This window comes from Acomys minous (assembly GCF_964271855.1).
Source record: "Acomys minous genome assembly, chromosome: 3".
NCBI lineage: Eukaryota > Metazoa > Chordata > Mammalia > Rodentia > Muridae > Acomys > Acomys minous.
Window position 1 is genome coordinate 70,371,272 of NC_140485.1, and position 101,380 is coordinate 70,472,651.

The window sequence follows — 101,380 nt, forward strand, 5'->3', positions numbered from 1 at the left end:
AATAAGTAAATCATGACAGAAAAAAACCTGAAAGGCAATCAAAGAAGTGAAATGGAATATGAATTAATAATGAGGAACTCAGGGACAAAAGAGATTAAGGCAGTTAGAAACAAAGCCCAAATGGTGACAGTCCTTAATTGGGGCTTGCACACTTGTGAGGGGTTAAAATGGGTGAAATCAGAGAGTGACATCAGAAAGATGTTGCATTAGTGAGCCTGGGTCCTCCCTCCACAGAACACCAATTTAGCATCCACACACATACTAACTACGCGTTTGAGAAACACAGAAAGCAGCGGAAAGGCATTTAAAAGCCCAGGCAAGTGTGAAACCAACCCGCCAGAGCTCCTGGGAGCACGCCCAATACCCTCGCTTCCTGGTGCTCACCTGACTCAGGGTGGCCGGACTCGGTACTCAGCAAACTGCCAGCCCCCAGCTTTTCCCTGAAGAGGGAAAGAGAAGCCTAAAAAACAAAAACAAAAAACCTCTGCCATTCCAGACTGTTTAGAGGAGCTGCGCTAGAGACTGGGTTTTGCCCCACATGCCCTATTGGAGTTCTCCAGAACCACACACGCCCTGTAGGGATGATGGTCTAAAATAAAATAAATCAAGGTAGTTCGCTGCAGTCTCAGAAGACAGACGCTAGAGGGAGCTAGAGAAGACATAGCCTCATTTTGGACTCATGGTTCAGGGAGCTTGGGAACAAGGTGCCCAGCTGGAGTAGAAGCCGAGGGAGGGCGCACATCAGCTTGGATCAGAGAGAAACCAGCAATTGCACAAGGCTTGCTTAACTCTCAAGCCTCCCTCCAGTGACACACCTCCTCCAAGAAGGCCACAGCTGCCAGACCATCCCCAACAGCACCGGACTACGGGTGACAGTTCATTCAAACCACCTCACACGTGTGTTTATCAGCTGATGAGTCACAAATGAAGAATTTCTGGCTTTGTGAACATCTCAGAACCGGCATTCAAAGCTGCTCCCACAGGTTTTGAGAGGCTGCTGGGAGGCCGGTATATAGGGAGACAGGCCACGTGTAGGTAATAAAAACGGCGAGTTTTTATCCCTGGGTCTTTCCTCTCCCTTCGGACTGAGACAAAAGCCGTGCAATTTAAAACAAAGGCCTTGTTAGCTTTTGTCTCCCAACAGCAGCCCCCCCCCCCATTGGTGGATTGGCTCAACAGGTTCAAGGCTGGATTCCGACATATTACACATGGTTGGTTACATGCGACACATGTCCAACCCCAAATTAGGGTAACAAAATCGTTCAGGAACTTGAAAACCCCTGGCCCTCGACAAGAGACTGGAGTTTTTGGCTTTGCAGGGAGTCATTTTCTCTGTGTGCCGGCTGCATGAGTGTTTCCTCACGCCCCCCGCCCCAAAGCCCCATTCATGCAATGACTGTTGTGCTGGAGATTTCCCCTGCCTTTTAATTCTTTAACTGTCAAGAAGACAAACCCGATCAGGACCCCTAGACAACACCAGCTTGAGATAAATGTAATGAGACTGTCAACAGGACAAGAGAAGGGGGAAAAAAAAATCAAAGAACAGAAAACATCTGAACTAATAATAGAAAAGTTTTCCCAAATTAATATACCATACCAGAAAGCCAAAAAGATCACCAAGCAAGGCTGTTACATCATCAGAGCTTTGGAAAGGCCCAAGTAAAACAGTATTTTCTGCACGTGCCAGGACCCTTCACTCATGAACTCACAGCAGCTGTGGTTGCCTGCACAAGAGCAAGCCAGTCAACTTCCTTCCGTGGAGCACAATTTTTGAATGCCAGAAAAAAAAAAAACCACAAACAAATAAACAAAAACTCTCCCAAAAGTTCAGTCTCTGTACTTACAACTATCTGCAACACATATAATTAAAAGTAATACGATTAATCTTTTTTCAAAAAAAAAGAAAGAAAGAAAGAAAAAGAAAAAAGAATCACACCTTGGAGGAGAGATAAACCTGTTTTTTAGGATCCCAAGTGTGGGATTGGAATGGTCTCGTGAGAGAACAGGTGAGGTTAATCCACTAGAAGAGCAACCACCTCATACAGGAGCTTAATTGTTGCCAGCTGAAAAGATCCCGTGAACAGACTCTGGGAGGAGCTATATAAACGAGCCCAGAACTGGAGGCCGGGCTTTTTGGAGACTTGGGATAGTTTTGGCTGTTCATCGCTACACTTCGAGATCCTCCTAGAGAGAACCGCTTGAGGGAAGGCTTCGGGGCTCCAGCTCCTGCTGAGGTTCTGGGTTCTAGTTACCCCAGATTCCAGCAAAAGAAATCCTGTGGATTGTGCCAGGAGAATCGTTCCTCGGAACTGATATCCTTACGGTTTTGTTATTGTGTCCATTAATCCTCATTTCCTATTGCTTTGGTTAGTCGGGTTATAAGTGACGTATGCTCGGTCACTAAGTTGTTAATAAAATATATTGGTTAAGAAAATTGAGCCTACAACAGTCACCATGAGGGAGCAGAGTGAGAAACTTAAAAGTGCTGAGAAAAAAAAATTCATCAACCTGGGATCTGTATCACTGCAAATGAGAAGATGTCCAGAGTTAGAGAGGATGAAAATGGCTGATCAGGGAACAGGAGCTACCATAGATAGACAGATAGATAGATAGATAGATAGATAGACAGATAGATAGATGATAGATAATAGACAGACAGATGATAGATAGGTATATAGATAGACAGACAGACAGATAAATAGGGCTTTAAAATATACACGAGAAGGAAGCTAGAGGGTTGGCTTACCAGTTAAGAGCACTAGCTGCTCTTCCAGAGGACCAAAGTTGGGTCCTCCACACCCATGCCAGACACATCCCCAGCTCACAAGGTGATCCAGTGTGCCTAGGCATATGTGGGCATCTACACTCATGCGCAGTTGCTAATGTATGTGTGGGCTTGCATGTATGTGTGTGTGCGTGTGCTGTGTACTCATTATTGTATGCATGGGTGCATATGTGTGTATATTGTACTCTGTAGTCTGTCTGCTGTCTGTCTGTTTGTCTGTCTGTCTGTCTCTCTCTCTCTCTCTCTTTCTGTGTGTGTGTGTGTGTGTGTGTGTATGTGTGCAGGCCAGAGGTTGACATCTGGTGTCTTTCCTTGATCCTTCTCCACCTTCTTTGGGGGGCGGGGGAGTAAGGGTCCCTTGGTGAACCCGAAGCTCATTGATTCAGCTAGGCTGGCTGTGAGCTTCAGGAATTGGCTGTCTCCACTTTCCATGTGATGCTGTGCCTGGGTTTTTATTTGAGCTCTGGGGACCTGGTCTCAGGGCCTCATGTTTCTATGGCAGGCACTTTACAGACAGGGCCATCTCCCCAGCTCTAAGCAGGGCAATACGGCCTCTAAAGATGACATTTGGGTTTTCACATTGGAGGAGTGCTGCTGATACCCAGTGAGTGGAAGCCAGCGATGTGGGCTGTTCTGCAGTACAAGGGCGGACCTTCACGGTAAAGTTAGCTGACTGAAGAACTCATTGCACTGAGGCCGAGAGACCCTGGTCTATATGACCAAACCAAATCAAGCGAGTTTGAAATGAAAAGCCACGCATGGCAGAACTTGCCTGTAACCCTAGCTTTGCAGGCAAGCTCAAGGCTGTCCTTAAGCAAGGACCTGTCCCAGAGGAAAACCAAAAGGGATGAAGATATCTCTTAGTGGTACACTTGTCTAACATTGGAGATGGGTCCTGGGCCAAATCTCCAATATTACAAATAAATAAAAAGGTTGAGAACCACTGCTCTAAAGTTACCTGGTTTGCCATTATAGCAAGACTGAACAGTAGAGAATTTTAACATATTTCTCCAGTAACCAAAAAACAAAACAAAACAAAAAAACAAAAAAACAAAAAAAAATTCAGCAGACATTTTGAAAAATGTCTCAACCAGTGCTAATAGATTTATATTAAACTGTCCATGGCATAATTAAACTAGCAGTAGAATAAAATATCTAGAAAAATCCATTGATTAAAAATTTAAGCACGGCTCTTTTTTATATTTCTTATTTATGCACATGAAATTTGGAGAAGAAATAATTCTCAGAAGAAGAAATCCAAAGGCCAACAAATGAAAGCACCTGACATTTTTTGATATTTGACATTAAAGTTCTCATTTACACAGTGATGGTGTCCAGTGAGTTGGCTGAGCTGGTAAAGGTGCATGCAGCCAAAGCCTGGCCACCTGAGCCCAATATCCTGACCCCACATAAAGGTAAGAGGACACAAACTTCACAAAGTTGCCCTCTGACCTCCATATGGACAGGTGTGTGTGCACAACCCCCAACACAATCAGTCTTATCTATAACTAAATGTGTTTCATGTGTTTGTTTATCTTAATTTAATGACTTCAAAGCATACACACTATCAAAACATCACATTACATCACAGCATCCATACCCAAAATTTTTGCAGGTTATAAAGGCATTTTAATAAAACAATGAAGATCAATGTCATTAGAATGAAACAAACATAGATTAGATTAAAAGATAACATTAATGCCATAGCTGAGAAAAAGGACGTGAAATAATAAAAATATTTCAAAAATGCCAAATAGAATGCCTAGAAATATAGTATATTACTATGTAAAAGCAAAACAAAACAAAACAACCCCCCAAAGGTAACTTAGTTGATTGACAAAGGTGTCCTCAGTAGAGTAGTAGTGGGAACTAGAAGACACTAGAATATTCTACGTCTGTTCAGAATATCCATTCAGTTGGCTTAGGCCACTCCGTGAGAAACACTTGAGAGTTAGATTAAGCGTGGCTTTTCTGACGACCAACACTGGGAGCTGGGACAAACAAACCCCACTAAAAGAATACTTAAAAAAAGAAAGTGTTGAAGAAATGTTGTTAAAAGAAGATTCCTGGGCTGGAGAGATGGCTTAGTGGTTAAGAGCACTGGCTGCTCTTCCAAAGGTCCTGAGTTCAATTCCCAGCGGTCACTCTTCTGGCTCACAGGTGGTACATGCAGGCAGAACATTGCATACATAATAAATAAGTAAATGCAGAGAGAGAGAGGGAGAGAGAGGGAGGGAGGGAGAGAGAGAGAGAGAGAGAGAGAGAGAGAGAGAGAGAGAGAGAGAGAGAGAGAGATTCCTGTGTCTGGGGTAGGGAAGGTAAAAGGTGAAACCTACCCATTTCGGACTGCATAACCTACAAGAACCCCACCTGTGTACCCCAGCAAACGCATACATGCTTGCTAGCAGAGTTTTGTATGTTGAAAAATGTAAGCAACCCAGGGCTGGGAGGTGGTTCCGTGGTAAATGCTGGGTGGGGCATGGTGTCCTGCTCGTCATCCCATGCTTGGGAGGCAGAGATGATGGATCGATGGAACATGCTGGATGAATCGGTGAGCTCTGGGTTCAACTGAGAGACCCTGTTCAATAGATAAGGTGGAAAGTGATTGAAGAAGACCAGCGTCAGCCTCTGGACTCCACAAACACACACATTTTCACACATGTTCACTCACACGTGCAAAGATGGAGACACACATACATGCCAACACACACATGCACATACAAAAAGAATTGTAAGCAATCTAGGTGGAAGAATAAAATATGTGGTTCTCTATACAATAGCTGACACAGGAATAAAAACTAGTCACAGACACAGACACACACACACACACACGCACACACGGACAAAAAGTATTTTCCAAATGACTCTGTTTACACAGAAAAGAAGAAGGTGATAATTTAAGTTTGGATGAATGTGGTGTTGAACACCTTAAATCCCAACACTTGGGAGACAGAGGCAGGCAGATCTCTGTGAGTTCAAGGCCAGTCTGGTCTACAGTGTGCGCTCTAAGTGGAAAAACCCTGTCCATCAAAAAGCCCAAATATATGGGGAAATACATACTTGAAAATATGAAGAGAAGAGCAAGGCAGTTATTAACATTAGAGCCTTTAGAAAGACATGAGAAGCTGCAGCTTGGAAGGGAACAAAGCGCGCTGAGTGTGGAACGTTCTCTTCCTTTGGGCCTCAGGGGTGGCAGTGAGTGGGCACTCGTACAATTGTTAGGTTGAACATTAATCTTGAAGGAATACTTTAGCATTATTTTTCACACATGTTCTCAGAAAAGGCTGTCTGCCTTTCTTCTCTTCTCAGAAACAGAGCTAGTAACCCCTGAAACCATTGGATAAGGCAGATCAAGGTAAGTACCTTCCCCCAAGGAGAAGGGTGTGAGGTGCCCAGTGTGGGTGCCAGAGCTGGAACAGGTTGGAGGGCATCCGTGTAGGAGGGCTGCTGGCACCTGAAGCAGAACCAGTTAGGTGTGGAGAAGGCCCAGTGCAGGGACAGGAAGCAGCACAAAGGGAAAGTTTCCCTGAGGAGGATGAGAAGAGCAGCCACCTGAGGTAGTGAACAGGGAGAACAGTCTGGCACAGGTTGAGCACCAGAGTCACATGAGGAGGGTGTTCCTGCAGGAAAGCAGCCAAACGAAGAGGCTGGGCTCTCACAGTGAAGACTTTTATATCAGAGGAGGCCTGGTGTGGCATGTGGTAGCTGAAGGAGGGTGTCGCTCGGCATGTATGTGGGAAAGCAAGACCCGGTAAATACAGTGGAACCTCAGCATGGTCCAAAGGATGTCTGGGCAGATGTGGCATGTCAAAGCCCAAGACTGAGAATGTACAGCTGCCAGCATGGCCTTCCATGAGGAATCACGGTCAAGCACAATGCTGAGGGCTTTCCCAGAGCAAGGTGTCACGAACTGAACTAAGCCGACCAAAGAGGGCTCTGATTTCCAGGGGTGATCTGATGTGGCCATGGAACCCTAAGCAAGTGGAATTGGCATCCACAGAGAGAACATCCCAGGGAGAGCCCTCTTCATGAGGTTAAAGCTGGGCATTTTCGCACGCACATGCACACACACATTTATTTGTAATACATGCATAACATTTGTGAAGTTAAAAAGGAAGTGATAATAACACACTTTTGTTGTTCATCACAATTATCCACCCACAAGAGGACTACACATTGTCCTTTGGTTTCTAGAATCTGTGGAAGAAGTGTATATCCCTGCCTCACTGACTTTGACCAGTGAAATATCGGCAGCTGTGACTCAAGCATTGGGAGATCTGTTTGCCTCTCTGCACTTATCTTGAAATGACTGCCAAAGCATTGATTCAGAGTGACAGATAATTTTTTCCTTTTTATTAACTCATTCATATTACATCTCAATAGTTATCCCATCACTTGTATCCTCCCATTCCTTCCTCCCTCTCGATTTTCCTCTACTCCCCTCCCCTATGACTGTGACTGAGGGGGACCTCCTCCCCCTGTATATGCTCAGAGTATCAAGTCTCTTCTTGGTAGCCTGCTATCCTTCCTCTGAGTGCCACCAGGTCTCCCCATCCAGGGTACGTGGTCAAATATGGGGCACCAGAGTACGTGTGAAAGTCAGACCCCACTCTCCACTCAACTGTGGAGAATGTCCTGTCCATTGGCTAGATCTGGGTCGGAGTTCAATGTTTTCTGCACATATAGTTCTTGGCTGGTGCCATAGTTTGAGCAGGACCCCTGGGCCCAAATCTGCTTGTCATAATGCTCTTCTTGTAGGTTTCTAGGACCCTCTGGATCCTTCTATTTCCTCATTCACCCATGCTTCTCTCACCTAAAGTCCCAATAGAATGTCCTCTCTTCTGTCCCACTTTTCCTGATAAGTGAAGACTTTCATGGGACATGTCCCCTAGGCTAATGTCCAGATATAAGTGAGTATATACCATTTGAGTCTTTCTGCTTCTGGGTTAACTCATTCATTATGATCACTTCTAGTTCAATCCATTTGTCCACAACTTTTGGAAATTCCTTGTTTTTAATAGCTGACTAGTATTCCATAGTGTAAATGTACCACAGTTTCTTTATCCAATCTTCTACTGAGGGACACTTAGGCTGTTTGCATGTTCTGACTATTATGAATAAGGCTGCTATGAACATGGTTGAGCATATGTTCCTGTTGTATGCTGGAGCTTCTTCTGGGTATATTCCAAGGAGTGGAATAGCTGGGTCTTGAGGAAGCCCTATTCCCAATTTTCTGAGATAGCACCAGATAGATTTCCAAAGTGGTTGTTCTAGTTTGCATTCCCACCAGCAATGAAGAAGTGTTCCTTTCTCTCCACATCCTCACCAGCATGTGGTGTCACTTGAATTTTTGAAATAGCCATTTTGATGGATATAAGATGTGTTTTTGTGAGGTTTAGGTATCAATGTGGCTGTGGCCTCATAGAAAAAATTTGGTAATATTCCATCTATTTCTATCTTTTGGAATAGTTTGAAAAGTATCAGTATTAGCTCTTCTTTGACAGTTTGGTAGAATTCTGCGCTGAAGCCATCTGGCCCTAGGCTTTTTTTGGTTGGGAGACTATCAGTGATTGCTTCTATTTCTATAGAAGAAATAAGACTATTTAATTTGTTTATCTGATCTTGATTCCATTTTGGCAAGTGGAATCAATCAAGAAAATTGTCCAATTCCCTTAGATTTTCAAATTTTGTGGCATATATGCCTTTAAAGTAGGGTCTTATGATTCTTTGTATTTCTTCAGTGTCTGTTATTATGTCTCCCTTTTCATTTCTGATTTTGTTGATTCGGATAGTGTCTCTCTGCCTTTTAGTTAGTTTGGCTAACGGTTTGTCTATCTTGTTGATTTTTCTAAAAAAACAGCTCCTGGTTTTGTTGATTCTTTGAATTGTTCTTTTTTGTTTATTGATTTCAGCCCTGATTTTTATTATTTCCAGACATCTACTCCTCTTAGGTATTTCTGCTTCTTTTTTTTCTAGGGCTTCCAGATGTGTTGTTAAGTTGCTTATGTGGGATGTTTCCAATTTCTTTTTAAAGGCACTTAGTGCTGTGAATTTTCCTCTTAGCGCTGCTTTCAATGTGTCCCACAAGTTTGGCTATGTTGTTCCTTCATTTTCATTGAATTTCAGGAAGTCGTTTATTTCTTCCCTGACCCAGGTGTCATTAAGTAGAAAGTTGTTTAGTTTCCACGTGTGAGTAGGCTTTTTGTTATTTCTGTTGTTGTTGAAGTCCAGCCTTAGACCATGGTGATCTGATAAGATACACGGTATTATTTCAATCTTCTTGTTGAGCTTGCTTTGTGACCTACTATGTGATCAGTTTTGGAGAAGGTTCCATGGGGTGCTGAGAAGAAAGTATAGTCTTTTGTGTTTGGGTGGAAAGTTCTGTAAACATCTGTTAGATCCATTTGATTCATGACATTGGTTAGTGATGTTATTTCTCGGCTTAGTTTCTGTTTCAATGACCTATCCTTCAGTGAAAGTGGGATGTTGAAGTCTCCCACTATTACTATGTGGGGATTGATGTGTGGTTTAAGCTTTGTTAATAGTTCTTTTACAAATGTGGGTGCTCTTGTATTTGGAGCATAGATGTTCAGAATTGTGATGTCATCTTGGTTGATTTTACCCTTGATGAGTATGAAGTGTCCTTCCTCGTCCCTTTTGATTAACTTTGGTTGAAAAATCTATTTTATTAGATATTAGAATGGCTACACCTTCTTGTGACCATTAGCTTAGAATATTTTTCCCAGTCTTTTACCCTGAGGTAATGTCTGTCCTTGTGGGTGAGATGTGTTTCTTGGATGCAGAAGAATGTTGGGTCTTGTTTATGCATCTACTCGATTAGTCTGTGTCTTTTTATCGGAGAATTGAGACCATTGATGTTGAGGGATATTAATGACCAGTGACTGTTAAGCCTCTTCATTTTGATGTTTGTTACCATCGAGAGTTTGTGAAGTTGTGATTTTGCGATGGTGTAGTTATCAATTTCCTGTGTAGTTTTGCTTGTAAGTCATCCCTGTCGGGTAGAGTTGTCCTTCTAGTAACTTCTGTAAAGCTGGATTTGTGGATAGGTACTGTTTGAATTTGTTTCTGTCATGGAATATTTTGTTTCCATGGAATGACTATTGATAGTTTCGCTGGGTATAATAGTCTAGCCTGGCATCTGTGGTCTCTTAGGGTTTGTAGGACCTCTGTCCAGGCCCTTCTGACTTTCATGGTCTCAGCTGAGAAGTCGGGTGTAATTCTGATAGGTTTGCCATCGTATGTTACTCTGCTTTTATCTCTTGCCGCTTTTAATATTTTTCTTTGTTCTGTATATTTTGTGCTTTTATTATTATGTGGTGGGAAGATTTTCTTTTCTGGTTTATTCTACTTGGTGTTCTGTAGGCCTCTTGTATGTTCATATGCATCTCCTTCTTCAGATTGGGAAAATTTTTCTTCTATGATTTTGTTGAAGACATTTTCTGGATCATGAAGTCGGGCGTCTTCTCTTTCCTCAATGCCTATTATTCTCAGGTTTCTTCTTTTCATGGTGTCCTTGATTTCTTGGATGTTCTGAGTCAGGAACTTTTTGGATTTAGCAGTTTCTTTGATGGTTATTTCAAGCCCTACAATTGTATCTTCAAGTCCCTAAATTCGTTCCTCCATTTCTTGGATTCTGTTAGAGAAGGTTGTCTCTTTATTGGTTGTTTCTTCTCTAAGACTTCTCAGTCACGTTTTTCTTCTGTGTGTTCCTTTATCATAGACTCCATTTTCATCTTCAGATCTTAGAGTGTTTTATTTATTTCCTTCATCTGTCTGTTCCTATTTTCCTGAAATTCTTCCAGTGCTTCTCTATATGTCTCTTTTATGTCTTCAACCTGCTTGGTTGCATCTTCCTGCAGTTGTTTATAGATTTCATTCGTTTCTTCTATTATCACCTTCCTTAATAAGGACTTGAAGTTGTTTTCTTGTATTTCAATCGTGTTTGGGTTCTCAGGGTTGTTTTCTTTGGGATAGCTGGGATCTGGAGATGCTGAGATGTTTTGGTTTTTGTTGTTTGCATTCTTACACTGCCCTTTACTCATTTTGCTGTTTCTGTTGGTGGGATGTGGGTTCTGGTGTCCTTCACTGGTTGTTGAGAGTGGATACTTGGTGAATGAGTATAGGTCGTATTGGCTCTATTTCTTAACAATTAAACTTTATTATACAACTCAACTATCTTACACAAGAGGGAAAAAAGGTTAAAGGGAAACAAGAGTGAACCTTACGGTATCCGTTCCACAGGACGGGTCCTTAGGTGTCTCTGGCCTGTGCACTGGTCTGGCCTGTTTGCCGATTCTTTTCCCAATCCACGTGTGCTTGAGCTCAGTCCGAACCTCCATTCTCCTCTTGTCCTTGCTGCCTGCCTGTCTCTCACATGCAAGGGCCAGTCTCCTCCTCCAATCAAAGGTCAACAAGAAACACAGTAATCTGGGTGGAATCCCCAGTCTGCTTCCTGAATTCCAGGCCCAGGCCGGCTCCAGCCAGTCCATCTTAAGGTTAATCTCAGGGAGTATCTGTGGTGTGTCCAAGGGCAAAGCCCGCCAAGGCTGCTTTCACAAAGTTTACAATCCTTCCCACAAGGTCGCATGCTCTCGCCTGTGGGGATCAGGGAGTTTTTCCCTGGAACAGGCAGGTGACCTAGTTTCCACTCCTGGAGACTTTGCTCTACACCTTAGGCTCTGGGATGGGTCAGCAGAGGTAGGGTTCTGACTGGTCCCTTTCCCGTTAGTGTTGCAATTCAGGCCAGCTGATATAGGGTGTCAGATGCAGGCTGGCAAGCGCTGGCTGGGCAAGTTGCTCCCAGTTGCCTGCACTTCCCACAGTCCTGTAGTCCAGACCTCACCCAGCTCAGACCCACTGAGCTATGGGCACCTTTTAGACCAGCATATAGACACCTCAGGGGTGTCCAGCCTCTCCAGAGAGCATGGGAGATCCTGCTGGGGCTGTGTGAAGTGTCCAAGCTGTGTTCTAACTGCTCGGATCTGGAGGCTCAGTTCTCTGATTCCAGCTCCAATTTGGGCCTGTTCCACCCCACAGGCTGTGCACCCTCTTACTGAGCTAGGTGGACCCTGCCATGTGGGAGATCCTGAAGGGACTGTGTGAGGTGTCCAAGCTGGGTTCTAACTGTTCAGATCTGTAGGCTCTGTCTGCCTGTAGCTCAAGCACACGTGGATCGGGAAAAGAATCAGTAAATCTGTAGGCACCAATCTGGGCCCGTTCTGCCCTGGGGGCTGGGTATGCTCTGTCTGAGCTAGGTTCTACCTGTTCAGATGTGCAGACTCTACCCCCTGCACTCTGTTCCAATGTAGGCCCAGTTTGGCCCTGCGGGATGCATGCCACTCTCTCTTAGGTAGGTGGACCCAAGCTGCTCTGCACCCTGTATTCAGTTCCAACTGGGGCCGTTTCTCCTTGCGGGTTACGTGCACTCTCTTTGAGCTAGGTGGACCCAGTTGCCTGTGTTTCCATGCAGCATGGGGTCCTTGGCAAATGTGTGTGGGGTGGGTGGATGGGACCAAGGGCAGCTTCCCCTGTTTCCCTGTGCCTTCCACAGGCCAGGGGCTCCAGCACCGACCCACACACTGAATTCGGGCTTTATCTGCCAGCTGTAGCCCACAGGTGGGTTCCATTCGAGTGTCTGGAGAGTGGGTTCAGGACCTCCATGGTCTGTTACTTGACCTGGGGCTGTTTGGGATCCCACTCACCTAAAGTTCTCTCGATTGAGCAGTCTGTGGCTCCATTCATGAACTTGGTCTCTGTGCAGTAGATCAGATACAGTGCTTACTGGGTGCCACCATCTTGGATCTCCTAAACAGGTTAAATTTTAAACCAAGAGAATAGCTTAAGCATATGGCCTCAGTTTTCTGAGGCACCCCGCAGTCTCTCTGACTCGGGAACTTTAGCTAAGGGAAAATGCAGAACTTCTGACATTCACTATTGCTGCTTGTCTCCTGACAAGTGTGTATCAAGGCATGCCAGTTACCATGGCTACCATATTTTCCTGTCATGGGTAGCTATTATTGTTTGTTTGTTTGCTTGTTTGAAGTAAAAAAACAAAAAAGGAGGTTCAGTGAGGCTGAATAACTGAGCTGAGACCACACAGTGGGTAACATGGTGAACATAGGAGAATTCAGTCCAACTCCGAACACACTCTTGCTGCCTTTCTAGCTCAGTTCCACACTGATGCACCAGATTTTCGTGCTGTTCCATCTGCATTCCAACCACAGCCAACCAGATGTGCTAGGTGTGTTTTCCCATTTTCTGAATGAAGAAAACTAAGGATCCAAGTGGCCAAGAAAGGGCCAAAATCACAATTACTGATTTGGGGTTAATATTCCCACTGCTGAAGAAGAATCCAGGTGCTGGCTGTAACACCTGTGGGGGGACTGGGGGACATCAGAATTCTTTTTTTTTAAGTGCATAAGGGGATGGCATCTCCTGCCAGTCCTCCTACTCTTGTTTCAAGAGCTCCAGGAAAGATGCTCCAAGGCATGGCTGCAGGCCCTCGGGCTCTGAGACAATCAGTGCCCGGCATCTCAGTGCTCAGCATCTATTTCATCCTCCCCCCACTCTCCCACTGTTTCTGAAGTGCGTTTACCGAGAGTAAGCTACAGACGTCACACGGTCTTCTCATGTCGAAACAGAAGAATCCTTGTGGGAGGCCCTGTCTCAACAAGTGAAAGCACTTACTAGGGTCCTGCCTCTAGGACTCACAGTAGAAGGAGAGAACAGACTTTCAAAAATTGTCCTCTGACCTTCACATGTGCATTGTGTCACACCACACACACACACACACACACACACACACACACAACTAAAAGTTTTAAAATACATATAGGGCATGAAGAAATATCTGTTTATCAGGTTGTCTAGACGAATTATAAGATCCTAGAGTTGGGGGCTGAAGAGACGGCTCAGTGGTTAAGAGCACTGTCTGCTCTTCTGTAGGACCCAGGTTCCATTCCCAGCACCCGCATGGCGGCTAACTACTGTCTATAACTCCAGTTTCAAGGCCTATGCACATAAAAGAAAACTAAATAAAGATTATTAAAAAAAAAAATATCCTAGAGTTGTATGAGCCGGAAGGAATGAGAGGAATCTCTTTGTTAACAGAAGGTCATTTGGGACACACGGCTGTGTTTGGACATTGTGTGTGTGTGTGTGTGTGTGTGTGTGTGTGTGTGTGTGTGTCTGTGTTTGTCTCTGGGTGTGTGTGTCTGTATGTGTGTGTTTGTGTGTGTGTGTGTGTGTGTGTGTGTGTGTGTGTGTGTCTGGGTATGTATGCATCTGTATTGAGACATATGTGTGTATGCACATGTGTGTATGCGTGTGTGCCTGTGCCATTCTGAGGCACCTGGAGTCCTGGAGTGCCTGCCAAGTCTCTCGGACACTGTCATATGATCTGTCCCTGTCATCGGTGGAGCAAAGCAAAGGCTCACCTGGCGACTGTTCCAAATGAGGCCCTGTGATGACTCAAGTGTGACTGCTTGCCCAGGAGCAAGACAGTGGGAAAGTGACCAAGAAGGACCTGATGCAGCACCATGGCCAAGTATAGGGTGCCACGGAGAGTCCGGGAGTGACTTGACACCTCAGACAGACCCCTTCTGGTTTCTGGCTCTCTTTTCTCATCCATGAAGTAAGTGGGGCTGGGAACCCTCTAGAAGTCCTGCATGGACAGTGCTTCTCCCTGGATGTGCCTAACTCAGGCCTCTGTTCTTCACTGATATAGGCATCTCACCTTCCATGGCTCTGCAAGCTCCTGGAATAGTGGAACACTCATGCTGTTTCTCTTCCTCTCCTTGGAGCAGACTTCAGCATCCTATACCATCAGAATCAAACGTACGTCCCAGTGCCATGCTCTTTCTTCCAGGTGAGTGCTCTTGGGGACAGAGGGCTGTAATAAAGGGCAAGGGCTCGTGTTGATTGACAAAGCACTGCTGGCTTCAAGGTCACGGACAACTTCTTCTGTGTATGGCTTCCTTCGCCTGTTTAACCAAATTATTTCCCTGGCTGTCCTCAATGCGTGTCTGTACATTTTTAAAGCTTAATTATTCATTAGGCATGGAGCTGAGGAAAGAGGGTCAGAGAAGGTGAGGCCAGGTGGCAGCCAAGAAAGAGGGGAGATGGGGTGGGGGAAAGATTCAAGAAACAGGCTTGACCCAAATCCTGGATGGATCAGAATCTGGGGTTGGGGGGTTGGGGGGTTCTGCACTTGGTGTTTCATAAGTGAATTGTTGATGTGGTGATGGTCAAGACGGGGAACCGAGAGTGAGGAAGTGCTTTTTAGGCCCAAAAGACACTGGCTCTGTCTTAAACCCATTGAAACAAAGGCTCTCAACCACCGAGCCAGAGCTCCAGTGCTAGCCCGAGAGCCTCTGGAATGGCTTTCTGCAGGCAACTGCAAACAAAGGTCTTTGGCTCAGAATAGAGGTTGGGCCTCGGGGAAAGATACTAGAACCAGCCAGAATCCTGGGAAAGAGTGTGTTAAGGCAAGAAGAGTCCAGGAAGCTCACGAGACACCTGAGGCCAGGAACCGTGCAAGAGTCCCCTGGGCATGTGCACAAAAGGTACCTGACTAAGAAGAGCCATCCAGGGAGGAAGCGGGGTGGGCATGGGGGAGGGGGGGCTCAAAATGACAAGCTGCCAAGGCGGGAAAACATACGATGACAAACACACACAGAGGTTTAAGGATCCCCAGGAAGGAACAGGGAGGAGGCCAGAGCCTACACAGTAAGACGGGCGACTAGACTGCGTAATCTCAAAACTTCTCCATCTTTGGCTCTTGGTCACCGTGAGGTGACTCTGAGTTATTTGTTTAGCTTTTCTGAACATGTGAAACCAGGAGGCTGGTACTGACTATGTGGACCTTCTCGTTCTAAAGTTGCCTAGTTCCAAAACCCACAAAGATCTAGCCTCTTGGACTAAACCCTGGCTGTGAGTGCTCTGTTTAGAGCCATGGAGCACTGTTTCAGCGACCTGCTGCTACGGAAGCTCTAGCTGGAGGTCAGCAATCTGTGTGGCGCACCTGAGCTTTCTCATCAGATTCTCACCAGTCTGAGGGCAAGGTGCCAGCAGGCAAGGCCGCGGCTCTCACGTGGGACTCCAGGTCTTCTTCGCAGATCGCTAACCATTTCCTTACAGTTTTAGGTCTGGGGCTCTCGTTCCTATAGTGATGCCAGCTTCTGGAGGCCACCCTCACTTCCTGACCCTTGGCCTTCTGTCACTGTCAAAGCCGCTCAGACAGCCTGTTGTAACCTTCCTGCAGTCTGAGTCGCTCCAACTTCTCGGTCAACCAGAAAGTCCTGCTTTTAAGGGATCCTGTTGATTGGCTGTAGCCCAACTGGATGACATTTTGGTCTTAAGGTTAACCAGTTTAGGGCTTGAATTGCACCTACAAGGTCACTCTTAGCAGTGCCTAGATTTGTGCTTGATGCACTAACAAGGGGACAGGAGTACTAAGGCATGGCTTTAGAATTCTGGCCCCTACAAACCATGAAGTCAGGCAGCGATATGACACATTTAAAAGGGAGGATGCCACCTCATAACCTCCTGGCTTTGACCTGGTGCCAGGCGCTGCAGTGAGTGTATTTCCCTCTAAATTTCTACAAGCCGACTCTAGGGTGGGGATCGCCAGTCTCATCTTACAGATGGGAAACCTATGACTCAGACAATGAAAAGTATTTTCACATATTATTTGTCTAGTTAATGTTGGAGCCAGGCTAGCTGTCTGACAACAGCATTTCCTTCCTCTGCCCACACACCATTTCTTTATCTTAGAGTTTCTAACTAAAAAAAACCCTGTAGCTGGATCCAGACTGGTCCCAAGTTACCGTGAGATGTCAGGGACCAAAGTCAGGGCTCCTGGCTCCTATGATGCTCATCAAACTCCTCTGCTGATGTGGTGCTGGAGGCGGAGGAGTTAGGCACTAAAGCCATCAGGTCACAAGATTAAGACACATACCACTGGTATCTAGCTACATGCTTCGGAACCCAAGATGGTTTCCCTTCAGTTACCTGAGCACAAATCCTTGACACAGCTCCACTGGGGAGAGACAGATGTGGCCCCTAAGTATAAACAAGGGAAGAATTGAGAGTCAGAGGTAGATGAGAAAACAGATCTTCAAAGCCCACGTTTGCCAGGGGGAAAGGGGCTGAAATGTGTAAGCTTGGATGTTTCTTCCTTGCAGAAAAAGTGGGAGAGTGCCCCAGGAAGCGGTTGGAACGCAGAACTGGGGTTTCGAGCTCCTGCACAACATACTTCAGCTGCGAAGTGCATCTCAAGTGCTGCCATTTTGCCTGTGGGAGGATGTGCATGGATCCTTACTAAGGTACTGGCATCCAGCTGGGGGGCAAATGTGGTTTCTGAGGTTTCCCACTTCTTGTGTCCTTGAAGACAGGACCAAAAGGCCAGCGTTTATAGCTTCCTCATTCTGTAGTTTTTAACTCTCCGCCCTTAAGTCCAAGTCATGAATGCAGGTGTGCACACCACGTCCTTAATATCAATGCCAGATTTCTTTTGTGCAGCACTCACAGATGGCTAGTGCCTGTTCTATATCCACTATGTGTTAAAGCTATTGTTTGCAAAAAGCAACCTGCGATCAAACTGTTTTTGAGAAATGTAGCATCCATCAACCTAGATGTTGGATCATTTCAGACTCTTTGGCCTTTAAAAGGGTTTCCTAGAAATCCCAAGTATTTAGCATCCTGTATGTCAAAGTCCAAACATTTTATAGATACTCATTCATTTCTTCCTTACTTTCACACCTAATATATTAAAACAGGGGCTAGACATAATGGCACATGTCTTTAATCCCAGCACTTGAGAGGAAGGGTGGATCTCTTTGAATTCCAGGGCAGCCTGGTCTACATAGAGAGACTCTTTCTCAAAAAAAAAAAAAGCAAAATAAATGAATGTATATTGAATATATATATGTACATAGTTAGCATTGGCTCTTCATATCTCAAAATTAAAATTACACAGGGAATGTGAAGAGAAACGAGGAAGCAGAAGTTTGAGTGGGTGATAAGACCTGCATTTCCTGCTATTCTAAGAACCCAAGCTCTTGGTTAAGTCAAAGGCGTATGAGATCAATTTTTGCTTCTTTCGGCCTAAGACTACAGTGAATACACTTGTTGGTAAGTTGGGTTTATTGCTTATGACTATCACAGAGATTGCTCATCATAGACAACCATGAGGCATTTATTCCAGGAAGAATATGTTTGAGTCTGTCGTAGGATTGGGGGTTTGGGTTGGTTAATTCAGAGAGGACTAGAGAAGTGAGGGTTAGCCTTAAATTGGATATTGTCCAAAAACGGGTTAATTGTATGGCTGGGCATCTATCTCAGTGGCTCTTATCTCTAAAGAGGGCATGTAGATAGAGAAGGAAGCTGTAATCCAGAGAGGGATGTTAGCTATTCGAGTTAGATAGACATTGGATGCCTTTGGTATTCTGTGAGTCTCTGTTATTTTGCCTTTGTCTCACTTTATTATGATCTTAGAGTAACAATGATGTGGGTTGTCCTGGAAGGTGTGTGTGTGTGTGTGTGTGTGTGTGTGTGTGTGTCTTGTGAGTAGAGGAACAACATGGTCTAGCTGTGTCATATTTGTTTTTAGTCATCAGGATCTGTGCTTCTTCTCTTTGTATACCAGGCACTTTGGATACCATTGCTGGACACATGCTACCCTCTCAAAGCTCAAGGCAATAGGGAAGGAAGATCCACTACAAAGTGTTTTTGTATGTTGTTTGTAATGCACTTTATTATTATTTTTTGAGACAGGGTTTCTCTGTGTAGCCTTGGCTGTCCTGGACTCACTTTGTAAACCAGGCTGGCCTTGAACTCATAGTGATCCACCAGCCTCTGCCTCCCAAGTGCTGGGATTAAAGGCATGTGTCACCACCACCCAACTGTAATGCACTTTATAAGAAGGGGTGACACTTAGAAAAAGCTGCAGAGCATCTAGCATTGACTATAGAGACATGACTCGAGTCTATCTTTTTAAAAAGATTGTGTGTGTGTGTGTGTGTGTGTGTGTGTGTGTGTGTGTGTCTTGCCTGCATGTATGTATATAAACTATCTTTGACTGGTGCCTGTCAAGGTTGAAAGAGAATATTAGGTCTCCCGGAACTGCAGTGATAAACAGTTGTGAGCCATCACGTAGGTGCTGAGAATCAAGCTTATGTCTCTTCAAAAGAAAATCTGGGAACCTGGAGAGATGGCTCAGCAGTTGAAAGTACTTGTTTCTCTTGCAGGAGAGATCTGGAGCCCTCTCCTGGCCTCAGAGGGTACTGCACACACATGGTGCAGATACGCACATGAAAGCAGAACGCTCATACACATAAAATACAAGGGAGAGGGATTAAAATTAAAAAAAAAAAAACTACATTTATTTTTATTTTGTTGGGGAGGCTGCCACGGCATGTTTGTGGAGGCCATCAGGCAACTCGTGGAAGTTGGTTCCTTTTTTCCACTGTGTGGGTCCTGGAGGTCCAACTCGGGCCATCAGGGTTGGCAACAAATGCCTTCCCGTCTTTCCTTCCTGAGTCATCTCCTTGGTCCATCTACGTCCTTTTTTCCCCATTGGCTCTTTTTATGAGTAGAAATATGAATCATGGTGAAGGCTGTGGCGAGGGACCTGACCTCCTCTTCAGACCGTGTTTACACTCTTGCTTTGCTTCCTCCCCTCAGAGCCCTGCATGTTACCTTCAGACACAGGAGACCACCGTGGCAATGTGACTCGCTGGTATTTTGACTCTGAGAAGAAGCAGTGCAGATCCTTTAGGTACAGTGGATGTCAAGGGAATGCCAACAACTTCCTCAGCTAGACTCTGCAGGAAGGCCTGCATGCACATTGGTAAGACCCATGTCTCCCGTGGTCTGAATGCCTCGCGTAGCTACAAATAACACACTAGCACAGTTATAGCCTCAGGCTTTGAGACTAAGCTTGGATCCAAACCCTCGCTCTATCCTTTGCTGGCTGAGAGGACTTTGGGCAGCTGCTTGCCTTTATGACTTTTAGCTAGGCTATAAGATAGGGATGTTAACAGTGTTTATGTAAAGGAGTTGTTGTGACCAGAAACCAAGATAATGTACAAATCATGAGGCTGGGAAATGAGGAAAAGACAACAGATATGAGACCTCTGGAAACAGGGCCATGTCTTGAAGAGCTCCTGTGGGCTGCCCCCTCTCTCCATTCACTTAAATGTTGGGGACGGTAGGCCATATGACCAATGTTCAGCCATCTTGTCCAAGTCTGCACCTTTAAGTCTCTGTCTTTCCCAGAGCTTACCTTTCACCAGAAACTAGCTGACCTTGTTGTGAGTCAGCAGCCAAAGACAGATAGGGATGGAGCGACCCTGTTGTGAGTCAGCAGCTAAAGACAGATAGGGATGGAGTGACCCTGTTGTGAGTCAACAGTTAGACTAAGGCTAGATGAAGACAAAGCAAGATACCCTGCGTAGCAGGACGTCATGACCCTGCCTGGAATTCCCTATGTTTTGAGAAAAACCCGCAACTGCGTTGCTATAGCGATATGATTCCCTGCCTTCTGAATTATAAAAGCTACTGCCTGGCTAATAAAATTGAGAGCTTGATCAATCAGACTTGCTCTCCTTCCTTGTGTCTTGCATTTCTCAACAGGTGACCTCCCTCCCGAGTTTTAGTCGAACCCTGCAGGTCAGGGCACTTAAATACCGGAACTTGAATTCACTTCCCAGGCTCTCCCTAGCTTCCGAGGAACATTAAGTAATTCTTCAAATCTGGCTCCTCCCCTTTTCTGAGCAACTGGATACCTGTGTAGTACTTTCTCTTCCCAAAGATGGATCCCCATATAGATCTCCTGAACACCCTGATTCTCCTTGGCCCTCATTTGGGGGCTTAACCCTACTTTCTCAGCTCTCAGTTTTACACTCCACCTACCCGTGACTTCTCTACTCTCAAAGTCTCTTGCTGTCCTCTCAAAATGAGACAAGACACGCAACATGTTCATAAACATTGGCCTGTGGAACCCGAAGCTCAGATCTATCTCTTTGGAAGAAGCTGTTTCTCATCACAGCACCCTGTTGAGCATCATCCTGAAAACCACCTTAGAAGGAAGCACACATAGGTCAGTTCGAGAACACCATGGAGGAAGTGCAGCCCTGGGAGATGAAGGGGAAGCCTATAGATCCGGTTTTCAGTGCAATGCTCAGTGCCAATACTGCTGGGAGCCAGGGTGCTACAGGGTTTATGCATCAAATAACCTGTATTAAAATCTTACTCATCTCTGTCCACTGCAAGTTTCTTTGCCTTTTTCATTCTGGAAGAGCAAGCAACTCACTGAGTTGTTGTCATGGTTCTATGCCATCAAAGCCTCAAAGGGCATGGCCTGCTGGTTCTTTGTGGTGTGGCTCACTAAATGGCCACAAATGGTGGGATGACTGCGGATCTTCGAAATGCATGTGTCGGCCTTGGAATAAATGTGATCGACCTATCGGCATTTTATTTGTACTTGAAGTTTTGTGAGGCAGGTCGAGAAATATTCTATCATCAGCACTTTATGGTTTTGTTTGTTTGCTCTCACTCTGTAGCCAGGCCAGACAGGAACTTGCGGCAGTCCTTCTGCCTCAGCCATCCAAGTGCTGGAGTTATAAGTGGGAGCCACCATATTTGGCTCCATCACCAACACTTTGCAAAGGAGACAGCAGAACTAAAACAATCCTCTTAGCTGCTGAGGGATGGACCAGTTGGTGGAGGTGGAGCTGAGGTTTTAATTTCTTAGCCTAGATGCGTCTACACAGAGAGTCTGAGACCACGCTGAGCTACATGAGACTTTGTGCCACACCGGGCATAGACTGAGCATAGAAGACTTCAAAGCCAGTCTCCACGGCGACGCACTTCCTCCAACAAGGCCACACCTCCTAATAGCACCACTCCCTGTGGCCCAAGCACCCAAACACATGAGGCTATGGGGTGCCATTCCTATTCAAACCACCAAATCCGTCTACCTACTCTTTCCCTCCTCGCTCTCCACTCTCCCTCCTACACCAGCTTAGTTGCTCATCGTTTCTATATCTACCCACATCAGTCCTCTTATCAACCCCGGCAGCCAACCTTCCAACCAAGCAACCTCTGTCAGTGGTCCTGCTCGGGCCACTGCTAACTGTTACGTGTTGGGTCTTAAGCGTCCTCCAAAAGCTAGCGTGTCAAGTAAAGCCTTGGGTACTCGACACTGTTGGAAAGCCTTAGGAGATGGGAATTGTGCTGGAGGGATAAGGCTGTTGGAAGTGTTTCCCTTTAGGTACATACTGATGCTATGGTCTCTTTCTTCCTGCTTCCCAGATGCCATGAAGAGAAAGTGGGGCGGCTTTCTTAGCTCCTCTGCGCTCCCCACCATCATAGTCCGCCTTCAGTCAAGCCCAAATCCATGAGGCCAAACAGCCATGGACTGAAGTTTCTGGAACAGACAAAGTAAAATTCCCTGTTTAAAGTGACAGGTACCTTATTTGGAGTGTGTGTGTGTGTGTGTGTGTGTGTGTGTGTGTGTGTGTGTGTGTGTGTGTGTTTTCATGCACACATGTCCACAAACACATGCGGAGGCCAGAGGTCCACATTCAGGGGTCAGTTCTTTCTTCCTCCTATGTGGGTCGTGGGGATCAACTTCAGGTCATAAGGTCTAAGCCATCTCACCTGCCCAAGGTTCCCTCCCCTTAAGTTGAGTATTGGAGCTATTTTGCCATCACAGCAAAAAAGCTGGTCAGCCTTCTATTCTGCTGAGTCTGCTTCACCTGGCCTCTGATCCATCTGACTACCTGTAACCCATGCACTCGTGCGTCCAAACACTCCCACACTCCTCCCTTCTTTCTACTCGCCCAACCTCATCCTATCCATCACTCTCCTGTATAGTCTGCTTCGGTACCTACCAGTCGCCATACCCACCTTGCTCAAACAGAAAGATGTTGCAGAGAGTTTATTCTGAACCTCCTCCTGCTTTAAGGAGCAAATGCTAGATATCGATCTGTTCAGCGGATCTCAGAGCCCAGTTGGGAGAAGAGACACACAAGTTTGCAGTCCAGTTAGATGCACTAGGGACAACACGGGGAGCCATCAACGTGCCCTGCGGGATACAGGTCAGTGGTCCTTGGCTCTCCCTGTATCGCTCATTCCGAACAGAATATGTGTCCTAGAACAGAGGTATGTGAAGGCCATGATCTTTAACAAGAGTAGAAGGAAAGAAATGTGTGTGTGTGTGTGTGTGTGTGTGTGTGTGTGTGTGTGTGTATGTGTGTGTCCCAACCAGCTTGTTCCATCAATTATTAGAAGGAGCCCAAATCCAAGGTATATCTTAGGCTCCAAAGACCTGAATCTCATGTCCGTTGCTTGGGAAATGACACTCATGTCTGTTGGACATGCAAATCAGATAGGTCAGACAGATGGTGGAAGAAAACCGGGACGTGTTGAAATTTTTCCCAAGAGAGTTTAAGGAGGAAGGCAGACTTAGTTGGGGCCCCAGGGGACACTGGGAATTTATTGACTGTGATTAGCCTGTCTCTTTGGCACATGTCACTTTCGTTCCCTTCAGATTAGCGCTCCAACTCTGCCTTCACATCTACCACAAAGTTTTAGATCCCAGTCACCATCAGAAGAGTCCCTAGTAGCCTATGGTGGAGACTGATATACTCAGCGTTCTGGAATCCTATTTCTCACACTCACTCGCTGGATGACATTTGTCAGGATCCTCGCTTCTCTGGATCACATACTCCCTGTCTACAAGATAAAATACCTCAGGGCCTTCCTGCTTAGGAATGTCAGGTTTTCACTCTTTCTGGCTGACTTTGAGAGAATACAGAAGTACAAGAAGGTCCGGCTGGCTTAAGATGGAAATTCTATCTCCCAGACTGGAGCTCTAAGTCAGTGGGAGAGTGTTTCCTAGTCTACGCAACCTGGGTTTGATCCCCCAGTGCCAAAAATAAATCTATTCCTTAGCATTTTTTGTAAGATCATCCTCGAGTGACATTGCAAAATTCTTGACATGAGATTACCGTGGGAGTTGTGCCTATGATCCTGAAGTGTGTGGTGCTATTATTATGTACTGATGATACTGCAGGCTCTTGAAGACAGATATTCTCCCGTTAGCATTTTCCCTTCGCAGGGCGTCTCTCTCCCTTCTAGCCCCAGCTTGAGTAGCTGGTTCTGTGGCTCTACCGCTAGGTGGAGGCAGCTCATATTGCCATCCTTTCTTTTCTGACGGCACACTTAGCATCCAGCAGCTCTGCAGGACTGCTGCCCTTGCTTCAGCTACTGTCTCTCAGGTTCGTGTCTTCTTTTCAGTGTCTCCTCTGACAACAGACTTTGTGTCATGTGGTTGAGGCTCCCTGCGGTCTGTAACATTCAACAACACTGTAACAAACATTATCTAGAGACTCTACCGTTATCCTGACTCCCTACCCACCCTCCATTCCCTGCTCTCTGTGGCAACATCTTTACTCTTTGGCCTTAGTTTTAAAAAAATTACCCAAAGAGACAATAAAGGGGAAAATGGTGGGAAGAAACTGTAGCAGAGGGGGAAGGGAACACAGAGATCATGGGCTTCCCATGGGAGTAAGCGTTAGATAGTGACATGAAGAGATACTAAGACGATAGGGGCGTTGTCAGAGAGGAACAGAAGGGTGTGCTTATTGGGGTGACTGTTTTTTAAAGTGGTAAATAAATGGTAGAGAGTGTGTTCACATTAACTTTGAGTTATCAAGATGAAAGACCCGAGAGGGGAGCATTTACTCTTAACGCAGCACGGATAATGTAGAGTGCGCTTTGCCCACTCCGCTGGTTGACCAGAAGGCTGGGCCTGTGTAGTCCAAGCAGCAAGGGCAGAGTAAGATGTGGGCTGTGACTATCATTAGCTCCACTTATGATCTCAAGAACTCGGTGTTCCCAGCAAGATAGTAGGTGCCTGGCTTTTCTCCAGCTCTTACAGCCAAGATACCGACTACTGAGAGGATCAGCTGACTAAGGCAACCAGACGTCTTCATGTTCTAGAAGCACCAGCAAGGCCGGTCCCTCACCAGCATGAAGTTTTCCAGATTTGTGAGCATCCTCGTGCTATTTGGCCTGTTTGCGAACGTCCAGGGACCTGGTCTAACTGGCTGGCTGTTTCCCAGTAAGTACTGGTTTTCTGCTGTTGTCTGGGAGAAAGGGACAAGGAACAACTCCTCGGGGTTAGGTTGCCTTTCTGCAACTTCTCCCTGGACGCAGCTTGGGAGAGGAGGGAGACACAAGGTCTCCTCTGGGTGATGTCCTTTGTGTTACTACAGGGACAAGGGTCTGGGGAAACACTACTCTAAGTCCCTTTGGAGAGGTGTCTTCCTTGGGGAGGTGGAGAAGAATGACGGGTCCAGCATTTATGGAAAGACCCCTCACCCCTCAAGAGAAACAGATCCCTTTGTCGTCAGGAGCTCTGGGCTCAGAGTTAGGTTGAACAGAGTTGGTAGCCAGGTGACCTTGAGCAAAATATTTACATTCCATGTGACCTCTCTGAAACTTGATTTCTTCATTTTAAAAGAATTTTGTCCCTACAGCTGTGTGATGAAGAAACAGGGCAGAGTAAAGCTTCCTTCGTGGTGCCTGCTCTGCAGTCAGTAGCTGACACTGGTTTGTGCGTACTATCTCATTTCACCCTCAGAAGAGCTCTACGAGGGATAGTCCTCTTAATACCCCTAGTTTATTCCTGTAATTTAAACTTCTGAAATTGTATTTGATTTTATTTTTTATTATCATGTATACAGTGCTGTGCCTGCATGTACATCTGCAGGACAGAGGAGGGCATGAGATCACATTATAGATGGTTGTGAGCCACCGTATGGTTGCTGGAAATTGAACTCAGGACCTCTGGAGGAGCAATCAGTGCTCTTAATCTCTGAGCCATCTCTCTAGCCCATTTCTGAAATTTTAAACAGGATGATATGGGACATCATTTCCCCATCCTTTCCTCCCTCTAATTCTTCTCATGTACCCGCCCGAGCTCCATCTCAAAAGTATGGCCTCTTTTTCCTTAATTATTGTTGTCATATGTGTATCAGTGCATGTGTGTGCACTTAAATAAATAAATACAGCCCGTTGTGTCTGTTTAGTGTTTTATATATGAATATGATTTCAGGGCTGACCATTTGGTATTGGATGAGCAGTTAGGGGCTCTTCTTGGGAGAGTATTTGTCTTACTCTCAGCATCTCTTAGTTGCCTATAGCTTTGTCCACAAACTTCCCCATTTTAAAGATGAGGAAACTAGAGGACATAAAATTTAAAGAATTTGCCCAGGATTACATGGCTACCAGCATTCAACCCACCAAAGATTTTTTTCCTAAGATAATATTTGAGTTAATCTGTTGAGAATTTTGCACAGTGTGTTTCTGATCGTGTCTGCCCTGCCCCACACATAACCCTTGTAAAGTTAGAATTCCAAAAGCCAGCTGTGGCTGGGAGAGGACTCACCGTACAATGTCGCCCCCCAGAGGACTCCAGAGGGACTCACAAATAGGGATAGAGCTTCCTGAACTAGGAGCTCTAGGCAGGATAGTTTTGTTGCCTAGGAGGCATTCCCAGGGCACAGTTTGGGTTGTTAGGACATGGAAGACGTGTTCAGGATGGCTAGCATGAAGCCAAGTCACTGCTAAAGATCCCACGAAGCACAGTCCCCATGGTCAGCAGGTGATCATCCAGTCCAAATGTCACCAGTGGTTGAAAGTTTGTGCTTCAGCGGCTGGGGGTAAAGGTAAGATGGTAGCACATGGCGGTGGGTGAAGAGGTTAGAGGAGGGTAGTGTGGAGAACACGAGTGAAGGAAAGCGCTCCTTCAGGGTAAGCTAACTTGAACATAAGCTCCACTGGGCTTGCAAAGCTGAAGGTCCCCAAGGCTGAATGATTGCTTCTTCCCTAGAGAGATGTCCCAGGTTCAGAGAGCAGTGTGAATACAAGGAAAGAGACCTTTGTACCAGGGACAGGGATTGCCAGAAAAACGAGAAGTGCTGCACCTTCAACTGCGGAAAGAAATGTCTAAACCCCCAAGAAGGTAATACACTGGGCTTTGGCATGCCACAAGCCGTGTCTCCTCTTCTTCAGGCTGCCCCTGGCTGGTTGAGGGGTGGTCTTTGGGTAAGGTTGCTTCATGGTAGTCCTGCGATTTAGATGTGTTACAGCTTCTGATATGGTGTGTAGCCGTGATGTTCTTGTCCTAGCAGGTAATGTATGAGCCTCAGTTTCCCCCCAAATAAATAATGGGTACACGGGTGGGATTGAATCCGACTGTTTCCTGACCATTTTCGCTGCTATGATTTTTCTGAGCCCCCAGGTAGCCGTTGCTGTCCTAACATATGCTCACATTATCAGTAACAAGGTGGTTTATCTTTCCAAACTTTCGACTACTAAGCAACTGCCTCTCTGCCCATATGAACCCGACTTTGTACTAGGAAACCTGACCCAACAATGCAGACCTGGACTCACAAAAGGCTATTCAAGGGTCTTCATTCATTTTAGAAATACATACTGAGTATTTCTGATACCATTCTTCTTAGTCCATTTTTGATCTAATAAAATATACGAGACAGGTTAGTTATGAAGAAAAGGAGTTTACTTAGGTCAGTTTTTGAGTCTGGGACCACACATCGTGGGTGGACACCGGCATGGACCCCATAGGAGATGATGGAGTGCTGGTGGGAGAGAGATCACATGATCAACAGAAACCAAGAGTGGCTAAGGGCCCTACAATCCCTTTGGAGGATGTGTTCCAGTCGATTAGGGGGGGGTCTCCAATAGATTTTTCACCTTTGAAGGTACCACAACCTTGTGGACCAAGACTTCAAAACATGAGCCTTGAGGGGGGGACACACTTAAACCATATCCAAACCACAGCGCCTGTAATAGCACTTGGCTTGTTCTCTGCGGTCAGGGGCACTACAAAAGGCCTGTAGGCAGCCAGACTTAGAGATGAGCTCGGAATAAAGGGTAATAGTAACAGTGAGGATGGAAAGACGACCCGCCAGACAAGAGAGTGGCTTGCAAAGACCTCAGGGGAGATCCCAGGTGGGCAGAAAGTGAACATGATGCTAGTCATTGGAAAAGGGTCCCTGTCTGATGGGCCAGAAAAAGGACTGTCATCTAAATCCTAAGAACCATGGGCTCGAAGACAAAGAAAAAGCCCGGTCTTTGCGATTCGGGTGAGGCAACGACATGACCGATATGTGCGATCCTCCAGGGCGTGAGGGGGCGACCAGAGGGGTTGGATTTATATTAGAGGACTTCTAGGAGAAAGGAACTGACGGACTCAACTGGAGACGCAGCTAAGGGAAGGGAAGAGTGGGCGGTGCTCGGAAAGGATTGGGAGGCATGGGATGTAGCAGTGAAATGGAGCGGGCGGACAGGTGGGAAGGTGATACGCCAGGGGTCTGACTCCACACTTGCTAAATTCGGATCTCTGGTCCAGCTTTTAGCACCTTTTAAAAAATCTTAAACAAGTTAATAAAGTTTTTCTATCTGCTTTTGCTTCGTCACATGATGGAAGGGCCTGCGCTAAAGGCCCTTTTAGCGCCCTTGGATGGGGTGCGTCTTATTTCATCTTTAACGCTCCCTAAAGCTCTGCCATGCCAGGCTGCCTGCTAGGCATCAGGCCCCAAAATGAAATCAGACACAATCCCTGCACATTAGAGGCTCACAATCCCAGGAACAGGACTGGAGGCGTTTTATTAAAGTGATAAACGGATGCACAAGCTTTCAGAAACAAGGTGGAGGAAATTCAGGCTCGGTTCAGGCAACTACCACGGTGTGGGAGGGACACCGAGCGCAGCTAGGAGAGGCATCGCTGAGGAGCTGAGTGTTGAGAAAGATTTTGAAGGGAGAATAAGAAATGGCGCACGTGGATGCGCAAAGGGAGGGCGGCATAGTGCAGCGTGATGTGCTGAACTGGAAATCACCCTCGTGTGGGGCTTAAAGAGATGCCACAGCAAAGAGGCCAGAACCAGGAAAAGGAGCCAAATAATGAAGGACCCTGTGAGTCACAGAAAGACCTTGTAATGCAGCCAGTGTCTTTTGTGTGGAATGATATGATCAGCTTGTTTTCAAATCCATTAGATCCTTCCTCCCGGTGGACCACGTGACTGATTTGATTGGAGGATGCAGGGATGCAGGCAGGGATGCAGGCAGGAGGATAAATTGGAGGCTGCCCCAATAGCCTAGGTGGGAGAGTCAGGCTTGAAGAGCCTGGCAGAGAAGTGAACTGTGAGAGGTAGAAAGCCGCTGCTGTGGGCACTTATGGTCATGGAGCCTGTAGCCAGCTGGAGCCTGTGTGGGTTTGTGAGGTCAGGCAAACAAAGCACTACAGGTGCTGGGCAGTGGTGGTGCACGCCTTTAATCCTGGCACTCGGGAGGCAGAGGCAGGCGGATCGCTGTGAGTTCAAGGCCAGCCTGGTCTACAAAGCGAGTCCAGGACAGCCAAGGCTAACACAGAGAGACCCTGTCTCGAAAAAAACAAAAAACAAACAAACAAACAAACAAAACAAAAACAAAACAAAGCACCACAGAATGCTGGCTTCAGTGATAGTAATATGTTGTCTGACGGTTTAGCAAGCTAAAGGATGAGGTTAAGGTGCCAGTGAGGTTCTGTCTCAGGACTGTGAGAGATTTTATAAATATTTGCTCTGTGACGGAGGGGGGGGGCAGGTGGGGTTATGTCAGAGGACAACTTTGTGGAGTCAGTTTTCTCCTTCTACCTTTATATGGGCTCTACAAACTGGACTTGGGTCATCCAGCTTGCACAGGAAGTGTCTTTATCTGTTGAGCCATCTTGCTGGCTCATGGGTGAGACCGTCATCACACATCTCTCTACGACTTTCTGCCGCTTGCTGGCCATCCTTGGCTGGTAGATACATTGTCCTGGTCTCTGCCTTCAAGTCCGCATGGCATCCTCCCCCTGTGTGTATCTCAAACTTTCTCCCATTTCAAAGAGTTCCGGCCATATCAGATTAAAGGCCCTTGGTGCTCCAATATGCTACCACCTTAACTGATTACATCTATAGGCTGAAGGTACGGTTCAATAATAGAGTGCTTGCCTAGCATGCATGAGGCCCCAGGCCACTCTTAGTGTCCCAAAACCAAGGCAGGGGACGGTGTCTTCTGTGTGTTGATTCCATTACCTTGCTATGACAGAGCACACAACAGGAACAATGTGGGTACTTTTGGCTCATGGTTTTAAAGGACCTCTGTACACCACTATGGGAACAGCATGGCGGAGTTCATGGTGTCAGACACATGGTGGGGCCTCCTCCAATGGCTTCAAACCAGGAAGCAAGGAGCTTCATTTAAGGTTATGTTATAACCTTTTGGGGGGGGCGTTGGTTTTTCGAGACAAAGTTTCTCTGTGTAGCCTTGGCTGTCCTGGACTCACTTTGTAGACCAGGCTGGCCTCAAACTCACAGAGATCCCCCTGCCTCTGCCTCCCAAGTGCTGGGATTAAAGGCATGCACCACCACCTCCCGGCTGTTATAACCTTTAAAAGCTCTCCTCTAGTGACCTATTTCCTCAGGCCAGTCTCCACCACCTGACAGGTCCCATGGCCTCCCAAAATATCATATCCCAGCTGGTGACAAGTGTTCAAAATGCAAGCTTGTGGGGGACACTTCATGGTCAAATCATAACCACCCGTGAGGCTCCTACCTCCAGGGAGGCAGACACTCCCCATAGCATCTTCCAGCAAGTATGTGCGATGTTTGGGGTATTGAACCTTAGAGTGTGAGAGGGAAAGGCGGTCTGTTCCAGCTTCATTTACAGCGGCTCTCAGGGTGAGGAATGACATTGTATTGCTTCGGGATACACACTGAGTTTCGACTCTGGGGTCTCCCTGCAGATATATGCAGTCTGCCAAAAGAGTCTGGGTACTGCATGGCCTATTTCCTTCGTTGGTGGTATAATAAGGAAAACAGCACGTGCCAACTCTTCATCTACGGTGGCTGCCACGGAAATAATAACAACTTCCAATCCCAAAGTTTATGCCAGAACGCCTGCGAAAAAAAAAGTGAGTCTTGGAGTCGCCGTCTGTCATCCTCATCCCAGGCATCCTGGGAGGTGCGGGTGTGGGTTGGCCTGTCCCAAGGCAGCTGTGTCCTCAGACCTGGCGGAACTAAATCCGATCAGAAGGGGGAGACTGTGGCCTCCTGGAGATTGAAAATGGGAAGGTATGGGGGAGTCAGGAAACAATAGTGCATTTTGGAGGGGTGAAAGGGCATGTAGAAGAGTCCTTAAGACCCACTGCAGAATAATCAAAGAGCGCCCCACCCAGATGTCCGACGAACAAACCATCCCAGGCCAATCAGCTTCTTCTTCGCCTCCTCTTGCCTGCAATCCGGTTCCACCCACTTTCCCTTGAAAGAGCGAGCTGACTTTTGTTTTTTAATATCCTTTTTAGTGAGCACACAAGCTTCATTCCTTTTTTCATACCTGGACTGTGCTCACCATTAACTCAATCAGCTCCTACTGGCAAACCCTGCTGAGTCTCCTCCGATGAAGAAGGTGTAGAAACAGAACGTCAGGCTCCAGAAATAGGCTGAGGCCAAGGTGCTCAGAGATCTCTTATATCTGTGTTCTCAACAGGCCATACCTGAACAGAGGGCATGATGGGAAAATCCTCATGATTTGGCTTCTGCTCCAAATGCTGTGTACCTGCTGGATCCTCCAGACTGGCTTCTGGTGACCACTCTGAGCACGCCAAGGCCTTGGGTCTTCCCAACACCGAATCCCAGGATTCCTCTCCTCCCACCGTCTCCAGTTCCTATTCATAAAACCTCCTCTTAGGATCCATCACTAACGACATCTCGCCTACTCTGCTGCACCATCAGGCGCTCCCTGTTTGTTTCTGCGTTGCTTTCAGTTTTATTCAGTAAAGTATTTGGCTTCACCCTGTGCCTCTGAGACTACATAATTTACATGTCCTCAGTGTGGAGAGAGTGAGACACACACGTGAGGCTTCAGGTGACATCACTCAAGGGCATGTGGACAGAAACACATGCTTCCAGGGCAAACTGGGAAGTCCAGGGAATATTTTTCTCCTCCATCTAATGTCCAAGGCCCATGAGCAATGGGTTGGTCAAATGTCCCAGAAACTGACTCTAGGGAAAGGGAAGGGGCCCAAGTGGCTTCTTTGGGAAATCCCTCAAGAAACACAAGGCGGAGACTGTGGTAAGTGACTCACTGGTCGGGGGTAGTGGGCAGACTGTAGCAGAGACTGTCGCTGTCACACCTCAGCATGCTTGACCTTCGTCCAGTCTCATCTGCAACAGCAAGAGTGTGTTCCAGCACGCTTTTTTTTTTCAATCTAATTTTTTAGATTTCTGAGTTAGTGGCTGCTGGGAAATTATAATCACTCCCACTAAGAACATTTTAGGGAGCCATATGAGCCAATAAAACATGCCTCGGAATTTTCTTCATTTATTTCCAGTGACAGAGAAGCTGAGATACTGGTCTGGTGTTTCCTATCCCCCCCCCCCAAACACACACACACACACACACACACACACACACACACACACACACACACACACACACTGAATTCCTGAGATATTAAGCACCTCACATCCCAGAATGTTCCATGTTCAAGCAGAGTAGGCACCAAGGGGGGAGGGGGAAACGTAGAGTGAAACTCTAGCAGGGTGGCAGGGTACTACCACACACACTGGGAACAGTACAGTGCTCTGCTATGGATGAAGATACACGGGCAGTTGGGAACATGGCTAAGGGAGTAAAGCCAGACAGGGTAGCGCATACCTGTAATTACAGCGCTCCTACATTGAGATGGGAAGAGAAGACAGAAGAATCAATCCCCAGAAGCTTGTGAGCTGGCTAGCCTGAAGGATACAGCAGAGTGTAGGGTGGGGTGGGGGCAAAGAGACCTTGCCTCAGACAAAGTAGAAGAGAAAATTCCACACTGGAGATTATCCTCGGACTTCCCGTACGTGAGCCATGGAAGCCTCAACACACACACACACACACACACACACACGTACTGTATAATTCCATTTACATTAAATATCTAGAACAAAAAAAAATATCTAGAACAGGAGTTGGACATGGTGGTGCAGATAAGACCTGTAATGACAGATACTCAGATAGCAGAGACAGGAGGATTATAGGTTCAAGGCTTGCCTGGAAAAGTTAGTGAAACCCCTCTGTCAATTCTGCATGGGACGGGGAGGGAAGGCTGGGGGCACTAGGAATGTAACCCAGCGGTAGAGACTTAGTGTGAGGCCCTGGACTGAAGACCCACCAGTCCCAAAGAAAAGACAGCAGGGCTATCTAGACAAAGGGAAACAGTCTCGGGGGCTGGAGTGGGTTGGAGTGATTGCTTGTGAGACAGGGGTTACAGCTGGAGAGAGAAAAAACATTTAGAGCCAGTAGATATGATGCACAATCTCATGAATGTGCTAAGAAAAAAGAAGGACACCATGTTATTGACCTGAAAAATGGTCAATTATATCCGGTGGAATTCTACCTCAGTTTTTGCAAAGTGGACACCATGGACACTGCCTCTTGGAGTTGCAGATGAAATCCTAGGTGACTCGAGTGTGTCTGGCGACAGCATACGGTCCCTGCCTCAGTCTACCCTTGCACTGCTCACACGATGTCCACACTGCGTCTGCTCCCTCACTAATGCTTCAAGGTTTAAGCTGAGGGAACAATCCAGAGCAATCAGCGAGCAGCTCTTAGTCCCCCCCACCCCCCGCAACCGACTCTGAGGCATTGCTCCTTGTGGCCCCTGCTAACCTGCAGCTGTGACAGAGGCTTCCCAATTCCCTTTCTCTCCTGCTTTTGAGGCACCATCACCTGGCCTGATGCTCACTGGGAAAGGTGGGTCGATGCCCACCTGACAGTCTTTACCCTTGGGTGATGGCTAAAGAAGATGAGTGCGCCAAAGACAAGAGAGAGAACCACCGGCTGGGAGTAGCAGGGTAAGGAGAAAGAGACCCAGCCAGGGAGTCACTGCAAAGGAGAAAAAGGAGGCCCAGGGTCAAAACCCCAGATAATTAGCGGAGAGATGCGGAGAATCGCTGGCCACTGGCTGAGGCAGGGCACGGCTCAGTTGGTCTAGCGCTGCTTGCCTAGCGTCCATGAAGCCCTGAGTTCCACCCCCCCACACACACCAGCCCCACATAAACTGGGTGAGAGGATGCGGGCCTTTGCTCCCAGCACTGCGGAGGTGGAAGGATCAGAAGCCATCTGCTACGTAGCAAGTTTGAGGCCAGCCTGGGACAGATGAGATCCTGTCTCAAGAAAGAGAAGGGGGAGGGAGGGAAGGGGTGAGGATGGAGGGAAGGAAGGAATGAGAGGAGATGAGAATAAAATAAGGGGAGCATTTGGGCACGAGAGAGAAAAGTGAAACCACACAGACAAGGGACTAGAGTGCTGACTGTGGTGATCGCGGTTGTCAGCAAGACACAGCTGGGAAGGAGGAACCTCAGCTCTTGTGGAAGTGTCTGGGGTGAGGGCGCGGTTGGTTCTGGATTTCTAATTGATGGTAGAAGACCTAGCCCACTGCGGTCAGTGCCACCATGGGGCAAGCCAGAGGGACGCAAGCCAGGAAGCAGCACTCCTCCAAGGTCTCTGCTCCGGTTCCCGCCCCTAGCTTCCTACTTTGGCTTTCCTTCCATGCTAAGTTGGAACCTGGGAGCTGCGTTAAACCCTTTCTCCTCTAAGATGCTTTCAATCAGGGTTTAATCTCAGCAACAGAAAAGCAACATATAAACCCCCCCTCCCCAATCTCCAATTTGCCCCCTGGGAAAGGAAGGTTCTAGAAATCACATAACTTTGCTGAGAGATTCTAGAAGATAAGAGGCAAGGGCATCTCTCTCGCTGGCAGGCCAGAGAGACAGAGAACCTCACACCAGCATGGGAGACCCCCTTCCAGGAGAGTTTACACCATGGTACAGCTAGTCCACTGAGAGCCTCCAGGGAGGGGACGTGACTGGCTCGTGTCCAGAGTTACTTCCTGGACTTTTGGAGCATAAAGACACAGAGTAGAGGCCGGAGACACTGACCAGCTAATGCCTCTAGACAGGCTAAGGCTTCCTAAAATGAGACTCTGGGGACTTCTGCCATTCCTGGTCCCCTTCATTTTCCTGTGGAGCATCCAGGCACCTGAGCTGGCAGAGGGGGTCTTTATCAGTAAGTAATGGGGTGCAGTTCTTAGCGTGGAGAAAAGAAACGGTGGTAAGTTAGAGAACAAACCACAGTGCAGATGAGAGAGTGCTTCCCCACCTCAGCCCGGACCCTGGATGGGGGTGACATGCTGGAAATCAGTGTTTCTCTCATCCTCGAAGGACAGCCGGCATGAGCACAGGCCCTGGTCTGTGGCAGCTGACTCCCCACTATTATAAGAAACTCTACATAAAGGTGCCAGAGCTAGTGTGCATTAAATGGACTTTGGGGAGCAAATAGTGAAAAGTATTTCCACTTGAGGACCAGCCTTTTTCCTGGCACTACCCAATTAGCTCCCAAACCTGCCCACTGCAGCTCTCCCAAAGCTTCCCAGTATCACAGGGGGCCTTACCTGTGTGCTGAAGAACCGCCCCCAGAAGGCCCCTAGGAGGGTGAAGCATGGAGATTCTGAGCACTTGAAGAGAGGAAGTGAGTGCTTAGGAGGCCATGTGACAGGTGCAGATTCTGGGTCCACTCCTCAGCTGCTGTGTGACCCTGCACAGGTCCACGGAGCCTCCCACAGCCTGGGTCCTCTGGTCACTGTGTGGAGCACTGACAGGGCTCACTCACAACTGTGTAGTGAGGAGTGAGGAGAAAGGCCAAGTGCCCAGGAAGTGCTTCAGCAGCGTTAATCGGTGCTCATGTAGCCCAGGCACCTGGACAGAGGCTTTTCAAACTTTGTCACATTAGGCTTCCAGATGACAATCTAGGCAAACAGTGAGAGCGACAGGGGCCGAGCAAGGACAAAGCCAAAAGCTCAGGGGTGGTTCCCTCTGCAGGGAATCTTACAGGTGATGGTGGAGAGAGAGAGAGAGAGAGAGAGACAGAGAGAGAGAGAGAGAGAGAGAGAGAGAGGGACAGGGAGGGAGGGAGGGAGGGAGGGAGGGAGGGAGGGAGGGAGAGCGAGAGGGAGAGGGAGAGGGAGAGAGAGAAGCTCCTGGGGATTAGGTCATTACAGTTGGAGATGTGGCCAGTGTTGCGAAAGCCCCCGAGCTGCTGAGGGTCACCTCCTCCTGGTGACAGGTGAGGGGCCAACAAGCTTCCTGGAACTGGAGAGGAAGAACACTTCCTCCTTCAACACCTCAGGGGACCACGATTTTCTCTTCCCATAGGATCGTGCCCGAGAGTTAGAGTGAAGTGTGAAGTTGAAGAGAGAAATGAGTGCACGAGGCACAGACAATGTCCGGACACGAAGATGTGCTGCCTGTTCAACTGTGGAAAGAAATGTTTAGACCTCAGACAAGGTAACTAGCTCTCCCATGCCCCATACTGCTTTTACATTGTCCCACCCCTCTCCCTGAGTGCCTGAAGTCCAGTGTTTCACCAACATCCTCGTGGCATCTTCTACTTGATGCAAATCTCGTAGGTGCTGGGCCAGGACCTGTACTGTGACAGTTCTCATCTGTCTTAGTAAGTGACGTGATCTGGGCTCTTTTTCCTCTCTGAATGCCATTTTTGCTTCTTAAGATAAATGTAGGAACTAGATCCTGTGATTCCCTTGCGTGTTCTGTGGTGCTGTTCCAAGATGCGGAGTAGCTAAGGGGAGTCATCAAACACCAACAGTGTGGCTGGCTGTAGACTAAACATAAAGCAGGTGTGGGGTGTAAGCACAGGGCAGGGGTGGGATGTCTAATGGCTTGTTGGTCCAGGCCTGTGCCCTCCCTGATCACTTCTGGCTTCCTGTATCTCTTCTCTCCCCTCATATCGTTGAGCCCTACAAAAGACCATCAAAGGACTCGCCCATTATACCAGTCAACAAATATTTGCGGTGCTCGTGACACCCATGAGGGGCTCTACCTGCTCACTGTGGCCAGAAGAGCTTTCCCACGGACAGATGTATAGGACTTGGAGTCTGAAGGATGAGTGGCATACAGGCGAGCACGGGAGGGGTAGCTTACAGACACCTGCAAGTGCTCATGGGAAGGCGCTGTGTCAGGAGACAGAGGATCGGGCCTGGAAACGCTGGCGAGTGAACAGGTGAAGCTGGTTGAGGAAAGGAGTGTGGAGCACTGGCCTTGATCCTCCCTGTGATCCTAACCCCTGACTGTGGTCGACCTGGGTTCTGGTTGTTGTGAGTGAGGGAATCATTGGTAGGCCAGGCTGACCAGAGCCCTGACCCCCTCCTGCCTTAGCTGCCAGATGCCTGGGATTCCAAGTGTTCACCCCCCACACGTTGGGTCACCTACCCTTAGCTCCCTCACCAGCTATGTGACATCAGGAGTCACCTCACCTCTCCAACCCTCATGTTCCCTACCTGCACAATGCGAACAGTTAAGAGGCCAGCCGCACAAGAGGAAACCCGAACATGTGCCAACGCTAAACCCCATGGCCAACACGGTGACAGCTAAACTTGTGTGGCTGGGATGGTACTTAACAGTGCAGAAACCAGCTGTCAGTTAAACGCTAGTTTGGGATCTTTCTTTCTTTTTTTCTGAGAATGTTCCAGAAACATTCATTCCATGCCAAACAATCTGCTTAGAACTCCGTGCCAGGCTAAGGTACAGTCAGTGCCCTTGAAAAGCTCACGTTCTCCAGCCATCGGAAAATATGAACAAACCCATGAGACATCTTCATCACAGACATGTCAAGCATGCGTGGGTGTGCAAAAAGGGGACAGAGTGGACCAGGAAGGCATTGACACCTGGGAACGTTCTGAATTGGAATCAGGGTCTTCTCTAGAGCTCAGTGCAGCCATGAAATCACTGCAATCCAAAGGCCACCCCGCCTGGCTACGGGAAGGATTCTGAAGAACGAAGAGCAGTGTGGCCCGCTATTGAGAGCAGCCCAGGCACTGAGAAGGTGTGACGTCATGGAGATGGGAGGACGCAGTGACTTTCAGGCATTAGAAGCAGCAAAAGAAAGAAGCTGTGCAGAAGGAGACCATGGACCTTGGGGTTTGGGGACAACTTTGTCCTGAGCTAGCGGAACCTGATGGCCGCTGGAGACTGGAGACGTTTGCATTTAGATGGTGGCCATCCTCAGCAGAGATGAAAGCAAGGACGGTCCTTTATGAGGCAAAACCATCAAGATGCCATGGTTCAGATGCTGACTAGAAGCCATGAAAGAGCTGTGTGCAACGGGTGCATCTGCTCCTGTGTTGGTCCTGTCCCGACAAGCAAGGCGGTACTTGGCGTTTTCAACCTGAAGACGAGGAAACAGGGACCAAAGGGGACCATGGGACTGGTCACACTTCTCACAGAATGAGAGCATGGCTCTGAGCCACACAAAGAGAGCAGTGGACAGAGGAAGGGGGCGGATTCTCCCCCTAGGAAGACAGACATCCAAATATCTGTGTCCTGTGATTTCCCCCACAGATGTATGCAGTCTGCCACAGGATGCTGGCCCCTGCATGGCTTACTTTCCACGCTGGTGGTATAACAAAGAAACTGAGCTGTGTACCCAGTTCATCTATGGCGGCTGTAAAGGGAACGCTAACAACTTCCAAACTGAAGGTATCTGCACAGTTGTCTGCAAAAAAACCAGTAAGTGCTAAAGTGGCCATGTTGGCCAATTTCAAAAGCATTGGTCCTTTCCAAGACCTGGCAATCCTTGAAGTCCAAAGGGAAGGGCCTGGCATGGGGGAGGATAGGAGGGAGACAGTCGGCAAAGGGAAGCCTGCGAGTCTGAGGTGAGTCATGAGAATACAAAGTTAACAAGAATGCAACCCCCGGGAGGAGTATGAGGGTTGCCATGGTCACCACGCTGCAACAACAGGTATAATAAAGTGTCAGATCAGAAGGCGTGCTCTCTCTGAGCCCACACTCACAGCACTCTGGGTTCCCTGCTTACCAGAGGATGTGAAAATGATCCCAAATCCCTTTCCATTAGCTGAATACTCTGGTTCCTAAGGCGACTGAAGCCAAGCACGTCCATCTTTGCCCTTGTGTCTTGCAGAGCTACCTTCCTGGATGTAATAAGGATGATTTGGTAGAGGCTCCAGGTCTTGGCTCCCAAAATATGCTCTGGATTGATGGCCATCTTAGCCACTAAGTCGGTGGCTGTTCCCTACACAACTGAGAATTCGCTTAAATCTTCCCCCCTACCCCACGTCTCTTCAGATGTCATAACCTTCAACCTTTGACTCCCTCTGTAGCTGAGGCCCTATCACCTCAGCTCTCAGTGCCTTCTTGTACTCCCATGAAGGTTCCAGTTTCTCCCAATAAAGGATCCTGTGAGCTCTGATGTCTCAGCATCTGAGTAACTCACTGTTATCTGCAGATGTCCACATCTGTTCACAGCCATCTGTATGCAGGTGTCCCATCTGTTCACAGCCGTCTGTATGCAGGTGTCACCATCTGTTCACAGCCCTCTGTATGCAGGTGTCCCATCTGTTCACAGACTCTGTATGCAGGTGTCCACATCTGTTCACAGCCCTCTGTATGCAGGTGTCCACATCTGTTCACAGCCCTCTGTATGCAGGTGTCCACATCTGTTCACAGCCCTCTGTATGCAGTTGTTCACATCTGTTCACAGCCCTCTGTATGCAGGTGTCCACATCTGTTCACAGCCCTCTCTATGCAGGTATCCACATCTGTTCACAGCCCTCTGTATGCAGGTGTTCACATCTGTCCACAGATCTCTTTATGTAGGTGTTCACATCCTCACAGACCTCTGTACTTGGATGTTCATAACTGTGTGCACATTTCCATGTTTCTATATAGAGACAAATTCTGGGGATTACACACACGTACACACAGACACAGTTATAAACAGTATATTCATTAACGTTTCAGGGTAAAAACTAATATGCAAAAAATCTGGGGTGATTTTATATACCAATAAAGTTTCACAAAAGGGAAATTTAGATAACAATCATATTTGCATCAGTAACTCTTGTGTAAGCTAGTTGGGTTGTATAATAAAGTTTTTAATTGTGTCCAAGGGTAAAGCCTGCCAAGATTGCTTTCACCTGTGACAAAGCTTACAGTCCTTCCCACAAGTAACAGCAAAAACCAAAGTGCTTCAAAGCATCCAAAGGGCAAAATATGTGTGTACAAATGTCATGAAGTGTTGATGAAGAACAACTTAAAAATCAGCTATATGAAAAATATCCTAGATACATAAATAAAAATAATTCATATTGCCAAAATGTCCGGACTACTTCCGACCACCTGTACATTGGACACAACAAGAGCATTTTAACAGAAAAAAGAAAAAGCATTCTAAACTTCACACAGAGCCATAAAAGACCCCCAATAGACAAAACTCTCTAGATGAAAGAGTGTGAAGGCATCACATCTTTCTTTGACTTTAACTTTTATTCCTAAGCATAATAAGCAAAACCAGTATTGTAACATTGCTAACAGGAATTAGATATGGACTAATGGAGTAGCATAGAGAGCCAGCCACTAAGGCCACACTCTTACAGACAGCTGATCTCTGAAGTGTGCCAAGGACACACAATGGAGAGCAGCTCCTCTCCTCAGCAGCTTGTACACAGAAAATCGATAAATGTACAGGAATAAAAGAAATCTCACACCATGTACAGAAAGACACCTTGAAGGGATTAGCGTCTTATAAATGAGCTAAACAGACTCCAGGGAAGAGAGACTGGGGATCCATGTCCACTGCAAGGCTATATAACTAACCTAGATGTCCACTGACAGACAAAGGGACAGACACATGGAGGTGGTGTCTTCAGCCTTAACAGTGAAGGAAATACTGAAACCAGCCGGACAGAAAGACAGACGTGCAGACTCTAACTCTGCATGGAGTCTAGGCTGGAACTGCCACAACTGCAGACAAAGCAGAGAGATGATTCCCAGCAAAACGCCAGTGGGCAGTTACAGAGTTTAAGTTCAAGTTGTGCAAAATACACAAGAGTCTTGGAGTTCTATTACACAATATTGTAATATTAGTTAATAATATTCTATCCTTGAAATTTGCTGGGATTAACTCTTATGAGTCCTCACCAAAAGTAAAAGAATGGCTGTATAAAGTGAGGATGTGTCAGTTACTCAGGAAGTGATGGTATATACATATTCCAAGTGTGCCGTGTGTGTGTGTGTGTGTGTGTGTGTGTGTGTGTGTGTGTGTGTGCAGTTTTCATTTGAACAGTATTTTAATAAAGCTGCTAAAAAAAAATTTACAGCTAAGTCCAAACAGTTTCCAAGAAAATAAAGTTTGGCACAAATGCTAGACTCTAAGGCATACTTTAAAAATAATTGACAGGGCTGGAGAGATGGCTCAGAGGTTAAGAGCACTGACTGTTCTTACAAAGGTCCTGAGTTCAATTCCCAGCAACCACATGGTGGCTCACAACCATCGACAATGAGATCTGGTGCCCTCTTCAGGCATGCAGACACACTTGCGGGCAGAATACTGTATAAATGATAAATAAATATTTTTTAAAAATTAAAATAAAAAAAATAAAAATAAATGACAGGGCTGGCCAGATGGCTCAGTGGGTAAGCATTTGCCACAGACAAACAATAAGTGAAGTTTGATCCTCAGAATGCACAAGAAGCCAGATGTGGTGGCACACATCTGTAAGGCAAGCACTCCTGTGGAGAGATGGGAGTGGAGGCAGGAGAGTCACCCAGTGGCCTGGAGTACACAGCACAGTAGACACAGTAAGACCTTGCTTGCTTCAGAAGGCAAGAGAGAATTGATTGCAAGATGCTGTCCTCTGATCCACAAGCAGACTGTGGCAGATGTGAGTATCAAACACACTCACACACACATTCACACACTCACATACTCACACACCACTTAAACACTCACTCTCACCCACAGATACACACACTCACACACATGTTACACAAATACTCACATATTACTCACACATACACTCTCACACATACACAACACAGGCATACTTAGACACACTCACACACATTCATTCACAAACAGTCACACACATATTCTCACACACATACACTCACACACATATTCATTTTCCTGTCTCTGTCTCTGCCTCTGTCTCTGTCTCTGACTTTCTCTCTGTGTCTCTGTGTCTCTCTGTCTCTCTCTCTGTCTCCCTCTCTCTGTATGTCTCTGTCTCTGTCTCTCTGTCTCTCTGTCTCTGTCTGTCTCTGTCTGTCTCTGTCTCTCTCTCTCTCTCTCTCTTCCCAAGAGATTTTGGGTTCAATTCCCAGCACTCATATAGTGAGGCACAACCATCTGTAACTCAGTTACAGTGGATCAACTCTCTGGGCTTTCTCGGACAATGCACACATGTGATACACAGGTGTACGAGCAAAACGTAAGTTTTGGTGCCTGATTAAGTACAGAGGAAATCACTGAGGTGGAAGGAATAGGGTGGGTCATGCTGATGTGGAGTGTGTCATGGCAATGGAAACCTTTCCTGTTTGTACAGCCCTGGTATGGTTGTCTGTGTTTGCTTTTTTTTTATCTCATCTCTGAGCGCTACTGCCCTAAAAGGAAGCCTGTTTCAGCTCTGTGCATCCTGATGCTCAGCTCTGTGCATCCTGATGCTCAGCTCTCTGCCTCCTGATGCTCATCTCTGTGCATCCTGATGCTCAGCTCTCTGCCTCCTGATGCTCAGCTCTGTGCATCCTGATGCTCAGCTCTCTGCCTCCTGATGCCCAGCTCTGTGCATCCTGATGCCTAGCTCTGTGCATCCTGATGCTCAGCTCTGTGCATCCTGATGCCTAGCTCTGTGCATCCTGATGCTCAGCTCTATGCATCCTGATAGTTCGTTTTTTGCATCCTTATGATCCAGATTAAATTCACCACAAGCCATGATTGGTGTGTATTGTATTGAGGTGGCACACGTGTAAGAATTAGAAAGCCCAATTTTAAACCCCACTGTTGTCCCTATCAATACCCTGCTGCACCCTAGTATACCCTCGCTGGAACAGAGTCAGGTGGAGGGTTCCCCTTCTCCAGCCCTTTCCCATCCATAACGGGAAGGTGATTGGCTAATGATGTCAAACAATTTTCCACTTCTAAGAAATCACAGCATCGAAGGAATCCTGCCAGATCTGATAAGCACCTGCTGTTCAATCACATTCTTTGCACCCTCCAGCCCGGGTTGAGTTTGCCATACGTGAACAGCTAGAACATGTTGCTCCTGCCCCTGCACCAGTGAGACCCTTAGGAATGGCTCATTTGTGCCCCGTGCTGATAACATCTGCTCACACGTCCTCCTCAGGAATGAGCTCGGAGATTTCGGGGCTGTGCACAGAGAACCCCTACCTTGTAAGACTGCAATGGAACCAAATGGCCCTTCACTCCTTCATGACTTCCTCATTAGACCCTAGTTGACATCTGGAGGGGGGGGCATTCTTTGGTTGTCGCCAAATCCTGTAGCCTGTGTTACTCTGCTTTTTAATATTCAGCAGGTAATTCTCTTTCCTGGGGGTGGAAGGGTTCTCTGCTGGAGGTCTCTTGCTTAGAGTTGAAACCACCATTTCGGTTAGTGCTGAAAAGGCCAGACTCAAGGTTTGTATTTGCCAGGATCCAGTAAAGAACACAGAAACAGCTGGGCTGAGGAGATAAAGTCAGCTCACTTAGAATCCTCAGTCCCTACATAAAGCCAGGCACAGTAGCACAGGTCTGAAATCCTACAGAGAGATGGAAACTGGTAATGGGAGAATTCCTGGACGTTGGTAGGGCATCTCAGCTTTGGTGTACACAGCAGGAAATGTCAAGAAACCCTGCCTCAAACAAGGTAGGACGCAAAGACCAACAACCAAGGTTATATTCTCTGACCTCCACGTGTGTCGATGGCCTGCATGCAGGAGCCCTGAAGAGCACTCAAGTGTGCATGACACAAACACATAGAAAATGAGTGAATGCCACAAAGAAGTAGGCGTTTAAAGCATGGAGTTTATAGTTCCGTGCGTGTTGGGGGCAGGAGGAAGAAGGGGAGGTGGGGGCTTTGTTGCTTCTGGATTTGGAAGCATTGGGGTCATTAAGAACAACTGCAGCTGACGCTTGTGGAGGACCAGAGAGCTAGAGGTCCAGCTCCTAGACCTCTGAGAACTGTCATGAGCTTTGGAGCACTGGGTGGGAGGGTACAGCTACTTAGAAATGGTATCTAAGAGGAAAGCAGAGTTCCATTCCCAACCCCACCGAGAAGATGGGCTTGTTGCTGAGAGACAGTGGGTAAATAATCATCATATTCACTCTCCCAGCCTCCCTTGCGGCTAGGAGGAAATAAGTACTCAATGCAGGTGATCAGTCAGACTCTCCCGTCTCAGATTCTGTTGTGGTTTGATTTAAAAATAATAATAATAATAATAATAAGAGTCTCACTAAATAGCTCAAACTGTCCTCAAATTCTCTATGTAGCCTAGGCTGGCCTTAACTCTGATCCTTCTGTGTCTGTGCCGTTGGGAGCAATTGCACACTGGATTTAGCAGAAGCAAGCAAGCGAGCTTCTCGGGGGCAGCCCACTTGGTTTTTGCACAGCTGACAGGTGGGTGTGTATCCCTGGCTTAGGCAAGGCCCCAAGGATTTTTGCCTCAAGACTATTTACTGTTGCTCTACTGCCTTTCCATGCTTGTCTCCTGTATCTGGCACGGCAGGGACCCTCACTGCCTACTGCTTCACTCTGTTGGGCAGTTTACCTGCAGATTATTTTTGAAGATGTACCTTCATGGCATAATGCTGTTTAAACACATTGATGGTTTCATAATCCCTGATGATGATCTTAAAGAATTTCTGACTTGATTCAAATAATTTTAAAACCTCCCTGCAGAATAACAAAAACTGCCAGGAGCTCTGTGAACCTCTGTATGTCAAGCACATGGTTTAAACCAGGAAGGGAAACAAGGGTGAAACAAATTAATAATCAAGGAGATACATTCAATCTAGGTTTAGTCCGAGGATATGGGCCAGGGGGGAGGTGCAGAGAGATGGCTCCGAGGTTAAAAGCACTGTCTGCTTTTCCAGAGGTCCTGAGTTCAATTCCTGGCAACCATATGGTGGCTCACAACCATCTATAATGTGATCTGATGCCCTCTTCTGGCCTGCAGGTGTTTATGCAAATAAAGTACTCATACATAAAATAAATAAATCTTTTTTTTAATAAAAAAAGAAAGACCATATGAATATAGAAACAAAAAATGGCTAGCTATACAAGACAAGACAGACAAGTTTCTGTTAGGAAATTTTTGACATAAAAACACTTGCTTTAAACATGTAATGTACAAGCCGGGCTTAGTGGCACATGCCTGTAATCCCAGCACTCCGGAGGCAGAGGCAGGTGGATCTCTGTGAGTTTGAGGCCAGCCTGGTCTAAAAAGTGAGTCCAGGACAGCCAAGGCTACACAGAGAAACTCTGTCTTGAAAAACCATACACACACACAAAGAAATAAAGAAAAAAAAAAGAAAACATGTAATGTACATTTGAAACAAGAGATGAAACTTCTGCTTTGAACTCATAATGAGCATATAGATAAAACCATTTATAATAAACAAAATATATACTTAGATATTCAGATCAATAGTTCTACTGTAAGTCCCCTTTTATGTAAGGATTGTATCTATTTTTGAATGAGGTAATTTTTCCATATATAGAAAACCTTTATATCAGATCTTATAAAATCCCAAGATAGAAGTAAACAGTTATTGAAGCCATCTGCTTCATCCAAAAATCTGTCTGCCTGTCTGTTTATGTCTGATTGTATATATGTATATTTTTATAACTATATGTTTACATATATGTGGATGGATGGTATCCTTTGTTTTCTCTATTGATTGTATGTATACATGTGTGCATGAGGTTCATATAAATCTGCTCGCTTTGTCTGCTAAATGCGTGTGTCTGTGTTTAGTAAGTGATAAGTGTTCCAGAGTGTTTTATCAGCCTTCTTGATTAGGTCTCCAGCTTCTAGAGAGCCGCTGTTCACTGCTAAACCATCAGGTCAAAAGGAACTGAGGTTTTCCCTTTTCCCTTTTACAATGCTTTATTGCTCATCACCCAGCTCAGCTGACTAAGACTCCTGCTGCTAAATAACAAAGTATATAGAGAAATCCAGCCACCTGCCTTGGTTTTCCCTGTGTGCTGGAGCTGGTCTCAAGCACTACCCACTGAGTGCTGCGACTGTTGGCACCCAGCACCACATCCTGCACTAAAAGTATGAAGTGCATATTACTTTGAAGTCATCACGTTTTCTATTTTGGCTCATTCCTGATTCTTTCTATTAAGTTTTGCTCTGAAGAACCTACAGAGGGAGCTCTGCAGCAGCCAGGGCTATCTAAAGAGACACTGTTGCAGTAAACAAACTAACGAATAAATGAAAGGATGGGCTAATGTATGGATAAAAATCTATAGATGTAGGAATGACTTGTTGTTGTTGTTGTTGTTGTTGTTGTTTTTGGTTTGTTTTTTGTTTTTTTTTTTTTTTGGAGGACAAGGTTTCTCTGTGGAACAGTCTTGCTGTCCTGGAACTCCCTCTGTAGACTAGGCTGGCCTTGAACTCACATCGATCCGCCTCCTTCTGCCTCCCAAGTGCTAGGAATAAAGGTGTGCGCCACCACTACCCTGGACAGTTAAGAGCATGCACGGCTCTTGCACAGGGCCTGAGTTGGCCTTCCAGCGCCCATTTTGGATTCTCACAGCCAACCATCACTTTAGCTCAGAAGAGCCAAGGCCTCCACAGGCACCCACACTCACGTGCACATGTCCCCCGTAACACGTGCATATACACAAATTAAAAATAATTGCCGGGCGTGGTGGCACACGCCTTTAATCCCAGCACTCGGGAGGCAGAGGCAGGCGGATCGCTGTGAGTTCAAGGCCAGCCTGGTCTACAAAGCGAGTCCAGGACAGCCAAGGCTAACACAGAAAGACCCTGTCTCGAAAAACCAAAAAATAAATAAATAAATAAATAAATTAAATAAATAAAATAAAAATAAAAATAACAAGATAAGTCTATTTATAAAAGAACACACCTATTTTAAAAAATAAACATGTTGAGGGTTGAGGACCTTTCTTCTTTATTTTTTTAAACAGGGTTTCATATAAACCAGGCCCATCTTGAACTCACTATTTAGCCAAAGGTGACCTTGAAACGTGTGATCTTCCTCCCCAGCTTCCCAGTACCAGGCCTTGCAAGCATAAACCACGCCTTGTTTTTATACGGAGCTTTTCTTATTTCTGCTTAAATACACCGCATCTGCTCCTTCTCCAACCAGCTGACCACCTCTGACTTCTAGACCAAGTGTGTGTTGTTCCCATAATACCCTGCAAGTACCCAGATGAGGAAGCAGCACCTGACAGTACAGTCAGCCCAGTGAAAGAGACTTGAGAAGTGTCTCTTAAATAAATGACTGGCATGGGGGCTAGAGAGATGGCTCAGAGGTTAAGAGCACTGGCTGTTGTTCCAATGGTCCTGAGTTCAATTCCCAGCAACCACATGGTGCCCTCTTCTCGTCTTCTGGCTCACTGTATGTATATAGGGGGAGGGGTTGTGCCCATGTGCACAGGTGCCCACAGAGGCCAGACATGTTGGATTTTTTTGGAGCTGGGGTTACAGGAGGTGTGAGCTACCCAAATTGGATGCTAAGAATCCAAGTCAAGTCCTCTACAAGAACAGTATACACTCATGGGACTCAAGAGAGATGACTCAGTGGTTAAGAGCACTGGCTGCAGGCTGGAGAGATGGCTCAGAGGTTAAGAGCACCAGCTGCTCTTCCAGAGGTCCTGAGTTCAATTCCCAACAACCACAGGGTGGCTCACAACCATCTATAATGAGATCTGGTGCCCTCTTCTGGCCTGCAGGCATACATGCAGGCAGAATACTGTATACATCATTCATACATACATACATACATACATACATACATACATACATACACACACACACACAGACTTTGGCTGGGTGTGGTGGTGCACACCTTTCAGCCCAGCAGGTGGATCGTTGTGAGTTTGAGGCCAGCCTAGTCTACAAAGCGAGTCTAGGACAGCCAACGCTACACAGAGAAACCCAGTCTCAAAAAACAAAAACAAAAAACAAAAGAGTACAGGCTGCTCTTCCAGAGGATCTGGGTTCAATTCTCAGCACCCACATGGCAGCCCAAACCATCTGTGACTCCAGCCCTAGGGCATCCAGTACTTGCCTCTGCCTTCTTTGGGTACCAGGAAAGCATGTGATGTAGACATAGATTCAGGAAAAACACTCACTCACATAAAATAAAAACTTTTTTTTTTAAAGTTTATGTTCTTAACTACTAAGCCACCTCTCCAGCTCCATACCAACTCACTCTCAGGGGAGCTAACCGGGTTCTCATGAGAATAACATTAGTCCCTTTCAAGAACAGCACCTCTGTGAGCTGAGTACCTTGCACTAGGTTGTATCTGCTGAAGATCTGACCATCTCTATACACTACCACCTTGGGAACCAAGTTTCCAGGGCGTGGGGCCCTTGTTGACACACTCACGCCATGTCCAAATCATAGCAGGGGGTTCCTGTGTAAACTTCATAGACAAACCGCGTGTCAAGTTTATTTTGTGTGGTGCCTGGAAACCCAAAAGCTTACAGCTGATAGCAACTGCTGTGCCATTCTTGTGGAAGGGGTTTTTAATACTGAAATGGTGGCACACTGGCTTTAGAGGCCAGATCAGATACGTCCAGGAAGAGAGACCAAACTGTACTTTGCTGGGGACTCTCCGTTCCAGGAGCAGCCAGTCCCGTGAGCAGCAGCAGTTAGGGGCAGGACAGGATTCAGGGTCAACTCCTCCCTTCTCGTGCCTTTTCTCCCTAAAGCAGCCCTGGCCTGGACCACTGCTGGCCACCACCATGCAGCTCCAGGCTTCCTTCTTATCTCTCCTGATGCTCACCTTCTGCCAAGAGCTTTGCTCAGGACCAGGAAGAGGTTGGTATAAAACGAGAGAGAAGGGGTCTCAAAGTAGATGAGGATTCAAGTGGAGGCCTGGTTGGGGGAGTGTTGTTTTGGGGGTCTCTCAGAGTGCCGGTTTCTTCCTCTCAAAGATAGCAGTGGTTGTGTCTGCCTTACAGATCAAATCTTATGTGTAGAAATGTATTAGTGTAGCAGCTCTCAGTAGCTTCTCAGGAAACACTTTGGTCGAGCTCAGAGTGCGCACACACACACACACATACACACACACACACCTGCCTCTCTCCTATGCCCGCGTGCCTCCGTTTCCATCTTGACTGGATAAGCTATTTAGCTTTTTCCCATTATCCCTTTGTACCAGCATCAGCCTTGCAGTGCACAGACAGCAGAGCACCTAACCCTTTCCCTGCCTAGGCTCTTCTCCACCACTGGTGCTTTTACCCGCTGTTCACTCTACAATAAAAAGGACAGGTCGAGAACGTGCAGACCTTTGCACTGGACTGTGCTTGGCTTTGTGTCTTGGTCCCCACTTCCTGGCATTAGGCTAGGTGCTTCATCTCCCTGGCTTTAGTTCCTTCAGTAGCATCATTAGTCATGATAGCTGCAGCAAACAGACTCAGGGATGCAGTGCAGCAGTAGCGCACTTGCCAGGCACACGTGAGGCCCATGGCATCTTCCACTCACCCCAAAGTTATTATAAAGAGTAATTGCAAGGCCGGGTGGTGGTGTCGAATACCTTTAATCCCAGCACTTGGGAGGCAGAGGCACTGTGAGTTCAAGGCCAGCCTGGTATACAAAGTGAGCCCAGAACAGCCAAAGCTATACAGAGAAACCTTGTCTTGAAAAACAAAACAAAACAACAACAACAACAAAAAGAGTAATTGCAGGGACTAAGAAGACAAATCATTCTATAAAGTGCTTTCCTTGAGGCATAAAGGTCTGAGTTTCCTCTCCAGAAGAAGAAAGGGGAGGGAAGGAAGGACAGAAAGAACAGAAAAGAACAAGAAAAAGAAAAAAAAAAAGAAAGGAAAAGAAAAGAAAAAGGCCAGGCATGACGTCATGCTTGTGGTCTCAGAGCTGGGGAGGCAGAGAGAGGGGGCTCACTGTCCAGACAGCCCAGACTATTTGCTGAGCCTCAGGCTAGTGAGGAACTCTGACTCAAAAGAGAAAAGAAAAGAGCCTGAAAAACCAACACCTAAGCTTGCCATTTGGCCTCCACACCACATGTACACACATGGGCATACATATACAAAACAGTAATTGCAAAGATAAGAACACTCACAGAGCGACAAATACAGAGAAGCGTCTTGCATCCCTTGGAGGACCTCCTGGTTACTGTCTCCTAGCTGAGTGTATTTGAGAACAGAGAGGCAGGCAGGCCTATGTGGTCAGTAGGCAAGGCTTGTGTTGCTTGCTTTCCTTGTTTGGGGAGGGGAGGCTACTTAGGGGCAGCTCATCATTATCTGCTGACTTTCGAGCTGTTGGATGTATTGGTGCTTTTTACTGGTTGCTTGTTTGGTTTTGTTCCCTGTTCGTTGTGATGGTGGTGGTTATGTTTTGTTGAGCTGGGTCTCGCTGCATAGCCCTGCCTGGCCTGGAACTCTCTATGTATACTAGGCCAGCCCCCAACCCACAGAGACATGCCTGCCTCTGCCTCTCCTGCATGCTGACATTAAAAGCACGTTTCGCCTCCCTCGGCCCTTATTAGTTGTCTTTAAACTCTCAGCCCAAAATAGTGAGCAATGGACTTCGTTTTACGGCCAAGAAAACTCAATGCAGAAGAAAGAGGTCCTTTGTTCACAGTTGTACAGCTGGTGAATGAGTGAGTCAGGCTTGAAACCCTGCTCTCAGATCCGAGGCTCACCCTTTCCCTACAGTCTGTCCATTCTGGAACTGACTGAGACAGGAGGCAGCAGCCTGCGCGATCTGGCTGTAGAGACTCAAGTCTGAGGAGGCGAAGGGGACACAGTGCTCAGGCCCTCAGTGTTACAGACAACAAACTGGGAGACTTCGAGATGGGACGTCTCTGACAGCCTCGTGCAGTAGTGGGTGGCAGAGCTGGGACATGAACTCGCCTGAGGGGAGGTCACTCCTTGCACAAGCCCAAACTTGGCTTCTATGGGAATGCATAAGGCTGGGTGGGAAGAGGCAGCTGTCAGGGATGGCCTCAGCCTTGCACCTTGTAGCCATGGAAACCTCCACTAGAGGGAAAAGTAGCAGAGGGTACTGGGATGGATCTGGCCTCCTTAACTACTCTTCCTCCTCAAGTATTCAAGAGAAGCTTGCCGCCGATATGCGATCTTCCTGCGGACAGAGGCAAATGCCGAGCCGTCTACATACGATGGTACCATAACACCCACACTGCCCAGTGTGAGCAGTTTAACTATGGAGGCTGCGAAGGCAACGAAAACAACTTTCTAAGCAAGAAGCAATGCCAGATAGTTTGCGAAAAGCCCCGCAGAAACACCTGATTGGTGAAGCCAGCACAGCGCTACCCCAGAGTCAAGCTTCCTAAGGGCTCCCGAGAGTTCTTCGTGTGTGAATTAAAAAATGCATTTCTCTGAATACATTCTCCTGATATCAATTTTAGTTCTGAAGTTGTACAAATGTTGGTACTCTGTTTAAAAATCTCTCCTTGTGAAGCACATATGTGCGGGTACATTGGGGAAACTTAGACCTGTCGCTCATACTAGTAATGGATTACTTGGTCCACCCATCTGAAGATAAAAACTGCAAAGTGAGGGAGGTGAAGTTGGAAGTAAAAGGACCTATACAGGACTAAGGGGATGACCCTCGATGTAAGAGATGTTATGCCAGCGTTCCACACTAAGCAGAAACAGAAAGAAAGGGGAAATGGGGAGGGGAGAAATTGAAATTTTTAAGACTACTTTTAATTTTAAAGATAGGGAGTTTTTAACCCAGTTCTAAGGTCAAGCCATGTGTTTTTGTCACAGTGGGAGAGAAGTGAAGGGCCTTGGTCCCAGGGTCCTTTGGTTTGCTAAAGCAACAATTATCACTCTCTTAAGGAAGCGGAGGATGACTTGGAGCTGGTCTGCTCGGTTATATCAAGGATAAACAGGCAGAAAGATAGCCAGGGACTTCTTTCTAAACCACAGGGCAGGGCCAATGCGATGGCTTAGTGGGTAAGGGTGCTTGCCACCAAGGCTGACCACCTGAACATGGTCCCTGAAACCCACATGACAGAAAGAGAGAACCAAGTCCTGCAAGTTGTCTCTTTCTGAAGCTGGTGCTTACTTGTTGTGTGTCTAAACTAGCTGGCCAAGATCTGGGAATTAACCTGTCTCCGCCCCCACCCCCGCCCCCACCCCCAGGCATGCTACTGCACTCAATTGTTTAGTACAGGGCTGCTGGGACTCGAACTCATGCTTGTGCAGCAAGCAGTTTGCTAACAGCCTCCTGGGTTGGTATGAACTATCCTGAGCACCCTGGGAAGCTTCATGAGCAGAGGCCTCCCAGCACCACGGCTGGCAGACAGACACGCAACACACCCGGTGGTGAATCTGAGTGATTACAGAGGTGTTTGCTCCATTATTGGTGAATACCCAGCCTTCCAGGACTGGTGCAAGGCTCCACCAGAGACGGGCTAACCCAGCAGAGACACCTGACTTCAGGACTAATCTTTCCCTACATTTTGTGCCTGGATGCCCCAGTTGTCCCATACTTTCTCGGCCATCTAACCCAAGCCAGGGAGAGCAAGAGGAGAGCAGGTCTTATGGCTGCTCCGTTGCTGAAAGTGATCAATTTATTGGTTGGAAAAGGGAGATGCTTTTGCCGGTCCAGTAAGAAGTGCAAAGGCCAGAGATAACGAAGAGCTGTGGGTGAACACCGGCAGACGCACAGGCAGCAGAAGCAGCCTCTCTCCGTCCCTCAGGCTGCGGTGGCTGAAGCTGGGGGGAGAAAAGCACCAATGACAACATCTGTCACACTGGACGCAAGTGTCACCCAGCTCCCCCACCACCCCCATCACACTTGCACACACGGGAAGCACAGCCCTCTGGGGGGCTTTGCTGCATTTCCCAGCAGCTTCTAGGCTCTTACGCTTCAACTCAAGCCTGTCCCAGGAACTACTTGGGTATACCGTGGTCTCAAAGGATTGTTGTAGCCCCACCCCCACCCCCGGAGACTCATGAATATGCATTTCCCTAAGACTCCTCCCTCTACCACCAAAAGGTCCCACTGTGCCTTCATCCCTTAGATCAAGATGGGCTGAACTGACCAAATAGATGGTCTATATCCCCCATTCTGTGATCAAATAATTGTGGGCGAGGAGATGAAGAGGCTGGTGGTGGCCAGAGCTGAAACCTGAATCCTGGTGGCCCTTCTTACGATGACCCCGCCCCAACGCAGTTGGCGTTCACAGAGGTGAACGGAGGTGAGAGACATTTGGCCTCACAGCAGAGCTCACAGTCCTAGCAAGACTATAGTCCTCCCCTAGCCACTGAAAAGCATACTTTGAAGTAACAAGCACGAGACTTTGGGCACATCCCGTCTCTTCGTGCTTCCGTTATCTCTGTGTGCACACATGGGTTCCACCAGCAAACTATGATTGCAACCGGAGGCTTGCTGAAATTCTTGCTTATCCTGCTCCCTCGGCCCTGATCCATGCATCTCACCAATCGCCTCATGCTTTGTGCCAGCTCAGGGTCACACACCCCCCCCTCCCCGGGGAGGCCATCGCCAGCTGCCCTACTCCACTCTCCCTCCCTCAAGCCTGGGTAACATTCCCTCATCTGTTCTCCCCCACCCCCCCACCCCCAACCCCGCCAGCAGTGACCACAGGTGATGTCATCCAACCCTTGCAGTGCAAGCTCAGGTGAGTGGTCACCTTTCTGTCCCAGAACCTCAAACAGCCACACTGCAGGATCGCCTACTGGTCCAACCAAGTCTCTGTCTCAGTCTCATCTTTTTTTTTTTTTTAACACTTACTGTGTGTGTGATCTAATGCTGTATTAAGTGTTTATTTTACATGTATGTGTGTTTTTTCCTGTCTGAATCTATGCACGCCTCATGTGTGTCCGGTGCCCTTGGATGCCAGAAGAGGACAGCAAAGGCCCTGGAACTGGAGTTATAATGTTTGTTAGCCACCAGGTGGGTACTAAGTAACCACTGCCCTCTGCAAGAGCATTAAGCGCTCTTAACCACTGGGTCACCTCTCTAGTCCCAACTTAATAGTATTTTATTTTTAATCACATACAAAGGGAAGGGTGACTCCACAGATTTCTCCTTTCCAGACCTGAGGCACTAAAGGCACTGAATTTAGTCCGGGCTTGCTCAGAGTAAATATTTAGCCCGTCTCAGACGCAACTAATAAATGCAACTGAAGTTAGCGACCTTCACCACATTTGTCCACCAAGATGGGCCTTTGGAGTAAATAAAGACCAACCCTCTGCCTCCTAGTAAACATGCAAAAAGATACCTTCTCCTCAACCCCACTGGCCACTGTCTCCTCCCCTACAGACATTGCCCCTCCCCTTTCCTGACTTACTAAGTTCCTATCAGACACTTATCAACAAACCCCACCTTTCTTCTTCATGAGCTGGTGAACTGGCCACCACTCTCCCCTGCCTCCATCCTGGTGAGGGTCCTTTCATCTGTCCACTCATAGGTGAGTCTATGGCTCTTTTCCTGCCCTCTCTAATCTAGCCGCAGCGCAGCACATTGTAGAAGAGGCCTTTGAAAGGGTCAGGGCAAGATTCTGAGAACACACCTCTGGGTCAAAGACTATGACCCTACGGCCCTCACATGGGCTGTCTCGGGGCTCATATACCTTTGACCTCCCTTCATATTTCTCCTCAGCCTTCAGGCTCTTCCTTAAATGCCTCAGCAATGTTCTTGCCTTCACATTGCTGCTACCTCTTCTAGACGTGCCCTCGTTCCTTCTCTCACCTAGCACCATCTCGGTGAGGTCTTTCTTCACTCACTGTCCCATGTAGAAGTTACAGTAATGACCCCTGCCTTCTCCCCCAGGATCATTTCCCTCTTGCTCTCTCTGTCCCACATGTGCCTCCTTGTGACATGCTACAAAATAGGCTTGTTTGTTTCTCCTCTAGACAATTAACCCCACTACCCAGCCTCTTATCCAATTTGCTAGCTCACAGGCCATCCACATATTGTAGATAAGCATTAATGAAAGTGAATCTACACACAGATGTGCCATCACTGTCTTTACCAACTTCTTTCTTTTCAACTTGCTGTAAGTACCCTCCTACCTACGCATCTCTGAACCTTTCTCTCCTGCTCCCACCTACCTCAGAATTTGGGTGTGGTACAGGTCATCTTCCCGCAACCGTTTCGACAGCATTTCTTGTTGTCAGGACACTGGCGGTCCACTTTGCACTGGTCCTCGCAGAGGCCGAGCTTGGGCAAGTCCACACTGGGGCAGGTGCCCTCCTTCTCTGGGGTAGACAATGGGGTAAGGGGCGGTAAGCTGAGAGAACAGACAACCAGCAAAGCGTGGCTGCACACTGCCCTGAATCTGGCTCATCAACAGCAGAGCTGCCTGCTTGAGTTGATTGTGGGAACCTGGGCTGCCCTCAGGGGGTTCTGGGGAGATTATATGCTTCCTTACTCCGAGATGGCTTTGAAATCTCAGGACCTCAGTTTGACTCCCAGCTCTGCCATTTTCTACCTTTTGTGGCCTGGAGCCCAAATCTCTCAGAGCCCCAGTCTTTAGATGTCACACGGAATCTCTGTCACTACATTGGGGGGGGGGTTGTTACAAAAGCAATTAACACTCCTCCCATACCACTCTGAAAAATCAAACTGCTGGGTAACCGTGACTAACTAGAAACACTAACACCTAATTAGGCCCTGCCGGGAGCCAGGCATTGTGTAGGCACAGCTCATCCAATCCTCACAAGACTCTGAAAAGAGGTGAATGGTTCCCGCTAATATGTCCTTGCATTTCAGAGGAAGAAACTAAGGCAGTATGGAGTTAAGTACTTTGGCTAAGGCCGTGCAGGACTCAAAGAGGATTTGAACCACCAGAGAGCTGGCTCCAGGGCGTATTCACTTGCCACTAGGCTCTTTGCTACTTCGTAAGCTGTAAAGTGCAGTGCCCCTGTGAGAGGGGACACTCGTTCTCTGCACCTAGGCTCCCTGCCAGTTGTGATCACTCAGTGCCATGTCCCCTCCATACATACTCCAAAACCACCCCCACCCCCACACACCCGACACCATGTTCCATTCAGTAGAAGTGCCAGGCAGGAGCTATGCCCCGTGAAAGGTAAGATGCAGACAGTGAGGTGGGTAAGGGACCACAAGAGCGGAGGTTGCCAGCGTCCTGGCTTTGCCAGGACAGGGGCTCTTGGCAGCTGCCCTGAGACAAAACGAGTTATCATCAGGAGAGGGTTGAGTACCCAAGCTACCTTGTACAGAATGTCCATTCACCAAGGACAGCCTGAGTACCACTACATTTAACACACACACACACACACACCCGCCCCATTCTTACAGATTGAGATGATCACACCCACTTTGTAGAGGAGCAGGCAGAGGTTCAGAGAGACAAGTTGCTCAGGTTCACGCGCTTAGGAAATGGCAGGGCTAGGATTCAAACCTCCAGGCTCCTCCCTGGCTCCAGAGGCCATCTGACCTGTCCATCTGACATAAGGACACAGTATCTTCATCCTCCTGACAGAGTTTGTTGCACCAATTTGCTCATCTCGATCTTTCCTGGTCTTCTTTTTCCAGGCCCATCCATAGCACCTCACACTCAAAAGCTGTCCACCCCCCACCCCCTGCCAGGGCCATGTGGTCCCCCCATCTTCCACATCCTAAGGTGATCATAGCACCTTAGGGCTCCTAAGCATAAATGCCTCCAGCCTCTTCTTTGCATCTCTGAGGGAAATAGTAAAGAGAAAATGGGGAGTAGAGGCTGTATTCACCATAAAGACTAGAAATTAGTCAAACCTGTGTTTGAGTTCCTGTCTTGCTCCTATCCCCTAGCCTCAGCTTTTCCCTCTTGAAAATGAGAAGCTTAGATTCCACACCTCGGTCACCTTCTTCGCTGGTCAGTGGTGGCTTCGTGGAGACTTGACTTCCCGATAATGAAATAGTAAAGGCAGGGTCGGCTGATGGAGTCGTCCAAAGCTCTCCTGAAAGCTCTCCCTCGCTCAGTCCTGAACGTTTTAAAGCTATGGGGGTAAGCCAGTAAATGCCAAAAGTAGAAACGGATCCTGGGCCAGCCACGGGATGGCGGTGTGACTTTGTGCAAGAATATTTCTTTTTGGCTGCTCACTTCCACAGACGTAGCATGTGGCAAAGTTCTTTACTACCCAAGGACAAATCTGAGTCTTGTCAGGCCAGACAGTGGAAGGTACTGCGGTAGGGACTCCGGAGGCAAGTGGTCCCCAAGGCTCGAGTCCTAGCCCTGCCGCCACCCAGAGATTGTCCACTGTCCCCAGCCTAGGAAGCCTAGGAAGCCACTATGCCTGAATCCCGGAACAAAGTCTGGCTGTGAGTGCCCGGAAGCCCGTCATGCACCAGAGAATCGAGCTCAGCCAGGAATGGGGTGGGGGTGGCGGGGTGGGACCTCCTCCCCACGCCCCCGGGCCGCGCCTCAGTGACGCCTTTGTCCCCTACATCCACCCCAGGCCTGACAAGGAAGGGCACAAGTAGATCGAGTTTCCACCGCTTCAACCTTCTCCGGGGTCCCTGGGTCTGGGATGCCTGCCCTTCTTCCCCGAACCCGGGCGCTCCCGCCTCGCACAGCCCTGGGCGGCCCCGCCCATTCCCCCCGCCCCCCCCCCCCCCGCGCGCCAGGTCGCTGTGGGGTTACCATTAGGCGTGGAGCAGACAAAGCTGCAGCCGGCTTGGCAGCACTTGTGGTCGTCCTCACACTGGTCGTCTGAGGCACACTCTTTCACACACTCCGCAGTCTCTTGGAGCTGCGGACACACGCCGGGTTTCTCTGCTCCGGTGCCTTGGCATTGGGAGGGAGCAGAGAATTGTAAGGGAGAACTGAGCCCAGCTCCAAAGGGATACCCACCCCCTGCTCCAAGATGCCCAAATTTCAAATCCAAGGACTTCTGAGTCTCTGGCCCCAGAAGGCCCCATCCCCAGGGCCAGGGGTCTCTGACACTTTGGAGCTCCCTGATACTTGGCTTCAGCGCACCCAGTCTTCGCTGGACTTGAGCCTGTGCCTTAAAGTTTCTCTCGGTCATCCAAGGACCTTCCGGCTCCTCTTGCCCGGGTCTCTGCTTTTATCACAGTAAGAGCCTCCGCCCCTCCAACTTTAAGCCTTCATTGGTCTGTCCACCTCCAGTACAATGTACTCTAAATCCTAAGCTTGAAGGATCACTAGCTGTAGGCCCCAGCGTTGCAAAGTTTAAAATTTCACTGGCCTCCTCACTTTCGTCCCAGAACCGCAACTTCTGAGACTTCCTTCTGGGCACCGCACTCCCGCCTGCACTCACCTGTGGCTGAGAGAAGGATAAACAGCTGCAGCCCCAGCAGGCCTGCGGCCCACTTGCCGAGGCGACTAGCAGGCATGGTGCAGGTGTGAGTTGCAGCCTGGGTGGGGGGGATTTAACCACTCGCGCAGGGGGAGGGGGCGGGGCCGAGCCAGAGGTGCAGGAGGAGGCGGGTAGGAAGCAACAGCGGGGCAGCGCGGGCTCCCTGCCACCTCATGCCATTTCACAATCCCCCGGGATCAGGTGTCACTCTTGGCTCTGGTGGGAACCAGGAACCCGAGACAGCTTCCAAGCCAACTGCAGCCGGACACTTGTCCACCCCTCCCTCTCTTACTACCTTTTTAGGGGCCGAGGGCAAGGCAGGGTGGTAGCAGGGTCCTGGGCTCATTTTTAAAGAGTCTGGGGTTCTTCCGGGAACGCCTGGAGGCCAGGGTTAAGGAGGAAATGACAAGGCTGCAGGGGGGCTGCAGGAGATTAAGTGGTGAGACTTGGGGCCAGATGGATCGGCGAGCCGCCGCCACCGCCGTGTTCAGGCATTAGTCGGAGGCTATAGATATCACAGTCGTTAACAAAGGAACCCATCTCACAAGGAACAAGTCCACGAAGGAGAACACCCGAGCAATTTCCAGCCCTTTCAGGCACATCTTTCTGCCTCCTCCCCCCACACTCCACTAGAGCAGAATGCGACCTTTACTCCAAGTGGAGTGTTAGTTAAACTTCAGGTGACACACAGGCTGGACATTCAGAGGCTTATCTCCAACCTAAGTTCCGGGCAAGCACTGTTCAGGTAAGGTGCTGAATCCACATCTCTTCCTGCGGGCTCTGTTTCCTCCATTCCTCATAGGCCTTTGCTGGGTGCCTACTGTATGACACATACAGTGTGATGACGGTGACTATACAAAGCTGGCACCTTCGGGGCAGATGACCTGGCTAATGAACCTTCGAGATACCCTTCCCCTTTATTGTCAGGTAAAACTTGGCAGTGTGAACTGGGCTTGTGCAGGAATGGATCTTTCTCTAAGAGCCCTCCACAGATGGATTTGTATTCCCCCCCCCCCCGTAATAAATTCCACGTCACTCCCAGCCTTCCCTTTGTTGCCAAGAGCATCACTGTGGAGGTTGCTCCCTTGTTCTCTGGCCTCTGAAGCTAACAAATGGTGCTCTTGTCTTCCGTGTCTTGCCTGGGTTTATGCTAGCTTTGCACCCACCGTGACCAGAACTGCCATATTCGGTTACCATAATCAAACTCAAAAGGGGGCTGTCCTGTGCTGGTCTCAGGGTGACAGGGACTAGGTTCCACCGCCACCACTTCCCATTTGAAGGACCTTGGATGAAGCCTCCCCCTCTTTGGAAGAGCCATTTTGTCATCTGTGGAAGTGACTGCTGTGGGGACTGGGGATGTTTCTCAGTGGACACCGCCTTTGCCTAGTATGTGTGAGGTCCCTGGGTTCAATTCTCAGGGCTACAAACAGAGAGAGAGAGAGAGAGAAAGAAAGAATGGTGATTAAAGTTATAGTCAATGAGAACAGGAGTGCCACGCTTTGGACATGAAACAACCTTGATGTCCATACTTGTTAACATAGGAACCCCAGGGTCTGGGGCAGGGTGTGACCACCACATACGTAGCCACGGATACCCAGCAAATGGTAGATGCCCACGCTATGAAGGAGCCTGGGGAGCATAGTCTACCCCTTCATGTTCCTGAGCACCATGTCCTTGGATTCAACCAACCTCTGATGGGAAACATTTGGGGACAAAACTGCACTGTACATGTAGTGACTATTATGTCACTGTTCCTTAAAGAATAGTGTACAGTCATTTGCAGGGCAGTGGTATTTTCACAAGAGTTAAAGTACATTAGAAAATATGTGTGTTCTAGGCAAACGCCACTCTAGATTTTTTATTTAATACATTCAATTTTCCTAAATGTACAGTCCACTAAACCTGCCCCACGAATCTTTGCCAGCAGCTGAGCCTTCTCCACACTTTGTGTTTCTGGTTTAAGTTTCTGGGGTTCAGTTTTTTGAAGCACTGTTGTTGGGTCCTTTTTACTGAGTTGTTCCTGAAGGGCGTCTGACCAGGGAATCCCAAATCTCAGCCTCCCAGAGACCACAGCAGAGTAATAAGCTTCTAGTCGGGGACCTTTCTTACAGCGCTCTGTCATGCTGGACCAGGCTGCTGAGCACAGTCTAGATTTGGGCTCCTTGTTAGTGTTGCCGCAGGATTTGTTGCTGTGTCTTCAGCTTCCTCGGCCGGCTCTCTGGCCTCTTTCTCTTGCCATCCTGGGGCAGTATGACAACACTCTGAGAACATTGGTACCCATGGCAGCCTCAGTAAGAGGCCTGAGGTGGCGGATGATTCCAAGGGGACAGCATCTCCCAGATATGTGTTTCATATGATACACATATAAACTCACAGAGACTGTGGCAGACCTGAGCAGGCTCAAACCAGACAAATCCCTGTACTGAGAAGGGCGGTTGGCATCTAGTCCCACCCCTAACCAGGAAGCTATTTGCGATTGGTATCTGCAGGGCAAGGGAAAATCCGCTGCCTCCAACAGAACAACTGAGCTGTCGCTGGGTCTGTCAACCACACTCCCCCGAGCAGGCCCCATACCTAGGGGTAGTGGGCCAACACAAAATGGACTCTTTTTTGGTGCACTTTTTGTTTTGTTTTGGTATTTTTATGTCTTACTGACCTTTTTGTTTGATTTGATTTGATTTTCGTTTTTCGGGGTTTTTTGTTTGTTTGTTTTTTGTTTTTTGTTTTGGGGGGGGAGGGGAGGTGGGAGAGAAAACACAAAGTTGGGTGGGTAGGCAGGTAGTATGGATCTTCAAAAGGTTAGGAGAGAGAAAGAATATGATGAAATATATTGTTTATTTCTTTTTTAAATGAAAACAAATACTGCTAGGAGAAGATGTCAGGGTGTGGGGAGCCACTCTGCTTTACACAGGGGACTTGGGCATCTGTGGACTTGTGGGAGTCCTGGACATACTTAGGTACAGCTGTGTATATCGGACTCCAGAATTCAGAGTGCCAAATGCCAAAACAATGCCCAAGGGAGTTATAGGAGAAGTACCTGCCCGCATGCTGCTGGCTCCAGCAAGCCAAGTTTCTGGGAGGGCTGGGAAGATTTCGCTGCTGAGCAGGAGAGGCATCTGCAACACTGGATACTGAGATGCCGGGGATATAGGCTTTGCTCGTATGAATGCATCCAACCGCTGAGCCCATGCTGAGCCCATGGAGGGCGTTGGTAAAAGTGGCTGAAAATGTCTCCTTCAGCTTTGCAAGCCCAGCCTGGGGACTGGAGACATGCCGTTGCTGGGAGTGGCTGGGGCTATTTACTCTGAGCTCAGAGAAAGTCAACAGCAAGGAAGGTAAGAGCTAGGTGGAGTCACAGTCCTGAGCAGGCTCCTGAAACCCAGGGCACACAGAGAACACTTTGGCGAGCAGCTGGTTTAGCCTGTGGGCCAGATGGCTACTGGGCATTTATCCCTGGGCACTCCTGCTGCACACAGCTTTCTTCCAGAACTTACCCAGCTTCCTCGGACAGGATGTCATCAGATCCACCCCCTCTCTCATGGGCCCCCCTCCCTGATTGGCACTCTCTTGCTGGGATATGGATTAGTGTGAGGCGCAAGGAGTGGGGGTAGGGCCTCTCAAGGTCAGTGATGTCAGATGTTCAGATTCAGTTTGGTGCTAGGCTCTGAGCTCAGCTGCCACGCAGTTTCTCCTCTGCCTATGTAAGAAAAGTGGGGGCTTCATCGCCAAAAAAAACCCAAAAAACAAAAAACCACCAGAGTACGAGTGAGTCATGGACAGCTTCTGGGCTTCGACTCAGAACAGCACTTCACCTTGAGGCTCTACACTGTCTTCCACAAAATGAACAACATCGCAGCATCTTGTGGGACTGTTGAGAGGATCAGGAAAAGTACAGAAACAGGGCGGCAGATCCAGCTGGGACACGTATATTATTAGCTCACACAGGCCATTTCTAGATTTTGAACTAGTTGCCAATGTTTGAAAGTGGAGAACTTCGCATAAAGAAAATAACCCTTCCAAGTCTCTTAGAAAGAGTGCAGGATCCGGCCGCAAGTCCTCAGGCTCATAAAACAATCGTCAGCTGGAACTCTCAAAACTGGGCCTGCCCCAGTCACCTGGAGGGCTGGCTGAAATGGAGCTTCTGGGGAACTAGGCTTGCCGCTCAGCTGGCAGTGTTTGCCCTGTCACACAAAAAGCCCTGGCTTCCGCCGGGCGTGGTGGCGCATGCCTTTAATCCCAGCACTCGGGAGGCAGAGGCAAGCGGATCGCTGTGAGTTCGAGGCCAGCCTGGTCTACAAAGTGAGTCCAGGATGGCCAAGGCTACAGAGAGAAACCCTGTCTCGAAAAACCAAAAAAAAAAAAAAAAAAAAAAAAAAAAAAAAAAAAAAAGCCCTGGCTTCCATTCCCCAGCGCAGCACAGACTGCGCATGGTGGCACACGCCTGCCTGGAGGCAGGAGGATCTGACATTCAAAGCCACCCTTGCCTACATAGCAAGTTTGCAGCCATCCTGGGCTACATGAGACAGCCTCCTGAACAGGTCTGGGTGGAATGTGAGAGTGTTCACTTCTAACAGGATTCCAGATGGGACTGGTGAGGCAGCCACACTCAGGACACCATGGCATAGAGCTACACTGGCATGCTTTTATTTATTTATTTTTTTAATGAGCACATTTCAGTCTGTACTCTGTGGGGTAGGCATGCCCTGGAACTCACTAGAGAGTAGCTTTGCAGCTCCTTAGCAATATTAGGGATTAGGAAGCATCACTCCCACTTGGCAGATGATAAAACTGTGGTTCAGGAAGGCAGAGTGACTTGCTGGACTAAACGCAGCCATCAAACAAAAGACATTTGCCAGTACCTTTTGTTCCTATGGCTTCAGTTATTTCAATATTATGCCTACCCATCCATCCCGTATGCATGCCTGAGTTTTAAAAATGTAAATAAATAAGTGCCCTTGTGGGGCATGCCTTTAATCCTCGAATTTAGGAAGTAGAGGCAGGCAGATCTCTTTTGTTTGAAGCCAGCCCGGTCTACATAGTTAGTTCTAGGCAAGCCAGGGCTACATAGTGAGAACCTGTCTCGAAAATAAATAAATGAATAAAACTTTTAAAAAGTTAATTAACTGGGTTTCTTCAGATAGCTCAGACGGCAAAGCCTTTGCCCTACAAGCCTGAGTTGAAGCCCCAGAGAGCACAAGATAGAGAGAGAACCAATTCCACAAAGTTGTCCTCTGAACTCCAGCATGACACATGCACATACACACCTCATTGACACACAAATAAAATCTTAAAAAAAAAAAAAAAGGCCCAAAACTTGGGCCTGACTCCGTGAGCGTGAAGTAATGTTTATAAGAGAAGGCAATAGAAAGGAGAAGAGAGAGGACAAGATGTACGGCGAGAGGACGGTTAGTCACTGCAGACGTGCCTAGTCTACAATGTCTGTAAACAAGTTTACAGTGAAGGTTTGGGAAGTCCCAAGAGCAGACACGCTGTTCTGGCTGTACATCACAGCCTCTGCCCCTGAGCTCACGGACCCAGTTAAGCTTTTTTTCATTTTATGAAAACCTCCTTTTCTGGACATACGGCCTATTTTGTTTGGTCATCTACCATGCCTCTGGCCTTGTTTCTGACGAAGCACCTTGATTTGGGTTTGTAACATTCTTCCTACAGCAGCACGGGAGGCAAGACTGTCAAACGAGGTGACTTCTCTTACCCCCAGACAAATCAGATGCCGTCCTGGGAACAAAGGACAGAAAAGACCCCAGCCTCCTCACAGGTGTGCTGGGAAGGTGGCCCCAGTCCTTCCTGCTCTGCCGTCTTTTCCAAGCTGCAGCGCCTCTTGACCTTCCCTTCAGTTCTGTGGGCTGAGTCAGTCGGTTGCTATAATTGTCAGCAGCAAAACCCATCCCTGGCTCTATCAGGAAGGGAGAACGGGCCCCAGGCATTTTCACAGCACATTCATAACTTTCCCGGTTGTCTCCCAAACTCAGCATCCGCAAAAATAAGACTTTCCTGGGGCCTCAGGAATTGCAGCTCAGGAAATGTGGGTTCAGAGACCACTGTTCAAAGGAAGGTAAGCAAGGGGGCGGCTGACTGGCAAGAGGGACTAAGGTGCAGAGATTCCTTGGAAGGGAAATTTAGGCAGTGCGGGTGATAAGGACCATGCAGCCCAGAAGACAGAGGACAGAATGCACACACTTAACCAGAGCACCTGGAAAACAAGAGCCCTGCCATGTCTTGGTGCAGATCTTGAGGAGCCTCTGGGGTAGATGTAATCATGGAGCCTGGATGCCAACAGGCAAAGGGAAGTGGTCAATGTCCTCAGTCCTCGGGGGCTGTTTGAAAAGGGCTCAGGTCCTGTTTCCAAGGACCTCAGAACTGACGCAGAAAGCACACTCCAAGCTGCTTTCAGTCACTTCCTCCTTTAGTGTCACACCTCCTCTGCCCACTATGGCTGGGCTTGCTTGCTGTTGGTAGGGACACCAAACCCCTCATTTGTTTCCGCATCTCAGTCTCCCTCCTCTTTAGGCTCACAGACAGCGCCCTTGTGACATAAATACAATAATGCTCAGAACAAATCCTTTTTGTTGTTGTTGTTTGGGGTTTTTTTTTGTTTGTTTGTTTGTTTGTTTCAAGACAGGGTCTCTCTGTGTTAGCCTTGACTGTCCTGGACTTGCTTTGTAGACCAGGCTGGCCTCGAACTCACAGCGATCCACCTGCCTCTGCCTTCTGAGTGCTGGAATTAAAGGCGTGCACCACTACTGCCCATCTTAGGAACAAATCCTTTATATGAAAATAAAATTTTCCACACAGAGTTTCAGCATGAAAGTCCACAAGAAGCCCAGCATCTGTTTTGAAGTCTCCAGGGCTTTCCAGGAGGATCTCTGTGAGTTCGAGGCCAGCCTGGTCTACACAGCAAGTTCCAGGGCAGCCAGAACTACAAAGTGAGACCCTAGCCTCAAACAAACAAACAAGAATGACTTTGAAGCCTCTTCTTCGCAGAACAGGGTCAGAGTCGCGGTCTTGAGTTTGAATCCTGCATCAATCGCTTTTCTTGTTGTTTTGACAAAATACCTAACCGAAGCAATGGGTTGATTTGGGATCAAAGTTTGAGCCCAAATGGATGGGAAGGCATCGTGCTGGGAGCATGGAGCCTCTGGGCACCCAACCTCCACCGTCCAGAGCGTGGTGGGAGCTGCTGCCCCTTTCTCCTTCGTGCTCAGCCCAGGCCCTAGGCCCATGGAATGGTTCCACCTGCATTTAGGATGAGTCATCCTACTCTAATTAGCCCAGTCTAGAAATTCCCTCACAGACTCACCATGAGGTTTGTTTCCTAGGTGAGCAGACAAACTATCAAGCTATTAACAACCCAGTATTAACCGCCACGGACACCAGCTCCACTGTCATTGTCTCTGAGTCCTTGGAGAAGTCATTCACACTATGAGCCCCGCCTTGTCTGACTCTCAGGAGGAGACAAAACTTCCCCAGACTTTTGGAGTTTGGCACAAAGTACAGCTCCCAATAAGTAGCAGTCAGTCTTTGTCCCTCTCTTTGCCTTGAAGATTCTCATTGGCTCGGAGGCCTTCAGCATTGCCTGCTGTTTGTGATGCCCAGGACCTTCTCTGGGTCTGTTACCTGACACAGAAATAAAAGAGCATCCTCCCTAGTGGCACCTTTTTTGTTTGCTTGTTTACTTTATTTTTATATGTACTGGTGTTTCACCTGTGTATACGTCTGTCCACCATATGTGTGCCTGGTGCCCAAGGATGTCATAAGAGGGTGTTGGATCCCCTGTGATTGGAGTTATAGATGACTGTGATCCACCATGTGGGTGCCGGGAATCAAACCTGGGTCCTCTGGAAGAGAGGCCAGTGCTCTTAACCATGGAGCCATCTCTCAAGCCCCTGGAGTCATCTCTGAGGAGTTGCTTAGGAACATTCCTGTGAGGCACAAGCATGGTGCCAGGCAGGACACGGTGAATGTACCTGCAGCGCCCGTGCTGCTAGTCTAGGCTAGGGTGAGAGAGAGTCTGCGGATTGAAAAACGACGACACAACAGTGGGTCATTCGTGCTAAGAGAATGCCGTTTATTGGGAGTAACAGCTGCTTATATAGGGGAGGAACCAGCAATCCAACAGCACTGTGGAAAGTCCTCAAGAGGGAGCAAACCAAGGGCCAAATAATTAGACACAAAACAAGGAAAATGAAGGTAACCAATGGAGCACAATGTTTCAACTGCAGAGAAAAACAAGTAATGGTCAATACCAACACAGCTGCCGTTCCCCACATGTATCCTATAGCAAGTTATATCCCCACCCCTCCTCTGAGTCTCTGGGACTCCTTCTTGGTCTCTCTCTTCACCAGCTGTTGTCTATTGTCCAAAATTTCAAGTGTTAGATATTTGGTTCCTCCATAGGTGGCATTGGTGGAGAGGTGATAGGACCATGATGTCATGGATGGATGGTTTTATAGCCAAATGGGCTTTTAGGAAGTAGGGACTTGCTGGAAGAAGCAGTCACAGGGAACATGCATTTGAAAGGCATACCCGTTGCCCCTCTCTTTGCCTCCTGGCTGGGGTGAGCAGCTTTAATACACCACACCTTTCCACTGAGATCCTCTGCCTCTCCACAGGCCCAGAAATAATGAAACCATCTCTGAAACCAAGACACACAGTAACTCTTTTCTCTTTTGTTTCTCCCAGGTATTTTGTCACAGTCATAGAAGGCTGAGCAGCAGTAGTCTCATGCGAACACCTCCAGGCAGGTGGCCATGATCTCTATAACATTGTTATTTTCCCTTTTCTTCCTTATCCACCCCACCCAGCTCAGTCTTCCTCCTAAACTTCTTCTTTGTCACTCTCCTCATTCCTGTTCCCTCCTCTGCCACGCAGGTTCTTTTTACCCAAAGCATAGATGACAACCTGCCCCTGTGTCCACCTTAACTACATGCCACTGTATGCCCACTGTACATCCCAGATACATGTCCAAAATCACTTTATTTTTGTCTTTTTTCTACATTTGTGTATGTATATATGTACTGTGTGTATGCTCATTTTTGGTTGTGTGGAGGCACATGTTAGGGGTGGAGGGGTGTGTGTGTGTGTGTGTGTGTGTGTGTGTGTGTGTGTGTGTGTGCTCTTTTTTGGTTGTGTGAAGGCACATGTTAGGGGTGGAGGGGTGTGTGTGTGTGTGTGTGTGTGTGTGTGTGTGTGTGTGTATAAAACCCTCAATTTTTTTCTTTCCTTCTTTCTTTCCTCTTCTTTCTTTCTTTTTCACCTTCTTCCTTCTTCTTCCTCCTCTTCCTCCTCCTCTTCTTCTTCATCTTCTTGAAACAGGGTTTCTCTGTGTAGCCTTGGCTGTCCTCGAACTCACAGAGATCCGTCTGCCTCTGCCTCCCAAGTGCTGGGATTAAAGGTGTGCGCCACTAGCACCCAGCTGCTCACCCTCACTTTCTCTTCTACTTTATGCAGTGAGGCAGGTCTCTCCACTAGATCCAGAGCTTACAAGCACAGCTAGTCTTACTAGCCAGCTTGCTCTGGCATTCCTCCCTTGCCTCTGCCTTTGTGGGCTGAATTTATAGACAGATAACCCTGCCTACCTGACATGTCTGTGGGTTCTGGGGAATCTTTAGACTAGCAGGGCCTAGTGATTTAACCACTGAGCCATCTCCCCAACTCCCTAAGCCATGTCCTTGATTCCCATCATTTTAACCTGCCTATCCTACGTCAGCAAAACAGCAACTCTGTCTCCCTGGGTACTCAGGCCCAAGGCCTGGTCCACATCCTCAGTGGTTGCTGGACCAGCCCAGGTTTTTCTGCAGAACTCAAGATAGACATGAGAAAGGACCAAATGCCACCAACTGAGCAAGGCTTTACAGGGCCTGTGCCTGAGCACAGAGGAACGGTGCCTGTTGTGGGGGGGGGGAGGGGGGGCAGGTTAGCGCTGACTATATGAGTAAAGCCCGTATCGTGTGACAGACGGGGTGCAGGAGTAGCTGGCTTTCGGCTCTGGGGGCTACACTAGGCATAGTGGTCTGCTCATGCCTGGTATGTTCGTTTGTACTCATCTTACAGAAGGATGGCGGAGGGCCCTCTCCTGCCATCTTCACAAGGTAACACAGTGGTCGGAAAAGGCATTCTGCTCGTATGGAGGCCTTGAGGCATCCCATCTACAAACCTCAGAGGAAGCAGGTAGTGAAGACACCACTTTCTCACTCAGATCACAGAATGTGGGTCCCCATGACCGGTAGAACATGGGTCCCATGAAATGGTGCCTCTTTGACTCGGTCTCAGTCACTGTCTTTGTCTGTTAACCCACCGCAGGCCATTGGCTCTGGCTTCCGATATATAAACACATCTGTAATTCATCGCTTACTGTTCCTACCTCCCTGTCTGGTCCTGCCGCGGTGTGTGCACATACCTTCTCCACTGTGATGGTTTGAGTGAGAAACGTCGACTCCTGTATCCGAGCACACTTTTAGGAAGTAGAGCCTTGCTGGAGGAAGTGTATCACTTGGGGGTGAGCTTTATGGTTTCATAGCATGGCCTACTGCCACTTCCTTCCCCCCCCCCCACCCCCTCACCATGTGAGGATGAAAATGTGAGATCATCCATCTCCTGTTTCCATGCTTCCTCTGTCTGTTGTCATGCCTGCACCCCTACTCACTCCCACCTCTTTTCCCACATCCCCCCTCTACACATCCCTCCCCCCCCCACACACACACACATGCACGTATGCACGCATGCATGCACACAAACTCTATTCCTCTGGAACTGTAAACCCAAACAGGCCTTCCTCCCTTAAGTTGCTTTTGTCAGCATATTTACCACAGCAACAAGAAGGTAACTAACTTGCCCACCTTCCACCTGGACTGCTTTTTTTTTTTTTCTTTTTCATGTACACAGCCAGACAGATCCTTTTAAATGCACTCCAGACCAGCACTCCTCTGCTCATACACCCTGGCGACTCCCATAAGTAAAAGCCGAAGCCTATGGTGGCCCATCCCACTAGCTCCAGCCTCACCTGCCGCGCTTTCTCCTTCCCCAGACCTGCCTGCGACGACCTGCATGCACTGAGCCCTACATCCATCCCCATCATTGCATAAACCGGTTGCAACCTGCATTCTCAGCATGTGGGAGGCAGATGCAGGAGGGTGAGAAATTCAAGATCATCCTCAGCCACCTAGAGGCCATCCTGGGGAAAAGTGAAACTGCATGAGACCACCACCACCACCACCACCACCACCACCACCACCACCACCACCCTCATTGAAATGAAAAAGAACAACCAAAAGGGAGGGGAGAGGAGAGAGGGGAGGAGAGGAGAGAGCAAAGGGTCCATTCTCCGCAGGACAGCTGGGCCACATCACCTGCTTATGTTATGTTGCTCCTTAAATTTCCCAGTGGCAACTCATCACCTGTAGGATAGAATCCCAAATCCCAGACTCCACCTCGCTTGCTGCCTGTCTCCTTGTGAACCTCGGCTTCCCAGCCTCCTCTCCTTTCCAGCTCTTCTGCCTTCCACACTCGCTCTCCTTCAGCCTTCCAGGCATTGCTCCCACAAGGTCTCTGCACTCGTCACTTCCTCTGCCTGGAATGTTTTGTTTTTTGTTTTTTGTTTTTTTTTCTCCTCAGAAAACCACTAGCTTACATGTTCTTTATGCTCTGGGCTCAGGCCAATACCGTTTCCTCCACTCAGTGTTCTCTCCCTCCACGACACTCGCCGCCAGCCGCCACATTCACATTTACGGATTCGTCGGCGAGTCCACTCGCCCTTGTGGATCATCAGGAATGTTTCTGGTTCCCTGTCATCTCCTTCAGACCCGTGCCAGGTGCGTTCTGGTCATAACCACTTGAGCAATATTTGTTGAATGGATGAATGGACTAACTCATTCTAAAAATAACTCTCATTGTACGCAGTTCCTGTTCAGGTTACCAGGATTTACACATTGTCTCTTGTAACCTCTAAACTGTTCTTCCAGGTGACTATTCCCAACTGCTCTGTGAGGTGAAGACAAAGATTCAGGGGAACAGAGAGGAGCATCCATTCCCCAGGGCACAGGACCTGAAGGTAGCACTGAGGATGAAAACCTAGCTATTTGTTCATTGGGCTTAGATTTGGGCTGCTTCCAGCTCCAGAGTAAAAAACCGCCCTTGAACAGGGTTCCTTGTGTGAATTCCCTGTCTGTGAACTTTCCTCACCCTCTGTTGCCTTCAAGACAAAGACTGACTTCCTCAGTCTGATTTCTTTTTTTTTTTCCTTTTTTTAATGTTTAAACATTATATATGTATGAGTGTTACCTGCGTGTGTCTATGCACCACACGCATGTCTGGTGCTCAAGGATGCCAGGGAAGGGTGTTAATTCCCTGGGGCTAGAGTTAATGGTAGTTGTGAGCCACTGGGCAGGGGCTAAGATTCAAATCCAGCAACCAGGCAGTGGTGGCGCACATCTTTAACACCAGCACTTGGGAGGCAGAGGCAAGCAAGTTGCTGTGAGTTCGAGGCCAGCCTGGTCTACAAATTGAGTCCAGGACAGCCAGGGCTGTTACACAGAGGAAACCCTGTCTCAAAAAAAGCAAAAAGAAAGAAAGAAAGAGAAAAATAATCAAACCTGGCTCCTCTAGAAGAGCAACCAGTGCTCTTAACCTCTGAGGCACCTCTCCAGTCCTTACTCTAATTACTTGTTTCATCCTGTCTTTATTCCCAGCCATAGCCTTTGCTCTACAAGGCACAGACCTGCCCAGAGGCTCACTGTCTCATCAAAGGTCCCCTAACCCAGCTGACACCATAGTCCTCTTTTGCAAACAAGCCCCAGAGGCTGCTACACACTTACAGTCAGATTGCCCCTGGGCACAGAATCCATGCTCCAAACCACAGTGAAGTTCTGTTTTTTATTGTCTAACAGTAAAGACTAGGACTAAGAAAGTAAAACTGCTTCAAACCTATGTACTAGGTAATCTTCTTATAGGGAAAATTTCCCTCCCCATTAACTCACTCATTAAACAAATATTTATTGTGTCCTTAACACCTCTGGTACAGGAAAGAGTGTTGAAACTGCAAGGCATAAGGTTGTATTTTCTAAAGACTGTGGCAACAATGTCTCCCAGTGAGATGGCTCACTGGGAAAAGGTGCTTGCTGTCAAGCCTGAAGACCTGAGTTCAGTCCCTGGGACTCACATGGTGAAACTCTTGCAATTTGCCCTCTGACTATCACTTGCATCCCAATGTCATGCGTGGGCGCGCGCGCACACACACACACCCCTATAAAGCATAATTTTAGAAAAGGAGAGTGTTTGTTTGTTTGTTTGATGAGTGACACTGACTTCTTTATTCACTTAAATTTTGGTGGGTCTTCTTACTATTTAGACTCAGAGGACAGAGCAGTAGGTCTGGAGGGACAGCTCATTTGTAGAGCCTGTGCTTAGCAGATTCAAGACCCCATATTTGACCCCTCACACTGAAAAATAAACAAAAGCCAATTCATTTAATAGCCGAGACTTGACAGCTGGGCATGAGCAATGAACAGATCTCTATCACAGTGGCACATTAGACTGACCGCGGGTGCCCTGGACATCTCATCAGGATATATGTCCTCTCCTTTACAGGAAGCAAGAGACCAACCACACATGGTATAGCACAGCTTTGATCCCAGCACTTGAGGAAGAGAGGTGGGCAGAGTTCAAGGCCAGCCTGGTCTACAGAGCCAGTTCTAGGACAGCCGGGCCTACACAGAAACAAGCCTGTCTTGGAAAACAAAAACAAAAACAAAAGAGCAAGAGACCAACTGTGTGTGGAGCTGGGAAACAGGAGGGGAGATGGTCAGTAGGGTAGAGGGAAAAGAGGCGAGTCGCCTGCTAGGGGAACTCCCTCTGCTGAAAGTTCCAAGGGTGAAAACACAGAGAGACTCATGCACATGTGAACACATGTCTATACACATGTACACCGTACACATATTAAGTAGCTAAATGAAATGTAAGTAAAGTAAATGAATACGTTCTCTGAAAGAATGCCTCTTATTTAACCAAATCCATCCCGTGGCATCTGGAGAATCAGGAGACTTGTGGATGACTGACAGGAAGAACATGGCTGCCCCGGGTAACTTCCGTGGTGAAAACTGCTTCTGAGGCTAGGATAGCAAAGGCCATGACCACAGCTTCAATTCTGAGCCCCAGGAAATCGAAAAACTGAAGTGGGGCCTTAGATACTCCATGACCACACACACACACACACACACACACACACACACAGAGTCAACCCTGAAGGACGCGACCTAAGGAATCAAAAGAGATGAACTCAGCTTGACATCATTTTAATGAACTGTTGCTTGTCACCGTGCACTGGGGTGGCTCATACAGCCATAAATAAACAGAGATAAACCAGATACGATCTTTGTTCCCATGGGCCGCACACCCGTGAAGGTCAGCAAGTAAATTACTGAGTGAAAGGCAGCGTCGCTGACACATGCCAGAAAGAAAACAAACTGAGTCACGTAACTGTAAGTCGGGGGTGGGGGTGGGGGTGTGTTAAGAAATCCAGGACAGGAATGTCTGAGCGGGTGACATGTGATCTGAGCCCTGAGTGATCATACAATCATCTAAGGAGGGTCTACATGTTACAGGAAAAGGGTCAAATAACTCACAAGGCTTCCAGGCAGAAAGCGAGCCCTGAGTGCAAAGGCAGTAAGAAAACCAGCATGGCTAGGGAACAGAGGTGACAGAGATGAAACCGGAAACCCGAGAGGGAGAACTCGGTTTATGTAGAGCCCTGGGGGCTACAGGGCACCTTCTCCATGCAATGGGAAGTCATGGGCTGGTTTCAACGGGGAAGTGAGGTTACAAAATCATCCAGCTTGTAATTTTTGAACATTGTATGACTGCTCTAAAGAGTGGGTTACGAGAGAGAAGCCGGAAGGAGAGTCGTAAGGAGGATTTTGCTGTTGTCTTTAGCAAAGGATTGATGGTAATGACCCGATTTATCGGCCGAAGGAACAGGAAGTATTTGGTACTGTTCAGTCTGTTACACCTAGAAGACAGATCTGAGTTATTGGACTGCCACCCTGCAGTGATGTTACAAGGATGTGGTTACTTATTCCTGTGTTACCAATGGACCAGTTTTAGCCTTTCCTGTGATGGAGAGGCTGGGGTACCTGTAACTGCGAGGAAGCCACAGGCCGAACAAAAGGAAGCGTGCTGGGGACTGACGAGATTTCCTGTTCCCAATCGTGCCATGGGAGTTTTCAAATACAAGTACAATGATTTGAGCGGTGAAGGCGGAGGACTAGAGGTGGAGCTCAGCTGGCAGAGCTCTTGCTCAGTATGCACGAGGCCCTGGCTTCCACGCCCAGCACCACACAACCCAGGTGTGCTGACCCTCACCTGCAGTCCTAGCAGGGTAGCAACTTCAAAGTCATCCTTAGTTTTATAGAGGGTTGGAGGCCAGCCGGGGATACATAAGATATTGCCGGGGCGAGGGGCGGGGGAGACAGACAGACACAGAGAGACAGAGATAGGGAGGGGGAGAGGAGGGAGAGAAGAGAAGGTGGGGGCAATGTTTCTCCTTTCCTTGGCCCAAGAAGGTTTGTGACTGTCTCAGCCAGCAGAGATTAACACAAGTGACAGATAAGTGATTCTGAGCTGGTTCGCCAAAGGGCAGTTTCTACTCTTTTCACGAGAACGCTAGTTTTGTTTTTTTTTTATTTTGTTTTGTTTTGTTGGTTTTCCGAGACAGGGTTTCTTTGTGTAACCCTGGCTGTCCTGGACTCATTTTGTAGCCCAGGCTGGCCTCGAACTCACAGTGCTCCGCCAGCCTCTGCCTCCCCAGTGCAGGGATTAAAGGCGTGCGCCACCACGCCCAGTAGAACACTAGTTCTTACAATCTAAGCCTGCATGGAATTCATCTAAAGAAGCCTGACAGCCCCGGGTCTTCCAATCACCCCAGCCTGGCGCCAGGCAGATGCTGAAGACATTCCAGGCCTAGCCACGAGTCCTCAGAGCTGTTAGAGCCTTCCAGGCAGAGGAGACAAGCCATTCCCAATGCGCCTTCCCCAGATGCTCACCATTAGACCCACTAGCACTGGTGTGTGACACTGGTCTTAGGATGACACCCATGAAAACAGGCAAGAAACTGAAGTTTGGGTCTTGGGGTCTTGCGCTCAGCTCTACTTTCTAACTCTATCACTCTTGACCAGTTGTTTTGGCTCTCCCTCAGTTTCCTCTCCTCATAGAGTCAATAAATACTGAAAGTTCTTTTTTTGTTTGTTGTGGGTTTTTTTTTTTTTTGCAAAGCAATCAGATGGTGCCTAACACTTGATTGATAGTTTTTGTCCAAAAGCCTGTAAGGGCAGCTGAGACGGCTCATCAGGTGAAGAAGGCATTTTTGCCACCAACAACTCTGACAGCCTGTGCTCCTCCTGGGAAGCACAGGTGAAGGGGAGAACCAACACCCAAAAGCTGTCTTCTGACCCCCACCTGAGGTGGCATGGATGGATGAATACATACATACATGCAAATAAGTAAATAAATGTAATTTTAAAATTTACAAATCAAATAGCATGTATATGCTTCCTGGCTGTCATCCTCGAAGCTGTCATTCATTCGGCTGCAAATCTGGTGGTGTGTGTGTGTGTGTGTGTGTGTGTGTGTGTGTGTGTTGATTTCTGGGTCTGTCTCCATGGGAGACAGATATAATAAATAACCCCAGGCATCTACGCAATCAATACTCTTCTTAGCATTATATTCCTTGATGCTATCACTTGAATTTTTTCCCTCCAAAGTTCAGAAGCCTCCAGTGGCAGCGCATTATTAGCAATGAGATCAATGAAGTAGAGCCGTATAAGGGATTAGATGGGGCTGGCAAGATGGCTCAGCCGGAAAAGGAGCTTGCTCCACAAGCCTGGAGACCTGACTTTCATCCTCAGAGCCCACATAAAGGCAGGAGAGGACCAACATCACAGAATTGTCCTCTGCCTTCCACATGCGCACTGTGACATGAGCCATACATGTGCGCCAGCTGAACACGCGGGCTGATCATAGACTTCCCATTGTCCAGAGTGTGAGCCAAGAAGTACCCTGCAGAAAAGTTAAGCATCTTCCAGCCTTCCCCGAAGCTGAGCATGCTCACGGCTCCCAGCTCTACGCTCGGAACCCATGCTGTGCCTCCAAATAAAGATCTGAAAACCCACAGAGAGGAAGTTGTAAGCACCTCCGTTTTCTTGAGAATTAAGGCATGATATGTAGAGACCAGCTGACAAGCACGAACACAGAATCTTTGTGAGCTAGAAATACAGGAAGCACCTGGTCTTATCAAGAAAAATGCCAGGCTGGGCATAGTGGTGCACGCCTATAACCCCAGCACTCAGGAGGCAGAGGTAGGCAGACCTGTAAGTTCAAAACCAGCCTGGTCTACAAATCAAGTCCTGCACAGCCAGAGTTACACAGAGAAACCTTGTCTCGGGTGGGAAAACCCAAATGTGGATCATCTACCCCAGACTGCTTTGTACACAAGACAATTAGACCCTTTATTTATTTAATCCATGATCAGGTTTTTCATGGCTCAATGCTTTCCCCAAGTCCTAGAGAGAGGTACTAGGTCCCTAAAGGTGCTGTAACAAAATGCCATCAACAGTAATTTAAACAGCAGGCACTTACTCTCTTTCAGTTTTCCTGGTTGGAAGTTCAAGACCAAGGTGCTGGCAGAGCTAGTTCCTTCTGAGGACCATGAGGAGAAATCTGTTCCTTGTCTCTCCCCCAACCACCACCATCACCACCACCTCCTCCACCACCACCACCTCCTCCACCATCACCACCATCATCACCACCACCACCACCACCATCACCACCACCATCACCACCACCATCACCACCATCACCACCACCACCATCACCACCACCATCACCACCACCACCACCACCACCACCATCACCACCACCACCACCACCACCACCACCACCATCACCACCATCACCACCACCACCACCACCACCACCACCATCACCACCACCACCACCACCACCATCACCACCACCACCATCACCACCACCATCACCACCATCACCACCACCACCATCACCACCATCATCACCATCACCACCACCACCATCACCACCACCATCACCACCACCATCACCACCATCACCACCACCACCATCACCACCACCACCACCACCACCACCACCACCACCATCACCACCACCACCACCACCACCATCACCATCACCACCACACCACCACCACCACCATCACCACCACCACCACCACCACCACCATCACCACCACCACCACCACACTACCACCACCATCACCATCACCACCACACCACCACCACCACCATCACCACCACCACCACCACACCACCACCACCATCACCACCACCACCACCATCACCACCACCACCAACCACCTCCTCCACCACCACCACCACCATCACCACCACCATCACCACCACCATCACCACCACCACCACCATCACCATCACCACCATCACCACCACCACCACCACACCACCACCACCATCACCATCACCACCACCATCACCACCACCATCACTACCACCACCACCACCACCATCACCACCACCACCAACCACCTCCTCCACCACCACCATCACCACCACCACCACCATCACCACCACCATCACCACCATCACCACCACCACCATCACCACCATCATCACCACCACCACCACCACCATCACCACCATCACCACCACCATCACCACCACCATCACCACCACCACCATCACCACCACCACCACCACCACCACCACCACCATCACCACCACCATCACCACCACCACCATCACCACCATCATCACCACCACCACCACCACCATCACCACCACCATCACCACCACCATCACCACCATCACCACCACACCACCACCACCACCATCACCACCACCACCACCACACCACCACCACCATCACCACCACCACCACCATCACCACCACCACCAACCACCTCCTCCACCACCACCACCACCATCACCACCACCATCACCACCACCATCACCACCACCACCACCATCACCATCACCACCATCACCACCACCACCACCACACCACCACCACCATCACCATCACCACCACCATCACCACCACCATCACTACCACCACCACCACCACCATCACCACCACCACCAACCACCTCCTCCACCACCACCATCACCACCACCACCACCATCACCACCACCATCACCACCATCACCACCACCACCATCACCACCATCATCACCACCACCACCACCACCATCACCACCATCACCACCACCATCACCACCACCATCACCACCACCACCACCACCACCACCACCACCATCACCACCACCATCACCACCACCACCATCACCACCATCATCACCACCACCACCACCACCATCACCACCACCATCACCACCACCATCACCACCATCACCACCACCACCATCACCACCACCACCACCACCATCACCACCACCACCACCACCACCATCACTACCACCACCACCACCACCATCACCACCACCACCACCACCACCACCACCACCACCACCATCACCACCACCACCACCATCACCATCACCACCACCATCACCATCTCCTCCTCCTCCACCATGACCACCACCACCACCACCACCATCACCACCACCTCCACCACCACCATCACCACCACCTCCACCACCACCTCCACCATCACCACCACCATCACCACCACCACCACCATCAGACCATCACCATCTCCTCCTCCTCCACCATGACCACCACCACCACCACCATCACCACCACCTCCACCACCACCACCACCACCACCACCATTACCACCACCTCCACCATCACCACCACCATCACCACCACCACCACCACCACCACCACCACCATCATCACCGCCACACAAGCACCTATTTGCTAGAGGCTTGCTGCCAAGCATTGATGTCTCTGGATGTGTAGGTCCATCGCCCCCATCTCTGTTTGCATCCTCACATGTTGCCCGCCCTGGATGCATGTCAGCTTCCAGAAGTTCTCTTTTTATCAGGGCACCATTCAGATTGGACTGGTGCCTGTGCCCCCGCTGGAACCACACTTTCACCTGCTTACCTCTCTAAACACCTCCTCTCTGAATAAGGACCCATTCCGTGCTCCCGAAGTTCAAAATGAAAATCAAGGACGGGGAGCTACAACTCAAGCCATAACGGAAAGCACCGTTGTGTGCTCTTGGCTCAAATTGTTTCCGCGGATTTTCTGGAAGCTCCAGGGTTGGCTCAGGTCGTAGCTTCCTCTCCTGGCAGCAGCCTCAAGTCTTTTTGATGAAATGAGGGAGAAGTGGAGCCCTCAGGTCCAGTCCTGCTCCACCAGGTAATGTGTGCGCTGCCTCATTCTCTGCCATCTGCCAACTGGCTTGCCGAACAGCATCACTCATCATGGGGGGGGGGGGGGGCAGGGCACCAATTACATTTAGATGGCTGCTTTCTCCAATGGCCTGAGGGCTCTCTAAGAAGAGGGAGCAGGTTTGAATCACAATAGTGAGTTCACCTCCTGCTGCGACTCTTGCTGGCATCTGCCTGGCCTGGTCCATGACAAGAGCCTGTGGAGTCTCTAACCCACCCTGGTGTGTGCCCTCTGTGTAGCTGGCCTCTACGGCCTTTGCTCCCCTGTGTGGAGACAAGCACAGAGCGAATGAGGGTCTGCGCTTCCTGTAGGGCAAGGGACCAAAGGCACTGAACTGAGGCACTCACAGAAAGTGAGGTGGGGCTTTCCAGGGGGAGTTGATCAGGGACTGAGTCTCAGCAGCTCAGGGAGGAGTGCAAACACCTGGAGGAGGCCAGCGCTGAAGGAGCCTAGTTCAGGCGCATTCCTGAGATAGAATCAGAGAAACATCAAGAGGCTGGAGGAGTGATGGGGCAGGAGCTTCTGAGGCAGCGGCCATGGGATGGAGAAAAAAAAGGACTGAATTGGAAGCTAGGGTTATGTTCAATGTTCATTTGGTTTTTGAAATCTTTTTCCCCCACAGTCCCATTTCATAGGCCCAAGCTTGACCTATTCTCATGATAACTCCTGCCTCAACCTTCTGAGTAAACCTTCTGGATTACAAGCAGGTGTCAACCATACCTGGCTGGGTAGCTACATTTGAGATGTTGAAGAACAAATGTCCTTCGGGTTGGTTCTGAAAACCATTCCTCCTCCTGTGCCCAGGCCAAGGCTGAGCTAGGGGCTACAGCCATTGGAGAGCTAGTGGACATCCAGGTCTAATAAAGAAGACTCTATGGGGCTGGAGAAGTGGCCCCATAAGAGCACTTGGCTGTCTCTCCAAAGGTCCTGAGTTCAAGTCCCAGCAACTACATGGTGGCTCATAACCATCTAGAATGAGCTCTGGTGCCCTCTTCTGGCCTCCTGGCATACATGCAGGCAGAATACTGGAATGTAGAGAAAGCGGAAACCAAGATGCTCACTTCCAGGGTTCAGGAGAGGGCAGTGGGTTTCCCAATCACAGGGCAAGCATGAATCCTATAGAGGACCCAGTGTTAGGGACAAAGTCATGGTTACCACACAAGCTCTGCCCCTGAGGCCTGATGGCTTGGTGGGGGACAGATAAGGATATACTTCTAAGAGATCATTTTGAAGGGTCTTTCGGGAATCCTAGGGTCGGGTGAGGTGGATGGAAGATGAATGAAACTATTCCACCTTATTCCACCTGCCTTGGGAACGTACATGCAGAGGAAATAGCGCATGAATTCCTTGAGAATGCGTAAAGATACTGTGGGACATGCAGCGAGGCAAAGTATTCTCCACCTAGCTTGGAAGAAAAAGGAGGATGAGGAGGAGGGTACTGGACCTGATGGAACGAACCCTGTGGATTCTGGGAACTGGACTCAGGTCATCTGCAAGAGAAACAAGAGCTCGTAGCTGAGTGTCCTCTATCCAGCCCCTCGTTTTACCTTTGAGACGGGGGTCTAGTGTGGCCCAGCCTGGTCTCTGAGCTGCTGCACAGACTAGGAAGGCCTTGAATTCCTCATCTTCCTGCCTCTACCTCCCAAGGCTTGGGATCACAGGTGTGCACCGCCACTCTAGGTTTTTTGCAGAGCTGAGGACTACACTTCCTGCACCAGAGACAGAGGTTTCTTTGTGTAGCCCTTGCAATCCCTGGAGCTCACTACGTTAGGCTACACGTGTTGGCACTCAACAGCGATCCTCCTGCCTCTGTCTCCCAAGTGCTGGGGATTAAAGGCCTGTGCCACCACTGCCCAGCTACTAAATATGTTTTTTAAATCTACGTAAAAGAGAAAAACCAAACAAACCCCAAACCCTTTTTTGTTCCTGTATAAACCCTTTTCTAGGTTTATGTCCTCCCTGTAGCTTCAGAGCCCTGAGCAGAGCAGAATTTATCAACCCTACATCACAGGGGAGAAAAAATAAGTAAATAAAAGGCTTCAATGCATTCTGAGCAGGTAGCTCAGCATAGTCTCCTGGGGCAGTATATAGCTGGGGCAGACTGTGAGTTGTTTCACAAGAGAACCTTGAGGTACATAAATATAAAATAGGCCTTTAGGGCAATGTATCTGCATTACTACACAGCTGCAAGAGCTGTCATGCCCAATGCCACCTCCGTTATGAAAGAGAACCCAAGGGGCCCTTGATTTCTTTGCTCTGTCGCTGTCCTGTATGTAACCCAGGACACCCTGTTACCCCACATGCATTCTATTGGGACATCTTAGATTACACCAAGGCCATGGGTTAGATTTTTAGAACTGAGATAAAAGAAAGACGGAGGAGGAGGAAGAAGAGGAGGAGGAGGAGGAGAAGGAGGAGGAGGAGAAAAAGAAGAAGAACTTCCCCTCACCCTTAACTCCCTATCTCCTCTCTCTCTCTCTCCCTCCCGCCCTTCCTTCCTCCCCCCATCTCTCTCAACTTTTGAGATTTATATCATTGATTTTTTTTTTTTTTTAGTCATGTGTATGTCTGTATGTCTGTATGTGGGTCTCTGCCAGTGAGTGCAGGTGCCTGTGGAAGCCACAGAGATCAGACCCCCTCTGGAGCTGGAGTTACAGACAGTTGAGATTTGCCTGATGTGGGTGCTCGGGATTGAACCAGGGTCCTTTGGAAGAGTGGGCAGTCCTGCTGCAGCTGGCTTTCCATTCTCCCTGTGCCATTCCACCTTCCCAGAAGTGGAGGGTCTCTGAACAATTAAACAAGATCACGTGACCTCCAGGCCCTTTGGCGGTGTCTTGGTTTATCTGGCATTGAACCTGGCCTGGGTCTGTCCCTTGCCTGCTTTCTCTGACACAGAAGAATAAGGAACTTCCGAGCCTTATGTAGTCACCCAACCTTATCCACAGGGCCCTGGGGTTCGAGGTCATCCTCACCCACTCCACAGCAAGTGTGACACTGGGCTGGTCACATGAGAACCCTATCCAAATAAGTACGTAAGTAAATCAATGCATTTTAGAAATTTTCTGCCACTCTGTCTTGTCTTCTCTGCCTTTATTTTGTTTCAGCATCGGATTTCATGTGGTACTATTTTCCAGCCTCCCAGAATTTCATGTTCGATTGTTTTCCTTCCCCAGTGCTGGGTATCGGGCCCCTCCATCCATGCGCAACAGCTGCCTAGTCCCTCTTTGCTCTGTGGCCCGCACCCTCTTCTTCATAGATGCTATCACAATATGAATCGTCTACCTTATTGTCATTTACGATCTTCCTGAGCTAAGCCGTCAGCTCTGGGACAGCAGGGGCAGGAGACTAGATCGCATGTTCACTGCTACTACCCAGTGGATTCACCAGTGGCTGGGACACACAGGATATGCTCACCCGAACCACGGCCACTGAGTACCCCCTGGTGCCAGCGTGACTGTAAAGTGCCAGCTGGACTGTGTTGTAAAGTTTTCTAGGGTGCTTTCATCCTCACTACCATTTTATAGTGAGTCAGAAACTGTGGAATGGTGGCTTGGCTGCCTCTGCCAGTCAAGCCGGAGTGAGTCTGTCTGTCTGTCTGTCTGTCTGTCTGTCTGTCTGTGTTTGTTTTAGCTGAGATAACACTATGTTGTACATGCTGGTCTTGAACACATAGGACCATATTAAATAAGCCTGTGATGTCAGCCTCCCAAGTGGCTGGGCTGCGGGTGCCTGCCTCTGTACTGTCTTGGCTGCGCTTCCAGCCCCCATAGATATACTCTTCCTAATAAAGGGTCCCAAGCACGTGAGCAGAGGAATTAGTGTCCGTGTAACCCCTCACCCAGATGTTCCTTGGGTGCTGTGGTCTCAACATTACAAATGTGAAGTCTTGGCCCTATAGGCTTCATCTTTTCCAACCCTGCTTTATTTGGGGTTCTTAATAATGTTTATGCCTCCCTTCCAACCTACCTACCCTAGACGGGAGAGAAAAGAGGTTAATGGGAACAGGAGAAGTAGACTTTGTTAAATTCAGTTCCTGGGAGCGATTCCCCTGCCATAGTTGGCAGGATTTCAACAGACCACCAAGTCCACCAAAGTTGCTGCTGGAACCTGGAACAGCAGCCGGAAACCTGAAGCCTCAAAGCCTTCCCTGGGGCCGTTCTCTCTAGGAGCCTCTCAAAATGGAGCGATGAATAGCCAAACAATACCAAGACTCCAAAAAGCCCCAGCCTCCCTCCTCTCAGAGTCTGTATGAGGATGTGTTTCAGCTGGCAAAAAAACAAAAAACAAAAACAAAAAACAAAAAACAAGCCCTCCCACGAAGTGGTTCGATCTCTAATTGGATAAACATCACCTGTTCTCTCACAAGTCTGTTCCCCATCCCACACTTGGGATCAAAACAAAAACATGTTTACATCCATTACAGATCCCACACTTGAGATCAAAACAAGAACATGTTTACATCCACTCTAGAGCCCTTCCTGCAAAGACACGTTCCTTGCCCACTCCCCTGGTTGCTCAGGCCAGAAGAGGCCACCATCACCTTTTGCCTTTTCTTTTCCTCCCTGCCATGTGCCATCTATGTGCCATCTACCAGAGAAGCATCCCTGACCATCCTCTGGTGAGCCAAGGATACTGTCTTCTTCCAGCTAGTCAGCTGCCTTGGCCACTGCCACCTCAGGTCCTGGCCCCTTCACTCCTTCCCAAAGGTCCTAGAATTTCCCAGGTCTTAGGATAACACCCCAAACCCTTAGCTCACCCCCATAGGGCTCAGTCTGTCACGTACATGTCTTGCATCAGACTGCCTCACCTCCCTGCATGAACCCACCGCTCTTGCTCAAACCATCTTTAGGTTGCTCTGTTTGGCTTTTCATCTTCTTAGATGGCTTAGGTACATCAACAGCTGAAACTTCTCTGTCTCAGGTAAGCCTCCCCAACCACCACTACTGCCACCTCCACAGAAGCCAGGTTCCCTGTGGAGTCCGCGTCACATCTGCATGCCCACTCACCGGCAGCCAGCATGTTCACTGTTAACTACATGTTCAATGTCCGCAAGAAACTCCACTGTGTGAGAGAGGAAACTGTGTCTGGCTCGTTCACTATAGGTACTGATGATACAACGCTTATGCTAATTATTCATATTAGCGTGCATTTTAGAAACTTGCTTTCTCAGCAAAAGAAAGGTAAAAAGAACTAGGAAGCTGCCTCTGTGCTGGAAGCCTTTCCTGCTATGTGTAAATCATTGGAACCTATCCCTAGAACTGAAAAATAATAAGAAAGGAAAGAAGAAAGAAGAGAGAGACAGAAGCCGGGAGGGACAGAAAGAGGAAGAGAGGCTCAAAAATTAGCAGGTATCTGAGGAGCTCAATTTTCCATTTGATGGGGAAGATGACAGTAACGTTCCAGTTCCTTCTATTGCCACCAGAGGGCAGACAGGGCCTTTCTTTAAGCAGTGTTTAAAACACTCCTCCTTGAGGGTCAAATAAGGGCAGGACTAGGTGAGGCTATCCTGTAGGCAAAAGAATCTTAGGGTTCTCTCCCAAGGAAGTCTGGGATCCATATTTAGAAGAGAAAGTGGAGCATGCCTAGCGTGTGAGCAGGCATGTGTGGGCGGGGTGCCTTGGCCTACTTCCAGGAGGTGACATAGAAAATGCGACCTTTTCATTTGTTTTGTAATAAGACAACACACTGAGAAAATGCCAGGAGCCGAAACAAGCATGTGGCATGCATGCACTGATGTCCCTTCATTCTTGAGGGTGGCTATGACTAGCTGCTTCAAGATCCTGTCACTCTGACTGCCCCCCCCCCCAGTGGCGGGCTGTAACCTGGAGTTATATGTTAAAATAAGCCCTCTCTCTGAGTTGCGGTTTTTGTCAGGGTATTTTATCACAGCGGCGGAAAATGAAACCAGAACACAGTACGAAGGGGCAGGGCTGTCTCGGTGCCTTGGTTTCCAACTTCCGTGCTCCAGAACCACGAGAGAACAAATCCCCGTTGTTTACGTCACTCAGTTAATAGTTGCATCGTCGTGGCAGTCCTGAGAAACAGGCACACCCGCTGTGTGACATCCCCGTGCCTCCACAGGCGCATCTGTAAAATGGGAGCAGCCGGGTCCCTTTGTAACGCCTGCTGTGTGGTCAGCAGGGCTGAGGGCAAAGTGAGCCTCGCATTCCTTCTTTTTCCTTTAGAATAAAGGAGAAGCTGAGTGTAGTGTCATGGACCTGTGGCCCCAGCTACAGGCGAAGTGGAAACAGAAACATCTCTTCAGCCCGGGGACATAAGCCCAGTCTGCGTTGTTGAGACTCCGTCTCGTTAAAAAAAAAAAAAAAGAACAAAAACCTGGGATGAAACAAGAGTCCAAGCCAGGAACAGGGAGGGGAGACAGGAAGATGTAGAATTCTCCGTCAGTCTCTGCTTCATGGTGAGCTCTGGGCCAGCCTGAACTCAGTCTGAAGCACACAGCCCCAGAAAAACACCTGGACCAACACTGCTGGGCACGGCCGGTGCTCAGGAACTCCACCTCTGCCAACTCTGAGTGGGCACAGATGGAGGACAGAGGTGAGCACAGGGGCTAACATCCTGGCTGCAAAGCCCTAACCACAGTTAGTCTTGTGCACAGGGAAGGTGTGTATGCATGCATTCACACACACACACACACACACACACACACACACACACACACACACGTGTTTGTACTGTTCTTTGTGCTTAAATCTATGCTGGGGGAAATGATTTTGTTGTTGTTGTTTTTGTTTTTCGAGACAGGGTCTCACTGTGTAGCCTTGGCTGTCCTGGACTCACTTTTGTAGACCAGGCTGGCCTCGAACTCACAGTGATCCGCCTGCCTCTGCCTCCCGAGTGCTGGGATTAAAGGTGTGTGCCATCACTGCCAGCTCATGATTTTTTTTTCTTTTTTTAAAGCAACCCAGAAGCTAGGAAGATGAGTCCCGGTAAAGTGCCTTCTGCACAAGCATTAGGACTCAGGTTTGGATTTCCAGCACCCATGTAAAATCATTGTGTGGGGTGTGTGAGCGTCTGCACCAGGCAGATCCCTGGGGCTGGCTGGCCTGCCAGTCTAGCTAGCTCTCTGACAACCAAAACCACCTTTTCAGGCGGGGGGGGGGGGGGGGGGGTGGAAGGAGGACTTACCTGGCTTTCACTTCCAATCATTGAGGAACATTAGGGCAGGAACTTGAAGCAGAAATCATGGAAGAACAAGCTTGCTAGCTCGCTCAAAGGCCTGTGTTCAGCTTTATTGTACAGCATAGGGGCATCTGCCTAAGGGTAGTGCTGCCCACAGTGGGCAGGGCACTCCCCCATCAACTAATAAGACAATGCCCCATAGGCACACCCACAGACCATGTGATCTGGGCTGACTTCCCAAATGACTCTCAGCTATGCCAAGCTGACAGATCTAACCGGGACAGTGGGGGACCATCTAAAATAACAACTGGAGGAGTAATTAATAAAGGCATCCTGATTTCGGTCTCCGGTCTCCACCTGCACCTGCGTGGAGGAGGACATACATATGCAAGACACACACGGCATGTGGAATATACTGGATTAAGGTGATGTGAACCAAATGAACCCTGGAGTGATCACCTGGAAAAAAGCAAAACGGAAAAAGGGGGGTCTGGTCTGAAGGGCAGCTTGAGAAGGAGGCAGAGATGGGCCAGGCCTTGCAGAAGACAGCCACAGGCCAGGCCTGGGGCCCTTGGACCTCTGCATCTATGGCAGCACAGGTGTCAAGGTTTCAGTAAGAGAAAGCAGTGTATGACTCTCACTCCCTTTGCCTGGAGCCTATATAGGATGCCTAGGACCGAGACCATCCCAGAAATGAGCAATTGCGGCCCTCAGGGCTGATGTGGGAGAATCCAGTTCTGGATGGTAAAGATTTGGGAACGTAGCAGATCCCGTCTGTCCCGATCAGTAAAGGAGTGTGAGATGGTTGTGACCACATCCAGGGAGATGGCTCTGAGCACATCTAGAAACGGCCTCCTGCCTGGCTATCACAGTTTATAACTTCCTGGGTCACATGACCACTGCCTCTTCCCAAGGCTAGAGAGGGCTTCGCTTGGATTGAGTGACACCGCGCAGGTGTGAACTGTGTAGCCAGTGAGACCCCATCTCTCTCCCTAGGCCTTTCCCTCCAGCCACTCCCAGCCTGACTCTGGATCCTGCTCCCCTTAACACCCATCTCCCCACAAAATGGACCTCCTTCTCTCTGCAACCTCCATGTGTGAATGTCTCACAGAGCCCAGGGGTGGCCTCGGTGAAAAATCCCATCATGGGATCCTGCATGGACCGTGGAGGGAGGGTTTAGGCAGAAGGCAGCTGGTGGGCCGTAGGGTCCGCTGTCCGCTTTCTTCCATGGACGATCACAATGGAAAGATGAGATTCTAAAGTGCCCCGACCTGCAGGGTTCGACTAAAACTCGGGAGGGAGGTCACCTGTTGAGAAATGCAAGACACAAGGAAGGAGAGCAAGTCTGATTGATCAAGCTCTCAACTTTATTGGTCAGCTTTTATAATTCTGAAGGCAGGGAAGCATATCGCTATAGCAACGCAGTTGCGGGTTTTTCTCAAAACATAGGGAATTCCAGGCAGGGTCATGACGTCCTGCTACTCAGGGTATCTTGCTTTGTCTTCATCTAGCCTTAGTCTAACTGTTGACTCACAACAGGGTCGCTCCATCCCTATCTGTCTTTAGCTGCTGACTCACAACAGGGTCAGCTAGTTTCTGGTGAAAGGTAAGCTCTGGGAAAGACAGAGACTTAAAGCTGCAGACTTGGACAAGATGGCTGAACATTGGCCATAAAGAACGGCGCTTTCATGCAGGAGAGGAAACACTGCCTTCTTCACGCTGTTGTCTCACAGACACAGGATGGAGGAACACTGAGAGGAGGCCTTGGATCTTCTTCGTGGTCTTTACATCTAGTTGTACAAAGCACATATTCCTCTTGCAGCTCAAAAAAACTAAATAAAGATGGCAGAAGAGATGGCTCAGGGAGTAAAGAGGCTTGCCACAAAGGCCTGACCACTTGGCTTCGACCCCCCAGGACCCACAGTGACAGGAGAAAGTTGAGTCTCAGTGTTCTGCTGCACACGTGCACATGTACTCACATTGTGGGTGCATACGCATGAGTGGTAAGTCTTTTTAAAGTGAGTAAATATTTATTATAGAACACAACACAGCCTTAGCAGAATAATACTTTTTTCTCTTTCTTTCTTTCTTTTTTTGTTTTTGTTTTTCCAGACAGGATTTCTCTGTGTAGTCTTGGCTGTCCTGAACTCACTTTGTAGACCAGGCTAGCCTCCAGCTTACAGAGATCTGCCTGCCTCTGTGTCCTCGAGTGCTGGGATTACAGGCACATACCACTATGCCTGGCTTCATATTAATAATTTATATATATATATATATATTTTTTTTTTTTTTGATTTTCGAAACAGAGTTTCCCTGGATTTGCTTTTTAGACCAGGCTGGCCTGGAACTCACAGCGATCCACCTGCCTCTGCCTCCCGAGTGCTGGGATTAAAGGTGTAATAATTTTTAAAGAAACATTTATTGCCATTGGGAGATGGCTGCAGTGTACTGTGAAGACATCCTGTTTTTGTAATGACTAAAATCCATGTTATTTATGAGAATGTGGCTTTGGCCCTTTTCTAATTACCAGGCTTCGTTTTTTAAATAAGGTCGCACCAAAGAAAACTGTTCTGGGTAGCCCCTGGATGTGGAATACTGAGCCCCATGCTCAGCATGCTCACTAGCTCCTCCTCACTATTCCCATCCCACACCCCAAGGGCTCAAAAAGCATCTAGAATCCACTAGACTATTCTGTCTCTGTCATAGTGGCCGCCACACAGTTCTGCCATCTTGGGTGACGAAAACTGAGCCGCTGGGAAGTCACTCATGAGGTACCACTGTGAGTTTGGGGGAACTACTCCTGGTTTTTGACCTATTGGGTATTTAAAAGTTGGGGTTCCACAAGCTACTTTAGGTTGATAAACCCCTCACTGAATTTAGAAAGGCACTTTTGCTTAGCGTCTCGGTGACAATGAGAAGAAACAGCTCCAAAAGAGCCCAAGTGAGGAGACGCACGTCCCAAGGGCAGGACTCCCGCGCCATTCCTCCAACCACAGGGATGTTTGCCAAGCTGGAGGCTCTGCACACCCACTGGCTGGGGCCTCTATTCAGAGTTTGTTGTTACATGGGTATGACTGAGACCCTCGCTGGCTCTTGGTAATTGAACTCGGTGGAGGTGGGGTGTCACTGGCCTCCCTGGAGATCATAGAAAGTGGGACCGAAATTGCTAAAGCTTTAACCACCCGGCTGGGGCTTTCAGCAGACAGCCCACATCTGAAGCTCTGTGGGGCTTGCGCTTTGAGTCATCTCATTAGCATATGCAAACTAGTAAATGTGGCCAGCCCCTCTGGGGAACCTTTCTGGGAAGTGGTGACAGAGACCGAATATTTGTTTTGGTTTTTTCTTCTCTTTTATTTTCTCTTATTGTACCACAGTGAGGCTGAAGGAAGGGGCTGCAGCCAGGAGAGAATACAGACAGTCTCTGTTGGAAATGGGGTCCCCAGGGGCTTTCTGAGGAGCTTTTGGTTAGATAAACTTTTTTAGAGTCCTGAAGTGTGCTTCTGAGCTAAAACTTCCTAATTCTCTAGGAAAACTCCAGAGAGAAGCTGGGCCTGGTGGTATATATATACATACACGCCTAGAATTGCAGCACAGCGCCTGGGAGACTAAGGCCAGCCGGGTGGCAGGTCTAGGACCAGCCTGGCCGCAGAGAAAGAACGGACTTCAATTAACTGATGGATGGGTTAACTAGCAAAACGTTTAACTACGCAGACAGAGCTTGGCTCTCCCATCCCTCCCCTGGCCTCTTGAGTCCCTCCAAGAAGCACCCTCATCTTCCTGACATCCAGAGAGTTGCTGATGTCACCCTGCCTGGCCACTAGGGCGGGCCAAAGGACAAGAACTGATGGAGAGACAGAGCAGAAGTGTGACCTCCAGATGACTCCCAAGACTCTGCAGACCTAAGCTGAGAGGAACTCATGTGAGGAAAGTGACGAAAGCGGGGTCCTGGGGCACACCTGTTGCCCGGTCTCTTCATCGCCTCCAGCTGCTGGCTGCTGGCTGCTGGGGTCCAAAGGCTCGGCAGAAGCTCTTCATAGGTGGGTAAATATTCTGAGATCTCTCTCCACCAAGCCTGTGACCTTGCAGATGTGGGTGGGGCCTAAGCTGTCTTTCCAACGGGTGCCTCAACAGCCCCAGTTCCTTCTCCTCTAGTGTCGCCCTGAACAGCGCTGCTTCGAGTAGCTTCGAGTAGCACAGGGAAGGGGGAAGGTGCCCTCCCCACACTTTGAAGAGCGGCTGCACTCTGGGGCCTGGTAAAGGAGCAGAGGAGATGAGACAAGGGCAAGGCGAGCCTCAGAAAACCAAAGATGCCTCTTCTTCACACAAAGTGGTCTCTGAGCCTTTATTTTTACACCTCTCCGCATCTCAGTGCAGGCCACTAGACTTCTGCAAGAATGACACAAAGGCATACATAGGTGCACAGCACACACACACACACACACCACATACACAGGCATGAGCACACATGCGCGCGCACACACACGCACACACAGAGACTCATTGCACAGACTCCAATGCATCTACTGTACCTACACTTTGTGCACAGGATAGTGACATCATTAGTGTCATCCTACCCAGCAACTCCCATCAACACTGTCCAGGTGTCTGTCGTGTGTATGTGTGTGTGTGTGTGTGTGTGTGTGTGTGTGTGTGTGTGTGTGTGTGTCTCCTCTGATGCTCTCCCAGGCTTGGGGTCCTACGGTTCTTCAAGTTATGAAGGAGGCACCTTCTCTGTAAGGTCTTCTTGTCAGCGCTGATGAAGTTCCCTTCAGACCTGCTACTCAAAGAATGCCCTGTGCCGTCACTGAAAGAGAAGAAACTGGGGCTGCAGAGGCCGCTGCTGGAAAGGCAGCTGCTCAGGCCTGCGGTCCAATGTTACCCCACATCGGCCAGATCAGAACCTGTCTCTGAGAGGCGCCAGGTCATTCTGTTATTGCCATTTGGGAAGCTTCTCCTGAGGTGTTTTTTACGCACACCACTGAGCCTCACAAGAATATCCAGGCTGGCCTAGAACTCATAATCCTCCTGCCTCTGCATCCAAGCAGCTGGAATTACAGGTATGTGCCTCCACAGCTAGTGCTTTCAAGCCTATTTGTTTGTTTGGTTGGTTGTTTTTGTTTTTGTTTTGTTTTGTTTTTTGGGTTTTTTTGAGACAGGGTTTCTCTGTGTAGCCTTGGCTGTCCTGGACTCCCTTTGTAGACCAGGCTGGCTTCGAACTCACAGCGATCTGCCTGCCTCTGCCTCCCGAGTGCTGGGATTAAAGGCGTGCGCCACCACCGCCCAGCTGATTGGTTTTAAGGAGATAGGATTTCTCTGTGTAGCCCTGGCTGTCCCGGAACTTACTCTGAGGAGCAGGCTGACCTTGAACTCAGAGATCTACCTGCCTCTGCCACTTCTGCCTGGCTTAGAGACTTCAAGTCTTGATGTGACTCAAGTGACTTGAAAGAGAAACACTTTTCCTATCCTAACTAGAACAAACTCTCACCAGGGTGTGGAGGTTAGTATTGTGAACGCCATAACACAGCCCTCATCACAGAGGGGATAAGACATAGCTTATTGCTGGGCATGGTGGCACACAACTTTAATTCCAGCACTGTAAAAGGAACTTTTATTCTCCAGGATCAATTGTTGTCTGGGAGGCTTACTACCTCCTTCTAGTAACCTAAGCCTAGTCCTGGAAACTTCTAGCCTTCATACAATCTAACCTAAGCCTAGATTGGTTTAGACTCTGAGACTTACTGCTGAATAAGCTCGCCCTTGCTAGTTCTTTCTGAGCTCTCTGCTGGCTGGTTCAACTTAGCTGTTCTGGCTCAAACTCTTCTCCCAGCTGACTTATTTAATCTGGCTTCTCTCTCTCTCTCGGCCCAGAATTTCTCTGCTTGGCTTCAAACTAACTCAGCAATCTGCTCTAATCTTCTGGCTTCTCGTTTTCTGGCTCATTCTGTCTGCACCTGAATTCTCTCTCTGCAACCCATCTCTCTATTACTGTCCTGGTAAAACTGCCTCCCTTCTCTCTGTAAAACTGTCTCTTCAGTGGCTTCCCTTTCCTCTCTCTTCTAATGAGAGTTGGGGCTTATATCCTATTCTGTCTGATCTTCTCTGATCCGTCACTTTTTCTGTCACGCCATTAGACATCATTTTCAAACATGGGTGCTTCCTTCTACAAACTATCTTTACTTTTCTTTGATGGATTAGGTCTTTTGTTCCCACTTTGGCAGGTTTTGAGGCCTCCATTCTGAGTTTTAAGGTCAGAATGGTACCTCTTACATGGTGCCAGCTGTGCTAAGTTGGGGGGGGGGGCGGGGCACGGTGTTAGTTACAACGTGGTAACAGTATGATGGCATTTCTATAGTAACAGAAAAAAAGTCATAACTCAAAGCACTTCTCAAAGACGTTGGTAGGAACATCAGGTAAGCAGGTCACACAAAACAGGGAGAACTTTGCTATAGGCCTCAGAAGCTACCTGCTGCCATTCTCTGCCTTATGATTGGTTGGCAACTAGGTAGAGATCTGTTCATACATCCCAAAGGACTTATCTAATGGCCGCAAAGTTAATGATGTCATGTGCAGAGGAGTATAATAAATGGCCATTAAGGGGGCAAAAAGAAGCCCCAAGATAGTTTGATTCTGGACTTGCAGCATTCCAACCCCTTCACAACATGGCAGCTCTAATTGGTTCACCAGCCATGCAGAAGGTTCCGTGGAAGGTGCAATTTTTTCCAGGAACTTTGGCTCACAGTACTAAAATGGCCACCATGTCACGTGGTAGATAGGATGGCACATTCCATCTGTCACTTACTGGGCTGCCACTGTGTAGCTCAGCTATGCAGTTCTGGGTTACTCAGTAAACTGTATTTTTCTTCTTCTTCTTCTTCTTCTTCTTCTTCTTCTTCTTCTTCTTCTTCTTCTTCTTTCTCTTCTCCCAAAGCATGGCCCTGGTTCCTTGGTTTTGTTTTTCTTGTTTTTTTTTTTTTTCTCACTCTTTCTCTGAAGCTACCCCTTCCTACCTCCATCCAGGGAGGGTGCTTACAAGCCATGTGACCTCTGTCCTTCATCCCCCTCCTCTGGGGAGGTGCCAAGGCTTACAGTTTGTCTGCCTGTTGTTAGTCTCAAATGCCAATAAAAATTGTCATGGAGCTTAAAGAAAGAAAGGGAAAAGACAGCACTTTTTTTTTTCACAGTCAAGTAGACTTGGGGTTTTGGCAAGTTGGTGTCTTTGGAGAGTTTACAAAATGTAGTTTATAAAAGCAACACACGAGCCTGACGTGGTGGCGCACACCTGTAATCCCAGCACTCTGGAAAGCAGAGGTAGGAGGAGCTCTGTGAGCTAGAAGCCAGCCTGGTCTACAAAGCGAGTCCAGGACAGCTATGGCTACACAGAGAAACCCTGTCTGGAAAAACAAAAACAAGGAAAAAAACCAAACAAAAAAGGGCAACACACTTTTCTCTTCTGAACATTAAAGCAAGTATTTGAAACTACAGAACAGAGGGGGCCGAAGTTGGAAACCATGAATAATTCACAGCTCCCAAGAGAAAAGCTGGATCTTATCTCAGGCCAACAGAAAACCCCTCTTTTTTCTGAGGGTCAGATGGGTTAGTCAGAGGCACAGAGAGCCTGCACCTGTTTTCTGAGTGGAGCTGCCTCCTGCTCGTACCTTATTCCTCCGGGCCACTGACAACCATCTGAGGGTGGAAAGGATGGAAAGGATGGAAAGGGTAAGAAGTCTGCCAAAGATGGGAAACGGAGGCTGCCGAGATGGCGAGATGGCGGAGGATGTCATCTTGGTGATAGCTGACAGCTTCTAGTCCCCTTGCAAAACCTGAGACACTGCCATTCCCCAGTTAGACCAGGAGGGGGCGACAAACTCTATCCTGCGTTAGAAAGCGCCTGGACAGAACTGACACCTGCAGAGCAAAGAGGCTCCATCCCGCCTCCTAGGTGCAGACTGTTACTTAGTCCAACATGTCAGCACTTCCATAAATGCTTCTTAAAGTTTTCTGAATCTTATCGGACTTCATTCCACTAAACAAAAGCCACAGCAAAAATATCTTAGAGACAGGCTAACCTCCATTTTCAGGCCCCTCTGAGTGTGTGCAAAGCCTGTTATTTTATTTATTTATTTATTTATTTATTTATTTATTTATTTAGTGGTTTTTCAAGACAGAGTTTCTCTGTGTAGCCTTGACTGTCCTGGACTCACTTTTTTTTTTTTTTTTAAATTCAAGTCAGGGTTTCTATGTGTAGTCCTGGTTGTACTGGAACTCACTCTGTAGACCAGGTTAGACTTGAACTTGCAAAGATCCACCTGCCTCTACCTCCTGGGTTCTGGGATTAAAGGTGTGGACCACCACACCAAACTCTTTTTTTCCCCCAAGACAGGGTCCAGCCTTGGCTGTCCTGGACTCGCCCTGTAAACCAGGCTGGCCTTGAACTCACAGAGTTCTGGGATTAAAGGCATGTGCCACTAGGTCCAGGTGAGGCAGGAATGGGATGGAGTGGGGCTATGGGAGGGAAGGGGCGAGAGGGTTCAGACTCTGATTGGGATCCCAACACTTATTACAACCATCCCCTAACTCCAGCTCCAAAGGTCTGGCTCCCTCTTCTGGCCTCTGTAAGCACTGCACTCATGTGCATACTCTTAAAAAAAAAAAAAAAACTTTAACAAATTTAAAAGACTTGCTTATAGCCAGGCATGGTGGCACACACCTTTAGTACCAGCACTGGGAGGCAGAAGCAGGAGCAGGTGGATCTCTGTAAGTTCAAGGCCAGCCTGGTCTACAAAGAGAGTCTAGGACAGCCAGGGCTTTGTGTAACAGAGAAACCTGGTCCTGAAAAACCTAAAAAAAAAAAAAAAAAAATAGAAAAGAAAAGAAAAAAGAAAAAAAAAAGAAAAGACTTATTAGCACAGAGGACTGTAAAATATGTACTCATGACTTTTATAGAAAGGAGAGGTGTACATAAGTGGTAGAGGATATCTTAGTATGTTTGGGGCCCTGGATTTGATCCCTAGAATTCAAAATAGCAGTAATCTTTTGAAGGATTCTTGGCAGGAACACCTACACATAGCCTCGTCTAGTTGTGTAACTTCGTCAGAGCACACTGGCCCCAAGAGAATGAGACTTGGTCCCATGTCAGATCAGAGCTCTGAACAGGAAGTGAACACAGTATAGTTGTCATGGGAAAGCCCCTAAGCCAGAGGAAAGTGTCAGTTTATTGAGTGCATAAAGATAAATCCTTAGAAAAATCACAGCTCTTGTTGCCATCCAAGCTTTTGATGTCTTGGCTGAGATAAAAAGATACAAGGCTTGTGGTTTCCCAGGGCTAGAAGTTTAGACTGAATGACTCAAAGTGCCAGGGAAACTCCTGTTTGGGGCGTGGGGGGAACATAGCACAGCCAAAAGCAGCCAACTGAAGAAGTGAACACTGACAAAGCACTCCAGAGAACAGCCCAGACAGCACACCGCAGTAAAAAAAGTCACGCCGATGGGATGCCCTTCATACTGCTCAAGTTTCCTTATTTCTGTGACAAAGCACCTGGCAATAGCAACTCAGGGAAGGGTTTCTTTTGGCTCACAGTTTGAAAGGTCGCAGTCTGTGAGGATGGGGAAGGCGTGGTGGGAGTGAGAAGTGACTGATCACGTCGCGGTGACAGTCAGGAAGCAGAGACATGATGCTGATGCGCGGCTCACTTTCTCCTGTTCCTTCCATCCAGGACCCCAGCTCAGTGGTGGGATAGCACCACCCACCATTACAGTAGGTCAGCCTGCTTCAATTAAGCCTCTTTGAAAATGTCCTCACTGAGACGGACATGGTGGTGCACGGCTGCCGTCCCAGCACTCGGGGAGGCAGAGGCAGGCGCGTCTCTGTGAGTCCCTGTCTAGCTTGGTCAAGTCCAGGACAGCCAAGGCTACACAGAGAAACCCTATCTTGGATAAAAAAAGAAAAGAAAAGAAAGCAAGCAAGCAGATGCCCTCACTGATACCACCCCTATGCCTAGAGGTGTGTCTCCTAGGTGACTCTTAAATCCACCAAGCTGAGACTCACGTTCTCAGAGTGCCTTCCCAGCAAACCTCAGACTGTGCACGGAGCTGGGAGAAGAACAACAGCAGAATTCCGGTTCCGAAGAGGAAAATCAAAGAGAACACACTGACACCATCTGGAATAAGGAAAAGGACAAGGCAGAGCTGCCCGTACCACACGTGATCTTGGTGAGTGGAAACCACAGAGCAGATCCGTGCCACCGCAGGGCTGGTGCTTCGGCTCTCACACCAGTCAGTCAGGATGGCTGGAGTCTTTAAACTAAGTGTGGCCGTTCATTCGAGACAATAAACACATTGTGTCAAAATTAGATAAATAAACCCAAGACAAAGAGCTGCTTTTTCTCCCGGGATGTTGAGACAACTCGCTGGTAGGCTCTGGATGCGGACCAACAATACCAGAAGGAGAGGAGGTGTTCTTTCTCCCTCGGGGACCAGGCTCGGTCCATCCCACTCACTTTGCAATAGGAAAAACTGAGGCCCCCAAGGAGTCACTTACCACAAGGCTCAGGACCGAGACTCCGGAGAAGGCAGTGCTGGCTTGTGAAACCTGTTAGTAGCCACCACAAGCCCCTCCACAGACAGTGACCCCCACCTCCAACACAATAAGGGGTCCTCTCTGTTCCTCTGACGAAGCTCACAGCCCCTAGCTCATCTAGAAAACGCAAAGCAAGATTCTTTCCAGAGGCCCCGGGGTAAAAATCACAGCTGCAGATGTGTGTCCTAGCCCCCTAGTCCCAGCCCAGAACTACGAGCCACTGATATCCCAGAATTCATCCTCAGTTTGCCCTATGCCTAATGGGTGTGGCAGGGTTAGGAAATTCAAATACCCTGGTGGTGGTGGTGCACTCCTTAATCTCAAATCTCAGCACTCAGGAAGCAGCGGCGGGAGGGGGGAGGGGGGGAGGGGGGGGAGAGGGTCTCTAAATTTGAGGCCAGCCTGGTCTACTGAGTGAATTTCAGGACAGCCAAGGCTACACAGAGAAACACCATCTCTAAAAACAAAACAAAACAAACAAACAAAAAAAATACCAAAGACTTATCGACACTCCTGGTCCTTCCTTCTTCTGCAGCTCATATCAAGCTCCCACTGTCCAGGCCAGGGGCCCACGATGACAGCTTCCTGCAAAGCCTGTCACCGTTCAGTACTTTTACAAGTCAATGTCCAGTGAGCATGCACTTCGTCTGAGGTGGTCGTCGGCGCAGTGCCAATAATCTGAGGCCAGAGTAATGTGCCAGAGCCCTGCAGCTGTGGGGTGGATTCTCTGCCACCTGCGGTTCCATTCCAAGCTCCTGAAGGCTCTTCCTGCCTAGCAGGAACCATGTGCTAGAGAAGTGTACAGAGGGAGTGGATGAAGGTCAGGGAGTCTCCACGAGCCTGGGTGGGACTCCATGCCCCACCCACAGCTGACATAGTGCCCTCGAGGCTCATCCATGCGTCAGCTTCCTTCCTTTTAAATGCTGGACAAGTGCCAGGGTTACATTCTTTGTCAATGAGCAGGGGGCTGGCCTGGTCTGGCTGGGGATCCCTCTCATTCCCAACCACGGCTTCTGGCTCTGTACCTAGTGTGACCATTTGCTCTTACTGCAAGGGAAACAACTACGTAAGATCAAACAGAAGCCACAAACGGGAACTCTGTGCTGCCATTTCCGAGACACTCTTGTCCTTGGGGATACTACTGGTGTCTGGGGACACCCTTCAGTGTTACACATTGCGGACACCTTGGTATCTCCTTTGGTTTGCCAAAGACCAACTGGATCCTATGAAGCCACACCAGCAGCCGGCACTGGCCTAGGCTTACAGTGGGAATGCAGAGTGAATGGAACCTTGACTGTGGCTTTAGCCCAAGCTGAAATGTTTAAGTCACGTGGACAGGGGCACCCCTGCTCACTGGTCACCCCCTCAGAGGCCTTTCCTACTTGCCCTCTCACATGCATCCTGCTTTTACTTTATTTTTTCTTTCTAACATATATACCTGCCTCCTTTACTGAACTTGAATGTGGAGGTTCCTTCCCTTTGTGGGTCATGGCCAGGTCCCCAGTGCCTTCCAACAATGCTAGGCGCAGTATTGACTGTGGAGAGAATGAATTTAAAAAAAAAAGAAAGAAAGCAAAGACCAGGGAGTGAGTGAACTAATTACTGCGTGACTGGAGAAGCCCAGTTGAAGGTGTGACCACTGAGGGAGTGAAGGGTCAGCGAAGGCTTCACGAAAGCAGAACAAAATAAGCGACATTGGAGGCAAGAGCACAGGCCTGAGCCGAGACTCTGGAAAACATGAGATAATCTAAGCAAGATGGTTCCGCCCTTCCTCCCCTCCCAGCACATCCTGCTCCAGGCAGGGGCTTTGCCTCAACCTAGACGCCTTGTCTTCTGTCCCGCTGTGGGTGGAAGTTCTTTCCAGGGCGAGGCCCTTCCAGACCTGCTTACACAGGGCCCTGCACTGCTCCCTGGGAACCTCCTTCCCCGAGAGCACCTAGCAGGGGCAGCTGTTGGCAGCCACTGCCTCTCATCAGTTCTGTCCCAGGGTCTCCTTTAGACCAGGACCTCCTAGCTCAGAACAGTCATCCACGTTCTCACCTTCCTTTCCACCGAGGACAGTGGGCCACTCTCCCCTTGAAAGGGTGACTGTAAGAGTACAGGTTACAAATCAGGCCATCTGAGCTCTAATCCCTGCCCCATCATCCCTCAGGGACTATGAGTCCTTAAGCCCTTAGGTGCACCTGTAAACAAACTTAACACCTCATGGGATTGTTATGAGAGTTACTTTAAAGAGCTTAGCCCGGTACCTGGCCACCCCATGCTCAACAAGAGGCTAGTGTTGACTGCTCTAGCCTGGCAGCTTACCTGCTCCAAGACATACACAGTTTGTAACACACAATTTTCCCTAGGGTTTTTTGTTTTGTTTTGTTTCTTATACACTAACACTCCTTGTATTCTTAATGTTCCTGGGGGCGAGCAGAGGCAGAGTTGCCTGTATTCCTATATTCCATCAAGTTTGGGCAACAAGGGAATAAAGAAAAGGCAGACACACAGAAAAGCTAGGGTCAGGTGGGCAATGCATACAGCAGCAACCCAGAAGCCCGTCAGCCTGTTTACCAGGTACAGAACCAGCTGGGGCAGGGGAGTGAGCCTGGCTCAGTAGGAGGTCTCTGTAGGGCAGCAGTCTCAGGTTACAGTGCTCTGGAAGGAGGAAGCTGCAGTTGCTAGTTTTTGCACAGACTGGTCAACACTCATACTTGGACCAGAGGAACGCCAGTTGCCAGCCATGTGAGGTATTGGTCCTTGTCAATAAAACACATCCACTCAGGATTTCGTCCCCTCCTTATATGTTCACTCAAGGCTTCCTCCACATGCTGGGACCCCAAAGCTGACAACTGTCTGGCCTGACTTGCTTTGCAGGGAGCTTTCAGGGTGACCTTAGGCCTCTCACATTCCTCCAACCTTCCAAATGCAAATTCCAACAAGGTGCTGCAGCTGAGGAGGAGCTAGCTACCAGTCACAGTAAGCTAAGTGGCCAGAGCCAGAGTGGAGAGCAACCAGAAAAGGAACAAGCTTGGTCTTACCAGGAACACCTCTTAGAAAACTTGAAAGTGGAAGGAAAATTCAGGAAGGCTGGGAGATGGCTCAACTGGTGAAGGGCTTGCTGAGTCAGTGTGAGGCCCAGCGTTCAGCCCCTAGAACACATGTAAGTCAGGAATGGTGCCATGCATCTGTCATCCCAGTGCTGGGGAGGGGGAAACAGGCTGCCTAGCCAGCCTCGCCTTTTTGGCCAACTCCAAGCCAGTGAGAGACCGTCTCTAAATATAAGGTTGTGGACTGGAGAGATGGCTTGGTGGTTAGGGGCACAGGCTGCTCTTCAAAAAAAAAAAAGGCTGTCTTTCCTTTCCAGAACCCACATGTTGGCTCACAACCATCTGTAACTCATCACAGGGGATATGACACCCTCCTCTGGCCTCCGTGGTTACCATATGTATGTGAAGCAGACATACATGCAAGGAAAACAACACATAAACATAACTAAAATTAAGACACACAAGGCAAGACAGCACGCTTGCCACTGCTGTTTAGCTTCTGTGTGCTCCCACACACACAGAGCTGCCAGAGTCTGCATCTGTTTTGAAGGAGCATACTGGATGTGGAAGAGAGGCTCAAAGTGATGCAAAGGGCTGGACAGATGGAAAGAGGGCGGATGCCACTGACAGACAGAGGGGTGCTAGGGGTGGAACAGAAAATAGGAGATGTTCAGCTCTGGGCATTCTAGCAGTCCAAACAGGACGGCAGCTGGGTGGGTGAGTCCTGGAAGAGATGAACAAGGCATGCAGGTGCTGTCGGCATATGGGTGTCATCTACAGCTGGGACATGCAGGTGCTGTCGGCATGTGGGGGTCATCTCCAGCTGGGAGATGCAGGTGCAGTCGGCATGTGGGGGTCATCTCCAGCTGGGAGATGCAGGTGCAGTCGGCATGTGGGGGTCATCTCCAGCTGGGACATGCAGGTGCTGTCGGCATGTGGGGGTCATCTCCAGCTGGGACATGCAGGTGCTGTCGGCATGTGGGGGTCATCTCCAGCTGGGAGATGCAGGTGCAGTCGGCATGTGGGGGTCATCTCCAGCTGGGAGATGCAGGTGCTGTCGGTATGTGGGGGTCATCTCCAGCTGGGAGATGCAGGTGCTGTTGGCATGTGGGGGTCATCTCCAGCTGGGAGATGCAGGTGCTGTCGGCATGTGGAGGTCATCTCCAGCTGAGACATGCAGGTGCAGCCGGCATATGGGGGTCATCTCCAGCTGGGACACTGCAGGTGCAGTCAGCATGTGGGGGTCATCTCCAGCTGGGACACTGCAGGTGCAGTCAGCATGTGGGGGTCATCTCCAGCTGGGACACTGCAGGTGCAGTCAGCATGTGGGGGTCATCTCCAGCTGGGAGATGCAGGTGCAGCCGGCATGTGGGGGTCATCTCCAGCTGGGAGATGCAGGTGCAGCCGGCATGTGGGGGTCATCTCCAGCTGGGAGATGCAGGTGCAGTCGGCACGTGGGGGCCATCTCCAGCTAGAAAAGAATCAGGCCAACTCGATGCTCTCTGGACTTGGCCATCTCATACCACGTGGCTGTCAAAACCATTTAGCTTTCGGACACCCACCTACCTTTTTGTTTTGTTTTTTCAAGACAGGGTCTCACTATGTAGCTCTGACTGTCCTGAAACTGATTTTGCAGACCAGGCTAGCCTCAAACACAAGAGATGTTCCTGCCTCTGCCTCCCTAGTGCTTGGATGCACTGGCCAGTATGCCTGCCTTTGTTTCCTTGTGTTAAAGACAGGGTCTGTGTAGCCCAATTGCGCCTACTCACAATGTTACCTCCAGCCTGGAGTACTAAGATCATAGGCTGTGTGCGCTGCTCCTGGCCCGGCTTCACTCATGCCCTTCCCAGCCTGCTTACGTGCTAACTGGAGAGAAAGCACAAGGAAAACTGCGTAGACCAAGCTGCTTCCATGCCTGGGCTGCTCAAAGACCTCAGGCAGCAAGCACTGGCTAAGGGAAGTCAACAGGCATCACTGACATGACACAAGATAAGTGCAAGGGCCTGTGGGAGGACAGGCA

The 101,380-nt window shown here is 48.5% G+C and overlaps 3 protein-coding genes and 1 long non-coding RNA gene across 10 annotated transcripts; 3 read left to right on the forward strand and 1 right to left on the reverse strand.

Moving 5' to 3' along the window:
- Positions 1-24,743: 24,743 nt before the first annotated feature.
- Positions 24,744-31,764, forward strand: LOC311594764 (eppin). The gene is made up of 4 exons (XM_084776771.1): positions 24,744-24,935; positions 26,709-26,840; positions 30,666-30,833; positions 31,409-31,764. Exons 1-4 carry the CDS (start codon positions 24,845-24,847, stop codon positions 31,417-31,419), a joined length of 402 nt encoding a protein of 133 aa, XP_084632897.1. The 5' UTR covers positions 24,744-24,844; the 3' UTR covers positions 31,420-31,764.
- A 254-nt stretch (positions 31,765-32,018) lies between these two features.
- LOC311594763 (WAP four-disulfide core domain protein 6A-like) lies at positions 32,019-39,021 on the forward strand. Of its 3 annotated transcripts, XM_084776769.1 has the most exons (5): positions 32,019-32,099; positions 35,371-35,434; positions 36,118-36,249; positions 38,320-38,487; positions 38,900-39,021. In XM_084776769.1, the coding sequence occupies exons 1-5, from the start codon at positions 32,061-32,063 to the stop codon at positions 38,917-38,919; spliced, it is 423 nt and encodes a 140-aa protein (XP_084632895.1). In that variant the 5' UTR covers positions 32,019-32,060; the 3' UTR covers positions 38,920-39,021. The 3 variants fall into 3 exon arrangements, with proteins under 3 accessions (XP_084632895.1, XP_084632896.1, XP_084632894.1); XM_084776770.1 differs by lacking the exons at positions 32,019-32,099; positions 35,371-35,434 and adding an exon at positions 34,630-34,972 and having other exon boundaries at positions 38,320-38,457; positions 38,900-38,971; XM_084776768.1 differs by lacking the exons at positions 32,019-32,099; positions 35,371-35,434 and adding an exon at positions 34,635-34,972.
- Positions 39,022-48,252: 9,231 nt separating this feature from the next.
- Positions 48,253-51,340, forward strand: LOC311595338. The gene is made up of 2 exons (XR_014778406.1): positions 48,253-48,793; positions 51,044-51,340. It is a non-coding gene; the product is annotated as an uncharacterized lncRNA (long non-coding RNA).
- Positions 51,341-52,516: 1,176 nt separating this feature from the next.
- WFDC2 (WAP four-disulfide core domain 2) lies at positions 52,517-58,366 on the reverse strand. 5 transcript variants are annotated; one of them, XM_084777957.1, is made up of 5 exons: positions 58,213-58,366; positions 57,576-57,719; positions 56,797-56,916; positions 55,045-55,191; positions 52,517-52,683 (listed from the first exon to the last, which is right to left on the reverse strand). In XM_084777957.1, the coding sequence occupies exons 1-4, from the start codon at positions 58,286-58,288 to the stop codon at positions 55,046-55,048; spliced, it is 486 nt and encodes a 161-aa protein (XP_084634083.1). In that variant the 5' UTR covers positions 58,289-58,366; the 3' UTR covers positions 52,517-52,683; position 55,045. The 5 variants fall into 5 exon arrangements, with proteins under 5 accessions (XP_084634083.1, XP_084634082.1, XP_084634081.1 ...); XM_084777956.1 differs by having other exon boundaries at positions 56,788-56,916; XM_084777955.1 differs by having other exon boundaries at positions 56,797-56,931.
- Positions 58,367-101,380: the final 43,014 nt, after the last annotated feature.

What these genes read in the sequence shown, in the direction of transcription:
- LOC311594764 (XM_084776771.1), top strand. Translation starts at nt 24,845, where the DNA reads ATGAAGTTTTCCAGATTTGTGAGCATCCTCGTGCTATTTGGCCTGTTT. An exon ending in AACTGGCTGGCTGTTTCCCA is followed by an intron (nt 24,936 to 26,708) that starts GTAAGTACTGGT and finishes CTTCTTCCCTAG; the next exon opens with AGAGATGTCCCAGGTTCAGA. An exon ending in ATGTCTAAACCCCCAAGAAG is followed by an intron (nt 26,841 to 30,665) that starts GTAATACACTGG and finishes GTCTCCCTGCAG; the next exon opens with ATATATGCAGTCTGCCAAAA.
- LOC311594763 (XM_084776768.1), top strand. Translation starts at nt 34,852, where the DNA reads ATGCCTCTAGACAGGCTAAGGCTTCCTAAAATGAGACTCTGGGGACTT. An exon ending in GGCAGAGGGGGTCTTTATCA is followed by an intron (nt 34,973 to 36,117) that starts GTAAGTAATGGG and finishes CTCTTCCCATAG; the next exon opens with GATCGTGCCCGAGAGTTAGA. An exon ending in AGTTGTCTGCAAAAAAACCA is followed by an intron (nt 38,488 to 38,899) that starts GTAAGTGCTAAA and finishes TGTGTCTTGCAG; the next exon opens with AGCTACCTTCCTGGATGTAA.
- WFDC2 (XM_084777954.1), bottom strand. Translation starts at nt 58,288, where the DNA reads ATGCCTGCTAGTCGCCTCGGCAAGTGGGCCGCAGGCCTGCTGGGGCTG. An exon ending in TATCCTTCTCTCAGCCACAG is followed by an intron (nt 57,720 to 58,212) that starts GTGAGTGCAGGC and finishes CCCAATGCCAAG; the next exon opens with GCACCGGAGCAGAGAAACCC. An exon ending in CAGCGAAGAAGGTGACCGAG is followed by an intron (nt 55,192 to 56,787) that starts GTGTGGAATCTA and finishes TGTCTACCCCAG; the next exon opens with AGAAGGAGGGCACCTGCCCC.